General features: G+C 36.5%; 4 protein-coding genes across 7 annotated transcripts; all 4 read left to right on the top strand.

Annotated features, from left to right (window-relative positions):
* The first annotated feature begins 17,006 nt into the window (after positions 1-17,006).
* LOC127794763 (uncharacterized) lies at positions 17,007-18,604 on the top strand. Its single transcript, XM_052326009.1, has 2 exons — positions 17,007-18,196; positions 18,289-18,604. The coding sequence occupies exons 1-2, from the start codon at positions 17,007-17,009 to the stop codon at positions 18,602-18,604; spliced, it is 1,506 nt and encodes a 501-aa protein (XP_052181969.1).
* A 5,386-nt stretch (positions 18,605-23,990) lies between these two features.
* LOC127794762 (uncharacterized) lies at positions 23,991-25,065 on the top strand. Its single transcript, XM_052326008.1, has 3 exons — positions 23,991-24,294; positions 24,379-24,620; positions 24,696-25,065. Exons 1-3 carry the CDS (start codon positions 23,991-23,993, stop codon positions 24,957-24,959), a joined length of 810 nt encoding a protein of 269 aa, XP_052181968.1. The 3' UTR covers positions 24,960-25,065.
* A 20,155-nt stretch (positions 25,066-45,220) lies between these two features.
* LOC127795327 (auxin-responsive protein IAA1-like) lies at positions 45,221-46,686 on the top strand. 2 transcript variants are annotated; one of them, XM_052326931.1, is made up of 5 exons: positions 45,221-45,411; positions 45,520-45,701; positions 45,821-45,860; positions 46,248-46,279; positions 46,444-46,686. In XM_052326931.1, the coding sequence occupies exons 2-5, from the start codon at positions 45,569-45,571 to the stop codon at positions 46,488-46,490; spliced, it is 252 nt and encodes an 83-aa protein (XP_052182891.1). In that variant the 5' UTR covers positions 45,221-45,411; positions 45,520-45,568; the 3' UTR covers positions 46,491-46,686. The 2 variants fall into 2 exon arrangements, with proteins under 2 accessions (XP_052182891.1, XP_052182890.1); XM_052326930.1 differs by having other exon boundaries at positions 46,218-46,279.
* A 16,403-nt stretch (positions 46,687-63,089) lies between these two features.
* LOC127795803 (protein PYRICULARIA ORYZAE RESISTANCE 21-like) lies at positions 63,090-122,309 on the top strand. Of its 3 annotated transcripts, XM_052327712.1 has the most exons (4): positions 63,090-63,255; positions 63,471-63,552; positions 63,739-64,092; positions 121,902-122,309. In XM_052327712.1, the coding sequence occupies exons 1-4, from the start codon at positions 63,244-63,246 to the stop codon at positions 122,039-122,041; spliced, it is 588 nt and encodes a 195-aa protein (XP_052183672.1). In that variant the 5' UTR covers positions 63,090-63,243; the 3' UTR covers positions 122,042-122,309. The 3 variants fall into 3 exon arrangements, with proteins under 3 accessions (XP_052183672.1, XP_052183671.1, XP_052183673.1); XM_052327711.1 differs by lacking the exon at positions 121,902-122,309 and having other exon boundaries at positions 63,739-64,492; XM_052327713.1 differs by lacking the exons at positions 63,090-63,255; positions 63,471-63,552; positions 63,739-64,092 and adding exons at positions 120,959-121,123; positions 121,339-121,420 and having other exon boundaries at positions 121,611-122,309.
* Positions 122,310-144,179: the final 21,870 nt, after the last annotated feature.

The raw sequence follows: 144,179 nt of genomic DNA, 5'->3' as shown, positions 1-144,179 counted from the left end.
TATTATTGTGTATTATGTATATATTATTGATCATTTACATGAGAAATTATTAAAAAATGTGTAAATTAGAAATAAAAAATTATTATGCCAATTAACATTTGTAAATGAAATATTAATTATATGTAAAAATTTAATAAATATACAATTTTTTTTAAAAACAGTGTTTTAAGTAGTTATTTATTAAATATATTATAATAATTAAAATAAGAAAATCTTAATATTTGTATTTTAATTAGTTCTTATTTGTATTTTAAAATTAAAAATACAAATATAATGTTATAAATATTATTGGTTAGTTAGGTATTCATTAAATACAAGCTTTAAAATTAGAAATACAAATATAATGTTATAAAATTTAATTTTGTAAATGAAATATTAATTATATGTAAAAAATTTAATAAATATACAATTTTTTTTTTGTAAAAACAGTGTTTTAAGTAGTTATTTATTAAATATATTATAATAATTAAAATAAAAAAGCTTAATATTCGTATTTTAATTAGTTCTTATTTGTATTTTAAAATTAAAAATACAAATATAATGTTATAAATATTATTGGTTAGTTAGGTATTCATTAAATACAAGCTTTAAAATTAGAAATACAAATATAATGTTATAAAATTTAATTTTGTAAATGAAATATTAATTATATGTAAAAAATTTAATAAATATACAATTTTTTTTTGTAAAAACAGTGTTTTAAGTAGTTATTTATTAAATATATTATAATAATTAAAATAAAAAAGCTTAATATTCGTATTTTAATTAGTTCTTATTTGTATTTTAAAATTAAAAATACAAATATAATGTTATAAATATTATTGGTTAGTTAGGTATTTATTAAATACAAGCTTTAAAATTAGAAATACAAATATAATGTTATAAAATTTAATTTTGTAAATGAAATATTAAATATATATATAAAAAATTTAATAAATATACAATTTTCTGTTGTAAAAATAGTGTTTTAATTAGTAATATTTATGAAAATATTTTATTTTCATATAAAAATTAATTTATATGAAATTAATTATATTTTCATATTTATATGATTTAATTTAATTAATGAAAATATTTTATTTTTTAATTTTTACATTCTAACCTGATTTAAGATAATTAAATTTTAATATAATTTTAATAAAATAAAATATATATATTTTCTTAAATTAAAAATATATTTTAGTGACGGTTCTGTCACTAAATTAATTTTATTTAAATAAAATATATAATTTTTTTAAATTAAAAATATATTTTAGTGACAGGGTTCCTATTGCTAATTAAATTTTAATTAAATAAATATATAATTTTTTTAAATTTAAAATATATTTTAGTGACGAGCTCCTGTCGCTAATTAAATTTTAATTTAATTTTATTTAAATAAATATTTAATTTTTTTAAATTAAAAATATATTTTAGTGACGAGTCCCGTCACTAATTAAATTTTAATTTAATTTAATTTAAATAAAACATATAATTTTTTAAATTAAAAATATATTTTAGTGACAGGGTCATCTGTCTCTGATTAGCGGTGGGATAACCCCATCGCTAATTTGTGACGGGGTCACCCTGTCACAAATCAACGACGGGTGACCTGTCACAGATCAGTGACGAGGTCACCCCGTCACTAATTCCGTCTCTAAAACGTTCGTCACTAAATTTTAGCGACGCCATTTTTAGTGACGGATTTTCTTATTTTAATGACGAATTATCCTGTCACTAAATTATAGATTTTTTTGTAGTGTACTTGCTTCCTTGGACGAGTTGGGTCTAGTGAAGGCGACAGAACCCAATGCTGTAAAGACTAATGCGGATAATAGTCATGGTAGTGGTTGGAAGAGTAAGAGTATTTTTTAGGATTTGCCTTACTGGAAAACTCAACTCATTCAACACAACTTGGTTGTTATGCATATAGAGAAAAATGTGTTCGAAAATGTGTTCAATACAGTGATGAATGTACCAGGCAAAACTAAGGACACGATGAAGTTGAGAGAAGAGTTGAATCAATATTGTTGTCGCATTGCTCAACCAACTTTTACTCTAAATAAGAAAGAAAAAGTTGTCTTGTGTGTGTGGGTAAAAAATCTGAAATTTCCTGATAGGCATGTGTCGAACATGGCTAGATGTGTTGACACAAAGAACCTTAAGTTGTTTGGGATGAAAAGCCATGACTGTCATATGTTCATGCAAAGGTTGGTGCTTGTTGCATTTCGGGAATTACTGCAGCAAAAAGTATGGGAGGCCCTGACTGAGTTAAGTCTTTTCTTCAAAGATTTGACATCGACCGCTATCAAAAGTGAGCATATGATGAAATTAGAAAATGACATCCCCATCACTCTGTGTAAGTTGGAGCTCATATTCCCTCTAAGCTTCTTTGACTCTATGGAGTATCTTCCAATCCATTTGGCTTATGAAGCAAGGATAACAGGTGTAATACCCAAGAATTTCAAAAGGACTCAAGAGTAAATTTTCTTGGGGAAAAAGTGAAATTTTAGATAAATTGAGGGTATAAGGGTAATTTATTACCGTATGAATGACCGAATAGACTGTAAGGAGTGCCTTGGAGCCAAGATTCCAAAGAAAAATAATGTGGCATTAACGAGCATCCCGAGATAGGATTTATGGTATCGAAAGAAATTGGATCGGGAACAATTTTTGGTACAGCTAAAATGCAGCTGTCATTTAGGCTGCAAAACCAAATCTTTAGAGGCGACTTTCGAGAAGTCAACAGAAGCTTGAGGGTGTTTCAGTTTTTTATAAGGATCAACCCTTCAATGGTTTCAGGAAGAAACGAGAGGGTTTAGGGCCAAAACGAAGATTCGGGCCTAAATGTAATTTTTTAAAATTGCTAGAGGGAGGTCGAAATAATATTTTTTCGGAATCTTCAAGAGTCAAATGGATGTCTTAGGACTTGAGGGTCTTAAATGCAATATTGAAAATTTTAGGGGCTAAGTAAAAAGGGCCAAAAAGGTAAAAGCCAAAAGTTGAGGGGTTAAAGTGCAAAAAAAGGAAAAAGCTTGCAATGGGAAATCGACCATCATCTTTTTGGTCGGCCACGACTGATTTTGGCCACAGGGTTGCACGAGGGATGGTCGGGGGAGTATCTTTTGTGAAGGCAAGAGGCGACAACGACCATTGGGTTGGCCAGAAAAATAATCGAAAGTTGGTCGTCCACTTGCAAGTGATGATTGTGTCGGATAAGGCTCGTTTTAGGTCGATCCAGGGAAGGTTTATGCTCTAAGGAGCATGGGTTAGTCAGCCAAGGGCATTTGGAAGCCTGATTTTTCCTATAAATAGGCGTTCATGGTGGCCGAAAATAGGAAAAGTGGGAGTTTCAAATTGGCTGCGATTTTGAACAAATTGGGATACCAAAATAGAGGGCTTTTGTTGCCCATGGCTTAAAGGTCATTTCTGGAGAATTTGGGGCATTTTCATGGAGGTTTGAAGGGGTTTTGAGACTCGCTGGAGATGGGAGGCGGCCGGTCTGGCCGAGCTTTAAAGTAGCCGGTGGAAGGTCTTCCGGTGCTCCTTTCAGCCCCCATAGCATGCCAAATGGATTGACTGATCGAGGAGTCCAAGCTGGTGGAGTCGGACAGTTTTTCTGGTGTGCCGTGGTCGGAGAAGATAACCGGTGCGTGGGCCACACGCACAGCCCACGTGCCAACGCGTGAAGGCACGTGTGGGCTTCAAAAATTTTGGGAAAAATGTCCAAAAATCCAGAAAAATATGTTCTCGATGTTTTTGTAAAAAGATTTGGATTTAGCCTTCCCGATGTCTCAATTTTTGCACCGAATAGTCTCGTTTTGCGTGAAAATGCAGCATTCGAGTAAGTCTAGTGTTTTTTCTTTGAAGTTCATGGAATATTATGAATTTTTGTGAAAAGAGATTTGAGAAAATAGTCTCGAGGGTATTTATTGGGATTTTTAGAAGGCAAAATGAAAGAAAATGAAGGAAAAATGAAAGAAATTGGAATATTGAGATATTTAGTAATTAAATATGCTTTTTATGATTTATGCGCTTGAGGAAAAGTGATTGGTGCAACTTTCGAGAGTTTGGCACGAAAATCGGGGTCAGACATGCATATCGAGGTGATGCACGCTTTTTGAGAAATTCGAGTTTATCTCTAAATGTGAGTTGTCCAATCTTATATGATATGATTGTTTATTATGCATGATATTTATGAAAGATATGATTGCTTATATATGCATGATATTTATGAAAGATATGATTCATTTTGTCATATTGCATGGAAAGTCATGATATTTGCATGGTACGATATCATTGTCATATTGATATTTGTGCATGGGAATGGGATGTCACCCTAAGAGTGTAGCCGTAATTCCCCAAGGGCAATTGATGGAATAATGTTAGGATTATCTTGTTGAAGGTGACAAGATTCTGCCTAGGATTTTATGCCGGGCTTGTGAGCTAGGGAAGTTACATTAGGGCGAATGTTTGTTGACGTTGTTGCATCATGCATCCATATATATGTTTTGAACCCTCACTAGAAGTTTTATTTTCTAATGGGTTATGCCCTGAAACATTCAAACGTTTCAGTTAGGATTTGCAGCTATGGCAAGGGGATGATTGATGACGTGGCCGATGGGTTCAGCAAGTTGTTCGGGTATATACTCATTCGGGAGGATTTCAGGACATGTTCTTAGTCATGGTTAGAAGATTGTACTATATTGATGATCATGTATAATCATTACTGTAAGAACCCATAATTTCGTGAGGTTGTCACGTAATTTAAGCAAGTTTGGAATATCGAAAAATGGCTTGATAGTAGTTATAAGTACCGAAACGACTGTAGGGAATGCCCCAGAGCATAATTGTCTAAGCAAAATGATATGATTTCGATGAGTGTCCCGAGATAGGATTTATGGTGTTAAAAGAAAATTGAATTGAGACGATTTTCAGTATAGCTAAAATACAGCTTAGATTCAGGCTAAAAAAATGAACCATCGTATGAGATTTTCGAAAAATAAATGAAACCCTGAGGGGGCTCCAGTTTCGCGTAAGGATAAACCCTAGAGTGGTTTTGGGATGAAACAAGGGTCCGGTGAGGGCGCAGGGACGAAATTGTCCTTATCGAGTAAATTTTGAATTATTAATTTTGGATTTATTGTATCGTAATGCAAATTTATTGGACGTTTGAGGGTGTATTTGCAAATTGAGAAATTCCCAAAGATAATAGGGATGAAATATGAGGTTTAAATGTGTATTTTCTCATAAGTATATTAGTGTAATACATATAAGTGTATAATGGATGGCTGACACTAAGGGATAACATTCTCGTGTGAGGGGGGCCAAATTTGCTGTAATTAAGGAATAACCAATTAAGGCATCAGGATGAGATATTGGACATAACGATAAGGATTTGAGATTGGCTGCAATTATTTGATTATGAAATGTATATATATATACATATATATCCTGTGTGTACGTGAGTGTGTGTGTGTGAAGAGGCAGAGGGCTGAGAGAAGTAAGGGAGAGACCGAGAGTTGTGAGAGAGAGAGCATGATCGAGGGAGAGAGGGCAAGATCAAGAGAGAGAGAGAGAGATCAGGGCCATGGAGATGGCCGAGGGAAGCAGCTGCAAGCTCTAAGCGGTCATGGCAGCAAGCGACTGAGCATGGCAGCCGAGCAGGGGGCTGAGAGTGGTGGTGAGCGTGAAGCCAGCAAGGCGAAGTAGCGACGAGTAGGGATGGGCAGCAAAGGAGATGGGAGCCACGGCCATGGTCGCGGGCAGCGAGCTTGGGCGGTGGCCTGGGTACGGTAGGGGGCGGCTGAGGGTGGCCACGGCGGTGACGAGCGAGGTCGGGACAACCGACGGAAGCCCGGGTGGCGGCCGACAACTGGGCAAGGTTGGTCGGGTGCAGGGGCAGGGGAGGAAAGAAGAAGAAGAAGAAAGAGAAAGAAGAAAAGAAAAATGGAAATAAAGAAAAGAGGAAAAATGGGAAAAATGGAAAAAAATCCTGAAAAGGTTTTTGAAAATTCCAAAAGTTAATTTGGGGCTTGAAGAGCATGCTCGAGATCAAGAAATGTTTCGGTCACGCATTTCGAGATTTAGCCACGCATACCGAGGAAACCCGAGAGGCTAAATCTAGGTGAGTAAAATTTCCTAAAAAATTCTAAAAATTTAGAAATGTTATTTTATGAATTGTTATAGTGAAATATTTGAGAAAATATTTAGTTTGGATTTATTGAGAAAAAATTGGAAGAAATAGAGAGAAAAATAAATAAAATGCAAGAAAATTATGGAAAAATAGGTTTTAATACTTATTTAAATAAATGTGATGATTAGGGTGCTTGAGACTTAAGTTGAAGTGACCTGTGCGAATTTTGAGATTGGCACGCAAATTGAGGTGATGTACGTATTTCGAGGCAATTTGTGTTTTTTGAGATATTCTGAACTTTGTGCTAAGGTAAGTGGTACTTTCCAAATGGTTAGTTTTATGATCTTATTATGTTGTCATTCCTTGTTGTGAGTATGTCATGTAGATTGCATTTACATGTTTTGATTTATGAAATATGCATATGAGCATGATGAGATTTACGGTCATATGTTGCATGGGTTTACGATTAGGTATTGGTGCCGTAACTTTGCCAAGGGTGCACCCATACACCCCGGTCTGGCAGGGAGACTGAAAAGATGACGGGTAATCTTAAGGTGCAGTCGACCTAAACATGAGAGTTATGATGTTATGTGCATTGCATACATACATGAGCATTAAATGTTTTGTTCCCTTACTTAGATGATTAATCATCTAACTTGGGCTTTGTCCCTAGAATATTCAAACATTCCAGATGAAGATTGTAGCAGAAACGAGGATGAATGAGGCATGAAATGACACTTAGCTAAATGCATGATGAGTTGAATGTATGTTATGTATCTCATGTATTTAAGTTCTGCTACTTCAAATTCTGAACATTTTGAGCAATGATGATGTAGAACCCCGTTAGGGTTATTGTTAGAACTTATGTTATGTATTAAGTCATGTTAAGGAATTTATGTTCCCATGATGTAAGAACTAATTTATGATTAAGTCATGATGTTAGGTTCGATTCTAGCTTCCGCATTTGATATTTATGATGATTCTCTTTCGAGATAGATGTATGGAAATTTTGGGATGGATATGAGAAATGGTATGGTTTAGCAATAGTTTTTAAGAAAAAAAAATTTTATCCCATAATTGTCTTGAGTTTTAACGCGCTCATAAAACGGGGCGTTACAGTTAAGGTTTAATGTATTTCTGAGGAATCGTCGAAATGTATCTAAGGTGCTCAGTTATCATCTCTTGATGTTAAGTCTCCATATATTTAAGTATTTAATGATATGATAGTATAGATTCTTATGTTGTTATAAAGTGAATTGATTATATACCATATCAGGTTTCGATTTTTAAGATTCTGCATTTATGATGATTACCTATCTTAGCTTATTAATTCTTATTTAGTATGCTGTGAATGTAAAACGGGATTGTCGGGAAATGGTTTATATTGAAAAAAATAATAATAATTCCTGAAATTTCTAAGTTATTTAACGCTTAGGAAAAGCGGGGCGTTACAATAGGTCCGGTTCAATATCGATGGATGTATCTGTTTCAAATGTACTATTTATTAGATTGATAATTTTCCCCCCCCCCCCCCCTATTTTCTAAGAAACATATTCATTTTGTAGTTCTCTTATCTAACTACTATACACATTTTATATAGATACCTTGGACAGTTGAAGAAAACAATTAGAAATAAAGCTCGAGTGAAATGCTCTATTTCTAATTCATACGTTGTGGAGGAAGCGTCGTTGTTGTGTTCTTATTACTTTGAGGACTATGTTGTTACAAGGCATACATGAGTGTCGTGCAACGATGCTAGTGTTGTAAATGAAGGGGATGACCAGGAGGGGGAATTATCCATTTTCAAGCATCCTTATTGACCATTTGGATGTAAAAAGTCATGAATGTTGTTCGGTGAAGAATATGATGTTGCACACAGATATATTTTGATGAATTGTTCAGAAGTAGAATTGTATCTGCAGTAAGATTTTGTTAATTAATTGTTATTAATTTCTAAATTATTTTTAAATTGAATAGTCTAATGTAGTTATTTTCATTTTTCTTATTAATTTGTCAAGAATTTACGATGCTGAGCTAAGGCAATGTAATCCCGGCATTGGCGACCACATCATTGAACACTTAACAAATAATGAATTCCCTTCCTGGTTTAATAGCTATGTGAGTTGATTAACTGAAATATTAATTCCACCCAATTTCTTATATAATTATTTCTTATATATCTGTCCTATTTAATAGGCTCGCGATCCTACGAACAATGTGACCAATTCATACATAAGGGATCTCACAAAATGGCCTTTTAACACCATTACAACATACCCTGACATGTTTTGTTAATGGATTTAAATTTCACACGATTAGCCACAGTTCGAATAAAGGCACTATGAATAGTGGCATGTGCGTTAGAGGATTCAATTATGATGATCCTGAGAAGGATTATTATGGTCGGATAATAGAGATTGTTAAGCTCGAGTATCCTTCAATGTTGTCATTCAAGAAAGTTGTATTGTTTAAGGGCGATTGGTTTATTCCAACTTTGAACGAAAGGGTCAAGATTCATCATGCATACAAGATCGTCGAGGTCAATGAAAAGAAGAAATGAAATACAAACGAGCAATTTGTTTTAACTTCTCAAGCGATTCAAGTATATTTTTGCGAATATCCAAACTTAAGGCACAACAAAAGCGATTGGTTGGTTGTAACCAAAGTCAAACCAAGGTTTATAGTAGAGGTTCCATAATCTTTTAATAATCAAGAGGCGACCCTTCCAGATGAAATGGAACTACACGATATCACGGTTGATGATGCCCAAATCCCTAAGACAGTGAATGATGGTGACGACGCTGACTTAATGATGAGCTAGTTATGGAATCAAAACTTGACGAAGCCCCAGAGTTGAATGATGAGCAAGTTTTGAGATCTGATTCTGAAGATAAGTCTGAATCGTATAATGAGCAAGTCCTGCTATCAGACTCTAAATATGACTTCGAATCAGAGGATGAGCAAGTTCTTCAATTAGATTCTAATGATGACTTAGAATCTAATGACACAGATGTAAACTTATCTGATAGTGATTAGAGATAAATTCTATTATTTAAATACTTATGTTTAATTATTAATGATATTGAATTTGCTAATTGATTTATTTTATTGTAGGTATGACAGGAGTTAGAGGACGTTTTCGCGCAGGACGCAGTGGTTCTAGACCTAGCTCTTCTGGGTCCACTGTTGCTTCTACCTCATCTACTGCAGCATTGCATATTTCGGGGGATGTTCCACTGGCCTCCCCCCTCACCAGCATCTCATGTTGCTGCCCCTGCAGTTGCTTCTGCACCAACCCTTGCTGTAGAGTCACCGGTGCATCCATCATCTCACTTGGGTGCCAACCCTTCTACGTCTGAATCACCGCATGTTATAGAGCAAGATGGCGATGGGTAACTTTGGTTTTTTTTTTTTCTTTTTTACATTATGACGTGTTAGTTTTTAAACTAATTATTATTATTTGTATACAGGAGCATTTTTTGTCGTATAGTGAACATCTCCCATATTATATCGATGATATTCAAGAAACATCTTCATAAGGAGGGTCACATTTGGAAAGAAGTGCCTTTGGAAAAGAATGGTTTGTATTGGAATGAATTTGCGGTATTAAATTTAAATTACTAATTTTTTTTATTAATTATCAATGTAGAAATGTTTGAGCTATTTAATCTTATTTTTGTTTGCAGAAAATTTTTCAATGGGATCCTACGATTGATGCATCAGTGAGGAGATAGTGGGCACAAAAGGAAACTAAGTGATACATCGATAACATTTGTAGGTGGCATGTTAATGGAAAATCGTATGGGATCGTTGGATGCAGAAGTGGGAATAAGATGAAGCTTTTAAGAAATGGTCTGCACAAGCGTCGTTGAATCGGTTGAGTGAGATGAGTGCCCAGGCGTCGGTCCTTCCTGCCACACTAGGGGCTCCATATCCTCAGTAGAGTATAAGAGACGAATGGTAAGAAATTTAATTTATTTAATTTTTTAATATTTGTAAAATTTTATTATTAAAATTTTATATATTATTTTTTTTCGAAAGGGGAGTTTGGGAGAGAGTCCACGCTGATTGAAATTTTTGAACGAAAACATTCAAAAAAAACTAAAGAATGATAGAGGGTGTATGTCGACAGATGTTCTGCGAGTGTCGTTGTAAGTTTTTTTTTTTATTGCAAATAATGTTAATTTTTTAATTAATGTAAATTTTAATATTCATAATTAACTTATTCTATTTTTTCTTTGTTAAACTGTCATAGGAAACATAAGGACAGTTGTTGGAGCAGGCAACTCAATCGGATAAGGGATCCCATCAGCCAGTTGAGTTATCGGCAGGAAAAACAAGAAGAAGAGGATTTACGGCACGAGATGCTTATCCCAATCGAAGTTTTTCGACATCGATAGCTCATCTAATGTATCATCTGGTCAGGAAAATGTCACCATGTATGAAATGAGCGAGAAGATAAATCTGCAGACTCAAGAGTTGAATGACTTTCGACGACAAATATCTGAGATGCGAGCTTTGGTTAAATGACTTACTACATCTACTCATGACATATTTCCTTCTTCTTCTTCTCATCCACAGTCAACTTATTAGCCTGACTCACTTAATGCTGGTGATGATTTAGACGATTATGTTTCGTAATTATTTTGATGTAAATGTCAGTGTGATATTAATATTCTGTTATCTAGACGGCTATGTTTTGTAGTTATTTTGATGTAACAGTCAGGATGATATTTTAATTTTTATGAATATTTTGTTTGACTATTAATTTTATAATTTCTATAATAACTTTTTTTTTTAATTTATATTAGAACAAAAATAGAGATGGAAAATAGCGACGAAAAATTTCGTCACTAAAATTAAATTTTAATTTTTTTATTTATATATTTTATTTTTTAGTGAGATAAAAAATCAATTACAAAAAATAAAAATTAATTTTAGCGACGAAAAATTCCGTCGCTAAAATTAAATTTTAATTTTTTTATTTATATATTTTATTTTTTAGCGACAGATTATTCCATTGCAAAAAATAACGACGGAAAATTTCGTTGCTAATTCGTCACTATTAAATTTGGTTGCCATAGTAGATGACTGAATTAGAGACAGAATGGCAATGGAAATTTTCGTCGCTAAATTTGAAAAAGTTACAATTACCGATGAAAAATTTTTCGTCGCTGATCCATCGTTAAATTGGCGACGGATTTGTCGTTGCTAAAATTTAGCGATAAGCACTTCAGTGACAGAAATATTCTGTCGCTAAAGCCCGAAATTCTTGTAATGATATCAGACACAGGGCCAGGAATGCTAAAAGACACTATCGCCAAAAAAAACATGCAAGACAGAACAGAAAACAAGGTACCCAAAAGACACCTACATTTCATTACGAAACTTACATCTGATTACAAGATTCATCTATGTAGCAATTTTATGTTACACTCGCCTATCACACTACAACCACTATAAGTCACAAATGCCAGGGGCAGCCTAAAAGCAGGCCCGAAGTAAAAGTAAGGCCAAGCAGTTGTTGTTGTAGGACATGCTCCCCCTATAATCATCAGTAACAGCTCTCCCCACAGGCTGCTTAGCAAAGGCTAAAACTCGTTTTGCATTGCCGGACATCTTGTCCCCGATAAAGGGGTCGGATTCCGTCGGTCTGGCAATCGCTCTCGAAGAAAATCCATGAAGGCCTAGCGCTTGTGCGAGGTGAAGATCTCCCACTTTCAACCTTGGAGCGGTTAAGCGACTTCTAGTGTCCAGCTTGATGATGCCGACGACAAACATCGAAATAGTCAGATGCCGAAGCACGGTGCTCTCCCTCGGAGTCAAACTCTAAGAAAGCCATATCACCTATTCTAGATACACCGTCCCTTACCCATCTTAGTACTGCTCTCACCCAAGCATGCTTAACTTTAAACTTCTCAACCCTCATTGTGCTGATTTCATCCCCATCACTACAAAAAAATAGGTTTATTGCGACGATTTTTTTGCGGCGGTTTTGAAAACCGCCGCAAAACATGGAATTTTGTGGCGGTTTTTCAACCGTCGCAAAATAGGTTTTTTGCGGCGGTTTATACAACATTTTGCGGCGGTTTTGAAAAATTATCGTCAAATTAATTAATTTTAAATAAAAAATTAAATTTAGTGGCGGTTTTGTCAAAACCGCCACCAAATTCATTAATAAAAAATTCAAAAAAATTGAATTTAGCGGCGGTTTTATAAAATTGAAAAATAAATTTTGCGACGGTTTTAAATAACCGCCGCAAAAATTTAGAAATTTAAAAATAAAAATTAAATTTTGTGGCGGTTTTAACAAAATCGCCGCCAAAATAATTAATAAAAAAATTCAAAAAAAATAGAATTTAGCGACGATTTTGACAAAACCGTCGCTAAATTCGTTAATAATAAAATTGAAAAGTAAATTTTGCGGCGGTTTTAAATAACCGCCGCAAAATTTAGAAATTAAAAAATAAAAAATTAAATTTAGTAGCGGTTTGGTCAAAAATTGCCGCCAAATTCAAAAAAAAAAAATAAAAAAATAAATTTCAAAAAAAATTAATAATTTAAAATTAAAATTAAATTAAATTTTGCAATATAATCTAAATTTTTAAATTTTTTAATCAATTAATTTATTTAATTTAATTTTAAATAATTTATTTATTTTAAATTTATCAATTAAATAATATATAAAATGTAAATTTATCAGTTAATTTATCAATTAAATTTTTAATTTATCAATTATTTTTTTCCCTTTCAAATTTATAAAATGTCAAATTTTAAAATATTAATTTATAAAATATAAATTTTTTATCTATAAATATAGAAATTAAATTCTAAATATATAAATTATTATATTTCATGTGCATAAAATATAAAATAAAATATATATACATGTAAACTAATTTATATAAAAATTTATAAATTAAAATATATATTAAATGTGTAATAATTAACTATTTGTAATAGTTATTAAATATATACAAAATGAAAAAAAGGAGAGGAGAGGAGAGAGAGAAAGGGGCGCTTTCATATTTTAAAAAAGAAGTTAGTATATGAATTATATTTTTTTAATTGGAAAAAGTATATTAAAATTGAATTGAATAATATTTAGAGAATATATATAAATACTATTCTTATATTGAAAAGATGATATAAATATTTTTAAATTGATGATAGAGTCAAGAAAAACACATCAAATCTCAAAAAACTTGTTATATCACATAATTTTATAATAACTTTTTGAATTAAAAATAACAATACATCTAATATGATCAGAATGTACATTTCTCTATATAATATACAAGAATCTCTATATATATAGTATACATCAAACATGACTTTGATTAATAATATATTTAGTATTATCTTTATCTATATTGTGTGTTGATTAATCAATAAATGCAATGCATTGTGTTGTGTTTGATTAATTAAGCATTACAATGTTTGATTAATCATAAATATATATGAATTAATTTAAATTCATATGGTCGAGACATGAAGTTAAAAAAACACCAACAGTGTCAATGGTTGAGATCAAATACTCAACATATTTTCTCCCCAAAACCATCCCATCCCCCATCACCTCACAAGTATCATAACCACTATTAGAGAGACAGGCAGCGAGACAGACAGCCAGTCACTTCCCCAAATCCATGGCATGGTCACTTCCTTTTCGATTTTTTCTTTTAACTCCCTCTTTACCTCAAATGTCTCTTGTCACAACCATAGCCACAGCCACTGAGTTCTTTGTACTCAAAGCTCAGATGGCTTGCAATAGTGTAAGTTTTAAAAAACTTAATTGGGCTTAATCCAAAAGAACTTGACCAGGCTTAATCCGTGAATTAAGTTTTACACATAATTAAATTTAATATTTTTATATTATTTAAAAATATAAATTAGTCAACAATATTAATTTTTTATATTAAATTATGTATATTAAATATAATTACTTTAAATGTCATAGTTAAATAATTAATTAAAAAATAAAATAAATTACTTAAAGACAAAAAAACCAAATTCCCTCCCCCAATTTCCCATTACCCGCCAGCGCCAAGGCACCCCCAATTTCCCAAATTCCCTCCCCCAATTTTACTCTCTCTCTACGAACCCTTCTCGATCTCTGTCTCTCCTTCTCGCTCGCGTCGCTAGCCCTCGCTCTCTCTCGAGGTCGCCCTCAGCCGCTCGCCCGTCGTCGCTAGCCCTCGGACCTCGCTCGCTCTTGCCCTCTCCTCGCTCGAGCTTGCCCTCGGTCGCCGTCGCTAGCCCTCGGCCCCTCGCTCGCTCGCTCGCTCTTACCCTCCCCTCGCTCGCCGTCGCTCGCGCTCGCCCTCGGCCCCTCGCCCGCCGTCGCTTCCGCTCGCTCTTGCCTCTCGCAGTCGCTGACTCGCTCTCGCCTCTCGCAGTTCCTCAGGTTAGTTCAATTTTAATATAAGAGAGAAGATCTTGGTATATTAATTGATTGTCTTTTAAGAGTCCTGGTATTTGTTATTTCTGTTACAAGCATATATTCCTACCACTGCAACTCAACTTTAAAATTTTAAAATTAAAAATTTTAAAGTTGAGTACATATGAATACATAATGTTGTCTTGTGTTACAGATTCCAATTCCATTTGATCATAGAACCCACCATAAAATTTCCTGCTAACCATCGATAGAATAAAAAAAACAGAAAAAAAAAAGTTCGATGATAATGCTGTGGATGGATTTGAGCTGATCATCCAGTTTATACTGTGCTGAAATTAGAAAAGTCAAGATGGGAAGGAAGGGGTAATTAATAAGCAATAAATGATTGGAACCTCTAAAACTTAAATAGCTGTAAATCATATCAACTACCCTCAACCACTAGTATAAATGTTGTTTGGTTCGGTCATTTTTGCTTTAAAAAAAATAGTAAATTATCAATACGCCAGGGTCACCCATCCTAAGTATTAAAATTAAGTATATAAATAACATTTTTCATAACTAAAATTGAAATTGCTGTGTTTAATCTTGGCCTTGGGAGCTTTTCTTCTTCTTTTTTTTTTTTGAAAAATTTATCAGGTTCCTTAAATCAAGTTAGGATTTAGTTAATTTTAATAATATTTTATATTTATTAAATTAATCAAAATATAACATCTGAATTACTACGTGAATAAATTAAAAACCCACAGAAGTTCCAATGATGATGCTACAATCTTTGGAATGGACAGTGGCAATAGAGCCAACAAATTGCTGCTCTCAAGCATTTAATATTTTTGAAGATTGCCCCACTCCACACCCACTCAAATGAAAAAAGAAAACTCATAAAACAACTAAAATTTTAAAATGGATCATTATTGTAATATTTTTTAAATTATTGAGGCTACAACAAAAGAAAGTAAGCTATATTTTGTTTAGCTTTCTGTTGCTTTTTTCTGTTGATTCCCACTAAGTGTCATTTTTTGTTTTTCTTTTAAAAGAGGTAGAAATTAAAAATGACTACAAAATCTAATTCACCTTAAAATTTTGTTTTGTGACTATATACTATCATGTAAGGCATGAAACCATCACATGCAATAACCAACAAACCTTGCACATTAGGTCAATACACAAAAAATTGATGTATAAAGAGACAAAAGTTGAGTGTCTTATAGAGTGACAATAATTAGGGTCTCTATTGGAAAATTGTTGTAGTCTTTAAATGCCTTTTATGTATGAAGTACGCATCTTAAAACTAATATGGATGTAATGTTTTGCATATTGAGGTGTAGATTAGAGAAGCAGAATACAAGCTACAAGCTCTATTTTAGATGCATGGATAAGTCTTGGATTACAAAGCCACGAAATACACATGAATTTCAGGAAGGGGTGCAAGGATTTTTGGAATTTTCCTTTGCCCATCGGTCTGTTGAAGGCAAAATCAAATGTCCTTGTCCTGATTGTGTTTTTAGAAATTGGGAGACCAGAGCAATGGTGTATGATCATTTGATTTGTAGAGGGTTTCCAACCACATACACTACTTGGTTTTGGCATGGGGAGTCAACTACAGGGGAAACTTCTAATAGCACACCCTCGATACAAAATCCCTTATACAGTCATGATCCAATACACAATATGATCAACGATGCTTTTGGGATATCTAGGGACCATGTGAATGTAGAAGCCTGGACCTCGCATCAACCAGTACATGAAGGTGAAGAAAGGATGCCAGAATTGAATCAAGGACCTAATGAGGAAGCTAAGGCATTTTACGATCTAGTTAGGCATGGAAATCAAGCATTGTATGAAGGATGTACGAAGTACTCGAAATTATCATTCCTAGTAAAACTATATCACATCAAGTGCTTGTGCGGATTGAGTAACAAAGCAATGTCTATGATTTTAGAATTGTTAAAAGATGCCTTCGAACATGCAGAGATTCCTGATTCTTTTTATGAGGCGAAGAAATTAATTACCAAGCTTGGTCTTAATTACAGTCAAATACATGCATGTCCAAATGACTGTATGTTGTATTGGGGAGAAGATGAAAGTAGGGAGACATGCAAAGTATGTAACACGTCAAGATGGAAACAAAGTAGGAAAGGTAACCCGACGAACATGTCTAGTGGGGGCAAGAAAAGAAAAAAGAAACCTGTCAAAGTTTTACGGTACTTTCCACTTAAACCACGTTTGCAAAGGTTATTTATGTCTTCTAAAACTGTTGAACATATGAGGTGGCATTCTGTGGATAGTAACAAAGATGGCTTGATGAGGCACCCGAGAGACTCTGAGGCGTGGAAGAGATTCGATGAAACACACCTTGAATTCGCATAAGATCCACGGAATGTTAGGCTTGGGTTAGCTAGTGATGGCTTCAATCCTTTCAGAACTTTGAGTACCAACTATAGCATTTGGCCTGTGATTCTTATACCGTACAACTTACCCCCTTGGATGTGTATGAAGCAGACTTCCTTCATCCTTTCAATGATCATTCCGGGAAAGCAAATGCCAGGGAATGATATCGATGTTTACTTACAACCCTTGATTAAAGACTTGAAGGATTTGTGGGATGGTGGTGTGGAAACATTTGACGCTTCACTCAATCAAATGTTTAATATGCGCGCTGCATTGATGTGGACAATTAGCGATTTTCCTGGGCTTAGTAATTTATCTGGGTGGAACACACACACTAGTTCAACTTGTCCAACTTGCAATTTTGACACTGTTGCCCATCGTTTACCTCATAGTAGAAAGTGGAGTTTTATGGGTCATCGCCGATTTTTAGAGCCAAATCATAGATTCAGGTTTAACCATGTTCATTTTGATGGTAATACAGAGTTTAGGAATCCACCAGTGGCACTATCAGGTTCAGAGATATTCAAGCAGTTGGAAAATGTTCATGTTACATTTGGGAAAGGGATGGAGGCTGAAGATAACAAAAAAAGAACTCACCGAAAAAATATTGTAGAAAGTGGTTGTCAACAATGGAGAAAGAAAAGTATATTTTTCCAACTTCGTTATTGGGAGTACAACTTGTTGCCCCATAACCTTGATGTTATGCACATTGAGAAGAATGTGTGTGATAATGTCTTGTACACCATTCTCAATGAAAGTGGAAAAACAAAAGATAATCTCAATGCTCGAAAAGACTTGAAAGAGATGGGCGTAAGAAGTGATCTTTGGCCAAATGAAAATGGACAGTATCGACCTGTTTTATTTACAATGTCAAATGCCCAAAAAGATGTATTCCTTACAACTTTGAAGAATGTTTTAGTGCTTGATGGTTACTCAGGTAACATTGCTAGGTGTATTGATCTAAAGCATTGGAAGATATTTGGTTTGAAAAGTCATGATTCACATATTCTTATGGAGCAACTGCTACCAATATCAATTAGAAATGTGTTGCCTAACCAAGTGTCTGCCGTTTTAGTTGATTTGTGCTCAATATTTAGGCAAATATGTGGCAAGGTGTTGAATCCTCTAGACTTTGACAAGCTCCAACGTCGAGTCATTCTCACACAATGCCATATGGAAATGCTTTTTCCGCCTGGGTTCTTTACAGTCATGGTTCATTTAGTTGTGCATCTAGTGAATGAACTGAAGCTTGGAGGCCCAGTACATTATCGATGGATGTATCCTATAGAAAGGTAAATATTCTATATATCGTAATTGCTATTTGCCATTGGATTTGTAGGTATATATGTATAACACTTTTTTCTAATTGTGTTTTTTACTTTAGATACTTGGGACATTTGAAGTCCTATGTACATAACAGGGCACAACCAGAAGGTTCCATTGCTGAAGGTTATTTGGCTGAAGAATGTTTGACCTTTTGTTCAAGATACTTGGAGGGCATTGAGACAAGATTCAACCAGCTTGGACGTGTTGATGATCAAACGACAAACAATGAATCGTCTCAAGTTTCAATGTTTTTTACTGAAATAGGGAAATCAGTTGGGAGTACTTCATATTTCAACCTTACTCATATTGAGAAACGACAAGCACACAGATATGTGTTGATGAATTCAGAACTAGTCGATCGGTTTGTGAAGTGAGTTCGTACATAAAAGATATATAATTTATCAAAATCCCTTATTTTCCTATCTTGTTGCGTTAATGACTTAATTTTATATAGGGAATTTAGAGAGATAACCAAGAGAAGGCTCAGGAATCAAACACGATCAACTATAGAGATTGAAAGAACAGTACATCGGGAATTCATTGATTGGTTCTCTAAGCGTGTAGGTTTACCATTGATATATTTTATTAAGAACAATATTTCAATCATGAAAAATTGTACTTATCGATTTCCTTTTGTTTCATTTTAGATTATGAATGATGAAAATGAATCCCATTCAGATGATCTTAAGTTCCTTGCACAAGGGCCACTTCAACGTGCCAGACAATTTAGTGCATATAATGTCAATGGATTCAAATTTCGGAGTATGGAACGAGAACATAGCTTGAAAACTCAAAACAGTGGAGTTTTTGTGATTTCTGGAACAAGAAGTCATTCTAGAATCAGTGATAACAACCCAGTTAATGGAGATGTTAATTATTATGGAAAATTGGTAGATATAATCGAGCTTAATTACTATGGTCGATTCAGGATTATTCTATTCAAGTGTAAATGGGCCAATACCATAACTGATAGAGGGATCAGACAAGATGCTTTGCAATTTAATTTAGTGAATTTCTCTCGATTGATACATACTGGTGAACGTGAAGAAGATGAACCTTATATTGAAGCTTCACAAGCACAACAAGTGTACTATGTTGAAGATGTTGTAGAAAAGGATTGGAGTGCTGTTGTACATTTAAAACCAAGAGATTTGTATGATATGGGTGAAGACACTGAAGAGACATTCTATGAGAACGAGCCATATCAAGCACAAGACTTAGAGTTATTTTTTCCTAATGATACTAGAATTCTGTCACTTGCAAGAGCACAAATAGATGATGATCCAATGCCTAATGTTGAAAATGTTGATGATGAGGATGATGAGGATATGTAATTTTATGGATTTAATTAATGCAAATGTAGAATATTATATTACATTTTACTTTGCTTATTATATTGTTGTTAGCCTTTTTCTATTTTGCCTTTCATTTTGTTTTGCTTTATCTATACGTGCATGTTTTTATCATTTATAAAAAGTTGCAGCCATGATTAGGAAGAAACGTCTAAGAGGTACCAATAGAGAAGTGGTAACAACAATATAATAAGCAAACACAACATAAAGGTTTAAGATTTTTTTTTCACCATCACCTCACATGTCTTACTAGAAGGGTTTAGACTAATTAGACAATAAATACATAATCGCTTAGGACACAAACAGAGCTATTTTCATGGCAGTTGGTCAATGTAGACTGAGAAGAAGTAGCACATTCGAATACAAGCTAACCTAATGAAACCTTTAATGTGATGTAAAAACTACAAATATAAGCATCTATTCTCTAATCTGTTTTCGTGTTTGATCAAAATTAGATGTATCCTGACAAAAATAACAATCAAAACTACTTGTAGCTATATTAGAATTATTTTATGTTACTAGAGGTTGATGCCCTTCGACAAGTAAACAAAAAGAAGCCTCTGATTTTTGCATCACTTGCAAAACTGTGACCACCAATACCAACACCCATATGGGCACTTATCATCATTGCTAACTTCATACTCATATATCTAAAATAAAAATAAGTACTGTAAAAGAGGAGCAAGTATTCACCTTCTAAATTCTAAAAATTAATTGTAAAATATTAAAATAAGTATTCTACTAAAAATTAATTGTAAGTACTTCTACTAAAAATTAATTGTAAAATATTAAAATAAGTATTCACCTTCTAAATTCTACTAAGATAAAAAAATGGGAGCGCAAGTACTGTAAAAGAGGAGTAATTCAAGACTAAAATAAAACCATCATAACCGTACGTACGTAAAATGAGAATATTATATAGTACAACAAGATTAATTAAAATAAGAATACCACAAAACTAATTAAAATGATAACACTACAATATATATATAGTAAAACGAGTGAATCACAAAACAAAAATATATAGGAGCAATACAAGACTAACTAAATGAAAACACAATAACACTAAAACTGGAACACTACAACACTAAAATATTTTTTTGCTGACTGAGGTTGGGTCAAAAACATCTTAAAGCTAATGATTTCCATTTAAACAATATATATTATACCCATCATTAATGGATTGTAGGCTTTGTTTGTTTGTAGAAAAGTATTTTCTTGAGGGTTTCTGTGTAAACAACTTATTGAACTGTGTTTTCTATTGTTTGGGTGTAATATGAAAATGTTGCTGGAAAATGCTCGAGAAAGAAAAGACAAACAGATATAAAGGATCACAACTCCGAGAAAGTGATGTTTTGGAGTTGTTAGACCTCTTGGCTGCAAGATTTCCATTTTCAGTAGAAAAAAACATATCTGTAATTATTGTCTTAGTATATGTTGAATAGCCAATTTGAATATTTTCATTTTAGTTTAAAGTATGCAAACAATCTCTATAGAATAAATAAAGAGTGGACTGCTAATAAGTATGATCATTTCTTGACAAGTCATGAGCTCCTTCTTAGACGAGTAGTGGAGGTTTGAGAAAAATGTAACTTATTTTAGTAAATCTTATTTAAACTACTCTAATTAGGCAGTAAACTCAGCCCTAGCAAACCCTAATTACTTAAAAGAGTCAACGTCACTCCAAATGGAAAAATCCCTAATTGAGTGCTTTAAAATTACAATGAAATTTGAGAAGAATCTAAATGTATAATCTCCTTCAACCCAAAAAGGAAGCTCCCATCATCAGCCTTTTGAAACAAACTTCTAGTCTTGAGGAAAGATGTTTTGATGTGTAAAAAAACAAATCAATAGAGGTTCCATGAGGGAGTAGATGTAACAGGAAGACCAAATCAATAGATGCAGTAGTAATGGAACTTTCCTGATCAATAAAGAATTCTATGTGGAAAAAAGACTAATAAAAATTAAAAAATATGTAAACAATAGTAAAAGACCAATAAGAAATTTATAGGGTAATAATTGTCTTAAAGCTTAGTTGTGACTATGGTTTGGTTCACTCTAATTTGTGGTTGGGTCTTGTGAACAAATTTGAGATTTTGATTAATGTAATGGTTGATTTGCTGGCTTTTGTTAGCGAACAGGTTGGGTCTGCTCATGATGGATCCCCCACGGTCCAAAAACAAGGTTGTTATTTTTCAAAGTGTAGGGAAAGATGATATATTTAAGAAATTAGACTCCCATATTGAGATTTGTAAAATCATGTAATCATCTAATTCTACTAGTTAGATCATCATCCCTAGAGAATCGTTCAGTTTTGAGGTATGTAAATTGTTCAAATTTGAAGTTTTATTATATTTGCTCATATTACCTTGGCAACCAAATGCAATACAAAAGGTTTTTGGTTAGCAAATTTGAAATTTTAGTTCGTCAATTTCAACCACATTTAAGTTCAAAACCCTGAGTAATCACAATAATTGATTATTATACGATAGCAATCCAAGATAAAGGACTGTTATCCAGTCCATAGTTTAATTATAAGTTAAGCGGAAAGCAATTCTGTGGGAGCTGAAAAAATGATTAACATAGAAATAGACTGGCCAATTTGGAGATATTCTTCTAGATGATGAATGTTTCTAACTACATTATAACAGAAAAAGTAGATTTAAGATGGGAATTCTTCTTCCAGACCACCCTGGAAGGCTTCATAAATTTTGATTACTTGCTTGGTTAATGGTTTACAACAAAATTGCTTGCTTCATGAGGGATCCTGGATTTTTGTTCAGTGATCTCACATGAATTTGTTTTTAATTGATAGGTGAAGACAAGGAGGCAAAGCTGTAATAGTTTGTACTTATCTTTTGTTTAAATAGGCTACTTGATTCATTTAATTCACTGCTTTATTATTCAAAAGAGAATTTCTGTTTGGATGGGTTGTTGACTGGAAATCTCAGATAACCTTTTCACTTGTGCCCAATGTTTTGCTTCTTAGAATTTTTTCAAGTTATTTTGCCTTTTTTGATGAGAGTGAAGCCTCATTAGTTGTCTTTTCTCAATTAACATCTTTCTTTGATCATGTGATTCAAGAAGGTCCTAATCCACAACCCTTGGGGCCCCCACCCAAAGACAAAAATGCAGTTTCTTGTCTATTTAGGTACTGCAAAATTGGCAGTGGCAGAGCCAACTTTATATGAATTGTAATAGTTAAAGGGTCTCTACTGTGCATTAGGCTCCCCACTTGTGAGGGTCAGGGAGGGTCATAATAAGATTATATCCATAACAAAATGCCTTGCAAACCCTTTAGATCATGATAAAACCTCTCAAACTAGAAAAGAGAATGTTCCATTGAGATGAATGGAAGCCTTCTGAATTTTCAAAAACTCTTGTTGGCGTAGGATATGACCAAGAACTAATCTCAAACCTAAAACACTACTGAGAACAAATCTTAAAACCTGAAAACACTAAGACACAAGTCTCAACTTAGACTAAATATCTGTATTCAATAATTAATCTGCAAAAGCTGCTTTTAGAAAATAAAACTAATTAGGAAATATAATCAAGTTACCAATCTGTTAACTTCATAATTTGTACCTTGATTAGATTTTGTTAAATTCTCCTTTCTCTCTCTCAGTTCTCCCTCTTAATCAGTCTAATTTTTCCCCCTTTTTCTCTCTATTTATCCCTCTCTTTCAATTCTCTCATCAAAGGAATTATAGTCAGGCTTGGGTTCCTGACAGTTGACAAGTCTTTTAAATGTAAAACATGATTAGTATTCAGGTTATCAAGTAAATTGAGCAAATATGCATTAAGTTCAAGTGTTCTCTTTTTGAGAAATGGTCTACTTGTTGGAGGGTGTGGTATTTTAAAGAATGTTTTTGGTATTGTTCAAGATGAATTTGGATCATTGCATAATTATCTTTATTAAAGTTGTTTGCTTTATGATGCACATTAATAACAAGTTCTAGTGTTGTTAAAGGCCTAAGGCGCAATAAGGCGCAAAGGGTCTTGGAGCCTGAGGCGCGCGCCTGGCAAGTGCAAGGCGCATGCTGACTAAGAAGAAAGAAAAATATACTTCTTAATTGAATAATAAGTCATAAAATAGATCCTATCACATATCAACATTTATGTTATCAAAAAATTCAGGAATTCAACATATATTAAATAAATCACAACATAAACATACTTCGTGACATACCTGTTTGTGATTTAGTTTAAAAAAACACTTTTAAAATCATGTAATCATCTAACGGTCATTACACACTCTTAAATGTAGAAAATTATATTGCATTTTACGTCGCTTATTATTATGTTTCTCCTTCTCCTTTATTATTATTATTATTATTATTATTATTATTTTTGCTTTGCTTTATATATATGTGCATGTTTTTCTCATGTATAAAAAATTACAGCCATGATTAGGAAGAAACATCTAAGAAAGACAGGCATTACTGATTTAGGTGGAGATGCCTCACTTCCCACACATGCTTCAGCATCATTGTCAGCTCCAGCACAACCCCCAACATCATCCCTAGCTCCACCACAACCTATAGCATCCTTCCCAACTCCACCGCAACCTCCATTATCTAGCCATGCCCCATCACAACCTCCAGGATCTAGGCAAACTCCATCAGAATCATCCACCCCACATCTATCTCAGGATATTCCATCGACAACCTCGTCTACATCACGTCGTTACTGGACAGTTAATGTGATAGGTATGCACAAAATATTTAAATTGCATGTAATTATTATATACTTGCATTAATTATTAAATTAGGTATATGTATTTTGATTGACAGATGAAGAAGGGCTTATAAAACAGGAAAAACTAAGGGTTAAAGATGTTTGGTTACTAGCACGTGGAAGGCGTGTTATGTTAGAGTTCAATGAATCATTCCAACCAATTGGAGATCCAGCTAGACTTCTTGGAGGGATTTTAGGAGAATTAGCCTTTGATTTTGTTGCTTTTCCTGTTAACTATGAAAGTTGGCACAAAGTACCGAAGACATACAAAGAAGAAATTTACAAAAATAGAATCATGGTAATTAACTAATATTGTATTTTTTGATATATTTTTTGAATATGTTATTGTAACTAATATTGTTGTTTTTTCAAGGAAAAATTTAATGTTGACGAGGGGCCTGCTAAAAATTTTATTTTGAAGAACATTGGAAAGAAATGGAAGGACAATAGATGTAAATTATACCATGAGTGGTATGATCCCAATATTGGTCGAGAAGCAAATATTACAAAGCATCCACCGGGAATATCTCAAGAACAATGGGCAAGTTTTATTGACTATCGTGCACGAGATAAGACTAAGGTGATGTTACTAATCTTGCTTATAAGATTACTAATATTTATACGACTAAGTGGTTAAGATTAAACTAATGATGTTTTTGTTGGATATCTAGGAGATATGTCAAAAAAATGCTGAAAATCGATTCAAATTGACAATTCCACACACAGGAGGGTCGAAGAGTCTAGAAAGGAAAAAATATGAGATGGTAATATTGCAAAAATTTATCCTTAATATGAATTTTTTATTCTAACATCAACTAATATTTATGTGAAATTGTTCTAAATTATTGGAAATTGAGAGTGGTCAGCCTGTGAGTAGGGGTTTATTATACATTGCGACGCATAAGAAGAAAGATGGATCTTTTGTGAATGAAGGAGCACGAACTATAAGCGTAAGTTTTTTTTGTATCATAACCATTCCACTTTTTGAATCATAGAAGAAACTTTTATCTATATTATGCTTTATTAGTAAATGAGTTATAAGTTTAGTTGAACTTGCTAGCAGAAAACATACATATACTAAAAAATATATGTATTTGCTTATTTTAAAAAATATAATAAAACCTAAAGTTAAGGGGAAAATAGACAGAAGTGCATGGTTTATGATTTTCCTTCTTATATTGGTGTTCAATAGGCTTTTGGTTTATGATTTGCAGAAGATGCTAATTTTTGAGATGTTCACAAAACTTGATTGATATTTGCTGGCCTTAAATATGCAACTTAATTAAAGTTCAAATTAAAATTCTTTGCAATAGAAGAGTCAACTTGGATACTCTTTTTAAACCACCAGAACTGGCAGCTTGGATACTCTTTTTAACAAAAGAGCAGGATTTTTTTTTTTGCTCTGATATCATGCAACTCATATTAGGGGGGAGAACAATGAATATATTTTCATATAGATTACTGAATACATTCCCTATTAATAGGGAATAAGATTACACTATAGGAAAGTTATAGAAAAGGAAAAACAAATATTCTCTACACTATACAAGGAAACTAAGGATACAATTACAGAATTAGGAAACTTCTTAAATTAGGATCTAATCTTGGAGAAGATATCTATCTTGACTTTAGGAAAGTTAGCTCACGATCCTCTAATCTCCTCCAATCTTCGTGGATTCTCTAATCACTCCAACATAATCTCCAATAATATTCTCAAAATCTCCACACTTTGTGTCCTTGCAAAATGGATTTTGGAATTCTCAAAACCCAATAAGACATGATGGAAGCCATACTGGCTCCAGAAAGCCCTATGGAAAACCCCTATTGTTTCTTAGGAGGCTCCCCTCCCTGGGGTGTTTGACCATAAGCCCAACCTCCATGATGGCTCTTGAATCCAATCCCATACTGCCTATTATGTCTTTTAGATTTAAGAACAAATATGACCAACATATCTACAACGATAGATTGTCTACAAAAGAGGCAAAAGGAATATTTTATCTTATCACGTAGTGTAGGCTGACTTGAACTCGTAAGCCAGCCTAATGTCCACCCTTACTCCCTTAAGACTTCAAATTTCCTTTCTTTCCTATTTTGATTTTGAAGTTGGATTTTATATGTTTTCTAGAGTTTTACTTGCCTTGAAACCTATTTGTTTTGAAGGATAAAAACCTTCTTGTTACTCCATCTTTATCATCCCATAAACAATTTCTTTTTACCTTTCTGTTTTTTCAGCCACAGTGATAAGAAAGTGATTGGTCTCTCTTGCTGTTGTTCTCACTATGTAATGGTTTCCCTCATACATGTCTTGCATCGCTCCAATATATCTGCTGTGACTTCTTTCTTTTCTGAAGCCGACATGAAATTTCTGGTACTCTCATTTGTGCTTTCTCCAAATCTAACAAAACCAAATTGAGATCTTTTGGTTTTCCCTTTACCTGCTACTGGTCTCGGAACAGATAGACTGCTTCCATTGTTATCCTAGGTATAAATCCAAATTGATTATCCAATACCTATGTTTCAAGTCTTACCTGCAAAACAATTACATCTCGTAGGCCTTTCCTGACCCTAGTTGGTCCTAGAGCTCTCAGTTTTGGAACTCTAATTTTATAAAATAATCTACTCTGTGTATTTACCCCACTATTAACACTGCTTCTAAATTCTCTTTTTCAGCCACATGTTATCATGGCTTTGATCTTTTAAGTGTTAAAATGGAAAATTTTGTCTTGTTCCTTTTCTATCTTTAGCTCAGAATTTGGTTATTGATTATGTCCTAAATTTCAACATTTTCTTATATTTTGTTGAAGTTTTTTTTTGTGTGTGTTGCAAGACATGTAATGATAAAGGTGAATGTGACATTGAAACCTTTGAGTAAGACCCAAGTCTTTCTTTGAGATTTTTATGATTGATATTGTTTTTTAATCCATATAGGAGAAAATTTCTGAGATTGAGAGCCAAGGCACGCCTTCACAGTCAGTCTCCTTAAATGATTCACTTGCTCGTGTGCTAGGAAAAGAACATTCAGGCCGAGTTCGAGGTTTGGGCTTCGGTCCTAGTCCAAACCAAGTTTTTGGGACCACTGCTCAATTCAGTGGGACATCCTCGCCATCCAATAATACTAGTACACCTGTTGTACAATATGTGAAAAAATTGGAGGAAAAATTAGAGACTAGTCAACAAGAGGTTCGAAGTTTAAAGAGTGCAATGGCTTATATTTTCACCAATATCGTGGGGAATATACCACCTGAGTTTGCTGCTGTGCTCAATACAATGGTATGTTAATATATTAATTCTTAAATTATGAATTTTATTTTTTCATTTCAAGTGATTGTTTATGTTTATCTCCACAAATATTCATCAAAGTATGTTTTTTCTTTTTGTATACATATCTAATATAATTTTAATTATTTTAGACACCAGATGCACATAGTGGACCAGTGTCACCAACAGGAAGGCTATCTTCTAATGCAAGTCATGACATTCATCAGACCCATCAAGATCCAAACCAACAAAGTTGATGTGATGATATGGAACTTCATTTTGGATATTAAATTGTTTAAAATATGTTACATATTTGGATATTTAAGTTATATTGAATATTTATGGTTTATTGATTAAATGGATTGAAATATTGTGTATGTGAATTTTGTATATATGTTATAAATTTTAGGTTATTTGTGAGTTGCATTGTGAGTAATTTGGCACAGGTTTTTGATTTGGTGAACAAAAAAAGCAACCTGGGAGCCTTTCTGTTAGGCTTTTAGCGACGGTTTTGAAACCGTCGCTAAAAGCCACGATATCAAAATTAAAACCGCCGCTAAAGTGCCAAAAATCAAGCGAGAAAATTTAGCGGCGGTTTCAAAACCGCCGCTAAAAATCAAAATAAAACCGCCGCTAATTGTTTTAACAATTGTTTTATTTTAGCGGCGGTTTCTTTAAACCGCTGCGAAATATGATTTTAGCGGCGGTTAAATAACCGCCGCTAAAAATAAAATACTCACTAAAAATATTAGCGACGGTTTTGCTAAACCGCCGCTGGAAATAAAATAATATCTAAATAAAATAATATCTAAATATTATTTCATTTCCAGCGGCGATTTTATTTGTGCTTTTGCTAAACCGCCGCGAAAGTTCAATTAGCGACGGTTTAACAAAACTGCCGCTGGAAATAAAATAATATCTAAATATTTAGCGGCGGTTACTAAATCGCCGCTTAATGTCAGACTTAGCGACGGTTTGTAAACCGCCACAAAAAACAACATTTAGCGGCAGTTATTCCAGCGGTTGTTGAAAATCGTCGCTAAATACCTCATTACGGCTGTATTAGCGGCAGTTTTGAAAACCGCCGCTAAAGCACTTTGCGGCGGTTAAAAATCGCCGCTAAATAACAAAAAAATCGCCGCTAAAATGTTGTTTTTTTGTAGTGCATCCGTGACGCCACCAGCGAAAGCACCCCTTTCGAATAAAAACCCCCTACTGTAGACCATCAACCTTATTTCCCCAACTTCCCAAAGCCAAAGCACAAAACGAGCGATAACACTGGAAGAAACCAAGGGTTTCCCTCCCTTCTTTTATAGGCATGGTCACCCAATAGTTAGAAGACCCCTCACCGTCTCCTAAAAATCAATATGATCAGACTTCAAAAATCATGCCATTAATACGATCATACCCCTGCCTCGAAAACCAAAAAGTCGCCCTTATTATAGCCAATCAACCCTCTCAACGCGCTAAATAGAAAACCTTGATGAAACGCCTTACAAAGAGCAACGCACCTAATGCTGCCATCGAAACGCTACCTCATTTATAGCCTTAAATCCCATGCCACACGCATAATTCCCTCGCACTTCTGCAATACCATGGAGCCGAGACAAACGCTTCTTCTCCAAGCCCTAAGACCAGGCACCAACCCCAGCATTGGGATCACCGCGTTAACCCCTAAGGGCCTTAACTAGGTCAGGAAAAGCATAATAAATCAAGCTGGAGCAAAGAAGAGTATCTCGAACAACAAGAAAGTCTTTTATTTCATTGACAAAGTCAATAGGAAGGTAATATTACAAGACTTAGTAAAACTTAGCCGCTAAAAACACTAGAAAACCTACACTACTACAAGGTAGGAGAAACGAAAAAAGTCAACCCGACTCAGCCGGAGGCTTGACGACGTTGACAACACCTTCCTCAACCCGGTCCGCCTAGGCACCCAGAATTCCCCTTAAAGTCCCAGTTGTACGCTCCCCTTCGGACGAATCAACAAGTCTGCCATCCTTAACCCTCATAAAGGGCTTACAAAGTTGCAAGTCCAGACCTAGAAACAAAGTCATAAAGTGGAGTAAGGCTTCCTCATAACCCTCCAAATACCCATCTATAGCCTCCACAGTCTGAGCCCTACCAGCCTCCTTCTCCACTTGAGCGACCCCAAGTGCAACTTGCAAATGGGCAACCTCTGCCCTTGAATGATGAAGCTCCAACTTAGCATCATCACGCTGACATCCAAGTCGACCTATGACCTCATGGCAGCGAACTAGCGACGCTTTCGCTTCCTCTCGCTGCTGGCTCAAGCTGGTCGTCGCCTTAGCGACTACATCCCATAACTTGCTTTTCGTAACCTCTTAAACCCATTTTATCTCCTCTCGATGCAATCATTTGAGATCAGTTATCTCTGTTCGGAACTTAAACTCTAGCGTACGGCATTTTGCCACTACCTCTAGAGCCAGATCCTCCACTCAGCGATATGCCTCCTTCAATCCCCTAAAGCAAGTGGGTTGGACACGCCCACGGAAGGCATGCCAGCAATGACCCAATGCTTTCAGCATACCATTGGCATTTCCTAATTGATAACCGCCTTTCATCAGTAATAGGTCTCTTGGAATGCAACAACGAGGTGGCACCAGAAGTAGGCGGGAGGACTGACATGACGAAAGATGTAAGATCCATAGCCAGGGAAGAGGCGTCTCCCCCGCCGGCGCCACTAGCGGCCTTTCTCTTTCCCTCGAAGACAACCTTAAGCATTTCTCTACTAAGCCGAGGAGCCATTTTGCCTCAAGTAACAATTAAAAGAAAAAGATTTAGGAAAGCAGCGCACCCTGGAAGCATGAAGGAAGAAGTAGCAATAGAAAACCTAGAAGGGGATGCACCCTTTATACTATTCCCATATGGCACACTCAAAACTACGTCTTTGCACATCCAAGATAAATCAGCCAGCCACCATGCCCAAATATCACCTCAGGCCCTCCCCGGCATAACACCTTGAATCTCGAAATCACGCGCGCTACGCGCACCACGAATCAAAGCACTAAGAAAAATGCTTCATTGTAGAAAGCCAAGCGGGCTCCAGATGCCTTTAGAACCAACATCTGTTCAAATGAGACCATAGTCAACTTGGCCATCCATCTCAGCCAGGTACTAATGACAATCAAACTTTCCAAAACTGGTGTATACAACAAATTACCCAGACTTCCTTTCTTTAGCTCGAACTCTCGCTTCTAGAGCATCCAACCTAGGGGGTTGTGGACTGTCCTGACCCAATCTAGCCTATCCCTCATGGCCCCATCTCAGTCTGGCCCTAGCCCTACGCTAGCCTGCAACAGCGTCATTGCAGCCCCCATACTAGGTATCCGTGCACTCTCTTAAATTCCATCCTCATTAATGGCGGATCCCATCCGCCATTAATGAGGGTCCCTTTGACACCATGCTACCACCTGGGAACCCCTATCGATGCCAGATACTCAGTCCCATCACCTGCAAATGCACGACACACATGCATGAGGACGTCTCCCCCTCCTATATCAATTAGCTCTTTTTAGGGCCAAGGTATGTTATGCAATTTTACCTTCCAATACATTGTCATTTCTTTACTCTCTCACTCACTCGAGCATCAGAGTGCTTATAGGTGTCATCCACCCCCCGGATGAACCCCTCATCGGAGCCCACTCCCTACCGTTGCAATCCAGTCTCCAACCGCTCCCTTTGGTTAGGAGGGAACAATTTTCATTCTTATCCATATCTAATTAATTATTGATCCATGACTGCGATCTATTCTCCATAATGGGTTCTTCCAGCTTTTTTGGGCCAAACAATTACTAATTTGAACCAAAAAAATTAAGAGCTTTAATAAGAACCCCGTTGCCTTCGCAGCCATGGTTGGTTCTTCCCATTCTCTCCCTCTGCATCTCTCTTTCTCCCTTTCCTTCTCCCTCTCCAGTTTAGCGGAGCTTCTGATGGTGTTGAACTATTTTAGCATGGTGGTGGCTGATAATGGCTGCCATCGGTGTTTTTATTTTTATAAATTATGCCAAGCAACTTTAAAGTTTTAACAAAATACCACAAACCCCCTGATATATTAGAAATGACAATGACCTCTCATGCAATTAAGTAATTGTGTAAATCAACCGTCTTGCTTTCATCATGTAAGTCCTCTCTCCCTCTCTCTCTCTCTCTCTCACACACACACACACCACTACAACAAAACAAGTTTTTTGCTATGATATTTTTTATATGTAACAAATTGCAACATTTTGCTATGAAACCATTAAATTATAGATGATTTAAAGAAACTAAAATTTTCCCACCAAATATAGTTTTTTTGGCTAAGAAAATTTTATCTACTCCATAAATTTTATAGTCAAAAGTTAATATTTTGGTATGAAATTATTAATCGTAGGCAATTTAAATGAGAATTTTTTTTCCACCAAATATAGTTTTTCACTACGAAAGTTTTATTTACCATTCTAAATTACATAGCTAGAAAATAAGATTTTGCTATAAAATTATTAAATTGTAGTTAAAAGATAAGTTTAATTCTTTTTGTTGTTTGCTAATTACAATAATTAAATTATTTGTCTTTGCAAACAGCTTGACAGTGTCCAGAAGAGACGTCAAGGTCTGTGGGATCATAGGAGGATCAATGGGTGTCGAGCTTGATCCGCTGTCTGGGAAAGCTTGGAAGATGCAGAGTCTTCAGATTGCTCCAAAAAGTCTTTGGGGGGCCTTTCCCCTCGAAGGGTTTTCGGGTAACTATTCTTCCACTAGATCCGAAGGGTCTTCAAATGGGTGGCACCGAATGGGTTTGTAATAAAGGAATAGTTAGAAGACACGTTGGGAGCTTCACCATGTAGACCTTCCGATGCCTAAGTCATATGATGATGCCAACAAATAGAAGTATGAATGTATGTATGTATGTATGTATGTATGTATGTATGTATGTATGTATGTATGTATGTATGTATGTATGCAGTATGTTCCAAATGCGAGTCTTCCAATGGGTAGTCTCTTGATGGGTTTTGTATGGACTAGGGTCAAAGTTTTTGGGTCCCGAGTCTGTGTGTGTGAGAGAAAAAAAAATTATCTATTTGTTATGTAGCAACTAGGTATTTATAGAAATTGGTGATGGAGTCCACGTGACATGTGGCATGTTGATGCGAGTCCCAACTCTTTTTGAAAAATGCATCGAATGAGGCTGGAGGGCATGAAAGTATCTTTGGGGTCAAAGTGCCCCGATGAGTATCCTTCGGATAGGTCTGAAAACTCCTCAAAGTCATTGGATGGCTCGGGCCTGGAAGACTCTTTGAATGAGTCCTAGGCTTCAGGGACGTTAAGGGTTAGGCTGCTCCTAAAACTTTTCGGAAGCTCTAGGAGACTCTTCCCTAGAAGGCCCTTTGGGGTCTTCGGCCTTCTTAGAATACTTCTAGGATTTTTGGCTTTGACTTTCTTAGGGCACCACATAACAATGTCTCCCCACTCTTTCCTTTAGATATAAAGTAAAGGAAGAGTAAAATGTGGGTGCTCGATGCCTCAAAAACTCGGATGCAAGTCGACCCAGATTAATACTATATACGCAATAAAGAATTAAGTGTTTCGAAGTTTTACCTGATTATCAATGGTTACCTATATGCCCGTAGGGCTTAGCTATCTTGTTTGTGGCATAGATACTTACACATTTTATAGCCAGCGGGTGGTTCCACTACTACTACCACAACTAGGGGAATGGATATATCTTGACCTTCAAGATCGCCTAAGACTCATTGATATTGTCGTGGTTTGAAGGTTGTCGCTATTAATGTTTGTGCCCTAATGCTAGATTTAGATGACATCTAGTGGATGTAATTATGGGACTAATGATGTAAATCTTGCAAATGTAATAAAATATGTTTTCATATTTTAAGGTTATATCTTCGTTCATACCTCTCCAATCAATCTTATAAATGAGCTCTTAGATTTCTTGACGATAGTCTTATTCTTAAGTGTTAAGAATATGTGATAAAGACTTTCGGGTTAAGGTTTTCTTAATGGTTAATTTTTGGTCTTTAGATTTCTCAAAAGCAGCCTATGAGTAATCAATTACGGACTGACACATGGGTTACTACCTTTTATTAGTATGAGATACTAATGATAAAGTATGGTGAGTCGCATGCCAATAATCTATGAGATGGATATAATAGACATGTGGGTAGATGTTAGTGAAACAACTACTGAATGTGATGCACGTGATAGATCACATGGCTAAGAGGATCTATGATCTATCACAGGCTTCAATTGTGTTACTAGTCCTTAGATTGGAGGCAACACAATTGTCTTATATGTCGGTGCTTGAGATTGTCTTAGATGAACTATGTGGTCTCTGCTTAGTAGCATATGGAGGCAGGTGATTGCTAGTAGGATCCGTCGACCTCCAACGTGAGGTGAACATCCTATGCTATCAATGGTGGTTGTGGTTGTATAAATCTATGGCTAGAGTACACTTGATTGGAAATTGTTTCCAATGTCAGAAGGAGTTACGATGTGTCATCTTAACCACACCACACTAGATCTTAGCATAGCTATCGAGTTAGTAAGTTTGATCAGTCCATGACTCTCACTCGATCGAAATGTAGTTGATAAAGGGATTATAGTACACAGGAATCGAAAGCCCAAATAGGTACTCATTGAAGTTAGACTTCATTATTGGTAGGATTGCCCTAACATAATGCTAGTTGTCACTCAAGGTCTTTCGAGGTACTTTAGAGAGATGGAAAGATCCTTATTGTAAATCAAAATATTTGGTCGGCGTCAAAGTGTTTGACGTATCCCGATTACTATTTAGTGGTGAACCTAGAAGGTCACATGCATATCCAAGTGTGGTTGACTAAACCATATAAAGCTGTGATTAATGATCGTCAATAAGAGTTAATAATGACACCATTAAGAGTTAACAAGTCAGGTTCAAATTAATTGGAGAAACTGTCAAGAGTTGATAGGCATGCCATTAAGAGTTAATGGGGGCCTCGGTTTCATCATGAGATGATGAAAAGGTTATTAAGAGTTAATGACGCATTTAGATGTAATTTGGAGAAACTTGGTGCAAAGAGAGAGAAATGGTCGATAGCCTTAGAGGCTACTGACCATCTAGGTGGCCAAAATCGGTTGAGAGATTCGGAATCTGTCGACCAGTCATGTGAATGATTCATTAGTTTGCATCGAATGGTCAACAATTTCCAATAGCGAGGGTTACAAAATCGAAAGATGCATGGCTTGAGGACAACGATAAAAGGATGGCATGCATCCTTGGATGTTCTGGTTGTCTCTTATTTGTCTCCTCTCTTTCTCTTAATTGTTTGGATGGATTTGGGCATTCTAGGGTTTTTGGATGTTAATATATAAGGGAAGAAGAAGAAGAAGAATATAAGTATTTTTGACAGCTACTTTTGATGCTTTGTTTTCTCTCGGCCATTGTGCATTATTATTCTTCTTCTTATAGAGCCTTAAACCCACTTCTTATTGCTTCCCTTCTTGCTCCATTGATCTTTTGATTGCTAGAGTAGCAATTCCATTCCAATAGATAGTTTATTGAATTGGGTATCCTTTGATTGAACCCATTTACAACTTAATCACCTATAGGAGACTTGGCTAGCACATAGGTCTCTCTGTGGGGTTTAACCACATGAGGAGCATGGACAAACTAGGTCTCCTGTATTTTGAGAGATGGATTAGTCATTCGATTTACTATTCAGAGTAGTAGGAGACTGCCTGGTAGAGTTGTTCGGGAGCTGTTGGAGGCAAGAGTTGCTGCCACAGGAGAAGATTCAGCCTCTACATCAGATCTGCATAAGGTATATTGCTAATCACCTTATGGAATGGTTTCAGTTTTGTTGCATATGGTCGATTAATACCAAGTCTTGCAAGGTGATTTTCACTTTTATTTTTGCTGCATTTATTATTTGTTTTTGAAAATATTTTGAAAACAGTTGAACCCTTGCATTTGGTACACCAAGAGTTAGCGTTCTCTTTCAGTGGCCACATGCCTAGGCTTTTTTCTCGTTGCAAAAGCCTAAGAATTTTTACATCTAGTGCGTACCCTGACAGAATGGGGGAGGAAGGACACCAAAACCCATAAAGTTTCTTTGAGAAAGGTTTGACCTCGAATGGGTGTGATAACATCCATTAGGCACCCTGGTGTTGTATAAGAGTGGAGTACCACCTCGTTGATGGTTTTGCATAGGATTGTAATTGCCCTTAGTGGGAGGTACATGCCTTGCAAGCACTTGCACACATGTAGAAACACATATACACGGAAAAGCAAGCTCCCCAGCGTGACTGCTCTTGGGATGTCACTTCATCCCCACTTGTAGGAGGGTAAAGCAGTGGAATATAAATAAGAGATAAATTCAAAAACGATGCTATGTTGTAAGATGAGGCATCCCAATAGAGCTTCAAGGCTAGTACGTGTAATACTGTTTCGATCGCGACTCAGGGGATTGGTTACACCTCGCCTTACTGGGTTGCCTTAGATTTGTGGATATTGTCGAGTTTATCGATTGTCGCCACTATTCCCCAGCTTATGAATCATTGAGGAGCTTGGGAGTTCGTTCGTCCAGCACGTACCCTTGCAAAATGTAAGAGGAAGGATACTGGAACTCGTAATGTTTCTTTAAGAAAAGGCTAGCTCCTGAGGATGTATGGTTGTAATGCCTGCCCTCTGGAGATCCCCCCACCAAGAGAGATCAGGGAGGTAGGACGTTAAATAAGGTGGTACAGCAACTGAATCAAAACAACTCTCATTTTCATTGCTCAAAGACAAGGCTACAAAATTTATTACAACACGTTGCTTACAACATTAGCCTTCTCGGCCTAAACTTCCATGTTGTTGTTGCTCAAAATACAACAATTGAAATTTTGTGAAGTGTGAAGGTGATTAGTGGTAAATTTTGTTATAATTATACCCCTATTTTGATTTTAAAATTAGTTTAATTGAATACTTATGAGCAATTTATAGTTTTATGTAGCTTTAGATGAAAATGAAATTTAAATAGAGATTAGGAGTTAATTAAAAATTAAAAAAAAGAAGAGAATATTTTCCTTTAATTTTTAACAAAAGAAATTAAATTGAAAAAGAATTTACAATATATATATAAATATATAATATATCTTTATAAAATATAATATATTATAATACATATATAATACATATACATATATCCATGCGTGCCACCTTATAAACATATATATAATATAATATAATATAATATAATAATACATATATTCAATTGGAATATACATACGTAATACATATATATATATAATATATTAATTCAATTCAATTGGAATTGAAGATGCAGCGTGAAGCAGTGCAATTGGAAAGCCCAGCCACTGATTGAAGATGCTGCCAGCCGCTGATTGCAATTGAAGCCCACAATTTGAAGGCTCACTTATTGGATTTAAAGCTCCAAACCGCAAGCCCAATTGAAGCTGTCGCATGCCCAATTAAAACCCAGCCAAATTTTGCAGCCCAAGAAGAAATTAAAGGCCCAGCAGCGTGGAAGCAGGGGAGCGTACAGTGGCCTGAGAAATGCGGTCCTTCTCTTGCAATTCTTCATCAAGATTGAGGGCAATTTGGGGAGTGAGCAGTGAGGAAAGACAGAAGCCCATCCGCCATTTCTGTCCAGAATAAAGAGGGATTAGCCAGTAGCCATTAGAGAGCCATTAGTATAGAAATTTCTTTACAGTGAAGTTTTCATAAAGGTTTTTAGTAGCGTAGAAGTAGAAGTAGAAATAGAAATAGCAATCTGTTATTCATTTCTTCTCTGTTATTCATTTTCTGTTCTATTATTCCATTGCGTCCATTTTACATTCTGTACTTCATACTATTCTGTTAGTTCCTTTAACTTCTGTTATTTCAACGCATTGTCACTTCTGTTCTCATTTCCATTTCAAATGCTTAGAGGTAGAATTTATAATACAATGCTTGTTAGCTTTTGTACTATTTCATTTATTGTTCATCTTTCTGTTCTTTAATTTCGTTAGTATACTGGTTTAGTTTCTGCTGTTAATCTCATTGCTATGTTCTATTTAATTTCTGTCAGTTCATTTTTAAATGGACACGTATGGCTATGTAAGTTTTGGATCAAGACAAGGATAGTAGTGTCTAATGTCATGAATAACTCGAGCATGCCGAACTCCATTGTTTAGTTGAGGTTTTGAAATTAGATTAAGAATTCTTACCAAAACATTTGGATTTGGATTGGAGTATATGCTTGGAACTCTCATGCCAAGTATGTGAGTTGTCCAAATTGGAAATACCATCATACTACACCCAAGTTTAAGTGTAATATATTTGCATTTTAGTTTATGATGGTTGCTTAAGTTAGATCTTCTCATGCCATGTATGGAAGATGTTAGAAATAAAACCATCATTATCCCAAAGTGTAATTAATAGCAAAATTTTGTGATCTAATTTTCAAACCCGATGTTATTATAATTTTATGCTTGCTTGGGGAATGAATGGATCAGCACTGAAATTGTCTTGTCCAAAGACGTTTTATTTTCAGTGTTAATTCACTATCTCAATTTTTCTTATATCACACCACAGTACTTCGCAATTTGCTTTCATGCACTGTCCTTACTTTTCTTTTAATAATTGACTTTCCTATGGATATGACTTAGACTTACCAGTTTAAATTATGTACTTCATAAACCTCGTATGCTGGCGAGTGTGACCCCCTTGTGAGTGTGTCTTTAGGATAATTAATTTTTACACAAAGGTAGGAGTCGAACAAAAAGATCCGAGGTGATAGGGTATTGTTCGGAAGTAATGTTAGTGTTCTAGAGTAATGTCAACACCTTGAAGGTATGTCCTAAAAGTGTGCCCCGAAAGTACGACTTGAAGGAGTGCCCTGAAACAATACCCTAAAGGTGTGCCCTGAGGTACGCCTTGAATGTATGCCCTTAAGGTATGCCCCAAAACAATTGATGCCATTGATTGATTCTCCACCTACGTTGCTACCAAAACAACGAAATAGGTTAGAAGGTCCGCGGGGGTTTCCTCCCGCGAAGACCCTCCAATGGTCAAATTAGGATTCTGAAGGAGATATTATTGCAGCAAAAATTAAAGAAGTGTTTAGAGGTTACCAGAAGTGGAAAAGGTCCCTTTACTTGGTCTTGTAGCTGGGTATTTATAGGCCATGATCTCCAAAGATCCCTTTAGGGGACACGTGTCAATAATCTAGAAGGGGTCCTTTATCCGAGAGTACCATTCTTGCCCGAAATAGTACATGATGCCTGAAAAGTCTCTAACTTATACCGAAAGGTCCCTTATGCTCGGAAGGCACCTTGCCTGGAAAATCTTAATCATGCTAGGAAGGTCCCTCACTTCGGTCGAAAACTCTCTTAATGCCCAGAAGCTTTGTGATGCCCGAAAACAATTATGTTGCCCGAAAACTCCCAGTTCACCCGGAAGCCCCTTATGCCTAGAAACTTCTTCTGCTCGAAAACCCCTTTCGTGCCCGGAAGCCCCCCGCTTACCCAAAAACTTCACTGGAAACCCTTGGTTTGCCCGAAAGCATTTTGGTTGCCCGAAAACATTCAGCTCGATCAAAAACCCTTGGCTTGCCCAAAAGCATTTAGGTTGCCTAGAGACTCCTTAAGTGCATGATAAGATTGAGTAGAGATATACATGTTACATGTATTGGCATATGTGTGAAGCCTATATTGAATGTGTGGCGGTAAGTTTGCATGATAGAGAAGATGTCTTACCAAACTGGCACGCTTATGCGTGGCCGTGGGAGCTATGACTCATATTGCCGCCTAGCATGGTCTAGGTGTGGGGGTGGATAATTATCATCGTTTATTAAGATTCTTTGATAAATAGCTTGGTTAACACAAAGTTATTGATAACTTGTCATAACTGCATGTGATGGTTGTCTATTCATGGTAAGACATTGAGCCATTTCGGGAAGTGGGCTTCGTAATCGTGTCTCTCTTTCATTATTCCTTTCTCCTTTATCTTTTATTATCATTGCATATGCTTGTTGAGCCTTGTGGCACATATTATTTTCTTACGTCATTTCAAGAAAAAAAAAACGAAGGTAAAGCTAAGGAAAATGGCGAATCTAGTGGAGTTTAAGTCAGTGTAGCATGGGTACAGAGTCATCCTATGCTAAGGGATCTTGGGAAGATGTTTTGGTAGGGTAGAAGGAGTGTAAAAGTATTTTGTAATTTTGTCTACTTTTCCCTTGATTTTGTGTTGTATAAAATCAAGCCCACACTCATGGGCTTTAGCCCACACAAGCTAGGGTTTCATCAAGACTTTATATATACCCTTGTTGAGAGTAAAAAATGGATGATTTGTGATTACCAAAAAACCCTAGTTGTGAGTGTGATTTTCGATCATACTCAAAGGCAGCCTCTTGCCTCCAAAATTCCACCCTTTCATTAAGCTAGCACTTCACGATACCCTAGGAAAGTCGCTCTCATTAAGGTTCCAAATGTTGTTCGCATGGATTACAGATTAGGGGCTAGGCGATGGTGCAGTTAGAGGGGATCATTCTTTTCTATGACTTGTGTTACAAAATGTACAATCTTATCCTCACTACAAAAAATTAGAGTTTTAGCAATGAAAATTTTTGTCACTAAAATATACAAATTCGTCCCTAAATCTTTTAGTGACTGATTTAGTGACGGGGGCATACCTGTCGCTAAATGTGGTATCACTAATATTTAGTGATGGAAAATAGCGATGAGAGACATTTTGCAACGGAATCAGCGACGAGGGTCAAACCCGTCTCTAATTTTAATAAAAAAAAATTAAACGTAAATCAAAAATAAAATTATTAAAAATTTATATAAATATTTTTTTAATTGTTAAAAAATTAACAAAAATAAAAAAATTATTTTCTAAACAAATAAATTTAAAAGAAAAAATAAAAAATAAAATTTGTAAACAAAATAAAAAATAAAATTATAAAAAAATTATATAAATAAAAATGTAAATATAAAAAAAAACATATTTAATTATTTAAATTTTGTTTATTTTATATTTATTTATAATAAAATTTATATATAAATAAAATGGATGATAATTAACAATTTTCTTTAATTAATTAAATAGAAATTAAACTTTACATTTATATAATCATTAATTTAAAAAAATTAAAATTCATATAAATTTATAAAATAACAAAACTAAATTTGTAATTCAAATCGATTATTTCATAAATATTCAGTTACAATCATCATTTTGTTCCTCATTATCAGAAAACTTGTTACTCGGTCTTGGTTGAATCGACGGTCCAAGTTGCTGATAAGACGGGTCAGGTTGTTGTAACGTCATCATTTATCTATTCATCTACTCCTGTCATGCCATCATCTGTTGTTACTACTGACGCAACTGCACATTCTCATTTCTCACATCTCTCACCTCGGTCCGAGCGGAATACAGCTCCTTATCCATCCAAGTCCAGGCGAAATGCAACTCCTCATCCATCTGAGTTCAGGCGGAATGCAGCTCATTTTGCACCTCGACCACCTGGGTTGGAGCGGAATACAACTCCTCGTTCATCTGGATGAATCTTAAGTCCACCAGCTGATGCTGAAGATGCCTCTTCACTTAATCTCTCCAACGCCTCATATATATATAAATTAAAACATTAACGTTGTCAATTAATATAGAAAAATATTAAATTATAATATTAATTAAATTGTACATAAATACAATTACCGTGATGCCCTTTGACTTATTATCAACCCACACTTCTTGTCCTTGATCATCCTTCTTAGTGTGAGTTCTCCTGAAAATCTCAAATTCATTGGGCTCGCGGTCTAATTCCCTTATCTGCATGACAAATATATAAATCATTATATAAGTTTATAAAATTTATATTTAAGTAGAAAAACTAATTACCATCCTTCTTCGGCTCTCGGTGAAAGGAATGAATCCGCCTGTGTGGATTGACCCACTAGTCTTGGAGGCACGATTCTTCTTATTTTGTTCTACTCGCTTCTTGTATTTGTCTTAATCCCACTTGGCTTGCAATGCCTGTCGCACCATCGAATCCATCCACTCGCCATTATTTGCACCTCATTTAATTTTATTCAAATTATTTCTGAAACTTCTCTAACCAGATTTATTCCAAGTGATCCATATACGATCACTCTCATCGGGTTGCCACTTAAACTCTTTCTATAAGAAATTAAAAATGAATAAATATGTATAAATTTTTTTTAAACTTTCTATAATTAATAATTGCAATTATACTTACGCTAAATTCGTCCAGCTACACCCATCGTGTTAATTCAGGCACATTATCCCAATGAAGCCAAGTTTCAATGTACCATCTCTTCCAAATCTTTGATTGTACACTTAGTGGGCCAATCTCAAGGAAAAAACTGTAAAACTAATATTTATCAAGTAAGAAATTTCATTTTTGTGTATAACAATCACAAATAATTAATTAAAAATAATATATATAAGATACTCACTGATCACAGTTCTGATTGCAAGATAACTCTACTCGGTGATTAGCTCGGTCGGTATTAACTGGCTCACACTACAAGAAAAGTAGTTTTTGTTGTTTTACTTTTATATACTTAGTTTTGATGATGAAAAATAATATTTTATTTAATCCCTGAGTTATGAATCAAGGTTGTGGTTTTCAACATAAATCAATTTCAATATCAAGTATTATTTTGTGAGAATGAAAACCAAATGAATTTCAAGTATCGAGAATTCAAAATCATATTTTTCTAAGTCTGGAAGGTTAGAGCACCTTATAAGGAGACATATATGAAAATGTTTTAGTTTTAGAAAACTAACTCCCGGTAATTCAATAGTTAACATTCATTAGTGATAAAATAATTTTTAATGAATTTTTCAAGAAATAGAAAGTGTATATCTTAGAGGTGGTAAAATCGCAAAATCCTAAGTTCCTACTAAAATCTGAATTCTACTTTTTTTATTCTTATGGATTTTGATTTTTTTGATATTTTTTTTGAATCCAAATGGGGGGTACTTTCTTATTTACATTTATGTATTAAAGTAAATGGAAGGTAAAATATAAATTAAACAAAATGAGGACATTTTGTTTTGTATTAAACTAAAGAAATGTAAATATGTGGTGATGTTTTGTATTAATCAAGTGTGCTTCTACATGTTATCTGTTAAGTTTTCAGATTTTCCAAGAAGGTAGTCAACTATGTTGTTTAGTGCTGTCGACTATGCATAAGGATAGTCGACTATGCTTGTTTAATCTGTCGACTATATTTCAAAATTTTCTTTGTAATTTTTGATCTGTCGACTATGAGAAGTTTTGGTTGAAAAATAGTCGACTATGCTTCCTCATCTATCGACTATGCCTAGTTTTATTTAAAGAAATAGTCGACTAACCCATTTGATCTGTCGACTATGTGTTTCACAAAAACTTACAACGGCTAGTTTCTCATTCTCCAACGGTCACAAACGGCTTCATTTCTCTTTAATCTTATGGGAATCTTATAAATACAAGTCATGGATGATTAAGAGAAGGCTAATGGGCAGGAATGAATTGATTTGAGCTTACATTTTATATTCGTTTGTATTTACAGTGTTCTGTGCTTTCATTTAAGCCTTGTTTAATCTTGAGAGACATTGTAACTAAGAAATTCATCTCTTAGATTCTCTCACATTCTATATTTCCTATGCTTCCTAGCTTGTGTAGCTAGAGGGCCCATTTTGAGTAGGAGGTTTTGTATTTCTTAGCTAGGTGCTAGAGGGCTTGCTTGTATAAGCAAGAAGTTGTAATTCCTAGTTTTGGGCTAGAGGACCTACTTGGTTTAAGTAGGGGGTTTTAGTGGATTGTTTGCAAAATCCTTAGTAAGGAGCTAAGGTAGTGGATTAGGCTTGGGTTAAGCCGAACCACTATAAATTCTTGTGTTTCTTGTGCTTGTGTTCCTTGATCTATTTATCTTTCACGTTGTATTTCATAAAACCTCAATTTGTGTTAAAAAGCTTTTCAAGTTCAATTAAGTTTTTAAAATAACCAATTCACCCCCCCTCTTGGTGTGTGCCATAACACCTCCCGTTCTAACAGTTTTTAGTGGCCACTTTTAGTGGTGGCCAAAAAATATTTGTCACAAATACACCTATTAGTGGCAGGCATAAACTGTTTGTCACTAAAAAGGCATGTTTAGTGGCAGCCAAAAAAATTGGCCACTAAAGGCGCACTATTGTGACAGTCGATCATGGCGGCCACTGAAAGTTTTAGGTGTGACTAAAAGTAGATTATTTGTGACGGCCATGTGTGATGGCCACTAAAAGTGAATTATTTGTGACGGCCATGTGTGGCGACCACTAAAAGTGAATTATTTGTGACGGACATGGGTAGCGGCCACTAAAAGTGGATTATTTGTGACGGCCGAACATAGCGATCACAAAAACAAGCAAGCTTATTTGTGAGGATCGGTATGGGTGGCCATCAAAAGTACATTATTAGTGACGGCCACGGGTGGTGGCCACTAAAGGTGGAGTATTTTTGGCGCCCACTCAAATTTTAGGTGTTCATCATGTTTATTTTGTGAGGGGCGCCTTTGATAGTCACTAAAAGTAGATTATTTGTGACGGCCATATATGGAAGTCACTAAAAGTGAATTATTTGTGACGGTTATGTGTGGCGGCCACTAAAAGTGGATTATTTCTGACGACCGAACATGGCTATCACAAAAAGTTTGGGGAGATGGAAGACACTCAAACAAAATTATTTGTGACGGCCGCAAATGGCGGCCACTAAAAGTTCATTATTTGTGACGCCCAGAATTGACGGTCACTAAAGGTTCATTATTTGTGACAGCCAGAATTGGTGGTCACTAATGGTGTATTATCTGTGATGACTAAAAATGGCTGCCACTAAAAGATTGGGAGAGTGGTTTGAGTCATTATGCTTATTTGTGAGGGCTGGGGTGCGGCCACTAAAAGATAACTATTTGTGATGGCCGAATGTGGTAGCCAATAAATGTGCATTACTTATAACAATCGAACATGGCCGCCACTAAAAGCTTTTGCCATAACTTTAATTTCAGTATACTTATTTGTGACAACTAGTTTTGACAGTCACTAAAAATGAATTATTAATACAGAAAAGTATAATAATATAAAATATAATTAATAATTAATAAGAAATATTTTTATTTTTAATAACATTCTTCTTTCGATATTCTTAAAAAATATATATTTTTTATTTTAATATACTTTTATAATTAATTATTAATAATGTACTTATTCTGAAAAAGTATATTTTTATATTCTTAAATTATAAAATGTAAAATATAATTAATAATTAAAAACAAAGTATGTTTTTATTTCAATATACTTTTATTTCATTCTTCTTTAATATTCTTAAAAAGTATATTTTTTACTACTAAAAAATTTAGAAAAAAAAAGAAAAAGATATTTTGTTTATTTTTCTTTTCCTTTAAAATATAAACAAAAGTTTAAAAAAAAAGTTTAAAAAATATCTAAAATTTTCAAAAGCAGAAAATATAATTTGATTATTTTTTCTTTCAAAATATAAACAAAAATTAAAAAATGAAATTTAAAAATAACTTTAAAATTTTAAAATTATTTATAAAACTTTAAAAATAAAAAATATATATTTTTATATTACCCCTTCTTCTCCCTCCCTCATCTCTCCTGCCTCATTCATTTCCCTCCATCTCCCTCTCTCTCCTTCTCCCCCGCCTCATTCACTCCCCATCGTCTCCGCCACCTGACTGTCACGTGCAGCATCTCCTTGTCCGGCTTCGGCTCCTACTCCGTCTCCTTCGGCGCAGCACCTTGCCTCCGTCTCCTTCACCGCAACATCGTGCCTCCAAACGAAGTGAGTTCATCATTTCAGATCTATATATTTTAGTTTCAAAAATCATATTTTTTATACAGAGTAAAACCTAATTTGTGATCTAATTGTTGGCGAAAATTCATGTGTCAGAGCTCAAGTGATAGGATGGCCGCCGGTGAGATCGTTCAGGAAAACCGCGATGAAAACGAGCAAGTACGTGAAGGTGGCCGTGGACGGAGCTCCGTATCTGAGAAAGCTTGACTTGGAGACATACAACAGCTACCAGCAGCTGATGAGTGCTGTAAACGATGTGTTTGGCGTCTTCAGCATCTGTATGTAGACAGTAGTTCACATCTTTCTGTGTTCATTATGATTTTTGATCTGTTTGTCCATTGTTTGTGGTTCTGTAGGGGTAATTAATTTGGTCTTTTTACTTTCTGCCTTTGTTCAGGTAACGAGAGGAAGCTTCTGGACTCCGTAAACGGATCAGAGTATGTAGCTACATACGAGGACAAGGACAGTGACTGGATGCTTGTAGGAGATGTACCATGGAAGGGAGTTTAAATAAAAAGTGCTATTATTTAAGTACTTAATGTTAACATTAATTATGCAGAGTAAAATCATTTGAATGAGCTTATGTATATTTTTTAGGTTGATTAAATTGCTTGAATCCTCAATTAGTTATTATATATATATATATATATATATTAATTTTTAATTAAAAAAACTTGAATGTGTATAAATTAAAAATACAAAATCATTTGAAAAGGAATTTTTATTTATGTAATTAAGTTTTGAATTGAATGAACTTATGTATTTATTTATTCTTTTTTTTTTGTGATTGACAGAATGTTTGTTGAATTGTGCAAATGTCTCAGGTTGATGAAGACCATGGAGGCAACTGGGTTAGGTAAACCTTATTATTAATGAACATTTATATATTATATATAAATTAAGAACCATCAAAAATCAAGATTAATATGCAAGAATAACATTTATGTGAATAATTTTAATATAATATTATTTTATGTATAATTAGTTATAAATTTAAAATATTGGTTATTGGATATACAGGCGCAAGGATGTCTCCAAATCCAAAATGCTCAAGCGGCAGTTACTGAAGAATGCTTAAATGCTTGGGAGAGTTGCATCATCAAAGGCTGTTGCTTTGTTCCCTTCATAGATGTCTTTTTTTTTTTTATGATAATGTGAATGGAAATTGTTAGATGTTTTTTTTTTTATGACAATGTAAATATAAAGTGCTAGTCAATTATTAATTGACTAGAGTTGTTTGCTTAATTGTCATTAAATTTTAAATTAGTGTTTTGAAGTTTCTTGATGATTAAAATGATGTTTATTTTGGATGCAATGTATTAAGTTAGTAGGGTTTAAAATATAAAAAAAATAAGCTAAAAATCATTTTTTGTGGCGGCCAACAAAAAGTGGTCACTAAAAATGTTCATTTTGTGGCAGCCAAAACTATCATTAAAATCTTATCATTTGTGACAACCAGTGAAGTCGTCACAAAAAATTCATTATTTGTGACAACGGTGGCTCTCACAAAAGAAAATTAACAGTGACAGTCACTAGTGGCCGTCACTGAAGAGTGATTACTTGTGACGGCCATGACCGTCACAAAAAATGACATTAGTGGCAAAGGATCGTGGTTCTCACTAAAAAAATTTTGTGACAGTCACACTCGGTCGCCACTAAAGGAGTATTTTTAGTGACGACCAACCAATAATTGTCACTAATACTATTTGTGACAGACTTTTTAGTGACAGCTTGTGGAGGTCAATTCGGCGGCCACTAAAACTTTTAGTGACGAGTTTTTATGCTTTTAGTGATGGTCATGGCTGCCACTAAAAGTCAAAATTCGTGTAGTGTCAGATGGAGTCGGGTCAACATTCTGCGCAGAAAAAGATGTCAAATGATGTGCATGTGGTGTCAGCATAAATGAGTATGGGTTACCTTGATCCGGGAAGTGGTTCAATACTAATGGGAATCCATACCCTTACCTTGAAACTATGTTGGTATATTGAACTATAGAACTCGATACCATAACAATGTTAAGGGCATTTCAAATATGGGTCGTGACAGTCAATGGTTAAATATAAGGGCATCAGCTAGCAACCTTTGGGAGAAGCCGGGGATACTAGTACTAATGATCACATCTTTGGTATTGTGCAGGATCATACGAGTTTAAAATGTATAAGATCATTTTGGAAGGCATGTGCTAAGTGTGTGTCCTCATAAAAACGTATGGGTTTTGTGGCTGGAAATTTGTGAGCAGTATTTATTGCCTATGGTCTTGAGTTGACAGTAAATGTGGTCGTTGAATCTGGGGCAACACTACTTGTATGGGAGAAAATTCCAGGTTTAGAAGGATCATGGGAGCTTGAGGTACTTGGTTCCTCGGAGAAACTTGAATATGAGGTAGCGGCAGTGGATGAAGTTTTGAAGGACTACACCTGTATGATCCAGTACCACTCTGGAAAAGTAAATATGGTGGCTGACGTACTAACCTAATTTTGATGGCCGGGAGTGGGGACTGGTAGAGGTTCTTTGCCAACTGACAGTGGATATGATTCATAAAAGAACGTTTATTTACGTCGCTGACTTGATGATTCGCTCTCTTTGTTTGGAACGAGTCTGGCAAGCTACATGGGAAAGAGAAAATAAAGTACGTAAATAATATCTACATTTTTTAGGGCCATAAGAAATTTTGGGGACGAAATTTTGTTTTTGGGGGGTTGAATGTAACACCCAGGATTTTTATAGGAGTGATTTATTTTAAAGAAGATAAGGTGAATTTAGGATTCAAGAAGGAACAGGTATATTTCGGGCAAAATATAAGATGTTTTTGGAGATTTCGGGCAAAAGCGTAATTTTTCAAAAATAATTGGAGATCATTTCGGAATCAAGAATGGTACCCAAAAGTGTAAGGAGCATTGTAAGAATTCTTGGAAATGGAGGAATGGCATTTTGAAGGCCAAAAGTGGGATTCTCAAAGTTACGAGGGGTAAAAGTGCAATTTGTGGAACTGGGGCTGAAACGGTAAAAGCTAAGAACTTAGCTATCAAGTAGCCAACAAAAAATCAGCAATGGGCCAATCCCAAATGGCCAAGTGTCCCTCCAAGTGGCGTAATCTAATTGGCCACAAATTCTATAAAAAAGCTTAAACACAACCAAAGCAATTCATGAAAATTTGAGGTAAGGTTGGTCTATGTGAGAGAATTGAGGGTGGAGAATCTGTTCTTGAGAAATAAGGAGTGATTCTACAAAAGAAACGAGGTAGATTGGTGAGGGAACGAAGGACTTACGAGCCTTATGGGAAAACTACGTGTCATCAAAATCTGGGCCCGACTTGTTGAAAAACAATGAGGTAAGTTCCATTTAATCTTATAATCCTATAGAGGGAAGAAAGAGTGAGGTGTAGGAACAAACGTTAAATTGAAGTTAAAATGAAGGAGAAAAGCCCAAAAAATCGAGTTGTAGTGTCACCTGCGTCGGAGAAGACACGGCGCGTGTAACACACATGCCGCCTGCTGCTGTGAGTGGGGGCCCGTGGGTCCCCTTCTAGAGGTGCGTGAGAGCACGTACGGACCTCTTTTGACATGAAATTTTTCCCAATTATCCCTCTAATTGTTCCCTATAAGTTTATGTAAAAATATTTAACTTTGGTTTTACGAAATCTCGTGTTTTATGTAGAATAGCCTAACCGACAACTGTGAACAGTGCCGGGTCAGGTAACTTTGGTGGGTGACTTCTACACTTTGGACTCTTGCATCTCTTAAATGTTGTATCTTCATTTGGGTGGTTTACATATCATTTACTACCGTTGGTTAGCATTTTTATACACTTGGATGTACATCATTACATTCATGGCTAGTGGTATGAGATGGGTTGCATCATGTACATGGTCTTAGACCACACCATCCCAAGTCAGGGATGGTTATGGCTTTGTAATAATATGATGGCCTGCGGGGGTGATTGCAACGCCTTGGCGTCACTACCATCGGGTTACTTCACGACATACTACATAATACATTTGCACGCACCACCAATACTGAGCCATTCACTTAGATTTCAATATCTAACTTGGGTGTTTCATACCCCTGAAACATTCCACGTTCCAGGTGCAACAATTGTTTCAGATACCCCGGGAGCAAGCAAAGGTAAAGAGGAAACGACTACTTAATACTTCTCTTATTTTGTATACTTTCCAACAAGTCAAGTTGTGTAATCAAACTACTAAATGACCATTTAAATCTACTACAAATTCCTATTTGGATGTTTTGTAAAATTAACTATTTATATGGAAATACTAAGAATTAAAGCTTGATAAGCTTTTAAGCTAATCTTGTGGTATATTTATGTTCCGATTCAAATTTAAAAGAAAAGAAATATACACAGGACCATTTGTATTAACTACCATTTTCTCTTTGACTTTGGAAGTTCACTTTTACGATAATATCATGTACGTATTACCTCATTTATTCAAGACCTTAAAGGAATATCCTTGGAATCACCACCTATGAAAGACTCATGGTTCATAATGTCATACGTGGGACACTTACATGGCAAACACCCAATAAATAAACATGCGATCTCAGAAAGTAAAACCCTTCTTTGTGGTGTCGTTCTGAATACATAAAACATGGAATCACAAGAAAGACTAAGGCACATGCTACACCATTTTCTTCTTGGAGGTTATAAGTTTATATCTCGTATTTATCTAAAATCTTCCTAACATCCTTCTTTAGACTTGAAATTTAAAGACATTTAAATACCAAAAGGAAATGGGAAAAACATTAACGAGTTAATTAACGCCTCCTATATTTAAATTTTGAAACTAATACGTTAAAATCGATCTTGGAATTTACGGGGCGTTACACTGGAAAATTAAATTTCCAGCATGGCCACGTGGTGCGCAGGGCCAGGCGTGGGCGTGCAGGCCTGCGCTCATGAGCGGTCAGGGCATTTGGCCTTGCCGCCAAGCACTAGTGCGATAAATAACGGCGGTTTTAAAACCGCTGCTAAAATTCAAAATTTTTGAATTTTTTGCGACGATTTTGAAACAGCTACTAAAATTCAAAAATTTAATTTTTTTTGTAAATTCAATATTTTGCATTTTTTTTTTTTGCGAAGGTTTCGAAACCCCCACTAAATATTTTAAAAATCGTCACAAAAAATAGCATTTAGCTACGGTTACTCTAGCCGTTGCTAAAAATCGCTGCTAAATGCTTCGTGATGCTTGATATAGTGGCGGTTCAAAACCACCGCTAAATTTCTTTAACAGCCGCAAAATGCAAAAAAATTGCCGTAAAATGCAAAAAAAAAAAAAAAAAAAAAACAGCTAAATGCTGATTTTTTTGTAGTGAGGAAAGACTCGCCTTGAACAAACACAACTCATGAATAAATCGTTAAGATGTTTGGGGGTCAATAGCATTGATAGATGAAAGATTTGTCCTAACCACACACAGAAGATGAAGACCCCATTAAGATGTTTGGGGATCACTTGCGATGATGGACGGAGGAATCGCCCCGACAACACGTGGATGTTAAAGATCGTTAAGATGTTCCAGGGTCACTTGCGTTGACAGACGAAGGACTTTCCTCAAACACACGTAGAATGACAAATACTTGTTAAGATGTTTTGGAGTCACTTGTGTTGATGAACTAAGGACTCGCCCTAAACACATGTAGGTGTCAAAAGGTCGAAGTTCAAAAGCATGAGAATGGTTTAGAAACCAAAAATGCAAGTGCGCAAGAATGATCTAAGATCAACAACATAAATCATCTAATGAGAGAGAAATAAGGGTAAGATCAACAACATAAATCATCTAATGAGAGAAATAAGGGTAGGTCATGACATAGTCTACTTTTCCATCTAATAAACTTGAATAAAAAAGTAAGGAGCAATTGTTGTATCACAAGTAAAACTCTATTAAAAGACCAAAAAGCCCAAAAGCCCAAAATAACTCTTTGGGCTAAAAGGTGTAAACTTCCTTGTAAACTGGGGAGAAGAGGTCAAATTAGATAATTTCGATATTCGAAAATTCCTTCGAACATTCTATTAAAAGGATAGACAATGATCCATAAAGAATTCTAATTCTAAAAGAATTTCAGAATATTGGGATAAATATCATTTATAAGAATCTTAATCTAACAGGTTCCAAAATGTCAAGATAGACGTTATCTATAAGAAATCTTAATCCTAATGGGATTTCAAAATGTCAAGACGGACGTTATCTCTGTAATAATTCTAATTCTGAACTATTTAAAATTATTCCATACTCCTCTATAAGCAAAAACTCATTCTAGAAAATATATCTAATATTGGTTTTAATATGGCATTCATCATTTTTAGTGTATGACTTAAGTATCGAAGTGTTTGCACGGGAATCTTCTCATACTCTCTAACTATTTTTTTTCTTGTAGACTTACATAGTTTGACGACGACTTTTTCAATCAAATAAATTTATTATTATATTTTAACCGAAACATACATATATATATATATATATATACACATGCTACCTACTATATGATAGATTGGTAGGAACATGTCGTGGTTGAACTGCCAACTCAGTCAAATGATCCAGCACAGCCTGTACAGCTGAAACCTGGGCTTGTAAATCATAGCTTTTCATCTCTGGATAGGTGAATATATATATATATTTTTTTGGTTTGGTATTGAAGATCAATTTTGTGGGCGACTTAAGTGAGTTAAATAAGGTGCTCGGTCTCCGCTATGAGGTGGGTAGATATGATGAAGCTTCAGTGTGTGGTTCCTCTGCTGCCACTTGCTTCATACAAGGATGAACAAGTACTTTGGTGCTTTGGGGGTTGCAATCAGTGATAAATGCTGATATATATACACATACATGTCGATATATATTTAGCACGCATGGACGCGTATTACATCAAAATGATGAACTGGCCACATGGGGGTAGTTGGTGTTTATTACTAATTTGGTGGAATTCTCCAGCAAATACCACTCATAATAACCAAACAAGAATAAAAAAAAAAAACAAAAAAGTCAATCTTATACTCGCGTATTATATTGAAAATGGTATATAAGCAAATTGCTGACTTTGCAGAGAAAAACAAGTGTATATAAAGCAAATTGCCATATGTATGTCATCCAGTGATTTGAATCTTTCCGGTGAAATAAATTTTGTGCACTGGTCGAAAGAGGCGTCCATTAATTGCCTGCCTTCTGGTTTGATTGGGTGAAACAGTGGTTGCCATATATTTATCTAATTAAGCTTTAATTGGCAGGAAAGTAGTCAGTTAGGTTTGTGGTAAGTGATTTGGTGATCTACTGTACGAAATAAAGTGCTAATTAATTTTTCTTTCTGAAGAAGATTCATGAATTTGTAACATATATATATATATATATATATATGATTCCACTGCATGAGGGTTTACAGCCACAGCCATGTGCGGGTGGATGAACCCATTAACCTACACACCAGAATATGCAACTCCATCACAATTAATTAATACTAGAGTTTAATTGAGAAAAAAAAAATAGAAGAAAAAGAGGGTTGCAAGGTGAGATGAAACCGTCAGAGCCAGCACATGAAAAATACAGGAGTGATGAGGGAATATTTTACTAAGGGCAAAAATACTATACTACCCTTGGAGATCTCCAATGTGGTGCCGCCACGTGCCGGCCCCAAAAAGTGCCACGTATCACCTATATCTTCATCATTTATCTCATATTTAATTTTGAACAAGGCTGACCCAGTTAATCGAGATTCTCTCCAACGTCCGGTTCAAGACTTATCTTATCCCTTCAATGTGTGCTTTACCCCATCTTTAAATAGATATCGACTTCTACAGGTACGGATCATCTGACTACTGGTTCAATTTTCTATTTTGGGCATATTTCTTCTACTGACTTGAGCGTCGGAGTTCTCCCGGGGGATTACAGCCCCGCCCCTGCAGGTACTTGGTTCAAGGCAGACCTCGGTGATCGGTCCAGTATCATCATTTGGCGCCCACCGTGGGGCCCGGTTACTTTATCTGCCCTTATTCGTCGAGTACCTCGGCCGAGCTCAAGTTTCCTCCCGTTATGGCGACAAGAAGAAATCCATCACGAGCTGCTGGGACCCACCCCGTCCCAGATCAGAGTCAAAACCACCCACCTGAGAGCGGCCCCGTAGGGGGTCACCCCCCAAATCCCTCGCCACCTCAGGATCGTGTCGCCCAGCTAGAGGGACAGGTCCAACATCTGACGGAATTGCTCAACACCTTTTTGGCCCAACAGCAGCCCCCGGAGATGAGACCGGTGGAACACTCTAATCATGATAGTCGACATCAGGGGGATCGTCACTCTAGTCATAGAGAATTCCGAGGAGGCGAATCCCCCCGCGCTGGGAAGGAGTCCCATCGGGACGAGAGACGGAGCGGACCCTCTAGGCGAAGCGAGTACGGGAAGCTAGGCTCGGAGGAGGAGGAGGAGTCCTCTGGTCCCGATTATGCCCGGGCTGGAGGGGCTCAGCGAGAAAGACGTTTGCGGCATTTGGAGAGGGAGGTTGCAGAGTTGAGACGGAGGGAAGAAGAGCCACACGACATTGTTTCTAATCAGCCATTAAGTCGGGAGATCATGGCAATTACCCCATCCGAGCGCCTTCGAATCCCAGCTATTAAGCCATATGGAGGCACAACTGACCCCGCTGATCACTTAAATCTCTTCGCCTCTCACATGATGGTCCAGGCGGCACCTGATGCTATGTGGTGCAGAGTCTTCCCAGCCACTTTGGAAGGACATGCACGGTCCTGGTATTCAAGTCTGGCACATCGGTCGATCGCTAACTTCGGACAGCTTCGGAATAGGTTCTTGGCTCACTTCGCTCCCCTAAGGAGGCACCGGAGGTCTACCATGACCCTCGTGAATCTCAAGCAGAACCAAGGAGAATCGTTAACAGATTTTGTGGCCAGGTTTAATATGGAGGCATTGAGCATTGAGAATCTTGATCAGAGTATCGCTATGGTGGCCTTTCAGAATGCCTTGAGGGTTGGCCCTTTTACCCAGTCACTAGCTAAGAGGCCTCCCCAAACATTCACAGAGATCCTGAGCCGAGCCACCAAGTACATTAATGCCGAGGAGGTGATGCGGGTCAAGAAGAGTGAATACTCAGATAAGAAAGAGAAGAGAAGTCAGAACCGAGAGCAAAGGCCTGAAGATAAATCGGGCCGACGGGGGGAGAGGTCGGGCTCTCGATGGAGTCCAGTCAGGTTCACCCTACTTAATACTCCTCGGGCTGAGATCCTGGCCACAATCGAGAATAAGGATTACTTGAAAAAACCGAGACCCATGAAAGCCCCGGGTAACAAGCGGAGTAAAGACAAGTATTGTCGATTCCATCGAGATCATGGACATGACACGGAGGAGTGCCATCAACTCAAAGAAGAGATCCAGGAGCTCATCAATCGAGGTTTCCTGAGGAGGTTTGTAGCTAAGGATACAGAACCACAAAGGGGTGAACGAAGGGGATCGGGGAGCCCCCATCGCAGGCGCGGTAGATCTCAGGAACGACGCAGAACCAGAACCCCGCCCCGGAGACAGAATCACCAGGGGGATGGGAGTCCTCCGCAACAGTTGATTTTTCATACTCTAGCGGCTGGGGTGGTGCCAGGCAAAGAGTTGGGGGAGAGTTCTGATCTGCATCGACGTCCGGGAGTCAAAAGGGCTCGACCAGGGGACGTTATCTCCTTTACCGATGATGACTTGCCCGGATATCCAGTTTCTAATGATCCGCTAGTCATCACAGCAAAATTGGGAAAATGGGAGCTTCGGCGGATTCTCGTGGACCCGGGGAGCTCTTCTGAAGTTTTATATCGGCGAGCCTTTTTAGGTATGGGATACAAAATGGAACAGTTGAAGCCCGCTCGTGTCCCCTTGATTGGATTCGACGGGGAAGTGGTATATGCGGATGGTGTCTTCCAGCTCTTGTTGACCCTTGGAAAGGGTTCTCGGTTTGCCCAGGTCATGTTAGACATTTTGGTAGCGGATGTCCCCTCGGCCTACAATATGATCCTCGGAAGATCGGGGCTAAATGCTCTGCGGGCTGTGCCGAGTACTTATCACATGGTGCTGAAGTTCCCCACTGCGGCGGGGGTTGGAGAAGTCAGAGGAGACCTAAGGTCTGCCCGGGAATGTTACATGGCATCCATCAGCACAGCTAAGGGTGTTGTGCATGAGCAGTTAGAGCCGCAAGAGGATTCAAGACGGAGACGAAGCCCTACTGTGGGGGGGGTCGGGATTTCCCCTCCCGCCACTGTCAGTTTTTTACTAGAAGGTCCAGAAGACCCAAAGACTGCTGAGCCAGTAGACGAGCTTGTAGAGGTACCATTGGACCTGGACAGAGTCGATAGATGCGTAAGGGTGAGCGCCCAATTGAAAGACCCTATTCGGACTCGGATTGTATCCCTTCTTCGCCAATATGCAGATATTTTCGCATGGTCAGTCCACGACATTCCAGGCATAGACCCGGCAGTAATGACGCATCGTTTGGGAGTGAAGCGGGGGTACCGACCTGTCATACAGAAGAAAAGAAATTTCGCCCCAGATAGGGCAAGGGCCATAGAGGCTGAGGTGGAAAAACTAATGGCGGCACGATATATTCGGGAGGTCGATTATCCCGAATGGCTCGCCAATGTGGTTTTGGTTCCTAAGGGGGAAGGGAAGTGGAGGTTGTGTATTGATTTCACTGACCTGAACAAGGCTTGCCCAAAAGATAGTTACCCACTTCCCCGGATCGATGCCCTAATTGATGGCACGGCCGGATGCCACCTCATGAGTTTCCTAGATGCTTTTCAGGGATACCATCAGATCCCGTTGCATAAAGAAGATCAGGAGAAGACAGCATTCGTCACTGATCGGGGTACTTATTGCTATACTGTTATGCCTTTTGGCTTAAAAAATGCAGGGGCTACATACCAACGGCTCGTGAATAGGCTCTTTCAGGACCAATTGGGTCGCAACATGGAAGCCTATGTGGATGATATGCTAGTGAAGAGCCTGCTGGCAGAGGAGCATCCGACAGATTTAGAAGAGTGCTTCAAAACCTTGCGCAGGTTCCAATTGAAACTTAATCCTTCTAAATGCGCTTTTGGTGTCTCTGCAGGAAAGTTCCTTGGGTATATCGTGCATCATCGTGGGATAGAGGTGAATCCTGAGAAGATTAAGGCGATACTAGACATGCCGACCCCGAGAAGTATTAAGGAGGTCCAGCAACTCACTGGAAGGATAGCGGCTCTGGGCAGATTTCTCTCCCGATCGGCAGAAAAGGGCCTCCCTTTTTTCAAAGCCCTATCCAGGACTAAAGATTTTGTCTGGGACGTTGGGTGCCAGGAGGCTTTTAACGAGCTCAAGGAATGTCTAGCCTCACCGCCAGTCCTTACTAAGCCAAAGATGGGTGAGCCGCTATACCTCTACTTGGCCGTGGCAGAAGAGGCAGTGAGCTCGGTACTGGTGCGTGAAGAAAATAAGAGGCAGAGGCCAGTATACTACGCGAGCAAACGATTGTCTGTGGCAGAGGCTCGGTATTCCCCCATGGAGAAATTAGCATTTGCCCTGGTCGTCTCAGCGAGAAAGTTACGACCCTACTTCCAGGCGCATTCTATCATCGTGCTTACTGACCAGCCTCTAAGGCAGATTTTGGGGAAGCCAGAGCTCTCAGGGAGAATGTTGAAGTGGTCAATGGAGTTAACAGCATTCGACATAGAGTATCGACCTCGGTCAGCTATTAAGGCCCAGGCCTTAGCTGATTTTATCGCCGAAGGATTTGGGCTTGGCGGACCTCCAGAAGACAGCCTAGGACCATGGATGTTGGCAGTGGATGGCAGCTCAAACTCTGCAGGCGGAGGAGCTGGGCTAATGATAAAGAGCCCTGAGGGTCAGTCCTGGTTATACGCTCTGCATTTTGAGTTTCGGGCGTCTAACAATGAGGCAGAGTACGAGGCCCTCATAGCCGGGTTGAGGCTCGCCGCGCAGCTTGGGGCGAAGCATCTCAACATACAATCTGATTCTAACCTTGTTGTTCAGCAGGTGAAGGGAGAATACGAGGCTAGAGAGGACCACATGTCCAAATATTTGGTTTTCGTTCAGGAACTGATGAGTCATTTTCAATCTGTAAAGATTGAGCATGTGCCTCGATCCCAGAATATGGAAGCAGACACCTTGTCCCGGATCGCATCGGCCTCTTTTCCAACCAATTCTAGACAGATTCTTATCGAGACATTACCTCATAGAAGCATTGATGAGATGATGGAGCAGCTATGTCTCGATCTAGAGCCAAGTTGGATGGACCCTTTTGTTAGTTATCTGAAGGATGGAGAGCTACCAGAGAATGACTTAGAGGCCCGGGAGCTAAAAAGGAGGGCCCAGAAATTTATACTAATCAACGAAGAGTTGTACAAGAGATCCTTCACTCAACCACTCTTGAAATGCGTAAAACCACGTGAGGCTGACTATGTTTTAAGAGAGATCCATGAGGGAATATGTGGGAGTCACATAGGAGCCCGAACTCTTTATCAGAAAGCCCTTCGACAAGGGTACTACTGGCCGACTATGGTGTCTGACGCAGAGCAGCTGGTCAAGAAATGTGAAAGATGCCAACGGGTCTCCAACCTAATTCATGTTCCCAGCGCCATGCTCACCCACCTGGTTCAGCCGTGCCCCTTCGCCCAATGGGGAATTGATATTCTGGGTCCGTTCCCGCCTGCCGCAGGTCAAGTAAAATTCTTGATCGCGGCGATAGATTACTTCTCCAAATGGATAGAGGCCGAGCCCCTGGCCTCCATCACGGCGCGAAAAGTGAAGCAATTTTTATGGAAGAACGTGGTTTGTCGGTTCGGGATCCCGCGGGTGATTGTTTCAGATAATGGGACCCAATTCACGGATCGGATGATCAAGGAATGGTGTCAAGAATTGGGGATCAAGCAACACTTCACCTCAGTAGCTCATCCACAGGCTAACGGACAGATCGAGCTTGCTAATAGGACTATGCTCCACGGATTAAAAGCTCGAGTTGACAAGGCAGATGGAAGTTGGGTGGACGAGTTACCGAGCATCCTTTGGTCTTACCGGACCACGAGGAGGGGGTCCACCGGAGAGACCCCATTCAACTTATGTTACGGTTCAGAGGCCGTTATCCCGGTAGAGATAGGGATTCCAACTTTTAGGGTGGAGCATTTTGATCCAGAATCCAATGAACAAGCCTTGAGGAATAATTTAGATACAGTAGAGGAGCTTCGGGACGAAGCAAGGGTCCGCCAAGCAGTTTATAATCAGCGAATTGAGAGGTACTACAATCGAAGGGTGAAAGCTCGGAGTTTTCTACCTGGCGATCTGGTCCTTCGACGAGCAAGTGTGAGCAACCCCCGAGACTCCAACAAGTTGTCGCCGACCTGGGAAGGCCCCTACCGGGTTACCGAGACCCTCAGCCCTGGGGCATACCGGCTTGGAACTATGGACGGCACTCCGATAAAGAATGCGTGGAATATTCAGAACTTGAGAAAATTTTATCAATAATGGGTTACCCCCAAGGATCTTGAAGCTATGTATGTTTCTCAATAAAACCTCATTATTGTTCTTTTTATATGTGCAGACTGTCCTACGGAATATAAAAAACAATAAGGAGATGAGGCAAGAGGCAAAAAGGAAGAGTCAAGGGTCAAATGTGGCCTCGGGGGACCACCCCCAATAAAAAGGAAGAGTCAAGGGTCAAATGTGGCCCCGGGGGACCACCCCCAATAAAAAGGAAGAGTCAAGGGTCAAATGTGGCCCCGGGGGACCACCCCCAATAAAAAGGAAGAGTCAAGGGTCAAATGTGGCCTCGGGGGACCACCCCTAATAAAAAGGAAGAGTCAAGGGTCAAATATGGCCTTAGGGGATCACCCCTAATAAAAAGGAAAACTCACAGGTCAAATGTGGCCTCGGGGGGACCACCCCTAATAAAAAGGAAGAGTTCAAGGGTCAGATATGGCCCCAAGGGGGCCACCCCTAAAATAAAAGCAAAATGGAGGAGCAAGAAATCAGGTAACAGAGATCACTTGGCTCAAACTATTACAAAAAAGGCATAACTTCGAAGCATTTTTATTCAATGAAGGATCAGAAGTCCAATATAACCCAAACTTGGGGAAAGAAGATACATGCAACGAACAACTAGGTTTCTTCTTCTTCGGACTCCTCGGATTCGTTTGCTGGGGCTTGGGAGGATGATGCTCGGCTGAGCTCGGCGATCACATCCTCCATGGACCTGATGGGAGCAAAACTGAGGTCGGGATAAGCTCTTTGCACCTCCTCCTTGCAGCGAGTGAAACCTCTCTTCCATACCCCTTGCAGCTCATGCCTAATAAATCCTCTCACCTCAGGGAGTTGGGTGGGGTTGGCATACTTCTCTTCAAGCTCCCGGTTACGCTCCCGAGTCCGTCCTAACTCTTCCTCCAGGGCCTGGTGGCTAATCTCGAGCCCCTGAAAGCGTCCCTCAAGCTCCTCGTTTCGTTGATGTTGAGCCCTCAGATCCTCGTCCCGCTGCTCGATGGTTCTATGGCACTCGGCAAGAGCATTATCCATCTCCAACATCCTTTGTGAATTTCTCGCCATTCGCCTTTGGAGCTCGTTATGAGCGACAATACTCTGTTCGAATAGCACAGAGTTAGAATATAGGGGACGAGAGTTCTCTATATTAAAAAGTCCGAAGGGCTAACCTGAACCAAGCCCTGGCCGTAGCAAGACTCCAAGGTCTCCGAAGTCAGGTCGGCGGCCCCCTCCATGTCTGCCCGAGTGGGAAGGCCCTGAATAAGCTGAGTCGCCACCCAAGCCTCGCTGCTGTGGTCTGTTTCATGGACATTCCAGTTGGGTCGGTGAAGAGCCCTGGCGGGAATAGGCGCCTCTTCTTCAAGCAGGTCAGAGAGGGGCTCGGTGCCCTGAGAGCCTCCTGTCTCGGTGTGGGGCAGAGAAGAGCGGGACCCGGACGCTTTTGATTTCTTATGCCTAGGTGGGAGCCTGGAGTCTCGAGTATGCCTCTTGGCATTCTTCCGGGCCCGTTTGGCCTCTTCAGCAGCCTGTTTGTCGGTCCCCCACAGCTCCGCATCATCGATCATCTTGGCTGCAAAGCAAAATAAGATCAAATGTCAGAATAAGGAAGTAAGCAGAAATTAGAAGCAAGAAGCGGAGCGAGAGAACGAAAAAAATCAACCTAAGGGAGTGTCGGCTGCTGGGCAGGGGTATCGACATAGACCCCCAAGAAACAGGGTTTGTTCGTTAATCAACCTGGCGGTACTGACGTGCTCCAAACCCATCAAAAGCTCGGCGTCCCTCCTCTCTAAAGGGGTCATTTCACGAGGGAAATTCTTACGGGAAGGCCGACGCCAGGCAGTGGGCACACCCATAGTAGCGGAGCCGGATCCCATAAAAAAATATCGATTTTTCCAACCTTTTAAGGAGGACGGGGTGTCTACGAGAAACTTACAGCCAGGGTATGCCATGAAAGAATAGCGAAACTCGGACTTATCAACACATACGAGGCGAAATAATTTTAAAAAGAGTTTAGCTTTGGGGACAATACCTCTCCCCCGACAACATATGACGAAAGATACTAAGTTCCTCCACCCGTTGGGCACTAGTTGAGAAGGGGATAACCCTACGAGTCGAAAGATCTCGGCAAGGGTGCTTTCGAAAGGGAACCGACACCCTGCTTCAAGAGAGGTTTCATAGATGGTTAAAGCCCCCGGAGGGGATTGATGGGCTCTAAAGTTGGAGGGTGTAGAATACCAATAGCCCGTAGCGGGGAGATGATATTTCCGGGCGAGTTCGGAGACCTCATCCTCGGACAAGGAAGAATAGGCAGGGGTTAGGTCATCAGGGAGACCGTTATGGTGGAGCTCTAACTCTGTGTCGGTATCATTATCAAAAGATAGGGCATGAGGACGAGGACGAGAGGTCCCAGCGTCTCCTATTTGCCTACCAGACTGAGAAGAGGAGCTAGAGGAGCTGGAAGGGTCCGAGCTATTCCCATCTGAGTTGCTAGAGGAGACCATGGAGATTGACTTACCAAAGCAACGTGACATGGGGAAGAGAGACAAGAAAAAGCCACAAAAAATAAGAGAAGGGAGGCAAAGGAATACCGGGTGATGAGAAGATTTCCAAGGATGGAAGAAAAACGCACGAGAGAACCCTTAAGAGGGAGCCGGTCCGTCCCTTGATGAACTTGAAGGCACCACTTAGAATCTCTCGAGCCCCGTGAGAATCCTGCGCAAAAGGAAAAAAAAAGGGGGATAAGGGGAAAAGAGGTCTCAAAGTCGAGACCAAGGGCCTCTTAAAAAAAAAAAAAAAAAAAAAAAAAAAAAAGGACAAAGAGTCCCGCGCGCGCGGGCAAGCCCTCGCGCGGCCGAGGCGCGAGGGCTCGGCCAGCGCGGCCTCGGCCCGCGCGCGCCCGCGCGGCCGAGGCGCGAGGCCCCGGCCAGCGCGGCCTCGGCCCGCGCGCGCAGGCAAGCCGCGCGCCCGCGCGGCCGAGGCGGGAGGGCTCGGCCAGCGCGGCCTCGGCCCGCGCGCGCCCGCGCGGCCGAGGCGCGAGGCCCCGGCCAGCGCGGCCTCGGCCCGCGCGCGCAGGCGAGCCGCGCGCCCGCGCGGTCGAGGCGGGAGGGCTCGGCCAGCGCGGCCTCGGCCCGCGCGCGCAGGCAAGCCGCGCGGCCGGGGCCCGCGCGGCCTCAGCCCGCGCCTCCCAGACCAAACGTGGCCGAGACCTCTGGTCTCGGCCACGCAAATGAAGAAGTTCTTTTAAAAAAAAAAAAAAAAAAAAAAAAACTGAAATGAAAAAAAAAAAAAAAAAAAAAAAAAAAAAAAAAGGAGGAGGAAAGATCTCTTACCTTATGTTTCCACTCCAATAGTGTTTGTGAAGAGGGGACCATCCCCACCCCCCCTTTTTATAGAATTCTTGGAGGGCCATGGGGAGTGGGGATGAGATGTTTAGTTGGGAAGCGAGCCAACAAAGCCAATAATAGAGCTCTTTAATCTTATTCATTTATCTTTTTGGTAAAATCTCTTTTTTTTTTCAGGAAAAATTGAGAAGACTACTCCTTCAGCTGCCCGAGCTCCTCTCCCTCGCAGCTCAAGGAGTTGGGGGGGCAAGTGATGAGGGAATATTTTACTAAGGGCAAAAATACTATACTACCCTTGGAGATCTCCAATGTGGTGCCGCCACGTGCCGGCCCCAAAAAGTGCCACGTATCACCTATATCTTCATCATTTATCTCATATTTAATTTTGAACAAGGCTGACCCAGTTAATCGAGATTCTCTCCAACGTCCGGTTCAAGACTTATCTTATCCCTTCAATGTGTGCTTTACCCCATCTTTAAATAGATATCGACTTCTACAGGTACGGATCATCTGACTACTGGTTCAATTTTCTATTTTGGGCATATTTCTTCTACTGACTTGAGCGTCGGAGTTCTCCCGGGGGATTACAGCCCCGCCCCTGCAGGTACTTGGTTCAAGGCAGACCTCGGTGATCGGTCCAGTATCATCAAGGAGAGTGAAGAGTCGGCAATGGAGAGAGTCCCCTCCCCAGCCCCACCTCTCTTAGAAAAATCAATTCAGAGACAACTTTGCTGATGGCATGAATTTCAACGTCCACCTAAGCATACTCTGACGTAATATATATATTTCTTAATCTCCATGCCCTATCCTTTCTTATAGATTAAAAAATAAAACTAACACACCCAACCACTCACGCACATAAATAGACCCTTATCGCTCTCTCATTCGTTCTTTCTTTCTCAGAGTTTAATAAACAGTAGCACCAATTCCTTCGTCTCTCAATTCAGATCTGATCGAAGCGCTCCAACTATATGGCTGACAAGGTATGTACTGTGTCAATAACCATGCATGCTTAAATATTCCCTTCTCTCAATTCTGGGTTTGGCTCAATTATTTTCCTCCTCCTCCTCCACATCTACTCCATAATTCAATCTTTCACCAAGATTTATCTTCTTCCGATCCAACAGTACTGTTCCTCGATTCTTCTTCCTTTTCCCTTCAAAAATTATAACTTTATTCTGGGCTATTCATGTGACAGGTTACAATAATGGTGGTGAAGGTAGACCTTGAGTGCCCTAGTTGTCACAAGAAGATCAAGAAAATACTGGCCAAATTTCGTGGTGAGTCCCTAATTAGCCTCCTCCTTCCCATTGACATGAAATTTAATTGATACTGTGCAGGCATGCATGTATATATATATATATATATATTCGTGTACAGTATTTGAATTGTTTCATACGAAATTTCAAGATAAATTGAACTGAGTTCTTGTGTGTGGGTTGGGGTGGAACTGTTTGGGACAACAGAAATACGAGACCAAGTCTACGATGTCAAGAAAGGAACGGTGACGATCACTGTTGTCTGCTGCAACCCAGAGAAAATTCGTGACAAATTGTGCTGCAAGGGTGGAAAAACCATCAAGGGCATTGAGATCAAGGTGCCTCCAAAGCCCAAAGAAGAAAAGCCCAAAGACGATAAACCCAAAGAAGACAAGCCCAAAGGCGATAAGCCCAAAGAAGAAAAGCCCAAAGAAGATAAGCCCAAAGCCGATAAGCCCAAAGAAGATAAGCCTGCTGCTCAAAAGGAAGCTCCTCTTCCGGTGCTGGTTCCGGTGCCCGGATACCCCCCATGTTATCCAATGGGAGTATGTTGCGGGCCATGTTATGAAGGCTATGGCAGGGGGCCGTGTAACTGTGGACATGGCCTGCCAGTGCCATGCTATGACAATTACGGTTATCCAAGGGGCTGGTACTATAGTCGCTGCGATTATATTAGCGAAGAAAGCCCGTACGCGTGCACAATCATGTAATATAAATAAGAGTGTGTCTTGTTCGAGCGAGAGTCTATTTGATGCTCTTAACCATCATCAGTTCTGGGCGTAGTAATGGACGTTTTATCATATGAATATAGGAGAAAAAGGTCAATAATAATGGAGGTTGGTATATGGGTTAGTCGTAGCTGTCCAATACTTTTTCTGGAGTCCTTGGGGTTACGCATGGTTATGTTATTATGATTTTTATTAATTAATTAATTAATATGAATACTCTGATTAGCTAGCTAGGTTGCATGTGCGTGCTAGTCGTTTTCTTTTAATAGTTTTATACAATTAGTTGTGCAGTAAGTCAATGTCATAGCTAGTGGGAATATTTCCGAACTTTTTTCATTTTGGAATATAAGGGCCGGTCGTTGCACCAATGTACTACCATTGTCATCCTCGCAGAACGGAAATATAATAGGGTAAATAGATAGAATACCTGTTACTTCAGTAGAGATTATAAAATAGAGTTATGCTATCCGGCCAGAAGTAGTGCTCGAAGAAGTGCCACCCCCAGAATATTGAGAAATCTCATGATATTTCGAGGCCAAAATATTGGGGAATTTCACGATATGATTTGTGGCCCAAAATCAACTATTTCAAAATTTTCGACCCCTTCTCTCTCTCCCTCTTTCTTTCTAAGAACAACCCTTCCAACTCCTTTCCCCTCTCCTTGCAAGGCCGTCGGTCTCCCTCTCTCTCTCGCCCTCCCTCCCCTCTTCTTACTGGTTGTCGGTGTTTCTCTCCTTGTCAACCGTCGGTCTTTCTCTCCCTGCTAGCCGTTGGTCCCTCTCTGCCCGCCAGCCGTCGCTTCTCTCACTCTTGCCAGCACTGAAACGACCATCTCCCTCCTTTTCCATTGCAACAGCTTCTTCGCCTCGTCCATTACAACATCTTTCATTGTATCACAAGCACTCTGATCTTCGATCTAACCGTTTGATCTCCGATCCGAGCATATTTTCACGGTATAAGTGGCACAAATCTACACAAAGGTAAGTCTTTTAGTTTTATCAGTAATAATTTTCGGCATACATCCATGATATATATGTATATACGCATAATTTGGGTTTTTCGAAAGTTTAACTGTGATTTATGGAGCATCTTTGTGATTTATTTTGGATACTCGGCATACATAATCCATGATTTATTTTCAATACTCGGCATACATAATCTTTGTGATTTATTTTGGATAACTCGGCATCTGTGTGATTCATTTATTTTTGTGATTTATGCATCATCTTTTTGATATGTAATCCATGAATGGAAGTGTTGAATTATTTATTCTGATTATTTATTCTTTGGCAATATCTTTTGGGTTACTGGGTGAGGAATCCATGAATGGAAGTGTTGAAATTGTATGATCCAATTCGTAGTTTTCAATTGACCCATGTTCCAACTGAAATTGTATAATTTAGTTTGTTCCTTTAGTTCTATAACTAGTGAGTTCTTCTCCGTTCAGTTGCCTCTTTTGAGGGAATGTATGGTGTCTTTGTCTTTCCCTTATTTCTCATCAAGTAATAATAATTAAAAAAAAAAGGACAGTTTGGTGCTCTATTTGATTAACCATTGTTTGACTAGAATTTATTGTTTTGTATTGAGAAGTCTGAGTTCGACTGCTATTTGTTATGGTTCTTTAATTTATTGTTTTCAATTTAACCATTGTTTGGTGCTCTATTTGATCCGAGCATATTGTTTTGTTTAAGAATATAAACTTTATTTGTTATGGCTCTATTTGATAAACTTTATTGTTATGGTCCTTAGAAAAGGTCTAAAAAAATTATTTGAAACAAATGTGAGACTGATGAACAAATTGAGACTAAACCTTTCTTCCAAACAGATACACAAGAAAACTTAAAAGAAAAACAACATTAACTTAAGGTATTTTTTGGGTCATGAAAATATTTCTAAATAGATATTTGTAATTTGTTTTGATGTAGCTGGTAATGGTATTTGTTTAGATTTTGAGAATTTGATTTTCGAAATTCCTTCATCATCTTGTCTTTCCCTATACTATTTAAAACAAATAAAAAGTATTTCTGGATATAGCAAATCATCAAGAATTTTACTATCTCAGGATTTATGACTTCCAATTTGGAAATGGGTGAAGCTTCAATTAACTCATGTAGTTCGCATCAGACAAATGTGTGTAAACATGGTGTATCTGTAAAGTGCTACACATCATGGACTAAGAGTAATCCTAGAATGAAATTCTTGAGGTGTCGGTTCTGGAAGGTAATTTATTCTCTTATAAATGTATAAGTCGTTAATATGAATGAAATTAATTGTTGGATGATTTGGTGGACAGGATGATGATTGCAGATAGTTTCAATGGATTGATGATGAACGCACAGCTCATGAGAAAATATTACGTGGAGTATTGTTAGATAAGGGGACAGCTTTACAAGAACAAGTCAAGATTTTTGAAGAAAAAGCTTTAAAAAAAAAGAAAAGAAAAGTTATTAAAGTTTTAGATAGAGCATAGCTGTATTGTACAAGAAAATATAAAATTGAAAATGAAACTTCAAGAGTATAAAACAAAAGAAAGTAGGTTTGTTAGAGGTATGATAGTGTTAGGAGTGGGTTGTTTTTTATTCAATTTATGGGTGATGAAAAATGATGAAAGTAGATTTAGGTATTTTGCTTTGGTGTAATTATGTACTTATGTAATTATGTACTTGTAATTTAGGTATGATAGTACCTAAATTAGCGGTTGTGTTTGTTGTTAGTATTTTCATATCATAAGACAGTGATATTTGAAGATCTTTTTGTATCAGTATCCATCACCTTTATGTACGTGTATGTGCATCTTTCTCACCGTCTAAGGCATGGAAGAATGAATAGCCAATTACTTGATATGCTAGGTTGTGCTTAATTGTATAATGATTTCTTTCTCAGCTATGATTAATGTGAACTTATGTTGTATTTTTTTCTAGGATATTCATGCTTCCTCCATTTGATTAATTAATTTACATATTCTGTAGTCAGGGGATTGCCCTTAATTCCTTTGGTTGTTATGAATGCATATCCATAATGTGAGGCTACTTTGGATACCATGTATTTTCTTTATGCATTTGAAGTTATATGTAATCAGCCATGTGGAGATAACTATTTATGTGCACATGTATGGGAAGTATGGTCAGCATGATTTAGCTTTGCAACTTTACAGAAACATGAAAGTATGAGGGAAAAGTTCTGATGCAATCAGGCCCGGCCCTGAAGAGGGGCAATCAGTGCTATTGCCCCAGGCTCATTATTCAGGGGGGGCCCCACTATTCAGGGCCGGACGGATTTGAAGTCCGCCTTCAGCAGACTTGAAGTCCAGCAAGCAGACTTCAAGTCCTCTTGGTGCTGGACTTCAAGTCCGTTTTTTTCAGCGGACGGACTTGAAGTCCGCTTCAGCGACTAAGCAGACTTGAAGTCCGCCCGCTTCAGCGGGCTTGAAGTCCTCTTTTCAAGTCTGCTTCGAACTTCAAGTCCACTTACACTTTTTTCAGCGAACTTCAAGTCTGCTTTTGAAATTGAAGTCGTCCGCTTTTCGATTTGAAGTAGTCTGCTTTTGAAGTTTGAAGAGTGCTGGGTGTGCTCGGGATTTCTCAAATTTCAGGTTATATTATTTTTTATTTATTTTTTTAATTATTAAAATTGCATTAGCTTTCCTTATATTGTTTCTATTTTCAAGTAATAATGCTTAGTAAGAAACACCTATTTGAAAGTCAAAAAAGAAAAAGACAAAAAGAAAAATTAACTCAATCCCAAAAAGGAGCTCTGAATAAATTTTTTCAAAACAAAACAAATAGTTCACTTGATAACTCAACTGAAAATTTAGTCAATGAATCTGAGCAGTAAAATCATGTTGAAGAATTTGTAGGAATTGATAATGATTTAGTTAATGAATTTGAATAACAAAACCATGTGGAAGAATTGATAGAAACTGAGAATGATTTTAATGCACAGGTAGGTGACTTAGGTGAAGATGAACATATTGAGAATGAAGATTTTGATCATCTTTGTAATAATGAAGACACTGAACCTGAGGGTATAGAATCTAGTTTTCCTTTAAACATTTTTAATCCAAGAATTTGGGATAATTTAGATGAAAAAATGAGAGCTTTACTTGTGGGAAAGGTCCTGCAAGAGATAATAATATCAAATTTCCTATGAATGAAAAATTTAGACATTTTTCCTCGACTTATTACCTGAGAAAATTACCAAATGGAGAGACTCATGACAGAAAATGGCTAATATACTCAAAGGAATTGGATAAGGTATTTTGTTTTTGCTGTAAGTTATTTAAAACAATGTGTTGTAGAAGCCAATTAGCAAATGAAGGACTTAGAGATTGGAAACATCTTAGTGAGAGACTTAAATAACATGAAAACAACATTGAACACATAACTAACATGAGTTCTTGGATTGAATTACATAACATATTGAAAAAAAATTAAAAAATTGATAAAGGCATATAAGAACAAATTAGGAGAGAGAAAGAACATTGGAAACATGTTTTGATAAGAATAATTTCTATTTTCAAATGTTTTGCTAAAAATAATATTGCATTCCGTGAAACAAAAGAGAGAATTTATGAAGAAAATAATGGTACCTTTTTAGGTATATTGGAAATGGTTGCAGAATTTGATCTAATAATGAGAGAACATTTTCGATGAATTCAAAATGATGAGATTCACTATCACTATCTTAGCCATAAGATTCAAAATGAGCTGATAGTTTTGCTGGCTTCAAAAGTTAGAAGTGCAATCATTGAGAAAATCAAACAAGCAAAATATTTTTCAGTGATACTTGATTGCACTCCTGATTCAAGTCACAAGGAACAAATGACTTTGATAATACGGTGTGTGGATGTGTCAAGGAGTCCAGTAAAAATAGAAGAATACTTTTTAGATTTTTTAATTGTGAAAGATACACCAGGATTGGGACTTTTTAATTAATTGCAATCTGTCCTAGAGTCCCTTGGTCTTAAAATTGATGATGTTAGAGGATAGGGTTATGATAATGGCTCTAATATGAAAGGAAAACATCAAGGTGTACAAAGAAGATTACTTGAAATAAATCCTAGAGTTTTGTTCATGCCATGTGGTTATCATTCTCTTAATTTAACACTATGTGATATGGTAAATTATTGTGTGAAAGCAAAATCCTTTTTTGGGGTGGTTCAACACATTTATTGTGTTTTTGCTAATTCTACAAAGCGTTGGAAGATTTTACAAGATCATGTAAATGGTTTAACTCTCAAAACATTGTCAACTACACATTGGGAAAGTTGTGTAGAGAGTGTTATAGCAATAAGAACCCAAGCTGCTCAAATAAAAGAAGCTTTATTTAAAGTAGCAGAAACTAGTGAAGATACTAAAACAAAAAGTGAAGCTGAAAGTTTAACAACACATGAACTGAAAAATTTTGAGTTTTTATTAGGCATGATTATTTGGCATGATATTTTGTTGAAAATTAACTTAGTCAATAAAAAGTTACAATCTAAAGATATGTGCATTGATGCTGCTTTAAAAAATTTGGAAGGGCTCATTTCTTTTTTTGAGAATTATAGAGAAAATGGATTTGCATTTGCTATGATTGAAGCTAAAACTATTGCTTGTGATATGGGGATTGAACCTGAATTTCCTAAAAAATGTCAAAGTCATAGAAAGAAACAATTTGATGAGAATGCCAATAATGAGACAGTACAATCAGTTGAAGAATCATTTAGAGTCAATTATTTCATCTGTGTAGTGGATATGGCTCTTTCTTCATTAAGGAGTAGATTTGAACAAATGCAAACATATGATGCTATTTTTGGGTTCTTGTTTAATTCAAAGAATTTAACTTTATTGGGTGATGAGGAATTGAAAAATTGTTGTGTGAAGCTTGAAACTACTTTAAGAAATGGTGAGTCTTCTGATGTTGATGCAACTGATTTGTTTTCAGAGTTACAGGTGCTGCAATATCTTTTACCATCAGCAATAAACACAACACTTGAAATTGTAGAGTTTGTAAAAGATATAGACTATTTTTCAAATATTTTGATTTCCTATATAATACTATTAATTGTACCTGTGACTATAGAGAAGCTTTTCTAAATTAAAATTATTGAAATCTTACTTGAGGTCTACCATGTCACGAGAAAGGCTAAATGGACTAGCAATATTATCCATTGAAAAAGAGATGTTAGAAAAACTTGAATTTGAAAGCATCATCGAGGATTTTGCTTCTCAAAATGCAAGAAGAAAATAGTTTAAATAATACTTTTTTAGTTGTGATTTTGTTATTTTTCACCTTATCTTGCAAGTGGTGATGATATTTTGCTGGTAGTTGAGGATGCAAAGAGATTCAAGTAGGATGCTGCAATTTGTTTTGGCTATTGAGGATGTAAAGATATTTTTGTTTTGCTGGTTGCTAACGCTAAAGATGCAAAGAGATTTCAAATAGATTGATGTTGTTTTGCTTTAGCTATTTAGCATGTAGAGAATTTTTTTTTTTTGGCTAGATGAAAAAGAATTTATTTTGCTAGATGAAAAAGAACTTATTGAATTGTTATAAGTATTTATCTTGTTTATATATTGTAGCCTTTTATTCTAAATTTTAATATATTGAAGTTTGAATCGATACAATTTATTTGGCTTAAATGTTAAATTTTTAGTTAATTTGGACATGTTAGATCTTGGTTGAAAAATAAGAGTGACTTCATTACTATGTTTAAATATATATATATAGGGGCTTAATTTTTAATTTTGTCCTGGGCCCTAAAAAATTTAGGACCGACCCTGGATGCAATGACACACACGATCCTCATTGATTCACTTGGAAAAGCAAGTTTTGTAATAATTCATTGTAGAAAAAATATATTGCCCAAAATTATAGAAAAGCATGCAATCAGGGCCATGTAATGCAGCATCCAATTGATCGTGTATGTGATTGCATGCTAAGACACAAACCAAAAATATATTTTCATGGCCCTGATGCTTTTCCAAGTATTGCCCAAAAATATATTGTATGTAATAAAATATGGGACACAGGAACATTTATATGAGATTTAGAAATGGAGGAAATTGATCCATTACTAGCATATGTGATATATCCTCTTCTTGGTAAGATTTCCAATTTATACAAATACAACAACATATCAAGCCTTAACCCATATATTAGGATTAAATAAAAATCTTAAGCCCCAAAACTTTACACTTTACACAAATACCTAAATAAAAATCTACTTTTCACCATATCTCTCTGAAGGACAATGCTAATTAATCCAAATATTCCAATCTTCTAAAACATTCACAGCATGTCTTCCAAAATCTTTATATTATCTAAGAAGCATGGTAACCTCTACAAAGGTCACATATGTAACATCCCGCATCGAGTGATAGGAAGGATCGGAACAACTTACCCTGATAGGCCTACACGAACTTCTTAGGGGGTTACCCATTCTTGGATTACCCCAGGTCAAGCACGTTTAACTTGGGAGTTCTTTGCCAACATTCAACCCAAAAGGTATCCAGTTGGTGTTGTTTCCTTCCTTACACTATCCTAGATATATACTAACTTCTCTGGGCTCTCAGGGTATTACATTCTTCCCCCTTGAGCACATGACGTCCTCGTCATGCGACCTTACAACCTGTCCCAGATCTCCCCCCGTTGCATGGCCGATGTGGGATTCGCCTAAGGTGCCTACAACATATCAACGTATCTGACACCCACATTGAACATTGACACTCATCCCTCACTTCCAAGTGTGTGTTATGATATTTGTTCAAATGTGTCCAAAATGTGCACTGATGCTTTTCATGGCCCTGATGCTAAGACATATCCTGTCTCATAAGCAACAACATCTAATTCCAAGTCAACAGGTTTTACAGAGAAAATTTAAAAATTGCCTTGGTTGTCCTATCTATGAAGAGAGGCCTAGTAATGTAGTGCTTCATTCGACAAACAAATTCCATGTGTTTCCTTGCCTGCAAGCGTGAAAACACCAAATATGAGAGTAAACTATGAAAGTTGAACTGAACTTCCATTCTCCTCTCAAGTGAGAGGTAAAACCATTGCAGTTCGTATATATTAACATGTAAAAAACAGTAGACCATATCTGATTTCAAGTGAATTAAATGATGTAGGAGATGAAGGTAGGGCTTCAAGGCTCAGATTTATCGATCCAAGACCCACTAAGGTAAAGCCAAGAATCAGTCCCAAGAAAAACCCAAACCAAAATGGATTAGGTTTGGTTCTTATCTGAGTAACTAGGTCAAGCCCACTTTGCTCAAAGACAAGATAAATTTACTTGGACCATATTCTTATCGGGTTTCCTATAAGTGGGTTTGGACCTTTCTTTAAATCTATCAATCCCAAGCTAAAGCCTATGATAGTTTTATACTTACCCGATCTTACCATCATCGCTTTGGACTTGTTGGGTATCACACTCCAAGGGTTACAACACTAAAACAAAAGCAATTAATCATAATTTCCAACAAAAAAAATAACATGAGATAGATGTATTTAATCATAATAAATATAATGCAGTAAATACAATGTAATAAAAAAACAAAAAATAAATTGAACCTTGCAAACTAGATGGTCGGGATGGCTGGTGAGTAGAACACGTCCAGTGGTTGTCATCGGGTCGTGGATAGCTGAGCTATACCAAAAGAAGCTTGCAAAAGAAAAAAGTAAGGATTAGGATATAACCTAAATGAAAGTCCGAAAATTTAAAAAATGACAACTTTAGATTATTACCCAAATCTCATCCAAGTACTTACCATTAATTCTGAGTACGAGATCGATGTCAAATCGTGATACTGTCCTTGTGTAAATCCTTCACTGAATACTTGACTGTCTTGAACAATGTTTTGCATCGAGGCATTGCCTTCGTTTACTTTCGAGTATCCTACCTAGACATCAAACAAAAGTAACAATTATTACAATTGGGAATTTGAGCACTACATTATTAGGTAATTAAAAAAAAAGATTAGAGCATACCTTCGCTTTCTTGGAACTCCTTTCCAATGGCACTTTCTTCGCTTTCTTGGAATTCGTTTCCAATGGACCCTTCTTGTGAAGCTTTTTAGGGGCTCCCTTTGTCTGCGAACATCTTGGATCCAAAATTTGCACGCTTGAAGCTGTAGCAGCCTCTCTAGAATCAGGAAATTGTTCTTGCACACTATCTTCAACATGTATATTACTACCATAACTAGGCTTCGTATTAGATTTTTTTAATGCAATCAATTGAGATTCCATCCACTCCATAGTTGCCTGGGTACTATATTCATCATTTGCAACCAAGTCTGCAAGCTTCGCAAACACACTACACAGCTTATCGTATCTTAACTGACTACGCATATTAATCCAACCGTTGTAATTAATCTTCACTCTCGTGTAGGATCTACTGACATCTCTCCTCCATCGCCTTAAGATATACTTATCAGGAAGTGATCTGATACCATCTCGAATCAATATTGTGACCATATGTCTGCATATTATTCCCCTAAACTCAAACATGTGACAACTGCAAACAAAATTGCATTTCTCTTTGTCAATTTCAACTGAAAATTTTATCTCCATGAATCTTTAGTCAAATATGATATCTTTGCGCACCTTGTACCTCATATTAAGCGATCCCTCCTCGATAGACACAACCTCGCAATATATCTTTCTTGTGAACTCATTTTGAAACTCCTTGAATTTTGAGATTGTGTACACTTCTTGAAATTGTTTCTCCATGGGATACCTCGATGCGCATGGGACCATATGAGAAAATGACTTAACGTCTGCCTGAAACTCCTTTTCAACTTTAGACCTCAATGCACACTCATATTGTTCAACAAATTGCTTCAATGAAGTTTTTGAGTGTACATAACCATCGAAAAATGCATTCATGCTCTCACTCCACTGAGTTGTTGACATCCCTGCCCAAAAATTAGTTTTCAAGAAACATGGCACCCAACGGGCTCTTTGTGTGTATAGTTCAGACAACCAATCGTTGTCGTGCAGTGCATATTTCTCAATCATTGAACTCCATCCTTGCTCGAATACTTTAGGACTATGTGATTTATAGATAATGTCATGTATAGCCGAAAGAATTGAAGCCTTGCAACTATGGTTCCCAAAATTTTCAGGCAACTTCTTTAGTATATGCCACAAACACCACCTGTACTTCGTGTTAGGGAAAACTATCTCAATTGTGTTTTTCATAGCCTTATCTTGGTCAGTGATTATTCCAGTGGGAGTCTGATCCTCCATGAACTAAAGCCATGTACTAAACAACCACACAAAAGCCCTGGTGTCCTCATTCAAAAGTAAACCACATCTAAACAGTGTCGACTGCCCGTGGTGGTTTACACTAACAAATGGAGCAAATGGCATGTCCTACCTATTGGTTAGGTATGTGGTGTCGAATGTCACAACATCACCAAATTCCTTAAACACTTGTCTACATCTATTATCCACGAAAAATACATTCCTCAATCGAACTCTTCGTCCAAGTCGACACTGAAATAGAAACCCAGACAAAGGGCTTGCATTTTAGAAAAATAAGCTTGAATAGCAACATCTCCTTCCCCAAGTCTTAACTTTCTCACCTTATTAATATAATTTCTACAATCTTTTTCCACAAATGTCAGGTTCTCATACCCACCAGCCTCAACAACAGCTGAGTTATAACTTTTCTGTAGCGAGATTCCAGCTATATCATTAACTTGTAGTTGTCACTTCACTTTTTCGTTCAACTGTCTATTGCATTTATACAACCTAGATTTGCTTCGACTTGTTTCATGGTTATGCTCAAGATGGATCATGCTTATTTTCCATGTTCCTAAAACAACTAATATGGCAGTGATTTTAGCTTTACCTTATTCAAATTGTTGGTTGAGGCTTCAAAGAAATGCTAGCTTGACTAGTTCTTTTGCCTTCTCAGCTACATGCATAAGTCACATATCTTACGACCCCATCCTCACCCTTCTTCGAATTCCTTTTTTTTATTGGAAAACCCACATGGTAAGCATATCGTTTGTAAAATTCATAAATTTCATTCTCATCATTGAATTTCATTCCAACCTTAGCGACAGGATCACTATATTCTCCTGTTACTTCGTTATTTAACAGAGAACCCTCATTATCTTAGCAATTTTCCTCATTATCTTTGACTAATTTCGAAAGCACACTATGATTCACTAGATCAAAACAAGGTACAAGCATAAGATAATACAATGTTACCTATATAATTTGCATTGTCCACAAACATTTTGTTTTTCTTGTTTTAAATCACTAATTTTCTCATAAATAAGGCCTTATTACCTACCACATTTGAATAATTTACATTTTTCCTCTAATTCTATGTGATAAAGTTACCATTTAGAGATACAAATATAATAGCTCATCAATCTATTTAGAGAAAAATCATACATACCTATGTTACTCATTGGGCCTTTCCTTCGTCTCCTAAATTAGAATTGATTGCCTGTAATAAAATTAAAAAAATTATAGAAAGTCAATACTTTATTAGAAGTATAATATGGTACATTAATATATACAGAGAAATAGAAACAATGGAGACCAACAGATTGGGATTTTGCACCCAACCAAGGGCTGTCACAACTGCGACAAATACAAATAAGTCGCAACCCAAATGCGAACTGCCAGTCGCCACTGGCCACCATGACTGGTGGTTTCCGAAAATCATAGGCAACCATCCGACACCCAAAGGCTCATCGACCAATATACCCAAAAACCAGCAAGATCCAACGGCCCAATCTCCCTAGATCTAACATTAAAGACTCAGCCAAAGCCAAAAAACACGTAGGTGTGTTGATGAGTAAAATGTCTAAAAGACTTACCTCCCTCCTTGTAGATCTAAGCCAATGAAGACGTGAGAGTGCCTTAGAGTGAAAGAGACCGAGAGAAGGCCAGAGATGAAGTCGCACGGGTGGAAGACGATGGCCCTTCTGCAATCCAAGAAGAAGGCTCGCACTATGGCATGTTTGTCTTTGAGCGATGGGGAAGGTCGAACTAGAGAGAACAAGAGAGAGCAAGTGAGAGAGAAGATAGTGAGAAGAATGAGAGATTCCATGATGGATAGGGTCGAACAAGAAAGAACAAAGAGAGAAAGAGTAAGTGAGAGAGAAAAGAGTGAGAGATTGAGCGTCGGAGAGAGGGAATGACTGAAATTAGAACAAGGGTATTTCTATCAATTGGACCATGGGTGAAATTGTAATTTCGTTCTGGGGTGGCACTTCTTCGAGCACTACTTCTGGCCGAATAGCATAACTCTATAAAGTATAACAAGGTATGAGGAGTAGAATGGTATAAATGAGTACCATTAACTTATGTAAAATACATATATAAAAAATCCCTTCTCAATAATTAAAAATTATAATAAGAGAAAAACAAATCATTGCCATCAAGATACTCTAATAAAATAGAAATAGCTCATACTTTCCTAAACGATTTTCATTGGGTTAAGTATTGAAGGGCAATTTTGGGAGCACCCCAAGTAGTTCCTCTAACTTTATACATGCATGTTACCCCAAAGAAGGAACAAGAGAAAAAGAGAAAGAAGACTTGATCAATTGCCATTCACATTTGACATAATTTGTCAATGCGAATTCTATAACAACATCAATTGGTTACCATCATGGGGTCATTTTGAGCTTTCACGTGCGTATTAATCAATCAACTATGTGAAAGTGGAGAGCGAGCCTCCACTTTAAGTTAGTTGGTTAATTATCTTAATACATTTTAATGATAGAGTGAATGATATGAATAAAACTTTTACTTCTATAGATATTGATAACTTGTAAGAAAAAAATGGCAAACGATATGCAATATGCTATTTGTTGTTTTAAATTTGAATTTGATTAGGAATATAATGGCCATCTTCAGAATAATCCCGCTAACATAAGATATTCGAAAGGAGGTCGTAAAAGTATAGGTACAGACAAGTCTCAATAAAAACATTCACTTAGAAATTTAAAATAACTTATCCACAAAAGATTATATGCATTCCTTTCACAATCAATATTCTTTAACAACCCTGTGGGTCTAAGGCGCCCATACATTACAAAATAAAATGACAAGAATGGAGATTTACAACAGACACTAATCTATCTTTGCCCTCAAAATACCTAAGGCCTTATGGTTGGGAGAACCTTATACACGCCTATAATCACGCCCCGCTCAATCCAACCCCTTCTTTGGCCTTACCATTATTTGGAATGATAATAAAAAGAAAGGTGAGTCACAAGGCTCAGCAAATATACAACATATAGCAAGCAATGAATGATAAGAAATTGATACATGGATAACTACCGTAATATGGATTAAAAACTTATCATTAACATTCATATATTTTATTTCATTATGCCTTACAATCACTATTATTACATGCTAATGCAATGCATAGGAGTATCATATGCCATATTGTGGATTATTATCCACCCACGCTCTAGCTTATACTAGGCGCACCTTGTGAGCTAAAACTCCCACAGTAGACCGAAGTCCACCGGCTTGCTAGGATATCCTCTTTTCCCACATACATAAAATGCCATGCATATGCCAAACTTCACATGCCACACGTATTAGTTAGTACCAAATATAAACATTCGTTGTCATTATTGAAATTACTCATTACACAATACACTCATTTATCGTTCACATTTAACAATCGTTTAATATTGTTCCATCACTCCCATATAATAGATTTTCCCACCCTTCAATTGTAACAACATAGATTATGAGTTGGTGCATCACCTTATTAAATATTCACATGGAAAATTGGAGGGAAATCGAAGCATCAAAAGGAAGGGTAAGCCACCAAAGGTGTCAATCAGTCGATAGATGAGAAGGAATATGTCGATAGCCAAAGGCTAATACAACCAATCGGTCGACAAATGAACCTCAATCTGTCGATTAGCAAGACAAAATCTAAGAATCGGTCGACAGATAAGAAGAGTTTGTCAATCGACAGAATGCCAAACCAAGACCGGTCAACAGATGGAAGAAATCTATCAACCGACAGAATACAATTCCCCCAACAGCTGGTAGGTATATATAGCTCAATTGGTTGATAAATGATATGAAAACTGTCAACCAATAGAATGGCAAGTCAAGATCGGTTGACAGATGAGACACATATCGGTCGACCGACAAAATACGAAACTTCTAATGGTTGACAGGTGTAACCAAGCCAATCAACAGATCACAACAAAAAATTGAAGATTTAAGCGAAAATAAGTGCAAGAAGTCCAAATTCTTGTACACCACTAAACCTTAACAACCAACTCACCATTCTTTAAAAACATGGAGTGAATCAAGACTCCATTCGGGTGTTTAAATGTTTATTGATAAGGTTTAATTGTATATATATTTTTATCTTAAACTTATGCTATTTGTTTTTATATAAATATTTGTTTATATAGATTTTATATTATTGTAATCTCTTTTTGTAGGAACCCAGCAAAAGATATTATTTCAAAGATTTGAACGTAAAAAGAAAAAATATATATTATAAAATTAATTTTAAAATTAATATTATAAATTAAAATAAATAAATAAATATTTTAAATAATTAATAGTATAATATAATTAAAGTTATTATAAATAATGGTATATTAAATATTATATCTTAAATTATAATGTTTATATATATATTATAACGTAAAAAGATAACTATTATATATATTATTAAATAAGAAAGTGGCAGTGCCGTGGAATTGAAGGATTTAAGCTAGGACATGAATGCTTTATGGATATTTAATAATATAAAAGCAAGTGAAGGGGAGGATGGGCAGAGAGGAGGGGTGCACCTACTTTACCGCAGGCCAGGAGGGCTAAATGACGATGATTTTGCCCTCCAAATTAACAGAGGCGATGTGCACCTGCGGTAAAGCAGCTGCACAAAATCGTACTTGAGAGGAGGGCGGCGGAATTGAGATTGGAAGGAGAAAGAGATATTGGAGGCACGCACGGTATAAACGGCGGATACAGTGAAGAAGGGATGCTGCGCACAGAGCAGAAAATTGAAAGGGACGCTTCAGGCATGCGGCAGGAATTTCGACCCAGTGCAATTGTGATCAAAATCTGTTTTAGATGTAGGCAGAAAGCATATTTATCTCTTTTTCAATTTTAGTGTTTATTTTTAATGTTAATAATATCTAATTAAATTATTTTAGTTAGGGTTTGGATGGATTTTAATTTTGGAATTATGTGATTATTTGTTTAGTTTGATTCAAAACTCGATTATTATTTACATGAAAATTTTATATTGATGTGTTTAATGTTTTAAAAGATTGCCCATATTTTAATGATTTAATGATTTATGCAGAACTGACTAAATGATTATTACAAATTAGATCCATAGATAATAGAAATCACAAGCTTGACAATGATGTCAGGAGATGATTACCTCATGTGTGGAAATCGAGAAAACTTAGTGAGTCAAATCCACTTTCAATATTAGAGGTTTTCAAAAAATTTAATGTTATTTATTTAGTTGATATCTGTTCATAAATCTGACAATGAAATTGAATTAATAAAAAATTAATATGACTTGAGAAAGCTTATTAATTAATTGAGTGAAATCCACCATCATATGCAAATAATTATAAAATACTATAAGTGTATTTTTTATTTTGAATCGGATTGAATAGATAATTCTATAACGCAGATTAAATGAAATATAAACCCTAGTGCATTTATTAATTAATTTTTCTCATAAAGAATTCAGTCTTTTCATTTATTTTTCTTTTTATTCATTTGATTAATTAATTAGTTCAATTTAAACTAAATTAAAATTATTTTGGTATTGTGATTTAGTTCTCGTGGGATCGACACTCATTTCATCACTATAAGCATATTTAACTAAGGTACACTTGCCTAAATTAATTGTGCATAAATCACACATCAAATTTTTGAACAATTTTAATTAGTGTAAGTTGAACTACTAATGAATTAATCAGATGAATAAAAATAAAAATAAATAAAAATTTGAATTATTTGTGAGAAAAATTAATTAATAAATGCACTAGGGTTTAGATTTCATTTAATCCAACTTATATAATTATCTATTCAATTTCGATTCAAAATCAAAAATACCCTTACAGTATTTTATAATTATTTGTATGTGATGGTGAATTTCCCTCAATTAATTAATAAGTTTTTTCAAGTCATATTAATCCTTTATTAATTCAATCTCACCGTCAAATTTCTGAGTGGATATCAACGAAATAAATAAGCATTAAGTTTTTTGGAAATCTCTAATCTCGGAAGGGGGAGGGAATTTGACTCACTAAATTTTTTCAATTCCCACACATAAGCTAATCATCTCTCAATATCATAATCTAATATGTGATTTATATTGCCTATAAATCCAATTTATAACAATCATTTAGTCAATCATGTATAAATCATTAAATTATTAAAAGATAGTCAATCTTTTAAAGCATTAAACATAACAATATAAATTTCTCATCTAAATAATAATCGGATTTTGAATCGAATTAAACAAATAATCTCATAATTTCAAAATTAAAATTCATCCAAACCCTAGCTAAAATAAATTAATTAGACATTATTAAAATAAAAAGAAGAACAAAAAATTAAAAGGAGAAAAATATTCCCTGTCCAGATCTAAAATAGATTTGGGTTGGATCTGCAGCTCCTTGTTGCGGTTGCTCCTGCATCTGCTGCCTTTCAATTCTTCACTGTGCGCCTCAATTCCCTCCTGTGCACGCCGAGGAAAAGCCTCAAAAATCCTTTCTCCGTCCTGTGCGCTTCCACATTTCAATTCCATGCACTTCCCTTTTATATGTTATAATATATATATATATATATATATGCACATAGACATAGCACTAGGCGAAGTCCTCCAATTCACGCCATTGTTTTAGCTTTTATTATATATATAGATATATTATTTATTTTTATAATATTATATATATAGATAATATAAGTAATATATAATATAATACATATATAAATATTATAATTTAATATATAATATTTACTATTTAATATACTATTAATTATATTAACTTTAATTATATTATAATATTAATTATTTAAAATATTTATTTATTTTTATTTTTATTATAATATAAATTTTGAAATTAATTTAAAATATATTTTTTCTTTTTTTTTCTTTTTACGCCCAAATATTCGAAATAATATCCTTTATTGGGTTCCTACTAAAAAAGATTAAAATAATATAAAATTCATATAAATATATATTTATGTAGGAAAAATAGCTGAAGATTAAGATGAAAATTAAATAAAAATATATATAATTAAGTCCTATCAAATACCCCAACACTTAACATTTTGCTTGTCCTCAAACAAAGTAGAGAAGAAATAAAAAAAATTAAACATTTTATTTTCATACTAGGTCAAAATCAAGAATTCCCACAACATATCAATGCATAATTAATCTCGAAATTGGTTACCCTCCATATTATCATATCAACTCTAAATCCAAAAATATTAATTGAAAGAATTAGTCATGCATAATTATCACTTTTGATGCCATGCATGCTTCAAAATTAATTCAAGAAACCTTGCAACTAACACAATTAAATCATGTAATAGTTTTCTTGCAATCACTTCTCTCCACTACTACAAACATAAGGAGTAATAGGGATGATTTTTTTTTTTTAATCAATCTTTCATAAGCATTACTTAGCTTTTGACTCGAATGTCGATATTTTGTGATGAAGACATCCGGTTACTCCCCTAAATAATTGCTTGGAATGCATTTACATACTCATATTTTGAACTATTGTTTGACGTGAAAGATGATGCAGGAGTACATTGTCAACCCCCAGTTATTACTAAGCAACTCAAAATGTAGAAGTAGATAAATAATAATAACAATTTTTTTTTCTTTTTTGTTTTGCTCTTTTTTTTTTTTTTTCATTATCCCATTTTACTTCAACTCTGTTTAGGCCTAGTTTCAAAAAATAATCACAATATTATTCTCACATAATCAATTTTGTCAAGAAACATATATTTCAACAATCATAATAATTCGACATAACCAATTCCTTTTCCTTAACACTATTAAATCTAGAATCAATAATCAAATAGAACAATTCCCTATCTTGAATTAACTATGCATTGAACCAAAGTTAATATAGAAAGCATGAAATCGGCCTAAACATGAAAATAAAACATTTTTTTAAAGAAAATCATTATTCATGCACATTATAAATTTCTTCTCTCTTTTTTTTTAACAAAAAAAATTAAGAATTATTGAATTTTCCACCCCCACACTTAAATTAAACATTGTCTCAAATGTTTAAAATTAAGAAAAGAGGAAAAGAAAATCAATACTTCCTTGATGTAGGCCTTTTTGAAATGCTTGAAAATTGCTAGGCGAATTCTATTTGATGAGGAGAAGAGGGGCTAGATTTCTTCATTCAACACGTCCTAAAAAGAAGAAAGATAAAAAAAAAAAAAGAAATAAGAAATCAATCCAAGAATATTCTAAAAATTAAGAGAAAAAATAAATAAATAATATTTCGAATGAGTTGCCTCCCATTAAGCTCTTCTTTATAATCATTAGCTTGACTAGATTTTCGTTTTCACGGAGGCTTAAATCCTTCCATTAAAATTTTGTTTACACCAATTGATGGACTTATTCCTTGAATGTTAGCAACTCTCAATCCAATCCCCTTCTTTTACTCCCTCAACACCCTTATCAACTTTTCCTTTTCAGACCCGGTGGCTTGGCTTTTGAAGAAGAAGAAGAAGAAACATCCAAAGTCAACAACTTCTCTCTTTTGGATGAACAACAATTTTGTTTTTTACCCAAATAGCCCATGCCCACGGCTTTGTTCTTGGCATTTAAAATTTGTTCCTGCTCATCAAAAGAATTAGCAATGCAATTTTCTATAGGCTCATCTAATCTCTCTACCAAATCATTAATGCCATCTATCCTTAAGACTTCTTTTTCATTGTCATTAGAATGTTTCACAGCCTTAAATACATTGAAAATAACTGTCTTATCATAAATTCTAAGGCTAAGTGTTCCTTGATGGACATCAATCAAAACTCTCCCTGTGGCAAGAAAATGTCTCCTTAAAATTAGGGGCATATCATAATCTTCTTCCATGTCCAGAACAATGAAGTCAATAGAAAAAATAAATTTATCTACTTTTACCAAAACATCTTTTACTACTCCCTTTGGATATTTGATATTTCTATCCGTCAATTGAAGAGAAATAACGATAGGTGTTGGTTCTTTTAATCCAAGTTTTTTGAAAATAGAAAAGGGCATCAAATTAATACTTGCACCAAGATCACATAAAACTTTATCAAACTTAATTTCACCAATAATGCAAGGAGTAGAAAAGCTCCCTAGATCTTTGAGTTTTAGAGGCAATTTATTCTATAGAATTGCAGAGCATTCTTCATTAAGTTTCACCATCTCAAATTCCTCCAACTTTCTTTTGTTTGCAATTATGTCTTTCAAAAATTTGGCATAACTTGGCATCTGTGATATAGCATCAAGGAGAGGGATGTTAATATGCAATTTTTTAAACACCTCTAAAATTTAGCAAATTGTTTATCTAAGTTAGCTTTCAAAAATCTTCTAGGAAAAGGAAGAGAAGGTTTGTAAGATTTTAAATTAAGAGAAGAAGAACTCCTATGTTTCTCCATTGATAGCTCCCGGTCCTCTTCTTTGGCTTTAAGCTCTTGGCTTTCTTCCTCTTTTGTATGCTCTTCATCATTTTCTTTACTTTCCAATTCTTTTCCACTTCGCAAAGTGATGGCTTTTACACACTCCCTTGGATTCTTCTCAATAATTTTGCCTCTGTACTATTGATAAACATTACCATCATATCTTCCAAATTCGGCCTCTTCTCTTGTGAAATTTGTTGTTGTTGTTGTTGAAAGTCAGGGGGCGTTCTTTGTTGATTATTACTCCAAGAAAGATTAGGATGACTCATCCATCCTAGATTGTATGTGTTGGAGCAGGGATTAAAATTTGACATGTTGCCACCATAAGAGATAAAATTACCTTGTTCAAAAGAACCAAGAGAAAAAAGATTTCTCACTTGACAATTTCTTTTTTATTACATAATACACACCAAATTATTTATAATAAATATTCATCTATGAAATTTTCATTTTACCCTTAACTTTATCACACTCAACATATAAGAAAAGCTCTCTTTAAATTTTTCATAATTCATTTCTATTTTTATTAAATAAAATACACAAATTTATACACATGGACCTAATGCCCATTTCATTAACCCAACTCAATGGCCCCAACATATCCTTAGGCCCAATGAACTTTACAACTTTACTTCAAATAAAACACACCAAATTAGCACTTGGTCTCAACCCAAATTTCAAACCTAATTCATTAAATTTAGCCTCTTAATCAACACTCAAATATTTCCACATTTAATTTAATAGAGGCAAAATTCCAAAGCCCAAAAGTAAAATTAATAAGCGCCTAACCCACCAATGGGTCGTTACAAGGAAAACGTGCACATTAACAGTAAAATAGAAATGTAGTAGTATAATGAAAGGAGATTTGGAACAAGAACATAGGGGGTAAAGGACTGTTCGAAGGCTGGGGAAAAACCTTGGGGGCCAAGGTTGCATTAGGGAGCTGCCACATGGCAGCAACAGAAAGCAGGCGGGTGGCTAACGCGGCACCGACCACTTAGCGCAGCCAGGGCCACTCGACCCCACATGGTCTGTAATGCCCTAAGTCTATAAATAAATTGGTTAAATTATTAAGATACCAGAAATATAAATAAGTATATGACCTAAAGAAATTATCGAGTGATAAGATAAATAATTATTTAGGTTAAATGGGATTTTGTATGTATATACATTTAAGTACATGTGTATATAGCATGTATGTATATATTTAAGTATATATGTATATATAGCATATTTAAGTATATATGTATGTATAAAAAAAAATTAGTATGTGTATAGATAATTAGTTTAAATGCATAAGTAAATATAAGCATATAAATATATAAAACAAATATGTATAATTTGGTATGTATGTATATAGCTATGTAGGTATATATATGATATATATATCCGTATATATATAAAAAAATTCGAAAAATTCGAATTTTGCAGAAGCAGCGCGCGGCCAGAGCATGGTCGCGCCTGCAAGCGGCGGTCAGGGAGAGGGGGGCCTTTAATGGCCGAGGTGACACCGGAGTGACCTCTAGGACGCGTGGCCGACTATGATAGGTCGGGTTGCGTCGGATTTGGGCTATAAATAGCCGCTCATGGATTGCCCATTTCATCCAAAAGTTGGCTCCTTTAAACCATCGATTTGGGGTAGTGTTGAGAGATTTTGAGAGTAGGGTTTTGATCTCCAAGTCGTGGGTAGCATTTCGGTTAAGTTTGGCCACCAACGGAGCAGAGGAAGAGGCGAATCAAAGATTCGCCGGAAATCGTGCGACTCGCTGGAGCCGAGCCTTCAATCGAAAAATCGAGGTACCAAATGTTATTTTTTCAAAGATTTAAAGCCATAATCGGGTTCTGGAGGTTGAGTTTAAGGGGGGAGGAGGCTTCTTTTGAAGCTTCGGGCAACGGCAGCATCGCCGGTGGCGAGAGAGCCGCCGGAGAAGATGACCCGAGGGGGGGTCGTGCCATGGGCGCCCGTGCCCGCGGTTGAGGCAAAGGCACGCGCCTACACGCGCCCGCAAGAAAATAAAAGAAAAAAAAGAAAAGAAAAGAAAAGAAAAAAAAAAGAAATAAATTTTGCAAAAATTTTATTAGATCTGGAATACTATTTATGATTTATGTTGTGAAGAATTTTTTGGAAAATGCTAAATTTATTAATTATTTAAGAAGATTTTCTATTATGGAAATAAAGAAAAATGAGATTTTTATTCAGAAAAATTCCAAGAAAATTTCAGGATATTAGAAGTATTATTTAAGAAATATTAGTGAAAAGAAATGGAATAAAATAAAAGACTAGATAATTATTATGTAATAATTATATATTTGGCTATTAGGAAATAAGGAAAAATAGGAATTTAAGTTGGAAAATTCCATGAAAATTCCAGAATAATAGAAATATTATGTAAGGAATATTGGTAAAGATAAATTAGATTTTTGAAATACTAGATAATTTTTATGCAATTTTTGAAGAAATAAGATTTAGAAATAAAGAGAAATTATGGAAAATAGTAGAATAATATTCTAAAAATAAATTTATTGTCTAGGAATCTTTGAGGGCAAGAAGTAGCCGCTCGACACAAATTTCAAGATTGACACGTCTTTCGAGGCGACGTAACTGTAAATGTACCGTTTTGAACCTAGTACAGTTATAAATGTTTAATTTTCAGAAATGCTTTTATCATATTGGCATGCTATGATGTGAACCCAACACGTAGATTGCATCGATGACATGATCATGAAATGCATAAACTCACTTTGATATTGTTCGTCACACGCATATGAGGCCGTAGGGAGTACGAACTGGCACTACTGTCTTACCAAGGGTGCACCCATACACCCTGGCTTCGATAGAGGTGGCCGCTAAAATGGTAGGCAGTATGAGAGTGCAGTTGACACCTACGAGGTAAGACATTGCATGCACGCATGACATTGCATTATGTACCCTTACTTAGATAGTTCATCATCTAATTGGGTTCGCCCCTGGAACATTCAACGTTCCAGTCAGGACTTACAGAGATGATTCCGAGATTGATGATATGTAGTGACGCGAGACATCAAGAAGTGAGTAAATGTACCATGTTATGTTGTAATATGAGTAGTTTAAGAATTATGTACATTGTATTTATTGTCAGACGCTTATGAATTAACTTTGTAATGAATGACATGTCTAGTTATTATTATATGCATTACCATGAGCAGGTTCGATTTAGCTTCCGCTTTGTATTTATTTTCTAGTGTAGATATCTCGCACTAGATAAGGTCTTAGGGAATTTCGGGATAATGTAAAGAAAAAAAAAAATAGACCAAATTTCCTAAGGCATAACACGCCCTGAAGAAGTGGGCTGTTACATGGTCGCACTTGGCCATGCACGCCTGGGCGCATGTGCACCATCTAGAGCCCTAAAACGATGTCGTTTGGCGTCTGGGTGGGTTTTAAAAACCTAGCCATTTTTGCTTGCACGACCGCAAATTCGATCTGGCAACCAACTGGTTGCCCTCCTTGCGTGCGTGCCAACTCACCTATATGCACCTTCAATTAATAACGTGCATATTTTGTTCTTAAGGTGATATTGCCTCCAATTTTCATTATTCCACTTACACCCTAGAATTTTCAAAAACTCCTCCAATTCCCTTCACTCATAAAACATAATAAACTTAATATTTTTTAAGTCCACCAATTATTAATAAACCATAAATAGATTATTTCCCATAAATCACCCAAAATTACTTTTTATTGTTTTTTTCCTCTAATAAAATTCCTTAAGTAATTTACCACAAATCCACAAGTAAATTTAACATCTCCATAAAGATCCTTGATCATATAAAACCATCAATAATAAAATACTGAGATTAATTACTATTCTTCCAAAATACAGGGATGTTATAGTCTCTCCTCCTTATAAAATTTTGTCCTAGAAATTTTGCACACTTTATTATATCACACACAGATCTCCAATGTTAACTGCAATTTTCAGATAGATAAGGATATTTCTTATGCATTTCTTCTTCCATTTCCTAGGTCACCTCTCGTTCCGAGTGTTGACTCCACTGTAATTCTACCATATGGAGAGTTCTATGTCTTAATTGACGATCTTGATGCTTTAGCACTCGTACAAGTTGTACCTCAAAGGTCATGTCTGATTGGAGTTCAATGTCCTCAATGTGTATCTCAATGTATGGATTATATGCGTGTTTTCACAACTGGGAAACATGGAATATATCTTGCAGTTCAGCTAATGCTTCTGGCAATTCCAGACTATACGCAAGTGGTCCAACCCGATCGTTGATTCGATATGGCCCCAAATATCGAGGTTCCAATTTTCCTCTCCGATGATGTCTAAATGTCAGACATATTGAGATAGCTCAAAGGTACACTAAATCTCCTACAACAAACTCCAAATGTCAAGTTCGACGGTCCGCATATTTTTTCTGTCAATCTTTGGCTGCTTTCATGTGTTGGTCCATTGACACACAATGTCCACTTAAGAATGGGGTGAATTGAGTGTTAAAAACTTATTAAACCGAATTCTTCCCTTTTAAAAACTCTTGAGATTTTCTTATACAAAGAAAATACTTGTTATAAATATATATGTTGTTTGGGAGTGATAGCAATATAAATATGCAAACAACAATAATAACACAAGAATATATAGTGGTTTGGTGTCTCCAACACCTACTCCACTTTCTTAAGGTCAACCCGACACTTGAGGTTCCACTAAAACCACCACTAGGTTTTCACACAAGATCACCTAACAAACTTATACACCTCGAGATTTTCCTTTTAGCTCACCTCGAAAACTATTACAACAATACACCTAGATTACTTGGGCTCTAGGAGGCCACTCATAATTCACAACTAATACAAATAAACAATCATATGGCCAACAAACTTGGACTAATATGGATATGAATACAAGAGCAAATATTAAAAGGCAAATATATAAGTGTAATGATACAATTTTTACCACATTTGGAGAGAATATCTCATATGCCTTAGGCTCCAAAGATTTGACTTTAAACTTGAGCCTTGGATTGCTTGAAATGGATGCTTAAGAGCTTAGGTGTGTTTTAAAGATGTAGGACTTGATAGAGCATTTTCCTTCTCCAAAAAACTCTTCTTGATATATATAATGGAGCTTCCAACAGATCTGTAATGACTAAAAAAATCCAACTGTTGGAGTTTGAGAGTTGACTTCTCTAAAACAATAGTCAACTTCCATTTTAAGTGGGAGTCGACTCTAGTTACACAAGAGTATACTTTTCTACTGCTAGAGTTGACTCTTCGAAATACAATGCTATCAGGTTGACTCTGCATAACATGCTCTCAGTTGGATTGACTCTAACTTTGCAAAAGTCGACTTCAGCTTAAGGGGAGTCGACTCCATTGAGCCAAGAGTCGACTTTTGAGACAAATTTTACAGAAAATAAATTTTATACATATAGCAATTATTTGAACATATAATCCATATAACATGTATACATTACAAGGTATGAGAACATTTATTTGAATTCAATAAAAATATCTAAAAAATAAAAATCCATAACAATAAGAAAATAGAATTTTGGTTTTAGTACTGTTGTGCCCCAATAATTGGAGGGAAGAAGTCAAAGCATTGTGAAAAAGGTTGGAAGCTGCTGGGGAAGGGTCCTTCAGAAGGACCCTTGGAAGCCTTCTTCGAAAAGACTCTTTGAAAATGCTACTTGTACCCCCCTGCTCGATCTCTATAAAAGCCCAAGTTCAGTTCTCAGAAAGGGATCCAGACATCGGTATTTCTCTCCCATTTTCCTTCAGAAATTTAGCTTTCTTCCCTTTCCTTACGATTCTTTTCCTTCCGTTACTAACTTGAGCATCGGAGGGTCTTCGCGGGAGGAAAATCCCGCGAGCCTTTTAACCCTTGTTTGTGTCCCCAGTCCCTTCAGAAGTATTGCACTCGTTCCTTTGGAAGGACCACTCGCAAGAGAAGACCAATATCCTTCGGAAGATCCCGCAGAGACTAAGTTCCTGAGGAGATGAACATCATTCCAGAGGAAACACCATCACCAATGCATCCAGAGGTTCCTTCGGAAGGACATTTTCTAAGTCTTGAGGAAACCTCCTACAACAGAAGACCTTTTTCCATCGAAGAGATCCTCGCTTGCACAATACCACCCCTTCAGAAGGGAGCTTCGAGAATAGCCTTCGGAAGGACCACACCGTAAGACCGTTGCCCACTCAACCTTCGCTTATTAGAAGCAAGCCTTCGTGAAGTGCTTTCGGAAGCATCATTCAGAAGAGTCCTTCGAAAGGGCCATTCGGAAGGAACCATTCGGGAACATCAGTTTGCCAGACCATTGCCAACTCAACTGGAGCCTATTGCGAGCCAGCCTTCGGAAGTTGTAATACCCGGGACGTTATTAAGAATATAAATGATTTTTAAGGAAGGGTATAACTGGAATTAGCAAAAGAATAAGGCTATATGGCACATTAACGCAGTTTTAGACGATCAAATCAGTCGGAGGGAGTAACCCAGACCTTAGATAGCTAAATAAAATTGTACAGTATCGACAAGTTATTCGAATTATGATTTTTAGTGATGAAAGAAGTGGGATCGGGAACAGTTTTCGGTACAGCTGTCGATCGGGCTGAGAAAACTGAATCAACGTAGGAAACGTCCAGAAGATCAACGGAGCACGTCAAGGACTAGTATTTAATGTTTAGACCAACCCTTAAGCGATTTCGGATTGAATCAAAAGGATTTAGGGTCAATTTGACCAGCCGGGCCTAAGCGCAGTTTTCTAATTTTGCCCGAGGGAGGTCAAAACGGTAATTTTTCAGGAGTTTCGAGGGTCAAATGAGATGTACTAAACTTGTGAAACTTAGTGGTATATTTGGATTTTTCAGGGGTGTTGTAAAAAGGGCAGAATTGTTATTTGAAGAAAACAGGGGTGAAAGTGCAATAAAATGAAAATTCATAGTGTGAACACAAGGGAGAATTCGGCCGCCACACTGCCACGCACATGGCCACCGTTTCCGACGATGGGACGGCCGAGGGATGACTGGGGGAGGTTGCAACTGGCAGTAGGAAGCTTGGGGACCAAGCTTGGCCGGCGATTGGTCGGAAAATGGCTGGGTTTTGGCTATAAAAAGGCGGCCAAAACTTGAAGAATTTTAGCATCGAATTGATCGATTTTGGGAAAGAATCAAAGGCAAAGGATAGAGGGCTTTTGCTCTTTGGGGTATGGGCATCGTTTCTGGAGAATTTGGGAAGCAATGGTGTGCGTTTAATGGCCGTTCGAAGCACGGTCGGAAAACCCTAGGTGGACCGTCGCGAGCCACCTGCAACTGGCCGTTTGGGCCACTTTCCGGTGGCCTTTTGGCCTGAAATTGGTGCCGTTGGGATCGACTTGCAAAGGGCTTCAAGGGGGTGCCCTTATTTCGGCCATCGGAGCAACCGCCGGAGACTGGTTCAACGAGGAAGAAGGTGGCGCATGCAGTCACGCGCCAGCCTCTACACACACCCACGCGCCAGGCGCGTGAGGGCGCGTGAAATGGGCATTTTGGGTATTTCTTCTTCCAGTATTTTTAATTAATTATTTTAGGATTTATTGTGTTGAAATATTTCGGAAAATAGTTGAATAAATAATTATTTTGGAATTATCGAGGAGAAAATTGGGAGAAAATAGAGAAAATTATGGAAAATTGAGGAAAATGGATTTTAATACTTCCTTAATTAAATATGGTGTTTAGGAAGTATTATGGCTCGAGGTTGAGTATAAGTTCAAACATTTGGGATTTGGCACGCAAACTGAGGCGTTGCACGAGGATCGAGGCGATCTGAATACATTCGAGGTGAGTGGTTTGATTCCAACTTTTCCTTGTCTTGGAAGTGTTTTTAGGTGTTTGTGGTGGGTTCTAGTGAGTGGTTATACCCTCCTAGACATAGATTGTTTTACAAGGCTTTTACTTATGATCATTGTGTCGATACTTGCTACATTGCATTAACTGTTTTATTTTAAAATGTTGGTGCATGGCGTGTAAATTTTCATATCATTTGGGGTCAAGTTTAATTGCATCGTTGGGTCCGTATGGGGCGGGATGGGGTCTACTTGAGATTGGGACAATGTTAATCCAGGTAAACGGGTGTCACACTGGGGCACTCGAGGGAATAATGTTAAACCAGGTGAACGGGTGTCACGACGGTACACTCTAGGGATTAACGTTGGACCAGGTGAACGTGTGCCACAGTGGTGCATTCGAGGGATTAAGTATGTCAAGGTGATATCTCGAGTTAGACATGTCTTGCATATTTACGTTTGTCTGAGTATGCCATGCTCGTGTGTCTCTCATGCATTATATGAACTGTTTTATGCCGTCACTTAGATGTTTATCATCTAACTTGGGCTATGCCCCTGGAACGTTTAATGTTCCAGCCAGGAACTGCTGCGAGGGCAAGGATGTGGCCGGTTGAGGGCCAATGGTGCTTAGTTTGTTAAGTCGTTGTAACGCTTGGAGGCTTTAATATGCATTTTAGGTTGTAAATGAACATTTGTATAATAGCAATTTTACCATTTGATCTGTATTACGTATTTGCTGTGGAAATACAAAGTAAGAACTATGGTGTTTTGATATTAATGTGTCCGCTGCGTTGTATTAAGACTCGTTTAGTTTAAGATTATTGATCTTGATAGTTAAACGGGCAAGGCTGGGGTTCGCGGGGTTTTGTATCTGCTTGTGAAGATTGTTCTTGATATACCGCGCGTGTTGAACTGGAAGAAAAAAAAAAAAAAAAAGAAATCCTCGGAATACCTTTATAGTGACACGCCTGGCGAGACGGGGTGTTACAGAAGCCCACTTGAATCTTGGATCCAGTCTTTGATCAAATCTTGAGGCCGACGGCATCCACGGGCATCCCACTCCTAGAAATTCTAATTGTTGTATTTTGGCAACAACAATTTGGCGCCGTCTGTGGGAAACGCAACAAAAAGGCATTTCAACATAAGATGCCGAGAAGGACAAAGTCAACTGGTTTGGCAAACCCGCCTAACCCAACCAAAATGAGTGCTCATATCAAGACAGGAGACCCCATCCAGGTGCATCCTGCGATACATGAACTTTTGGAAGCCTTAGGAAACATTCCAATGCTGGAAAGCCTTCAGACTACTGGATTGGGTGGTGTGGAACATTCAGAACAAGGGGAGGTGCACGTCGTCGGGTTAGGGAGACAAGTGGCAAGGCAAGGGAGGCAAACCCCGCCCACAATGCTATCAAATCAAGAACAACACTCCCTGGGACAGTCCTCAATTCCAAGGAGAAACCCTACGATGACTTTAGTACCTCCAGAGCCCTCCGGGATAGCCCTACCCAAGGTCCTACTATCGGATTATGAACAGCTATAGAAGAATTTTGAAGAGCTAAAGAACTAGAATGATGAGCTCAGAATAAGTCATGGAGAGAGAATGAGAAAACTGCAGGGGATTACTGCTCTTTTGCATGAATTGATGCCAAACATCCACATTCCCCATGTGGGAGAAACAAGTGCGGGGGGAGAACATTGGAGATCCCAAGACAACTCTCCAAGGGTTCCACATCAAGGGATAAGGATCGGGACTCCTAGGTTTAATGATCGAGTCCCGTTAATGGAGAACCTAGGGGGAGATCATGATAGAAGGCTAGGGAAAACCCCCATGTATGAAGAGACGGTAGAGAGCACCCACCCAAGAGCTCTTTGCGTCCCATCCCCCTATAAGAACGAAGCGGAGAAAGAAACGCTTAAGGTGTTTGACGTCAAACGCCTCATAGAGGAAGTGCTGGAGCAGAAGCAAATTGTGGCGACGCCAATAGAAACACCCATGAAAGGATTTCCACTGTCTGAAGAACTCCAAAGACAACCAGTGCAACTAGGGTTCAAGCTGCCATAACTCTCAGTGTACTCAGGGAAGGAAGACCCTGAGAGACACCTGCAACACTTCATTGCAATGGTTGTGTTACATGGGTAGAACGAGGTCACCAGGTGCAATGCTTTCCCTCTCTCACTAGCAGGACAGGCTCAACAGTGGTTCACTAAGTTACCCGCCGGACATATTCGGTCATTTAAACGGCTAAAGAAAGAATTTTTGGAGGCATTCGCTATGTTTAAAAAAAAAAGAGTGTCATGTATTTGATGAGCTTGCAATAAAGGCCAAATGAATCCCTAGAATGATACATTAAGCGATTTAGGGCTACAATGCAAGAGGTAAGGGACCTCCCTGTTGGTTTGGCAACATCAGCCTTGCTTAATGGAACTGCCTATGCCCCGCTCAAAAGATCCCTAGCATTTTCTGAGCCAGGCTCAATGGTCGAATTGTTTGCTTGAGCTGAACAATTCATCGTTCAAATGGAAATTTTAAAAGCATGGGAAGGGAAAAGAAGAGGAAGGTCAAATGACGTTGGGTCGAGCACATCAGTGAAGTTGCAGAGAAAAGAAGAGCCCCCAATAGATGTAATTCTAGAACTTTGCTCTCTTTACTAAGCCAAGAGCCGCTATCCTTTCCTCTATTGCACATGGGCAGGAACATGGACTCTTTCTACAAATTTCACAAGTCTTCAGGGCACACTACAGAATAATGTCGGGAGCTATGAAACCAGATTGAACAGCTAATCAGAGATGGGAAACTCGATCAATTCATACTAGATAAACCAAAAAAACCATCAGGGCCGGGGAAAAAGGTCCAGGAGAAATAATCAAAGAAGAGGTGAAGAGCAAGACTTGGAATACTATGCACCACAAAAGGTATTTCCCTGCTTTGTCGGTTGGGGCTAGCCGTGAAAGATCTGAAGCATAAGACATAGAGATGCGTTCGTTGCAAGAGGCACTACCCGCCTCCGCTGTGAGCCAGAATTCTTTTTAACTTTTCTATGTAATAATTCCCCCATGAGTAAAAGTATACACCCCCTTGTATTCCCGTGGAATAGGAAAAACTATAAGCCAAACCACGTGAAATCCCTTGAACCTTGAGCATTTGTATGTACGATAAAGTATAATGCAAGTATAACAGCTCAACGATGGTCCCCGAAGAGGTCAGGGTGGCCCGGTGGTAATCAGGTGCATACGACCCCAGGCCAGGTCAAGATCATCGGGTGCTCTGACGCCCATGCTCGCAGACTCACCTAAATACCTCAATTGAGTGCGGTACTATGTCTCTAAGCTAGACCTGACTCCTTGGTTGATCTGGCGCCTAGGTCTCCCAGCAAACTCGAACACCCATAAGGAATCCCGAATCGAACTGGCTATTGAACCTAGATTCACCCAGGGCAGACTGACTTTCATAAGGGGCGAAAGACGGTGAAGCCGCTACACGGTAAGTCAAAAGACGTCCCCACCGCGATTTGGTGCCTATGACCTATGACCAACCTGGGATCATTGGATGCTCTGACGCCTATGCTCGTAGACTCACCTAGATCCCCCGATTGAGTTCAATGCTACTCTCCTAAGCTAGACTTGACTTCTCGGTCGATCTGGCACCTAGGTCTCCCGGCAAACTCGGACCCTTAGAAGGAATCCCGAACTAGATCGCTGGCCATATCCAGATCCCTTGATATGGATTGGGCCTCAACGCGGTGGACAAGAAAGTGAAAGATAAGACTCAATTTAACACCTATGATGATAGACCAACTTGGGATCATCGGATGCTTCAATGCCTATGCCCGCATACTCACCTAGATTACTCGATTGAGTCCGGTGCTACGCTCCTAAGCTAGACCTGACTCCTCGATCGATCTGGCACCTAGGTCTCCCAGCAAACTCGGACGCCCGAGGTGAATCCTGCGTTGGATCCTTAGCCCAATCCAGCTTTTTTATTGCAAACGAAACTGATGGAAAACAGAAGGCACCATCAAAAGGTGTCCCCTTAAAAAAAAAAAAAAAAAAAAAAAAAAAAAACATACACACACACATGCCCCTCCTGGAAACATTCGCGAAGGCTCGACTGTTAGGCAATCCCCCAATATTAACAAAAGTCAAGAGCTCGATGAATGTTGCATGAGTCTCACAATCACGTCAGGGGCGCGAGGCCTATATCGAGTTTCCTAGGTCCAAAGAGCCTTAAAGAGAAGATGTAGGCATGAACAGACTAAAACTGAACTGTTGTGGCTGATAAATTGAAGCCTAAAGAGGTATGAATTCAAGTCGCATAACTAACAAGCAAATTATAGAAACATAATAGAGTTACGTAGTGATGCAAATAAGGCAATTACGTGAGGCACGTTGAAACGACAGCCAAAAAACTACATTCATCCAGAGCTGATAAAATAAAATGCAACAGCCAAAAAAATGTGTCAGAAATTCTAAGAAGAATGCTTCGAGATGAAGCTAGCAAAATTATCGTTCCTTACAACTAGTTAAAAATAATATAAGTTATAAAGTCTACACTAATATTCGGTTGGAGGACGATCTGCATAACCCGAACCCCTTCCAGGGAGTAGATTCTAAGGAGCATCAGCAGCAAGGTCCATCTCTAGGTCCCTCTCGATCATCTAAGCGGTGCTAGACATGCCGGCACTTACTTCACCCTCTTCGAACTCGAGACCCTGCAAGTTACTGAGGTCATCCTCCAGAGCCTATCTTATGCATTCCTCAGGCCTAAGGTTGTTCGGCTCGTACTTTCTCCAATCGAGAGGGGTCCCGGTAGCCATAGCATTATCAAAGGTCATCTCTGGAAAGGAGTCCCCCGGGTGCTGAGACTCCAAGAGGCCGCGGTCGAGGTAAAAGCCAAACTTTGAGAAACAACTGATGTAATCATCCTTCTGACGGTAACAATCCTTAGAGAGGTGATACTGTTTTACGGCTTCTCTCGTTGCCTCCTCGACCTCCCACCAACTATTCTCTCTCATCTTCTCCATCTCTAGCTGAGCACGAATAGCTGTTTGAAGCGACGCAGCTACTCGTTCCTCGGCATGGGCCAAGTCACCTTTCAAGCGTGACACCTCTCCTTAGGCCTCCACTAGAGAAGATACCTTTTCTTCATAAGCCCGATTTCGAGCCTCTAGTGCTTCCTCCCATTTGTGGGCATTGTCCTCGGCCGCCTGACAACTTATAGAGAGGTCTTAAAGTTAAGCTTGAAGAGTTGTCTTGTTCGACTCCAGATGGCGGATTGTCATGTTAAGGACTTGCTCGTCCTCTTTCCATCGGAAGGACTTCTGCGTCAGATCATAGATTTGAGCCTCCTGACGGGCTAGGCGTGCACGATTCATGGCATTAGTCACCACTACGCCCTGAGCACCTTGTGAGGGAAGAGCACGAGATGGTTAATGAGAGAAAAATGAGAAAGCTAGTGAGAAAAATAAAATAAGGAAAGAGGTAGGAAAACCTACAATCACAAGGTGGCGTTCAAACTCATCCATGTCCTTTGGGGAGTTGTGGAAGTACCGACCTTCATCACGAGAAAGGATGGAAGAGTAGAGAAGGTGAGCACCAACCCTAGGCATGTCAATGGTATCCATGTCTAGAACCCCGGGCTGCATGTCAAAGTGCTCCCCACGAACCCAGTAATTAGCATCCAACTATACTGCCCCCTGATGGGGAGCAGGTAAGGCGAGCAAGATTGGGGCCAATCCTCTGGCAGCGGACCCCTCCTCCATGTGCAAAGTCCAACTGTCGCCTCGTTGAGGGTTGATCACGGCACAACGATACAATCCCTGACCGCTAGCTTGAACCACATCAACGACAGCTTGGTTAAAACTGGAGGTAACCTCACCATCTAGAGTGCCTCGGAAGCTCGGACTCGCTCATGCTTGGTTAACTCATGCGAATTGTGGTGGGGAGCCCCTTTCATAGCCGCGGATACATCCATCCCGAGTGGAAAATATGTTGTAGGAAAGTCAGGAAGAGGCTCTACCAGTAGGTCGTGAGCATTGAGATCATCAGCAGGCTGAAGCATTACAGGGTTCACCTCTGCCTCTTGGCGGTGACTTCTCTTCTTCCTCTGATGGTAGTGGCGTGGGGGAGACGAAGTCTCTCCTATACCCTTGCCTCGTTCGATATTACGAGCATCAAGGCAAGGGGTCCCATCTTGGGGGTCAAGAGGGTGTGGTACTTCAGCCGAGGCAACTCTAGGGGTGACCCTTTGATGACTAGATCTCATTAAGTAATGCATGACTGCAAGAAAAAGGCACAATGTGGTTAGATACCAAAAAATAAATTGGAAGCAAAAATTCAAACAAAGTAGGGTCAGCTAAAAAAGAATTGCAAGTAGCTAAGGGGGGTCCACACCCTCAGGAGAAGGCCTCTCTTGGAGAGGGATATCCCCTCCTCTCACCGTGATAGTAGGCATTAGGTTAACTGGAGGATCTAGACATAATGCCCTGGGCACCCTGCGACAAGATGATTTGCCACGCTCTTGAATCCAACCCACCCTTGTTAATCCTTATGAAGAGTGAGGTGGAAACCTAAACAAAAACTAGCCTCGTGGATGTTCATCCACCCCTCTTTTATATCAACTGCGCAGTTTTCCTCAGGGCGAGGAAGCCTAGTACGGTACTCCCTAGGGATGTTGTGATTTTGGCGGAGAAGGGCCACCTCATTCTCAATCATGCGGGAGCATTTACCTTTCAAGAAGAAGTGATCGACCCTGTGGAAATTGACATCGTGGTGATATATTTTTCCACTAGCCATAGTTGGAAGTGGAAGGGAGGAGAGAAAGAGAACGAGACGTCGAAAGAAGTTAAAATTTTGTTTCAGCTTGAGTAAGGAGATTTCCTTTGGAAGGAACTTGATCAGGACTGAAGAAAATTCATTCGAAAGGAAATTGCGCGGCTAAAAGAAAGCATTATTTCGGAAAGAAGGCACGGCTCTAAGGGAATTTTCCTTCAGAAAGAAGAATCGGCTCTACAGATGCTTCAGGAGGAAGAATGTGAAAAAGAAAGTTGGTGGTTACCTAATGACAATCTTTCGGAAGACGGTCCTACAGAAAGAGATAGAAGGCAACGAAGAGTTCCTTCGGAAAAGCATTCATTGTAACGCCCCGCTCTCACTTACGGGTGTTACTCGTGAACAATCACCCGAATTGTCCACCTGCCCGGCCTTTGGCGAATGGTGGACCATGTTTCAAGACGAAACTCCCTAGGTGGGAACTAGGCTCGTCCTTCATTTCGTTGAATCCCAGGATTCGCTAGCAGAATTGGACTTTAGCCACACCGCATTGGCTATAAGGAAAATCTCATTCAAACGCCCAATCGCCACTTGCTCAATTATTATTAATTCTTTTCCCATTGAAGAATTTTCACCGGGCTCCATAAAATCACCATTTAAATCAATCCATTGATTGATTACTAATTTTTGGAGGAAAAACTCAAATTTTCATTTTTTTAAATTTTTGACATTTTCTCCAAAAATGCCCGAAAAATCCCTTTATTTTGAAAATTCCTCCGGGGCCCAAAATCAATTAAGAAATGGCCCAATTTCTCCCAAGAATTCCAAATTTTAAAAAAATTTGGCCGACGGGGCCCGCAGGCGCACCCGAGGCCCGCGCGGGGCCCCGCTGGGTGCTGGCTGCGCCTGCCCGCGCGCGCGGCCGCCTACTGCTTCCAGCACTCCTTTTCTCTTTTTTTTTTTTTTTTTTCTTTGGGCTATAAAACCCCAAATTTCCAAAAATTAAAAAGAATAAAAATACTTCACATGCTTTCAATTTTAGCCTATTATTCTCCATAATTAAGGCTTAAACAATATTCTTGATGCTTCCACAACATACATCAAACACCCACTAATTTTTCTAACAAAAAATCCTTTACTTACATCTTGGTTGCTTCTCACAACATACCCAACAATGAGGCTTTCACCCAACCTAGGCTTCAACATGCCTTAAGCCAATGCCTCATTTCAACATAAAATCAAACATTACAAAAATGAAATACATTACATCTCATAAATCAAGCACATCAACATAGGCTTCCATAAGCCATAACATACACTTGAATCTTCTTTCCATGCTTCCACATGCCATTCCACCATTTCCTTTGCTTTACCATGCTTTCACAACCTACATGTGAGGGTAAAAACCTCATGAGCTATTAAGCTCAATAAAGGTGCAATGCCAAATAAATATGAACATAACAAGTTATATGATGCCAAATGCATGCAAGTGTGGCTAGGTTTCTTTTCCCTCACAACCCTCCAAGGTTAGAGGCATCAACGCACCATTTCAACCATGTTCACAAACTAACCTATGGCCATAAGTCTCATGAACACAAAGAACATGCCAAATGCAACATATACATTTATGAAACATATTTAAAACCCATTGCAAGGCCACCCTCCCATGGGGCCATCCCTTACCTCTTCTTGAATAATTAAATCTTCACTTCAAGAGAGCTTCCAACATCACTTTCTCCCATCTAAAATGGCATTCCAAAAGAAATTTACTTTGCATACAAGCATACTAAAATGGAGAGAAGAAAGAATAAAGCTTACCTTAACTTCTTCTTCTTTTCTTCTCCATTTCTTTCCTCCATGAGAGACTTCTTCCTATCTCTCTTCTTTCTTCCTTCTTCATTTCTACAAATGGCCAAAAGGGAGATAAGTCTCCCACACTTGCCTTTTTATACTAGTTTTCCATTTTTTCAAGAATGCATCCTAGCCATTCACTAAAGGCACAATCCATGTGCTTAAGGGAAAACTAATTTCAACCATTCATTTAAAACAAACAAGTCTCCTCTCTAAGAGAAAACACACCTTTAAATGAGTTGGCAATCCATGCCATTTACTCTCTTTAAATCCCCACCATTGGATTTATTCTCTATTTCGAGAATGCATTTAATCCACTAGATCTCTTGAAATTTCCATTCATTTCTCATTTAAATAAATCCTCTATTTTTCACTCATAAATGAGTGACTAATTTCCATTTCTTTTGCATTTTTCTTTTTAGGCAACAACATCATGGCTTGCATTTAACACTTGAAAGACCATTTATTCACCAATTTAAATTTCTTTTAAATGCCTATTCTTGATTTACAAGATCATGCCATGTGTCCCTAGCCACCATCTCCCAATTTCTCATTTCTTTCCCATTTAAATTAATGGGACTATTTTCATAACCATCACACTTGAGAGACATAAATAATTTCTTTCTCATTTAATAAAATCTCCATATTTTCCAATGCATTAATGAGTGACCATTTTCCCATTTTCCATTCCATTTATTTAATTCACCATAATTTCAAACATTAATGGTGACTATTTTCCCATTTCATTTGGATTTTCTTTAATCCAACACCATAATGTCTCTCATTAAATGCTTGAAAGACCAATTATCCTTTCTTTTTGCATTTAATTAAATCCTTCTCCAACTCATAAATCCACATATATAATTTCTCTCAAATTTTCAAGATTATGCCAAGTGTCACTCTAAGACACAAACTTGGCTTCCAATTCTTGATCTTGGTCATCCATGTGGCATTACCACATTAATTCACCAACTTAGGGAAAATATAATTATTCTCCTCAAATAAATTAATATCCACCATTTTCCCTATTTCCAAAATTAATTTCCTTCATGGAATCACTCCAAAATTCCCAAATACTATTTGTGAATTTATTAATCCCATATATCTCCTCATAAATACTAAATTGGGATTTTTATTCACTTATACACCTAATTCCACATAGGAATTATTTTTAATTTATCAAAATACCCTTTATTGGATTTCTCTATCCAAATTACTAAAATACCCTTCTCATGGGCATTCTCAATCTCAAGGATCCATCTCCTTCTCAAGGGCATTTTTTAAAGTTTACTTACTTCCTTTCCTATTCTCTTAACACCGGTTACACCGGGTGTTACATTCATTCAAAAGAAAATTTCTTCGGAAGGAACTAATGAAAGAGGGCAAGAGGTTTCTCTAAGACAAAGTGTAAGCATAAGCGTAAAAGTATTCCCGAAGTAAATGGTCCTATTTATAGCAGATGTGCGAAAGCCCAACCATCTTGGCAACAGAAGTATGCTTCAGAAGGGCTCTTCGGAAGCGGCCTTGGGAAGGAGTCATATACTTAGAAAAGGGATCTCCGATTCTTAGTGCCATATACTTAGAAAATACTCTTCGTTCTGTATCTAAGAAGAACAAAACAAAGTATGGGGGACAATTATTATGCCCTAATAATCGAAGGGAAGAAGTTAAAGCATTGCATGGAAGGTTTGAAGATGCTGGGGAAGGGTCCTTTGGAAGCCTCCTTCATAATGGTTCCTTCGGAAACACTCTTTAGAAATGCCACGTGTACCCCTTTGCTCGATCTCTATAAAAGCCCAAGTTCAATTCTCAGAAAGGGATCCAGACATCTGTATTTCTCTCCCTCTTTCCTTCAGAAATTTAGCTTTCTTTCATTTCCTTACGATTCTTTTCCTTCCATTACTGACTTGATCATCGGAGGGTTTTCGCGGGAGGAAAATCATGCGAGCTTTCTAACCCTTGTTTGCGTCCCCAGTCCCTTCGGAAGTACTGCACTCGTTCCTTCGGAAGGACCACTCACAAGAGAAGACCAATATCCTTCAGAAGATCCCGTGGAGACCAAGTTCCTGAGGAGATCAACATCATTCCAGAGGAAACACCATCACCAATGCATCTAGAGGTTCCTTTGGAAGCGTCCTTCGGAAGGACATTTTCTAAGTCTCGAGGAAACCTCCTACAATAGAAGACCTTTTGCCATCGAAGAGATCCTCGCTTGCACAATACCACCTCTTTAGAAGGGAGCTTCGGGAATAACCTTCGGAAGGACCACACCGCAAGACCGTTGCCCACTCGACCTTCGCTTATCAAAAGCAAGCCTTCATGAAGTCTTTTTGGAAGCATCCTTTGAGAGGGCCCTTTGGAAGGAACCATTCGGGAACATCAGTTTTCCAGACCATTGCCAACTCGACTAAAGCCTATTGCGAGCCAATCTTCTGAAGCATCATTCGGAAGGAACCCTTCGGAAGCCCACTTGAATCTTGGATCCAGTCTTTGATCAAATCTTGAGGCCGACGGCATCCACGGGCATCCCACTCCTAGAAATTCTAATTATTGTATTTTGCCAACAACAAGTATAAATTCAGGATTTAGCAATTTTACCTTCTCCAAAATACATACCTTCTATCTCTTGAAAAATTTATTAAAAATCATTTTAACAACAATGAATATTAGTTATTAAAATACCGGGAGATAGTTTTCCAAAATGAAAACATTTTCTTATATGTCCTCTCAAATGCGCTAATCTTCCACTTAGAACAAATAACATTTCTTGGTTCATTTTGATACACAAAATATTATAATACTTAAAATATGTTATCCACTATAAGACATATCAAAAATTCATTAGGGGACTTAAATATATCAAAAATAGTTTTACTAAAATTATGTTTTGTTAAATATCAAAATACACAACAAGTCAATTGGAGCAATTTGGCTTAACATCATGTATGAACTACCTCTATCTGTTGCGTCGCTTTATCCACAAGATCCGTCCGAACAAGTTGTTTCTCTCCTACATTAAGCCAGCACACCGGTGTTCAACATCGTCGTCCATATAGTGCTTCATATGGTGTCATTCTTATGCTTGCCCGATAGCTGTTGTTATAGGAAAATTCCGCCAAACATAAATATTCATCCCAACTGCCCCCATAATCACACACACAAGCCCTAAGCATGTCTTCCAAATTTTGATTAACATGCTCAGTTTGACCGTCTGTTTGGGAGTGATAAGCTATGCTAAAATTCAACTAAGTCCCTAGTTCTTCTTGCACGACTTTCCAGAAATTTAACATGAATCGACTATCTCTATCTGACACAATACTCACGGGAACCCCATGTAATGGAGCAATTTCCTGGATGTAGAGTCGGACAAGTTGTTCAATGCCCATAGTACTTTTTATAGGTAAGAAATGCGCTAACTTTGTTAATCGATCCGCAATCACCCAAATAGCATCAGCTTTCTTTGGAGTTCAGGGTAAACCTATGATAAAGTTTGTCGTTATATGCTCTCATTTCCATTCAGGAATCTCTAAGGGTTGCAAACTCCCTAATGGATTTTGATGCTCAGATTTTATCCGTTGATAGGTGTCACATTTTCTTATGAACTTAGCCACGTCTTTCTTCATTCCTGGCCACTAGTGCACTTCCCACAAATCACAATACATCTCAGTGGCTCTAGGGTGTACCATATATGGTGTCTGATGTGCCTTATTTAGAATTTCCTGTTGTAGCTTGCCAAGGGTCGGCGCATACACCTGTCCCTTCATTTGGAGTATTCCATTACGATATTCAAATCCAGGTTGCTTGAGTTGTCCATTCTCATCTATCCATTGTTCCAAATTCCCTTCCTGAGTTGTAGCCTATTTAATTTCATCCCACAAACTTACTTGCAATTGCATTTACGCTACAATAGTCGTCTTTTCATACGGTTTCACGTTCAGAGTCAATCCTGTAAATTACTCAGTTAGAGTTTGTAAATGAACAACTTGACATGCTCCTAACATAAAACTCTTCCAACTTAGTGCATCTCCTAAGGTGACATACTAGGGCAAATAAAACCTTTGTCCAACAAGTCATGTAGTTGTATTTTGAGCTCTTGCAGCTCGACTAAGGCCATTCTGTAGCGTAAAATAGATATATAATTTGATTGGGTTTTGGGAATCAAATCAATAGTAAACTCGATTTTCCTATCTAGAGGCAAACCTGATAAATGCTTTGCAAACACATTCGAGTATTCTCTTACAACTTCCATGGCCTTTGCCTTCTTCTGTGGCTTTTCACCAGCCACCACTTGCACCGCATATCAAAGAGCTCCCCTATTTAAACATTTCCTAGCTCCCAAAGTTGATATAATCTTTAAAAGTCGCCCTACTTGAGCTCCAACAAATTTCACAGTTTGTTCATTAGCCCCTATCAACTTAGCTGATAGAATGGCACTAACACCGAAGAGAAGGGTGAATTGGGTGAATAAAAATTATATCAATAAAACGTTGAATGCTTTTTTATTCAAGCTAAATTTTTCAATAAACTGATTTAGGATAACCACACATAAAACTTGTAATAACTTGATTATATAAGAAAATAAGAAAAATAAATCAATAAGCAGGAGAACACACGATTTATAGTGGTTCGGCCTTCCAAGCCTAGTCTACTACCTTAGTTGACAACTAAGGATTTTCAAATCACTTTACTAATCAAAACCCTCCTGCTTAGACAAGTAGGTACTCTAGTTCGTGACTAGGAAGATTACAATCCTTCTTATAACCGTAGGCCCTCTAACCAAGTTAGGTAAACTGTAACGAATATAACAAAAATAAATCTAAGAGTTAAAAACTCTTAATACAAACCCTCTCTACAATAAATGTAAGGCTGTTAATGAATGAAACAATAGAATGCAAAGCCTCGAAATGAAAAACAAGAGAGAGTACAAATTGAAAGTGTGATTACAAAGTGAATGCTCGATAGTTGATAGTAATAAATGTACTCTGAAAGCTTCAACATGTCTTCAACCACCTATATATAGTTGATGGTGGAAAAATCCAAAAATTGAGCCATTGGGGTGGTTGGCCAAGCATTTAATGCGTCAAAAACTAGCATTTATGATTTCTGCGAAAGAGACTTAGTCAACAGAATCAGGCAAAATAACAAGCTTCGTCGACAAATAAAATAAGTTAGTCGACCAAGTCATAAAAACAACAGAACACCTAGTCGACCAAAACATAAATAAGCATGGCACTTAGTCGACCAAGCCTATCCTTCTATCGACAAACTTAAGGAGTTAGTCGACCAAGTCATCACATAAGCACTATTAGTCAACAAAGCTTATAGCTCAGTCGACCAAGACAGAAACATGCATATTGTTGGTCGACAAAGCCTATAGCTTAGTCGACCAAGTCAAGGTTTAAAAATAATTTTACAATTTGAGCATACTGTTAGTTGTCCAATTTATATTTTATCAACAGATGCAAATAACCTTGAAACCTTGTCGACTAGTTAATAAACTTGCTTTGTTTTAGGTTTGAAACATTTTGAGATATTTCAAAAATAACTTAAACCAATTTAATTTGAGTTTTTGACTCAAATAAACCCCTTGACTCAGATAATGTAATTTTCATTGAATATGGAATTCATGTATTAAATGTATACTATGCTTTCAAAAATCAATTTCATGAAGTATCTCAAAAAGAAATGAAGTTGGGTTACCATCATCCATAATCCAACTAAGCTTGATACCAGAACAAGAAGTCCATGCCTAGTATGATATCAAAATCTCGTACCTCCAACAAATTCAAATCTATCGAAAATACGATTTCTTCTATTATAACTAGGCACTCTGATACTACTTGGTGTGAATGAGACCAGGTCCCCATAGGAGTGTGTATGCTCATAGGCACACACGACTCTTTAGTATTTAAATTTTCACAATCTATTGCAACGTATGATATAAAAGAGTGCGTAGGTCCTGTGTATACCAGTGCATACATACATGTATCTTGAACAAGAAGTGTACCTTCAATTACCCGCGAGTCTGCCGCCATGTCAATCTTTGTCAAGTTGAATACTTTTCCGGCAACCATCGGTACCTTTTGCCTGGTCAACTTTATCTGCTCGACTCTTCCACATTGCAAGCACCAGGAAGCGATATGCCCTAGTGCATTGCAATTAAAACTCACTACTGATTTCCTCCTCTAGTTTCCACTAATCGACGAAGCAAACTTGGCCATAGTCATTTTCATCCTCTTTAGGCAATTTCTTATAACATGTCCCACCTCACCACAATAATGACAACCCTTCGCAGCTTTGGCAGCATTGCACGGAAGATTCCACTGGTGGGATTTGTGGTAATAAGGGCATGCTTTCAACTCCTTGAATTTATTTGCTCTTGGATGGGCGAACCAGTAGAATTTTTGTAAATCTCTCATAGTCTTAGCACGTAATATATGTGTTTTAAGTTTTTTTTATCTTGCAAACATTTTAAATCACCATAAAATTAATTTAAATTAAGCTTACAAAATAAGTCAATTTTTTAAAATTGAAAAAGTTAATTCACCCATCTTTGATTGGGGCAACGAAATCAACTCTTGGACCTGCAAAGGATAGGGGTCAATGACTGGAGACAACTGAGAACGTCGACCAAGTGACAGCAGTTGACAAGCAACAATCGCACCTTAACCAATAAACCCTAGGTGGGTATGGTTGTTTAATGCACGCCCCGCACTTTTTGTTGTTAATTTTTTATATTATATGTTTTAGGCTAATATTTCAACTACATATCGCATACTTTTGGCCATGGGTACAAGTTTTCCTTTTGTTATTATAGTTTTTATCTTTTAGCCTTTGCCTTGTGAATTAAAAATAACTTTTTGCCCATCTCTACATATATACACACACTTGACAAGAAAGCTAAAATGATAATAGTAAAGTATTTTCTTTCTTAAGTAAAAGAAGGGAGAAACCTTATGATATCATTATAAATTTCATAAATTTTTTTGGTTATTGGTGGGTGTGTTATATGTGTTTGCATATAAGAGAATTCAATTCTAAATACCTAATCGGTTATTACTTTTTTTTTTATAATTGATAGAAATTTATTGATGAATTTAAGGCAAAGCAAACCATTTCAAGAGAAGAACACAGTTGCTTGGAGAAATACATCAAATATAAAAAGAAAATTGTTATACTCACAAATAAATTTGATAAATAACTATCACAAATTAATGTGTTATACACAAATTTATAATAATTCCATTTAAAATTTATTGTTGTCAAGATACAACAATAAATTTGTTTGTTGCGGGAGTGTCTCGAATGTAATATCCAACAGACCTATAGAGAAAAATACCAGTTAAGCGAGCGGGTGAGCCTTACTTGCAAGCCCTCCGATACTTAAATTAGTTAGTCTCCAAATGAGTGTAGAATGCAAAGAAAATAGAATTGTAGTAGTATTAGAGTTTTAATCATATATTTATTAAAGAATGAGTCTCCCATTTATAGGGGAGAGAAGACTCAGAGGTGGAGGAAGAGTTACAATTCTTAATGAACATTTTTGGCTTTCTTTCAAATATGTAGGTGAACATATATATTGAAGATATGACTGACTATTCTTTATAGTCTTGTGTGAATAATGTTTGAAAATCATATTTCTTAAGATTTGTAATCTTCAAAAAGGGTATCTCGCATTGTTGGGAGAGAGCCTTTTGGGATTAGATAGTCCACAAGAGTCTCAAACAGAGGCTTTTGGGGGGTCACTTGATTATCTCTTAGTCTTAGTCATTCAGGCTTGGTCACAAAACTAATGTCTCTTGATTATTCGGTAATTTCATGCATTTGTAATTTATTTTGTAAATTTTTTTTTAATAGATTTTTTGAGTCTCTACTTTTGAATTTGGACCTACAAAATTAATAATAAATCTACTTCAGATGGAAAGGGAGTTTCTCGTCTATCAATATGCTTTTCTACATGATTGCACACTAAGCGAAAGAACATTAATATAAAGCGGGTGAGGTAAGAAGAATACATTAGAAGAGGAATTGTTTATTAATGGGGCGATTAGAATGGGAATATCTTGAAAGAAATTATCACCATCAAAGCGGTTGGAAGTGTTCATTCGTCTTCGACTTCGGTAGTCTGAGTGTTTGATTTTTTATTTTTAGGAAGAGTTTCCTAACGAGATTTAGTTATGTTTTAATGATATCAATCACGGATTTAATGGAAGTCTATAACGTTACCAAGTAAATTCATAGGAACAAATAACTTTTATAAATTAACGTTACCCTTTATACTATGTTAGAGTAATATATATAATGGGTTTGTTTTATATTGAAAAATATTATAACCAAGTAAGTGTGATAAATAACTTTTATAAATTAACGAACAAAGTTATAATAGAATTTATTAGTTATAAATGAATTTAGACAAATTATTATGAATTCATATTTCACGTCAATTTATAAAGATTATTTAGCAAACTCGTTTATAGATATAGTATTTTCTTAGATAGTGTTTATTAAAATGAACAAGATAATATTGTATCAAAATAAGCTTGAAAAGCATTTTAAGATTTCTATTAAACTGTTTGTTAAATTTTTTGTAATCCAATAAGAATTGTATTTTTTACTTTTATATGTTTATTAAATACAAATGATAAACTGAGATAAGAGTTTTTTTTTATCATAATATCCTTATTATCAAATTCATTCAAATTTGGATGTTAATATTAAGAACAAATTTATGATTAATGTGAATTGTCAAAAAAATAAAAATAATATAATATTTTATTTTTTAAATCCATGATCAAAAATAGATTTTAAAAAACTTAGAAATAATTATTGGTGGAATTATAATAATTCTACTTAAATAATTAAAAATTGCTAAAATATATTTTCATATTAGATAATTAAATATAAAATTGAATAAAATAATTTAAAAAATCAGTGAAAGAAATTTGCATTAGATAATAATTAAAATATATATATAGAAAAATAAATTTAAAGTTTAAAAATCAGTGAAAGAAATAATGTCATTTAAATTTTAAAAATTGTCAAAATATTAATTTAAAAATGTATTTAATGATATTAATTATAAGACTAAATAAATAACTTCTTTTCAAACTAACCTTATTGTAAAAATGAGACTTAATAAATTTAAATTTTAAAAATGTATTAAATGATATTAATTATCCTAGAATTGGGATATGGATAATTTACACTTATCTATAAAATCTTATATGGGGTCAGATAAATTTATCTATAAAAAGTTAAATAAAAAGGCACGTGAAAGTTTTTTTTTTAAAAATTTTAAATAAGTTTAATAAACACGTTGAAAAGTTAAAAGATTCAGAATATTTTTATATTTTAATTAACAAATATTACTTTAAATGAAGCTGTAGCATTAATTTTTGACTCTATAGGTGGATTTTCTTATTATTACAACTTAAGAATAAAATATATATGATAAAAAAAAGTAATATTAATAATTATTTTTAATATTTAAGAGAATAATTAAAATAAACAATAAATACGTCTCATTTTTAAATAAGAGTTTTCCTATCAATTAATAGACAGAAGTGTTTAATGCTAAATGAAGCACTTAATGGCAATGCAAGCAGACGCAAACTCAATAAAGTAGGACCTTTCCAATAAGAGTTAATGATTATTAACTACGCGGGGTCGCTGGGTGGCATTCGTGTAATACACTCTGAAAGTCAGCCCATTTCCAGTTAGCAGTAGCTAGGCTCATACTATAAATTTTCAGGGATCCTAGTTGTTCAGACGTAGTGATGGCAAATGGCCCGCCCCCCCCCCCCCCCCCCCCCCCCGGGTTTGCGCACCTATTTGATGGATTGGGCCAAATTTGGCCTGTGAGGAAGGCGAGCTAGCCCGAGCCAAGCTGGAGAATGAAAATTGAGGTTCGGCATGATTATGTGGCCCTTAATATATGGGCCATGTCAAGCCGGGTTATGGGCCATTGATTTTTAATTTTTTTAACATATTTTTTAAATATTTTATTTTATTTTTTCTCAAATGTAATAAATATTTTTTAAAATATGTTTATAAGTAATTACAAGCGATTGTCGATTTTGTATTTTTTAATGTCCCTCTTCTTGAAGGGCAATCAACTCCTTCATATGCTAAAAATACCTGCAAAAAACTACTCTTGAGGTTGTCCCCAAGGACACTCCAATGCTTAAGTTAATATAGTTTCAATAACAAACATATATTAAGATGCAAATGAATAATAGATTATTAAGTGACATTAAAAAAATAAATTGATTTTTAAGTGTTGTCCAATCTCCTTGATTGCTTTAAACGGTATAAGTACCTGCAAAGAATTGCCCTAGGGATTGTTCCCGAGGACATTTTGATACTTACGTTAGTATGGTTTGAAGAAAAAAGAATAAAATCTAAAGTACGAGAAAAAATTGACTATTAAAATACATAAAAAAACTCAAACCAATAATTGCGAGGCGTATTCTCTTTAAGAGAAAATATCACTGTGTTGTGGATGGCTCTGCACTATCATTATGTTCTGATTCACTAGATTCATCGTTTAAATCTATCCCTTGTTCGTCAAATTCAGCACTCAACCAATCCTTAAAGTATATACATATTTTCAGTATCATATGTTGCAACCTTGATCTCTTTGGGTTGAACACCCTATTTCTTACAGAAAAAACTGACTTTGATGGCACTATGAACACTGGGGGGGGGGGGGGGTTAGTAGATCTCTGGGCATGATGACCAACACCGGATACATGTGTTGATTTTGATGCCACCATGACAAAATATCAAATGTATTAATTTGAACATCAGAAAATGAAGATCTCCTATTTAAATAGAATTTAAGTTCGTTAAAATCACTAGACGTTTGTGGACTGCCCTTTGATTTTTTCAATTTGAGATATGTGGACCACCCCCATTTTAAGAATCCCTTAGACTTCCTTTGTGAAAATGAATTTTCACTACTTGGTTTATTACCAAAACGGGACTCATATAAATTATATATTTCAAAAATTAAAATTTGAACTTTTGTTTTTATTTTTGGTGTGTCAACCCCCATAGTCATTTTGTAAAACTCCAAAAAATATTCGACATCTTCCCACTTTTGTGTGGGATCTAATACAATTGTCATAAAATATAATAATGGTATATTAGTCCAATATTTTCTAAATTTTTTTTCCATGGGGGCTATAAATTCTCCATACATATTTGAATCCTTATATTCTACAAAACAACTAACAATATGAAATATTTCACGAATAAAAATATGTGTGGTAGGATATTTATAACTAGAAAATATTTTTATTGCACTATAAAATGTTTTTAATATATAATATATATATAATAGCATCTAGTTGTTCTCAGTTACTATCCCTTAGTTGACATGCTTATACCATTTTCCTATTCCAAAATAATTCAAGTTGTTGTCTATATGGTTTAGTTTTTTGTAACAACAAATAAGTTGAATTTCACCTAATTTGAATATTTGTTGGAAATCTTCTACATGGTAAGCCAAATCTATTAACAAGTTGTTTTCACTCTCGGGAATGGGATTCACTACTTCTAATTAAAACCAAAACACCCCTTATTTTAGCTAATGCCTCATTATATATTTGTAGACTATCCTGTACACATAAGTTTAAAATATGACATGCAAATTTATTGTGAAATAATTGTCCATCTAAAATTAACAGAAGTTTGCATTTTAGTCATTCAATGACAGAGCCATTGTTACTCGCATTATCAAATGAGATTGTCAGTATTTTATCACTAATATTGTAATTATAACTGGTCTCTTGAATTTTATTATAATTAAATTACTTCTATGTTGTTATACTAATTCTATGAATTTAATTATTCTTTTTTGAATTTTTCATTCTTCATCAATCCAATTTATAGTGACCAACATATAGTGGTTATTTATCATAACATCATATCAAATATCTGACGTTAATGACGCCCTTCCATTAAATGCATTAAATATATTTCTTAATTGTTCTAAATATTCTATATATAACCTCATCGTTTCATTTTTTATAGTTTTTCGTGAAAACCCTTAGTTACATGTTGTAATGTATTTTTACAATACCATTTAAACATTGCATCCTCCCTAAACAAAAAAGAAGATTTAGTTTTAATTATTTGTTTTGTTAGCTAGATTTATAAAGTTCTCTATTATATCAAAAAATTAAACGCTTAACTTATTGCAATTGTGTCTGCGTTGCGTCTAGGCTTCCATCATCATATTTCAAGGCATGTCTCATCAAGTGTCCAGTCCCACCCCCTGGTTGGCATGACTAGTTTTTTTTTTACAAAATTTACATAGAGCTGTTTGACCCTTCCTGACTATATTAATGATCTTGAATACTTGCCAAACATTACTAATTGTTTGTTGATTGGAGTTGCGTTTTGAGCTAGACGGCTTCTCATTTGGTTGTTTTGAGGAAGTTTGACCCTCATTTGGTGAGGGTTGCTCAGTTGGTAGAGATGGGTGGTTACCAAACATTTGCATATTAGGATCTTGTGATTCGGGAAGTTGTGTTTTTGATTCAATAAATGATGGGTGTGACCATGCCCATTGACTGCCACTCCAATCACTAAAAAGATCATGGGGGAGTGGTCCCATTGGGGATGGAATATAAGGCCGTTAGAGGTTTGCAGAAGATGTACTAGCTCGAGGGGGCCTCCATGGAAGAAGCACTGGGAGGATCATTTCTACAAGTAGTGAGAGAGCGATGAAGGGAAGACATGATTGTAAATGTAGAGTAATGAAACCAATCAAAGATATTGAGACACTAGAAAGTATAGTAATTAGCAAGATAGTAACAGAGTAGGACAACTTATAAAATAGTGTATCACAAGAGAGTAAGATAGTGAAAGTAATTTTTGGGATTGAATAACTTCAACAATCATTTATATATAGACACAAACATTCGAACATTCTCACGAGTTGCAATGAAAATTCAAATTTTGAATTTCAAAATGATCAGAATCATGGGAGCATAGAAAACTATAGAAAATTTGATGCCATGGTTCCCTGAATCCCTACCATATTCCTTGCCATCAACAATCATGGGAGCTTAGAAAACTATTGACAATTGATCATATGCTATGAAAATTCAAACTTTGAATTTCAAAGAAAATCACTGCAAAAGCCCATGGTTCCCTGTGTACAACAATCCTTTTCAACAATTCTTTTCAACTTAAATTATGTTCATTAGTTTTTTTAACAATTTTGATAGTTAATAAAAATATTTTATTATTATGAGCCAAAAAAATAAAAACATATTTTTTTATTTAGAAAGTTTCTTAACCACTTATTAATTAGGGATGTCTCTAAGTCTAAGATGGATGAGGTAGTTATTTAGCTTTTTTTTCTATATATAAAAAAATCACTTAATAGTGATAATTATCAGCTTAATAAAAAAATAAAACTACTCAACCGTGTCATATGATAAAAAAAAAGTTGACATTTTTTCAAGGAAATTCTTAAACAACATTGCTATTTTAGTTACAATTTATCAATATAGAAAAATGTTATTTAAAAATTAATCCATATTCCCTGCCAAAGCCCATGGTTCCTTACCATATTCGTTGCCATCAAATGCGAGTGGGGTTGAATCATAGGAGTCTAGAAAATGTTATGAAAATTCAATCTTTAGATTTCAAAATGATCAGAATCATAAGAGCCTACAAAACTATTGAAAATTTGATGTCGGTTCTTGTTCATTACTTTGGCAGCAAGTTAGGCAACCCTTGGATCCCTTATAAATACCCTCTTCCTTCTTGTGGTACATATCTCTGCTTGAGAGTATCCAGAGAGATAGAGAGATAGAAAGGTCAGGGAGTATGAGAGTTTTTGAGACAAAAAGAGTTTGTGTAAATCCTATGTAGATTCTATTTCAATGAAATAGATTTTTTTTTTCTCTCAAATTTATCTCCTCTTTCGTTGATAATGATCTCTGGATGCCCAACACCCTAGTGCCCAATACACTCTTCCAACTGTAAAAATTGCTCTCTCCTTCTGCAACTGTTTCTTATAGTGTTTTTCTTACGTTTAGTTGCATTTTGTGAATGGCTGTGTGTTGATGGTGACTTCCAAATGAGTTGTTTTGCAGCATATATATATATATATATATAGTGTAGGGGTAATGTATATGACAAATCCTGGTGCTATTGGTATGAGTTGCATGGCCTCCATAGTTTTGGCCTTGGGCTTCATAGTGTATCAGAAAGAGAGCAAGATACTGAAAACAATTTTTGAGATTGAACAATTCAACAATCGTTTATATATAAACGCAAACATTTGAACGTTCCCACAAATTGCAATGAAAATTCAAATTTTGAATTTCAAAATGATCAGAATCATGGAAGTATAAAAAACTATTGAAAATTTGATGCCATGGTTCCCTGAATCCCTGCCATATTCCCTGTCATCAACAATCATGGGAGTTTAGAAAACTATTGACAATTGATCATATGCTATGAAAATTCAAACTTTGAATTTCAAAGAGAATCACTACAAAATCTCATGGTTCCCTGCGTACAACAATCCTTTTCAACTTAAATTATGTTCATTAACCTTTTCAACAATTTAGATAGTTAATAAAAATATTTTATTATTATGAGCCAAAAAAATAAAATATATTTTTTTATTTAGAAAGTTTCTTAACCACTTATTAATTAGGGATGTCTCTGAGTCTAAGATAGTTGAGGTAGTTATTTAAATGTTTTTTTTTTCTACGTATAAAAAAATCACTTAATAGTGACAATTGTCAGCTTAATAAAAAAATAAAACTACTCAAGTAACTCAACCGCGTCATATGATAAAAAAAGTTGATATTTTTTCAAGGAAATTCTTAAATAATATTGTCATTTTAGTTACAATTTATCAATATGAAAAAATATTATTTAAAAATTAATCTATATTCCATGTCAAAGCTCATGGTTCCCTACCATATTCCCTGTCATCAAATGCAAGTAGGGTTGAATCATGGGAGCCTAAAAAATGCTATGAAAATTCAAACTTTAAATTTCAAAATGATGGGAGTCTAGAAAGCTATTAAAAATTTGATGCCATGGTTCATGTTCATTACTTTGGCAGCAAGTTAGGCAATCCTTGTGGTATATATCTCTGCTTGAGAGTATCCAGAGAGATAGAAAGGTCAGAGAGTGAGTTTTTGAGACAGAGAGAGTTTATGTAAATCCTCTGTAAATTTTATTGTGGTGAAATAGATTTGTTTTTTCTCTCAAATTTATCTCCTCTTTCGTTGATAATGATCTCTGGATGCCCAACACCCTAGTGCCCAAAACACTCTTCCAACAGTAAAAATTGCTCTCTCCTTCTGCAACTGTTTCTTGTAGTGTTTTTCTTACGTACAGTTGCATTTTGTGAATGGCTGTGTGTTGATGGTGACTTCCAAATGAGTTGTTTTGTAACATATATATATATATATATATAGTCAGAAGCACATTTCCAATAGGAGAATCGAGGGGTAATGTATATGACAAATCTTGGTGCTTTTGGTATGATTTGCATGGCTTCGATAGTTTTGGCCTTGGGCTTCATCTGTGCCACCTATTCTGGTACGTATTGTCACTATCTTTCCCTTTCTCTTCCTCTTAACATTAATTAATAGATATTTCTTCTTCATTTTTAATGCCTCCGTTTCAAGCAACCATGTGTGGAAAGAGTAATGCTATTCGGCCCATCACAATGCCATCCGAAGTGCCACCCACGAGAAAATTACAAATTTAGCCATTGAGCCAATTACTAATATACCCTCAATTCGCCTTTCCTCCCTCTCTCACTCTCTTCTCTGCCACTCCTCTCATTCTCTTGACCTTTCCTCTCATTCCTCTTCGTCTCTCTCTCTCGCGCACGCTCTCTTTCCTTCTTCCCCTTCCGACCGTTTCTCTCTCCTGCTCGTGCATCTCATTCCTCTCCTCTATTGCAGCTTCCTCATCTCCTTCATTTCAGCAGCTCCGACCGTCTCTCTCTCTCCCGTCCGTCACACGTCTTCATTGGCCCCGATCTAGAAGGAGGTAAGTCTTTTAAAGTGATATATATGTATATATGCGTTATTGGGTTTGGCCGAAACTTCAAGCTTAGATCTATGGAGTTTCGGCCGTTGGATCTTGGTGGTTTTTGGGTATGTTGGTCGATGGGGACAGGGGTGTCGGGCGGTTGCCTATGATCATCGGAGACCACCGGCCATGGTGGTCGGTAGCGACTGGCAGTGCATATATACGCGCTATGGGTTTGGCCGAAACTTTAAGTTTAGATCTACGGAGATTCGGTTGTTAGATCTTGCTAGTTTTTGGGTATGTAGGTTGATGGGGCCTTGGCTGTCGAGTGGTTGCCTCTGATCGTCAGAAACCACCGGCTACGGTGGCCGGTGGTGTCTGGCAGTGTATTTTTAAGTTTGGCTGAAAATTAAAAATCAGATCTACTAAAATCTAACCGTTAAATTTGTTCCATTTTTTTGTATGTTAACTCTCTTGACTTGGTGTTTCTAATCGTAGGTTTTGATTGTGGAAAGCTTCAGCCGACAGTGGTTGCCGATGACGTTGGCAGTGGCGGTTTTGACTGTATATTCATACATATATTTATATGTATTTACATATTCTCTTTTGTAATTAGTTTAATTTATATTGTAAACATTTATATTTAATTATGAATTTATATCAGAGATGTTGAAGTTAATATTGAATTTGTGTTGAATTTGTTATCTTTGAATGAAGATTAAAATTAAATTGAATTGGTTAAAGTTTAAATATTAATAAATTAAATTAATTTGTCTTTATTTTGTGAATCTTTGAATTGAATTGAAATTATTAAGTTTATTTAAGAATTGAATGGCAAGTAATTATTGTTAATTTTATTTGAATTTAAATATTTATTAATGTGTATATATATTTTAAATTTATATTAAATAAAATTTAAATTAATCTAATATCAAATTTAAATTTATTAATGTGTATAAATTTAAATTTAAATTTATTTAAATAAATTTATATTAATGTGAAAGTTGCTTATACGGAGAAAATGGTTTTTATGTAGATGATGTAATAATCAGATAGTAAATTAATACTTAAAATATATCATCTTTTATTAAAAATAAAATTGATTTCTTCCTCGTAAAAAAAAAAAATTCACCTAACATGTTCTCATCCATAATCACCGCGTGGATTCATCTTATTTTTTTAAAAAAAAAAATTCCTAATCTACCTATTTTAAACCAAAAAAAAAGATGTTTTTAATTCATTATTTTTAATTTATCAAAACACAAGAAGTATTTAAAAAAAATAAACCAACCTATTACTCTACCATGAAAGTGGGAAATGAGTTGGTAGGTCGAAATGAGTTGGTAGGTCCGTTATTTATTTAAAAAATATCTTTCCTCTTTTATCTTTCATGATTTAATAAAAGTGCCCTAACTCTCTCTCTCTATATAATTTATAAATTTAATGCTAAATAAAAATTCTAATCAAAAGAGATGCATAATTTGGTAAATTAAAATAAAGCCAAACTCAAATGAACAAATTTTTTGGACAAGCTGTTAGTATCCCTCCTCTGTTTCTCCATTTGGTTAAAAAAAATTAAAAGAATACAACTTAAATCTCTATGTATCACATTTGATTATTTTTTTAAATTTTATTTAATATAAATTTAAAATATATATACACATTAATAAATATCTAAATTCAAATAAAATTAACAACTACTTACCATTTAATAAACTGACTAATTTCAATTCAAAAATTCACAAAATAAATACAAACTAATTCAATTTATTAATATTTAAATTCCAACCAGTTCAATTTAATTTTAATCTTCATTCAAAGATCACAAATTCAATATTAACTTCAACATCTCCGATACAAATTCATAATTAAATATCAATGTTTACAATATAAATTAAACTAATTATAAAAGAGAATATGTAAATATATATAAATATATGTATGTATATACAGTTAGAACCACCGCTGCCAACGTCGCCGGCAACCACCACCGGCCGAAACTTTCCACGATCAGAACCTACGATTAGAAACACCAAGTCAAGAGAGTTAACATACAAAAAAATGGAACAAATTTAACGGTTATATTTTAATAGATTTGATTTTTAATTTTCGGCCAAACTTAAAAATACACTGTCAGCCACCACCGGCTACCGTAGTCGGTGGTTTCCGACGATCAGAGGCAACCACCTGACAGCCAAGGCCCCATCTACCAACATATCCAAAAACTAGTAAGATCCAACGGCTGAATCTCAGTAGATTTAAACTTAAAGTTTCGGCCAAACCCATAGCACGTATATACGCACTGCCAGTCACCACCGACCACCGTGGCTGGTGGTTTCCGACGATCAGAGGTAATCGCCCGACACCCCTATCCCTATCAACCAACATACCCAAAAACCACCAAGATCCAACAGCTGAAACTCCGTAGATCTAAGCTTGAAGTTTCGGCCAAACCAAATAACGTGTGTATATCTTTGCTAATAAAACTAAAGAATTACCTTCTTGTAGATCGGGGCTGGAACGAGCCCAAGGGACGCCAGAGATGCTGTCGCACGGGGTTGGAGAGAGATAGATGGTCAGAATGAGCCTAAATGATGCTGGAGGCAAGGTCGGACGCTTGGGAGAGAGAGAGAGATGGCTTGAACAAGCCTACTCAAAAGGGAGCGTGGGAGAGAGAGAAGGGGCCAAAATGAGAGGAATGAGGTTCACGAACAGAGAATGTGAGGGGGAGAGAGAGAGAGAGAGGGGTGTGTGAGAGAGAGAAAGGCATTTGAATTTTAAAACTTTTACTACCCTCACATCTCATTGTATCATTCGAGATATCGCGATATTTTGTATATCTCGATATTTTGATACAAAATATCATGATATCTCAAAGATGGCACTTTAAGTGACACTTTAGTGGGCCGAATAACATTACTCGTGTGGAAAATACAGGCATGCAACATTCAACTTACCCTCAGCAAGGAAATTTTAATTTAATTTATTTTATTTTTTTGTGGATAATTTTGAGGCATATATATTGTGAACAAAACATAAAAGCTGTATCGTCCCAGCTGGGAGCACTTAATTAGAAGAACATCAGTTTTACAAAAAGAATAAATAATTATCTATAAAGAATTTTAATTCTAAAAGAATTTTCAAATATTATGATAAATATTATTCATAAGAATTCTGATCCTAACAGGATTTTAAAATGTTAAGATGGACGTTATTTGTATGAATTCTAATTCTGAACTATTTAAAATTATTTTATATCGCTCTATAAATAAGTAAACACTCAATTTAAAAAAAATATCTAATACTGATTTTAATACGACATTTATTTTTAGTATAATTTAAGTATCGGAGTATTTATGCAGGAACTTTTTATGCCCTCTAACTGTTTTCTTTTTTACAAACTTAGACAATTTAACTGTATTTTTTTAATTAAATAAATTTGTTATTATATTTTGATAATATATATATAATATATATGCACTTGCTACCTCCTATATGATGGATTGGTATGAACATGTCGTGGTTGAACTGCCAACTCAGTCAAATAATTCAGGACAGCCTGTACAACTGAAACTTGGGCTTGTAAATCATAGCTTTTCATCTCTGGATAGGCGAATTTTCTTTCTTCTTTTTTTTTTGGTTGGGTATTGAAGATCAATTTTGTGGGCGACTTAAATCAGGTGCTGGGTCTCCGCTATGATGAGGTGGGTAGACAAGATAAAGGTTCAGCGTGTGGTTCCTCTGCTGCCACTTGCTTCTTACAAGTACTTTGGTGCTTTGGGGTTGCAACCAGTGATAAATGTCGATATATATTTAGCATGCACCGGCCACATGGGGGTGGTAATTTGGAGGAATGCTCCAGCAAATGCCACTCTTAACCAAACAAGAAAAAAAAAAAAAGAGTCAAATTTATACTCGCGTATTAATTATATTAAAAATGGTATATAAGCAAATTGCTGACTTTGCAGAGAAAAATAAGTGTATATAAAGCAAATTGCCATATTTATGTCTTGAATCTTTCCGGTGAAATAAATTCTGTGCACTGGTCGAAAGAGGCGTCCATTAATTGCCTGCCTTCTGGTTTGCTTGGGTTTGTGGTAAGTGATTTGGTGATCTATATTGTACGAAATAAAGTGCTAATTAATTTTTCTTTCTGAAGAAGATCCATGAATTTGTTACATATATATATGATTCCACTGCATGAGGGGTAAGCTAAATCAGCCATGTGCGGGTGATTTAGCTTTGTTACACACCGTAATATATGCAATTCCATCACAATTAATAATATATTAATACTAGAGTTTAATTCAGAAAGACCAAAAAAGTGAAGAAAAAGTGGGGTGGAAGGTGAGATGGAGCTTTCAGAGCCAGCGCATTAAAAATACGGGAGAGTGAAGAGTCCCCCTCCCCAGCCCCACCTCTCTTAGAAAAATCAATCCACAGACAACTTTGCTGATGGCATGAATTTCAATGTCCTCCTACGTAATATATATATATATATATATTTCTTAATTTGCATTCCATGCCCTATCCTTTCTTATAGACAAATAAATAAAATTAACACACCCATTCGTTCTTTCTTTCTTATAAATAAATATTTCTTAATTTCCACGCGCATAAATAAACCCTTTTTTGGCTCTCTCATTCGTTCTTTCTTTCTCAGAGTTTAGTAAACAGTAGCACCAATTCCTTCGTCTCTCAATTCAGATCTGATCGAAGCGCTCCAACTATATGGCTGACAAGGTATGTACTGTGTCAATAACCATGCATGCTTAAATATTCCCTTCTCTCAATTCTGGGTTTGGCTCAATTATTTTCCTCCTCCTCCTCCACATCTATTCCATAATTCAATCTTTCACTAAGATTTCTCTTCTTCCGATCCAACAGTACTGTTCCTCGATTCTTCTTCCTTTTCCCTTAAAAAATTATAACTTTATTCTGGGCTATTCATGTGACAGGTTACAATAATGGTGGTGGAGGTAGACCTCCAGTGCCCTAGCTGTGACAAGAAGATCAAGAAAATACTGCCCAAATTTCGTGGTGAGTCCCTAATTAGCCTCTTCCTTCCTATTGACATGAAATTTAATTGATACTGTGCAGGCATGCATGTATATATATATATATATATTCTCGTGTCCAGTATTTGAATCGCTTCATACGAAATTTCAAGATAAATTGAACTGAGTTCTTGTGTGTGGGTGGGTTGGGGTGGGACTGTTTGGGACAACAGAAATACGAGACCCAGTCTACGATGTCAAGAAAGGAACGGTGACGATCACTGTTGTCTGCTGCAACCCAGAGAAAATTCGTCACAAATTGTGCTGCAAGGGCGGAAAAACCATCAAGGGCATTGAGATCAAAGTGCCTCCAAAGCCCAAAGACGAAAAACCCAAAGAAGAAAAGCCCAAAGAAGATAAGCCCAAAGGAGATAAGCCCAAAGAAAATAAGCCTGCTGCTCAAAAGGAAGCTCGTTCTCTGGTGCTGGTTCCGGTGGGAGTATGTTGCGGGTCATGTTATAAAGGCTATGGCGGGGGGCCGTGTAACTGTGGACATGGCCTGCCAGTGCCATGCTATGACAATTACGGTTATACAAGGCGCTGGTACTATAGTCGCTGCGATTATTATAGTGAAGAAAGCCTGTACCCGTGCACAATCCTGTAATATACATAAGAGTGTGTCGGTCTTGTTCTAGCGAGAGGTTATTTGATGCTCTAACTCATCATCAGTTCTGGGCGTAGTAATGGACGTTTTATCATATGAATGTAGGAGAAAAAGGTCAATAACAATGGAGGTTGGCATATGGGTTAGTCGTAGCTGTCCAATACTTTTTCTGGAGTACTTGGGGTTACGCAAGGTTATGTTATTATGATTTTTATTAATCAGTTATTCTTATTAATTAAATAATTAATGTGAACACTCTGATTAGCTAGCTAGGTTGCATGTGCGTGCTAGTCGTTTTCTTTTAATAATAGTTTTATACAATTAGTTGTGCGGTAAGTCAATGTCAAAGCTAGTGGGAATATTTCCGAACTTCTTTCATTTTGGAATATGAATGCCGATAGTTGCACCAATGTACAGTCATCCTCGCAGAACGGAAATAATAGAGGATAAATATATAGAATACCTGTCACGTCAGTCGTGATCATAAAATATAACAAGGTTTTAGTGGTAGAATGGTAAATGAGTACCTTTGATTTATGTAAAACACAATATATAAAAAATCCCTTATCGATCATTAAAAATGATGATAAGAGAAAAATAAATCATTGCCATCAAGATACTCTAATAGAATAGCAATAGCTCATACTTTCCAAAATGATTTTCATGTGAGTTAAGTATCAAAGGACAATTTTGGGAGCACCCGAGTAATTCCTCTAAGAAAAAATAAGAGAAAGAAAACTTGATCAATTGCCATTTACATTCTACATATAATCTGTTGGTGCGAATTTTATAACAACATCAATTGGTGGCCATTGTGGGGACTTTTTGAGCTTTCACGTGTGTATTAATCAATTAACTATGTGAAAGTGAAAAGTAACAGGACTTATTTTTATATATATTTTTATCTAATGTTAAATTTAACTTTATATAATTTTTCTTTCTTAAAATGTGAGTTTATATGGATTTTACATAATTTAAATATTTTTTTAAGAATCAAATAAAGTAGATAAATTCAAGAAATTGGACTTTAAAAAAAGATATTGTTGATTAATTTATTGTATTAATTTTGATATTATAAATTAATTATAATTAAAGAATTATAAAATTGGAGGCTGGAGAAGAATTGCAATTGAAAGATAATTCTAATTGGAGGAGGAAACAAGGCATATATATATATATATAATATTAATGAGGAGAAAAAACAAAAAAAGGGAAGGAAGAGGATAGGATTGGATTGGAAGTGGCGGACGAAATGAGAGGAGGCAGAGACTAAAGGATTGGAATTAAAGGGGAGGATTTGGAGAAAGCAGGAGGCACACAACAATAAGCCGCAAAGCCAAGCCGCATGGCGCCAAACGTGTGACAACTTAATATTTTGAGGAGAAAATAAATTCTTATATTTGTGCAATTTATTAGAGATTTGTGATTTTAGAGAATTTAATGGAGAATATTAAATTTATTATATCTAGTGACCTAAAGTTTGTAAAATTTTTAGAATCTAAATTACTATTAAGTGTTTAAGATGAATAAATATTATAATAATTGATATATAATAAATAATATATAAAATAATAAAAGAAGGGAAGTTAAGACAATTCTCAAGCAAAGTGGCCGTAGATATGTATTGTGAGAAGTTATATTAATAACATATATTAATTATATTAATTTAATAAATATATTGTATGTTATAAATATAAGCAAGAAAAAGGGGAGGATGCTCCCACGTGCTACCATGTCAAATATTATATATATATATAAATATATTAAAATTTCGGGATGCTATTTATTATCGGTTTTAAACCCAGATAAAGGAGAAGGATTGTATTAGGTAATCCACAACTAACATAAAATCTAGTCGGATCTAAAATATGAATTCTAAACAAATTATGAAAAATCATTGGGCCATAACTCTTTATAGCGACGCTCTACATTGTCCATGTGTAGTGTCAAGTGAGTTAGGGTCGTTGCATTGACACTCAAATGTGGTAACAAATGAGTAAGGGTTCCCGCATTTGCTTGGATAGAAGTGGGTAAAGAAGGTAGTCCAAAATCAAAACCAAAATAAAAAACAAAATCAAAGTCAAAGTCAAAACTAAAACCAAAATCATTGATTAAGAATTGAGTCATGGAATATAGGAACATTAACATACAAAACTATGGAAATGGTAGATGTGATGATTACAAGAAAGATTAATATCATGTGCCTTCAAGAGATGAGATAGGTAAGGAAAAAAATAAAAATTTTATCAGAAATTGGATATAAAATATGGTACACAAGAAATGATCAAGCGAAAAATGGAATGGGGATTATTATAAATAAAAGCTTTGTAACGACCCGTAAATCGTAGCTTAATTTAATTAATAGATAATGTATTAATTTGGTGTGAAGATTAATATGTTGTTAATAATTATAATAATAATAATAAGTATAAGAATAATCTCATTATCAAATATCATAATAATAAATTGTTATATGAATAAGGAATTGGAGGATGAAGGTGGCGTGAGGTTCTGAAGCTGTTCAATTCCATAAAAGGCGTGAAGTTACATCATAATAATAAATTATTATATGAGTAAGGAATTTGAGGATGAAGATGGCGTGAGGTTCTGAAGTTGTTCAATTCCATAAAAGCCTTGAATAGCTTTTAAAATTAAGTGATGTGCATATGTAATGGAAGAGGCTGCTTGCTGTTTGATTCGCTGGGAATTAATTTCTCAGCAATTGTAGGCACCAACGACGCCGCATGGAGGAAGGTGGCGGTAGCAACGTGGCTGCCTCTCCACCAAACCTTTCTCCTTTAAATTAAAGCCACAATAGCTCATTAAATAGCCTAATTAAGCAGCAAATCAGCAGCCAAATTGGAGGAGAAACAGAAGCAGTGGCGCGCACATGAGCAGCAAAGAATCAGGGGAAAATTGGGATTTTTTTAGAAAATTTTACTTTTAATCGTAGTTCGAGGATACCAGGTAATTCAGGGAGCCGAGTACTACATTCTGTGTGGTTGAAATTCATTTAGAGCCCAATTTTATTAATTTTGACAAATTATGCGCTATTACAGTTTGTATAATTTTTATCACTTGGGGACAGAACAAGCCCAAGGATATCTTCTCTGTGGCAAGTTCCTTACCCCCTTTGCGTCATTCCTTCTGTTGTCAATTTATTTACCCTCTCTTCATTTGTTTCAGCTCATTTATTAATTATGGAATTATGGGTTGTTTGATGTAAATTAAATTTAATAAGCTAGTTTCGAGGATTTTATTTGTTAGTTGCCTACGAGGGTTTGTGCCACCCCCATGCCTGTGAAAATGATTCTGAACTCACTCGGGGATTAGGTTCTTAGATTATGGACTCGTGGTTGGTAGTAGGCTAAAGCTGTTGGGCAGTGGAGGCAGGGGTTGACTGTTTAGTGACATTGGAGTGGCTATGGTACGGCCTTTCTTAGGCCGTCGGCCGGACACTCCTAGTCACTGACCGTCAACCGATGCTAAGCACTGTTGACTAGCTCTGCCGTTATGTGGTTATAACATGATTGGTTATATTTTATTTCTGTTGCATGGTTTAGTATGCACATGGGTATGGGCTACATGTTGGGGTTTTCATGTTCTGGTTATACTTGGCCACGAGCATTCTAGCATGGTTAGATTGCATCCAGCACAAGCATATGCATTATGTGTGGTTTACTATGTGGGCGAAGCATCTGCCTGATGCTTGGATGTATAGGCGCTAGTGTATCTAGTTGATGCTTACTACACCTTGCATTTTATATGCGTATTACATGGTTACTATATATACAGTGGTCTCGGACGGGAGTACCTTTCCAAGGGAGCCTAGGGCTCGGTTATTCAGAGGCTCGAGTTTCGGGAGTACCGACTCGAGGAGTGCGCACAGGTTTGTTGAAGACTTATGTTGCTTTCAAGGCAGCGGCAAGTTGGTATGGGACTTGGGTGCGTCTTGTGTGGGCCCTGAGAACCGATATGTGCTTTCCTTATCCTTTACTGATGTATTGTAGCGTCTCATGGCTTATGTGTATGTGTGGGGACTATGTTTGGGGAGTTTGATCATTCTATTAATTGATGACCTGTCTTTTCTTATAACTTGCTAAGTCTTATGACTCACCTTGCTTTCCATCATTCCAAGTAAAGGTAAAGCTAAAGTTGAGAGCGAGGATCGCAATACCTAGCAGCCGTGTCGGTATGGTGTATAGTCAGTTTTCTCCCGTTGTCTCTAATGTTTTGATGGGATGTTGGTCCTTTTATTTTTTACTGTGCCGGGTCGTTCCTTGTATTTTCTAATTGTTGGCACAGGTGTCTGTATGTATTTATATGCTATGAGACCGCTGTTCCAGCGTGGTATTTGTGTGCTTGCATGTATATAGCTTTGCTTCCGCTGTTTTATTTCTTATGTATGCATGCCAGGGTAATTTCTCGTTTGGTGTTCCATTCTTGTCCCTATCGTAAGCGCTCCTGTTCGGTTAGTCCGGGTGGTTGGGATATCCGAACGGTGGTGTTTACAAGCTTAGTAGATGAGGTAGTGGATATAAAGAGAATAAGGGATAGGATTATTATGGCGAAGGTTGGTCTAGGAAGAATGACTATGAATATCTTTAGTACATATGCACCACAAGCGGGGTTAGATGAGGAGATAAAAGTAAAATTTTGAGAGGACCTAGAGCGACTCATACAAATGATACTAAGATGAGAGAAAGTGATTATAGGAGGTGACTTAAATGGTCACATGGGTAGAGACGAAAACGGCTATAGAAAGGTACATGGAGGGTATGGATTTAGAAAAATTAATAATGAGGGTAAGTATATTCTAGATTTTGTCATGGCATATATGCTCATTATAACCAATGCTAGGTTCAAAAAATGGGACGAACACTTAATCACATATAAAAATGTCGTATCAAGCACCCAAATAGATTACTTCCTCACAAGACAAGAGTATTAGTTATGTTGTAAGGATTGGAAGGTGATACTAGATACTCAACATAGACTTTTGATACTTAACATCCAAGTAAGAAATTGGAAGAGAAAAAATCACATAAAACAAAATTCAAAAATTAGGTGGTGGGATTTGAAAGGGGAGAAACAACTAATCTTCAAAGAAAAATTAAGGGGTAGAAAAGAATAGAATGGAGAAGGACAAGCAAACCAAATGTGAAGAGAAATGGCTATTGCCCTGAGAAGCACGACAAATGTGACCTTGGAAAGACAAATGGTAGACCCCCAAACCTTAACGAGTCTTGGTGGTGGAATAAAGAGGTACAATTAAAAATTGGAAAAAAGAAAACTTGCTATAAGATTGTATATCAGTGTAACAATGAAGAAAATCTAAAAAATTATAAAGAAACGAAAAAGACAGCAAAAAGAGCTGTTAGTAAAGTAAGGTCAAAAGCATATGAGAATCTATATAAACGACTTGATACAAAAGATGGAGAAAGGGATATATATAAATTAGCTAAAGTAAGAGAAAGAAAAATAAGGGATTTAAACCAAGTGAAATGCATAAAAGATGAAAACCAAAATATATTAATGAATAAGGGAGCAATTAAGGAGAGATGGACGAAGTATTTCACAAAATTATTCAATGATGGTAGGGACACAAGAGTTAGGTTGGGACATCTTAGTAAATCTGAAGGGAATGTGAGTTATACATTTTATCGACGCATAAGTTCAAATGAAATAAGGAAAGCATTAAAAAAGATAAAAAATCATAAGACAGTGAGACTGGATAATATACCAATAGAAGCATGGAAATGTATGGGAGAAGAGGGCATCTCCTGACTAGCAAAATTATTTAACGCGATCTTTAAATAAAAAAAGATGACAAATAAGTAGAGGAAGAGTACTTTAGTTCCTATATACAGGAACAAAAGAAATGTTCAATACTGTGAAAATTACAAAGGAATTAAGTTAATGAGCCATACTATGAAACTCTGAAATGGGGTAATAGAGTAAAGGCTCAGAAAAGAAACAGATGTCTCGAAAAATTAGTTTGGTTTCATGCTTGATAGGTTAACAATGGAATCTATATACCTACTGGGGCATCTAATGGAAAGGTATTGGGATTATCAAAAAGACATACATATAGTGTTTATAGATCTAGAAAAGGCCTATGATAGAGTCCCTAGAAAAGTATTATGTAGGGTTTTAGAGAAGAAAGAAGTCTGAATAGCCTATATACAAGCTCTTAAGGACATGTATCACGATACAGAGACAAGTGTCAGAAAATGCAAAGGGGATACTAAATAGTTTAAAAATTACAATGGGACTGCATCAAGGTTCTGCACTAAGTCTATACTTATTTGATTTAGTAATGGGTTAACTCACTAAATACATTCAGACAGAGGTGCTATGGTGTATACTATTTGCAGATGATATAGTGTTAGTGGATGAAACAAAAGAGGGAGTGAACACTAAGCTTGAGTTATGGAGAAACAACTTGGAATCTAAGGGGTTTAAATTAAGTAGAATGAAAACATAATATATGGAATGTAAATTTAATAAGAATGCAAGAGTGGAGGATGTTATAATAAAATTAGAAGACCAAATCTTATAAAGAAAAAACCATTTTCAATATTTGAGATTAGTGATTCAGAAAAATGGAGAAATTCACGAGGATGTCATGCATAAAATTAAGGCAGGTTGGCTAAAATGGAGAAATGCATCGGGGTGTTATGTGATGGTAAAATCCTATTAAAATTGAAAGAAAAATTATATAGGACAACTATAAGACCAGTCTTGTTGTATAGCTCAGAATGTTGGGTAGTCACTAGCATGAGCAAAAGATGAGCGTAGCGGAGATGAGGATGTTAAGATGGATGTGCGGCCATACAAGGAAAGATAAAATTAGAAATGAGGTCATTCGTAATAAGGTAGGAGTAGTGCCAATCGAGGAGAAGATGAGAAAGACTAGACTAAGATGGTTTGGTCATGTGAGAAGGAGATCAAGAGACGCTCCTGTGAGGAGAGTTGATGAAATGGAATAACTAGTCAAAAAAAGAGGTAGAGATAGACTTAAGACGACTTTGGGAGAGACATTAAAGTTTGATATAAAGTATATGAGCCTAAATGAAGATATAACAAAAGACAGAAATACATGAAAGTCTAGAATTCATGTAGCCAACCCCACATAGTGGGATAAAGACTGGATATGTTGTTGTTTTTATAAATATATTGGTGTGTGTGTGAGCTCATGGTGGATAATGCTATTCGGCCACCCACGAGATATCTTGATATCTCATGTTTTATTGAGCTCAAAATCTCGCGATATAAAGAGTAGTAAAAAACTCAATTATTTCAAATTTTTGCCCACTCTTTCACTCTTCCCGCGCTAAATCCACACACACTCTCTCTCTCTCTCTCTCTCTCACTCTCGCCCGCACTGAAATGAGTCTCTCCCTCCCTCTTTTTTCTGGCCATCACTTTGTCTCTCTTTCAACTGTCGAGTCTTTTCCTCCCTCTTCCTTCCCTTCCAGCCATTGATCTGGCTATCTCTCTCTCGATCTCTCGCCGGTGTAACTTCATCTCCGACATTTCTTGGGCTAGCTCCGACCCTTTCTCTATCTCTCTCATCTATTGCATGTCTCCATTGCTCTGATCTTCAAAGAGGTAAGTCTCACACACATCCATGATACTTGTGTAACGCCCCATTTTCCGATCGCGTTAAAACTCAAGACAATTCTGGGATAATAATTTTTTTTTCTATTTAAAACTATGACTAAACCATATCATTGATCTTATCCATCCCAAAATTTTCATACATCTATCTTGAAAGAGAATTATCATAATCATCAAATGCGAAAACTAGAATCGAACATAACATTAATCATAAATCAATTCTTACATCCTCATTAACCATAATTAAGGTTATACATCATCATTTCTCAAAACGTTCAGAATTCAAAGTAGTATAACTTAAATACATGGGCTACATAGCACACATTCAACTCATCATACAACTCGTCATGCACTTTGCTAAGTGCCATTTCATGCCTCATTCATCCTCATTTCTAATACAATCTCCATCTGGAACGTTTGAATATTTCAGGGGCAAAGTCCAAGTTAGATAATGAATCATCTAAGTAAGGGAACAAAACTTTTAATGCTCATGTATGTATGCAATGCACATAACATCATAACTCTCATGTGTTGGGTTGATTGCATCTTAAGATAACCCGTTATTTTTCCAATTTTCCTACTAGACCGGGGTGTGTGGGTGCACCCTTGGCAAAGCAACGACGCCAGTACCTAATCCCAAACCTATGCAACGTATGACTGTGAATTCATCATGCTCATATGCATATTTCATAAATCAAAACATGTAAATGCAATCTAAATGACATACTCATATCAAAGCATGACAACATGATAGAATCATTTACATAAAATCAGATTTTGGATGGAACCACTTATAAACCAAGTATTTTCATAAAACTAAATCCAGTTAGGAAGTACCACTTACACTATAACAAAAACTGGCATTAACGACCAAAAATTAGCGACGACATTAGTTTTGGTTGTTAATGTAGTACTATTAACGACTAAATATAAATCTCGTCGTTATAAAATAACTTTTAACGACAGGCAAAATAAGTAATCGTTAATATACCATTTTCCCGTCATTAATGACTAAATTTTTTAATTCGAACCATAAAATAATAAAAAAAATTATTGAGCATGAAATTAAACACTAAATTTGAAAAATAAATAAAAAGTTCAAAAATCATAATATTATTAAAATTTTTATTATTTTAAATTTTAGAAATCATCATATGAAACAGTATCGAGGGATTACATTAGAATGAAGTCTAGGAACTATCTTGTCAATCTATTTTTCTCTATAAATAAGAGAATTTTTTGCTAAACTAAAAAGTTTAAAAACCATAATATATGGATGGCATTGTATCTTATATTTGATAATAATATCATATATCACTATCTAATATATAAATATTGTAACACAATTAAATTACAATTAAGTCATTCATAATAAACAATTAGAGAAGTGACATGTTATTCTTGTTAAAAAATAAAATATATATATATTTATTTAATATATTTAGGTAGTGTTTGTTAAAATGAGTAGAATAAGGGAGTCAATACAAGTTTGGAATAGTTTTTAGACGAAATTATGGAATGGTTTTCCCCTTTAATAGTTATACTATAAAAAAATTATAGAGGGTTAATTTTTATTTTTGAAGTTTAAGTGTTATGTATAATCCAGATCCCTGTCTCGAGATTTACCCTAAGTGTGGTGGAAGTTTTGGATTTTTATTTTTTAAATTATTTTTGTGAAACTCGAGATTTATCTTAGTAATTTGTAGATGTTCTGCAGATTTTGTTTAATATAATTTTATTTATAGAAAAAAATTAATTATTTGAGATAATAAACTATTAATAAATAATTCAATATATCAAACTAATTTATTATAATTATTAGATTTATAATATAATTATATTTTTAAATAAATATTATTTTTAAATACAATAATTTAAATTATTTAATAATAAGATTTTATTTAATTATTTTATTTTTATTAATTAAATAATTATTAATATTATTTTTATAAATTATATTATTTTTTATTTAATTATTAAATATTAAAAAAACAAATAAATTGAAGAGGCGGGAATCTCCCTACCTCTTTCCTACCCTCCCTTCTCCCAAAAATTCCTAAGTCCCCAAACCTCCGCTAAATCCCCAAGTCCTTCTTCTCTATCTCTCTAGCTCACCTTCGCCCTCACCTCTTGCTCGTTGCTCGCCCTCCCCCTCGTTTCCCAGCCCCAAAAAAACCCTTCTCCTCTCTGTGTCTCCCTCGATCTCCCTCTTTCCCACACTTCGCCCTCACCCTCACCCGCTACATCACCCTTGCTCTCTCCTCTCAAGGCTTGCCCTCGCCCTCGCCCTCCCTCTCGCTCTTGCCTCTAGCAACTTGCCCGCTGCCTCGCTCATATGGCTCGCCCTTTGCCTCGCCATTGCCCTCGCTCTTGCTCACTGGCTCGCCCTTGGCCTCGGCCTCGCTCTCACGACTTGCCCGCTTCCTCGCCATCGCCCTCGCTTTTGCTAATTGGCTCGGCCTCACCGCCGCTTTCACCTCCTATCGTCGCCGCTGCCAGATCCGCCCCCGTTCGCCGCTGCCAGTATTACATTCTTCACTATTTGTTCTGTTTACATAATCTAATTTCTTCATTATGATTTTTAGTGTCGGAAAAGACGACTGAAAGTGGCAGTAGTTGGTCTGCCAAAAACCATAAATAATGATATTCTGCTGATGGATAAAACTTTTGGTTTTGATACTGTTGTTGTTCTTTTGTACAATAGTTTTAATGATGAAAAACATATATTGGTTTAATCCCTAAGTCATGAGTCAAGTATGTGGTTTTCAATATATATGAATTTCAATATCAAGTATCTCTTTGTGAAAATGAAAACCCTGTTTTTGGCTAAGTCTGGAAGGTTAGCACCTTATAAGGAGAAGTATAAGATAATGTTTTCTTTTTAGAAAATTAACTCCCGGTATTTTGATAGCTAACATTCATTAGTGCTAAAACGATTTTTAATGAATTTTTCATTAAATAGAAAGTATATATTTTGGAGGTGGGTTTATTGCTAAAACTTGAGTTTGTACTAAAACCAAAAATCTACTTTCTTATTTATTTGGATTTTGATTTTCTAAGTATTTTTATTGAATCCAAATAGGGAGTACTTCGTTATTTACATTTATGTATTAAAGTAAATGGAGGTAAAATATAAATAAAAGAAAATGTGGACATTTACTTAAACTAAAGAAATGTAAATAACCTATGATGTATACATGCTGTGGATTGTGCTGTCAAGCAAATCATTCTAAATATCTGTCATGTTTCCATGCATGTTTCGAAACCCCTTTGAAAAGGTTTTCAATGTTTTTAGTGTATGCTATTTCGAAACATCTATGCAATGTATGTGTTTTCAATTCAGGTTTTGAACCATGTTTCGAAACCTATATGTCTATGTTTCGAAACCTCATTTCCAGAGAGGTATGTTTCGAAACCTATCATATCATGTTTCGAAACCTTTGACATTCTGTCAGCAGTTCATTTGAAAATCGAGATGCATTTGTTTTGCAATTTTGTATTTATCAAAATGCTTCTCCATCATTTGTTTAATGCATTCTCCATGCTAAGAGATTCAAATTCAAATTTGAATGCTAGTGCTTTTTAATTATTCAAAGTGGGCTGAAGAGTTTGTCTCCCACTTGTCTGCTGTCTCTAAGTGCTTTGTCCAGCTGGAAGCTTGTATGTTTCGAAACCATGGTCTATTTATGTGATGTTTTGAAACACACTTTCTATGTTTTGAAACCTACTTTCCTGTCTTGTCTCTAACGGCTATAAACGACCAGATTTCTATATCTTGGTATAAATAGCAGGTATTTGAAGACAAGAAGAGATTGATAGAGATTGATTGAGCTATAACAAGATACAACAAGTGAGCACACACTAGAGACACATACACAAGCACATGTGATCTAAATCCGTTTGACAAGCTTTTAAAGATGATCCATTCATCCATTCCTAGATGTGCATTGTGATGTGAAAAAGGAGAAGCAAGTGCAAACAACAAGTATCATCCTCCAGCTCTTCTCACCTCAAGTTAAGAGGTTTGTACAACCATGTGGTAAGGCATTTATTGCTCTTTGGGTTATAAAGATAAATTTGATTATCTTGTTAATGTTGTAAGGTTTGAGTTTAGCCTAAAACTCATTTGGTGTAAAGGTTTGAGTTGAGCCTAAAACTCATTGTGTCGAAGGTTCGAGTTTAGCCTTAAAACTCATTTGGTGTAAAGGTTTGAGTTAAGCTCGGAAAAACTCACTTGATGCTAGGTTTGAGTTGAGCTCGTAAAAACTCACTTTGTAAGGTTTTAGGGTAAACTATGATAAAACCCTTGTTGTGTTGATCACTAGTAAAAGTGATTGGGATTGCAAATCCTTCAAGTGGGTAAGCTTGAAGGTAGTGGAGTAGGCGGGTGCCGAACCACTATATAACTTGTGTGCAAAGTGTTCTTTAGCTTTCATGTATCATTATTGCTTATTGCATATGCTTGCATAGGTTTTGGTATCAAAGTCTAAAATAGTTTTATTGAGAACAAGTTTATACATATACATTGAAAACCTATCTTTGATATACAAACATCTTTGGTATACTCTTACTTATGTTAATCATCATTGCCAAAGATCATTAGTTTGAAATACAAGATAAAAGATTTCAAATCAAGCAAAACAGAGAAGTGTATTTCGAAACATACATAGTAGGTTTCGAAACCTACTTAGCAGAAAGGTTTATTTCGAAACATATATCCTATATTTTGAAACATAGTATTTTTCCATTCATCAAAGTTTTAAAGTATCGAAAATTCACCCTAATCCCAATTCACCCCCCCTCTTGGGATATATTTTCCATCATTAGGAACCAACAGATACTACTGTTGAAGAAGCACAGCGTGCAATAAATTCAGCATACATTGAGGTACAAGTTTCATTTAGTTCTTATTTTGTTTGTTGTGCATTGGTGCAAGTTGCTTTTAATTTTTACTGCTGCCCTTATTTTGTTTGTTGTGAATTTGGTGTAATTATTAAATCATCCTTCATTTCTTGGAGTTATGTACCTGTAGTTTACTATCCTTCCTGATATTAGTATCTTGATTTTTGAGTATTCTTTCAATCTTCCAACAGGCACATAGTGCTTATCATGGTATTGGCATAATCAAATTGATGGAGCGTAGTAGTGGATTTATAGCCATGCATGTCGCGCTTGCTAGTGGACAAATTGATATATGTTTGATCCAGAGTAACGGCCCGCCTCCCGGAGCCCCTACTGCGGATAGAGGATCTATGAGAGGGTCATTACTAAAATGATATCGAATAATAACGCATCTATAACTCACACACACAACCCTTATTAAATCATAATTTTTCTTTATTATAACATCTCATAATTATCATTACATAGCTGATCACTGTGTGCCCATTTGGCTTCCATAATACACATATATCTCAAACATAAAACATTAACCTTAACACAAGCACAACGACACCCAGGATCTAATTTCGGGAGAGCTTTGCACTTGCTACCATGACACGATGGCTGGACCCAACCCCGCGCGTACACATTTACGATTTCAGGATACTCCTACCTGGAATGATGTAAAACAAACGTGAGTCACGAGACTCAGAAAGCTCATGAAAGGAAGGCTATAAGTTTAAGATTGGACTCTTCCCATGACACCCTATGCAATTCATGCCAATGCAACGTCATGTCATGCCATGCCCAATACTTGCCTTACTTCTAAATGCATAAACATATAATAAATTTCACATAAACGATCCTTGGGGCCCACATAAAGCACACACTGGCACCCAAGTCCACACACAAACCTGTTAGCAGTCTTTTATAAGCTACCTCCATACCATTTCCCTTACATATCCATTCTTGTCGCTCACATCATAATCTGTTGCCGTGGGTCTCACCCCAAGGTCTTTATGTTGCCGTGGGTCTCACCTCAAGGTCTTTAGGTTGCTGTGGGTCTCACCCCAAGGTCTTTATGTTACCGTGGGTCTCACCCCAAGGTCTTATCATGGACCACGCCACCATGGGTCTCACCCCAAGGTCTTACCGTGGCCACGTTGTGGATCACGCCGCCGTGGGTCTCACCCCAAGGTCTTACCATGAGCCACGCCTACCACCCCCACTAATCACCTATAACCACACATTCTCACCATGCAGTGCAACAATTAGGTAATGCAGTGGCTTTTGCAGTATAAACGTAATGACAAGGCCCCTATAAACCAAGCATCAGGTCATGCTACGCCTACATAGGAATACACACATGCAATATGCTCTAAATGCACCGGCTCACCTAGGGAACCCAAGTTGGCTCTTGGACCGACCGGGTCATGCAAATGCTCACACATCCCATCACACACAAAGCATATCCCAACAGTGAATGCAACCCAAGCCCTATGTAGCACACACATCATGATATGCACAAGCCAAAGCGAGAATCTGGCAGTACCAGCTCTTCTGACCCGTCTAGCGCTTATCGTAACAGCCGATGACTGGCGCCCATACATCCAGCCATCAACTGCCACGACCTACGGTCGACAGTCAGTGGCTTTGTACCCCATACCCTTAAGACACACATAAACAACATTAAACTCAATCTCTTAAGCTCAACATTTCTCACACTTTATCCATAACAACATAGACACCATTATGTTATTCACGTTCTCTTCTCTTCTCAAACACAAGAAACCATTTTCACATTCATAACAAACTATTAACATAATCCCATGATCTTGACCACATCCATTTTCTAAGAACCTAGCCCCAACGGGTTCGGCATCATTCCCGAGGGAAGCGGAGCGATACGAGGCTCCGTGACGGTCGAAATGAATGACACCATGACATCACTATTTAACTCAATCCATTAACAATAACATCATCAATAAAATATAAGTCATAGGGTGGTTACCACGCGGATTATAATTATTAATGCGTGGAACCGAGTCACGGTGAGGGAGGGTTTAAAATACAAAAAACCTCGAGGACTTTCACGAGAAATAAATAACGCGAGGAGAGGGTTAGGAGCTTGCCTTTTAATAGAAGGTTCCCACCTCTTTGCTCAGCCGCTGTGCAAATTAATAAATTTTACTAATGAAACTAAGCTTCGATATAAAAACCCATATGCGTATCGCCAATAATCTAACTAAATCAGTATAAAATCGAAGTTATTACGAGTATACAAGATCACTAAAAATTAGAAAATAAAAAGAGCTTGCCTTATTTCGTAGAGTTTTGGCCTTAAATGCCCGCGCATTGTAAAATAATATTAACACTAAAATAAACTAAAATACAGCCTAAAAATACGATTTAATCTATAAGAAATGTTTAAGACAAGCTGACTAACCTACCTCACACTTCATATCTTCAATTGCACAAAGAAAAATCAACTTTCTCAAATTTTCTTTCCCTTTTCCTCCATTTTTCGCCGTTGCTTCCTTCTCTCGAACTCTCTGTTCTCCTCCCAATTTAATCTCAATTAAAGCCTCAATTGAAGAAATAAGCAGCAGCAAAATCAACAGAAAGCATGGCCAATTTTGCCTTAAAATTCGTGCAAAATTGGAGGGTGAGAAGGCAGCAATGCGGGTGCACCAGCATGTGCCACGTGGCCGCACAATTGGCTGCCCACCGCCTTGCCGAAACGACGCCGTTTTGGCGTCCATAGGCTGGAAAAAATCCAGCAAAACCTCCACTGCGAGCGCACACGGCCAGCCTCGAACCCGCGACCTCGCCTTCCTCCCTCGCGCACGCAACCGCTTGATCCATCTGCATCTTCATACATATGGTGCCCCCTATTAGTTTTAAACTAATACCCATCTCACTTTCCAGAAATTGCAAAGGCACCCCAATACTTTCAGAAACTCACAGTTACATCCACTTCACAATTACCCCTTATTTCACTTTCACCCCATAATTTTCAGAAAATTCACTAAATTAATTTATTTTACTATTTCCATGAATACTCCCAAATAATTTGATTAATTACCTAAATTTCCTATTTCCTCAAACAATATAAATACATATACTTTCTAAAATCTCCAAATATTCAATAATGACTTCAAATATCAAAATTAGTAACTATTATTTGTCTCCAAATTTTGGGATATTACAGCTCTCCACTCCTTATTGGAATTTCATCCTCGAAATTTGCACTCGGTCTATTTCCTCAAGACACACTCGTAACTCTCATGAGATTACTCAACATCACTTCTGGGATATTCCATATCATCATTTTCCAGTATTTCTCTGCGCGTTTTATCCATATCGAGTTCGTTCCATGTCACATTTGTCAAATCAACTACCAAACTTATCACAAAAGAAACTATCATTTCATTCATATCCACCCACTACAAGAAAAATCAGTTTTAGTGACGGAAAAATCCGTCACTAAAAACATAAAATCCGTCACTAAATTTTTCTGTGACGGGTTTAGTGACGGGGTAAAATCCGTCACTAAAGAGGGCGTGACAGAATTTTAGTGACGGGGTGAGTGCTACCCGTCGCAGATCTGTGACGGGATAGCAGTTCCGTCACAGATTTGTGACGGGTGTCCCGTCACAGATCTGTGACGGGGCAGTACTACCCGTCACAAATCTGTGACGGGGAAGTTCTGCCCGTCACAGATTTGTGACGGGGGAAGTTAATCCCGTCACAAATCTGTGACGGGGAAGTACTTCCCCGTCACAAATCTGTGACGGGATGAATTTCCCCCGTCACAGATCTGTGACGGGAAAGTTCTGCCCGTCACAGATCTGTGACGGGGGAAGTTCATCCCGTCACAAATCTGTGACGGGGAAATACTTCCCGTCACAGATCTGTGACGTAAAAGTACGACCCGTCACAGATCTGTGACGGGCTCTACCCGTCACAAAAATTCTTAAAATAAAAAATAAAAACGAGCAATCTGTGACGGGATACTACCCGTCACAGATCTGCGACGGAGCACCCGTCACAGATATTTTTAAATATAAAAAAAATAATATTAAATAAATAATTAATATTTTATAAAATTAATATAAATAAAAAAATAATTTTGGAAAAAAATTAAATTAATATTAATATTTTAAATCAATAATATATTTTTAATTTCAAAAAATATATTTTTAATTTTTAAATTCATAAAATTAAAATTTATATTTATTAAAATTAAAATTAATATTTTCTTTTATAAGAATAAAAAAATTTAAAATAACAACAATTTTTTTAAAAATTTAAATAAAATATTAAAAATAACATTAAATAAAATAATATTACTCACATTCACATTAAAAATAAAAGAAATTTAACATTAAAAAGAAAATTAATATTATTTTAAATCATAATATATTTTTATGAAATTAATATATTTTTAATTTCAAAAAATATATTTTAATTTTTAAATTTATAAAATTAAAATTTATATTTATTAAAATTAAAATTAATATTTTCTTTTATAAGAATAAAAAAATTGAAAATAACAACAATTTTTTTAAAAATTTAAATAAAATATTAAAAATAACATTAAATAAAATTAATATTACCCACATTCACATTAAAAATATAACAAATTTAACATTAAAAAGAAAATTAAAATTTAATATTAATATTAAGATTACCCAAGTTTACTTCAATGTTTACAACATTCCACTACAATCAATCGTCATTATTATTAGCATTTTCATCTTCATGATTGTCACTCTCATCTTGATCAGCTACCGGGTCAGATCCACCTGGAACAGTCGACGGTCCAGCATCTGCAGTAGATTGTTTTGTCAATCTACTTATTACTATATTCATTTCTGACTGCCACGCTGTCACTTGTTCTTGCCACTGTCGTAATTGCCGATTCTCAGCCCGGGATTCAAGCAACTCATCAGTTAATTGGGTGACTTTAAGTTTCATTTGTTGAAACTCTGGTGACATATGTGAATATGATTGGCTAGATCGATTGGTGGTAGATGGATATAACAAATTAGCTTGGGAGCCCAGCCCGTATATTCGACCCTTTCTATTCCGACCACTAACAGCTTGATAGAAGATGTCGTGTTCATTAACTGTAGGCGATGAGGACTCTCCAGTACTTGTGGATGATGAAGATGCCTCCGCACTCAATCTTTCATATTTTTCCTATAAAATTAAAACATTCATGTAAATGAATTAAAAAATTATTTTAGAATAAAAATTTTAATTTAATTTATAAAACACACTTACAGCGATGGCCCTAGATCTGTCATCGACCCACACTTCTTCTCCTTGATTATCTTTCCTGGTGTGGGTTCTCCTGAAGAATTCAAACTCATTGGGCTCACGATTCAATTCAGTTGCCTGTATAAGAAATTAATAAATAATATAGTAAATAATATAGTAAACTTATAATTTAAATAAATTAAAAAATATATATAACTTAGCATAAGTAATTACCAGCCTTCTTCGAGTCAAGGAGAATGGAATGGACCCGCCAGTGTGGAGCGACCCACCGGTCTCGGAAGCACGATTTTTTTTATTTTGTGTGGCAATTTTTTTGTTGCTTTCTTCTGCCCACTTTGCATCAAGTGCCTTACGCACGTCGGGATCCATCCACATTGCTTCGTCTTCCCCATTTCTAATTCGATGCAAATGGCTCCTAAAACTTCGTCTACCAGACTTATTCCATGTGAGCCATATGCGATCATTCTCATCGGCTTGCCAGAAATACGTCTTCTACATTAAGTTAAGAAACATATATATATATAAGAATTTAAATACAAACTTATATTAATAAAGAATTATAAATTAACTTACGTTAAATTCTTCAAGCCACATCCTTCGTATTATTTCTGGCACTTCATCCCAATGAATCCACGGTTCGGTGTATCGTGCCCTCCAAATCTTTCCTAATTTGCTTGGTGGGCCACTCTCAGGGATAAAACTGTCAAACACAAAATATATATATATATTCATTTGCAAGTAATAAGTTTAAAATAATAAATACGATACTCACTGATTACACTGTTCATCGCAAGATAAGTATTTTCGACCGTCTCCTTGGCTGATGCCAACCGGGTCAGTTGGAATGGGCTCAGAGTGTTGTGCAGAAGCAGATGATGAATTGAGTCCTTGCGATGTCGGCATGAATGTGTATGGGGAATGTCTGTCTGGCATATGAGAAGTTCCCCCAACATATTGGCCACTCGGTGGTACAACATCTGGTGGGTAGAAAGTTGGTGGAACACCATAATAACCCCATGGCGGCATCGTGGTTCCAGGATATGGAAATTGATGAGGCATGGGAGCAAAAGGTTGTGAGGGTGGTGGTGGGGGTGGTGACTGGAGATTGAATTGTGTGGATTGAACAACAGGTGTGGAGTCAGGAGAAGAATATTGCGAACCAGAATTGGCATCTGGAGAAGGTGTGGTCCTATAAGATGTTCTACTTCTACCTCTTCCTCTACCCGAAGGTGTTGAATGTTCTGACATCTATTTCGATAATTATATATGTATGAAAAAAAATTACATTAACATCAAAGTCATCATACTAAAAGTACAGGTACACAAATTATAAATATTCATATTTTAAAAATACAAAGGTTATTAATTAGCATGCACAAAAAAAAAAAAAAAACCATAAAACTATTAGTCATCTTCTTCTATATATTCATCAATATCTTCCTGGTCACTATCTCTGTCATCAGATAATATATCTTCCTCGTCTTCTTCTGAAACAGATTCTTCATACATATCATTTTCTTCTTCCTCAACAATATTGGAGACATCAACTTCCTCTACTAGCCCATTATCATCTTGTAAAGTGCCTCCAAGGTCAATATTTACATCAATTACAGGCCGTTGCAATATTTCATCCTCTTGAAAAGGCTCTTTCATGTTAGCTTCAGGAGCATTTATTGTACCTCGTGCCTTTGTTTTAATTACAACCATCCAACCATTTTTTTCACGACAGTAATCAGGATAAGACGCGTAATACACTTTGTTCAGCTTGTTGGGCAAATATGAATGGATCATATTTCCTATATCTTCTTGATGATCGAATGTCTACAATTCCATATTTATCATGAATTTTAGTTCCTCGTGGACTTGGATCATACCATTCACATTTGAACAAAATTACTCTTTTTATTGGTAAGCCTGCATATTCTAACTCAAGTATGTCTATAAGTTTTCCATAATAATTCATATGTGAAGCTCCACCTCCTGACGCAGACACGCAAACACCATAATTTTCTGTCGACCTACTCTGACTCCATTCAACAGTATGAAATTTGTATCCATTGACGAAATACATTGGCCAATGTTTCACGTTGGGAGTTGGCCCCCACCCTATGCTCTGAATTAGTGGGTCTGCAATAACTTCGCCACTCAAATTCACCTAACCAAATATTTTCATCAATTTATGTATACATAATTAATATTAAATTAAGAAATATCTTAAACTTTACAAACTTACATGATTATGGAACCAAACACAAAAATGCTCCTCGATTTGTTTGTTTAATTCTTCGTCACTGATTACTGGCGATAATTCACGTAATATGTTTGTGTACATGCTGAAACATTAAAATATATATATCAACATAATATGAACAAAATTATTAATATGAAGTCATAAATATATTAATATAGTTAAGTTTGGGTTCTTACTCAATATAAGGTTCGACCTCTGGCGTATTTAGCAAGACATATAACTTTGCTGTTTGGAACTCATTCACATCCAACCATCTTTTTTTCATTGGACCAGCTGCACGACCCGGATAATTGAAGATAGAAATTTGTGGATGCGTAGATTCTCCCCCATCATCATTTCGAGGGGCTCTCGTCCTCCTTGATTGAATATTTGATTCAAAATAATATGAACCAAATGTGGCTGTCTCCTCAATTAAATATGCCTCACAAATAGATCCTTCTATGCGAGCCTTATTCCGAACTTTCTTCTTTAAAGTATTGAGAAACCTAAATCATTTTAAAGTTATCTTAATTTATGAAAAAGAACATAATAAATTATACGACAAAATCAATAAATTATATGAATATAAAATTTATTACCGTTCAAATGGATACATCCATCTGTATTGGATTGGCCCTCCGACCTTTGCTTCGTAAACCAAATGTACCGGGAGATGTTCCATTGAGTTAAACCATCCAGGCGGAAATACACGCTCTATTTTGCATAGAATGATTGGGATGTTCTGTTCCATAACTTCCAAATGTTCAGTTCTTAACATTGTTGAGCATATTTCTTTGAAAAACTGGCATAATTCAGTTATTGGACTCCAAATTCGATCTGGTAATCCTGAAAATGCCGTTGGAAGTAACCGCTCCATAAGAACATGACAATCATGACTCTTCAAGCCAAACAATTTTCCATTCTTCATATCAACACATCTGCCCAATCTAGATGCATACCCGTCAGGGAGTTTAAGTTCTTTTATCCATTTCAAAATACTTAACTTTTGTTCTCTTGTGAAAGTATATTGAGCTTTAGGTTTCCAATATTTACCCCCACCACGTTCTACTAATTCCAACTCCTTCCGCCTGCAATATTCTTTCAGGTCCATTCTAGCTTTGCTATTATCTTTAGTTTTACCTTTCACATCCATGATTGTATTGAAAAGATTATCAAAAATATTCTTCTCGATGTGCATGACATCTAAATTGTGTCGGATAAGATTATCTTTCCAATATGGCAAATCCCAAAAAATACTTCTTTTTGTCCAATTGTGTTGCACACCATATCCGATCATAACACAATTTTGTTGTTCTAAGATAGACGGGACATTACATACTCTACCAAATACGTTTTCTCCACTTAAACGAGGAGGTGGACAAGAATTATCAACTTTATTTTTTCGAAATGCAGTTGTATTCCTTCGAAAAGGGTGATCCATTGGCAAAAATTGTCGGTGACAATCAAAATATGATGTTTTCCCACCGTACTTGAGATTAAAAGCTTTTGTGTTTTCCATACAATACGGGCATGCTAATCTACCTGATGTCATCCAACCAGATAACATTCCATATGCAGGAAAATCATTGATAGTCCACAACAGAGCTGCTTTCATCATAAAGTTTTGCTTTGTAGATATGTCATAAGTCAACACTCCTTCGTGCCAAAGCAATTTCAATTCATCAATTAAAGGCTGTAAAAATACGTCTATCTTACTTTTGGGATTTGAAGGACCCGGAATAATAACCGTTAAAAACATAAACTCTCTTTTCAAACATAATCCAGGAGGCAAATTATATGGAGTCACAATTACTGGCCAACAAGAGTACGGGCGACCCGATTGACCATATGGAGTGAACCCATCTGCACACAAACCAAGCCTTACATTTCTAGGATCAGTAGAGAAGTCAGGATGTGTCCGATCAAAATATTTCCATGCTTCACCGTCAGACGGGTGAGACAATACCCCAAACTCTCTCCGATTTTCATAGTGCCACCTCATGTTCGAAGCAGTAATGGTTGAAGCATAGATTCTTTGCAATCTTGGTATGAGGGGCAAATACCACATTCTCTTAAAAGGAATTTCTTTAAATTTTCCTGTGCCACTTCTTGCAGACT

Source organism: Diospyros lotus, chromosome 2, assembly GCF_014633365.1.
Source record: "Diospyros lotus cultivar Yz01 chromosome 2, ASM1463336v1, whole genome shotgun sequence".
In the NCBI taxonomy this organism is placed as follows: Eukaryota; Viridiplantae; Streptophyta; class Magnoliopsida; order Ericales; family Ebenaceae; genus Diospyros; species Diospyros lotus.
The sequence above is the reverse complement of the archived record's forward strand: the minus strand, read 5'-3'. Positions and strand labels throughout refer to the sequence as shown.

Excerpts from the sequence above, each read along its gene's own strand:
- LOC127795327 (XM_052326930.1), top strand. The coding sequence starts at position 45,569 with ATGAAAACGAGCAAGTACGTGAAGGTGGCCGTGGACGGAGCTCCGTAT. Across the intron at positions 45,702-45,820 it reads GTTTGGCGTCTTCAGCATCT|GTAACGAGAGGAAGCTTCTG; the intron begins GTATGTAGACAG and ends GCCTTTGTTCAG. Across the intron at positions 45,861-46,217 it reads GACTCCGTAAACGGATCAGA|AATGTTTGTTGAATTGTGCA; the intron begins GTATGTAGCTAC and ends TGTGATTGACAG.
- LOC127794762 (XM_052326008.1), top strand. The coding sequence starts at position 23,991 with ATGATTAGGAAGAAACATCTAAGAAAGACAGGCATTACTGATTTAGGT. Across the intron at positions 24,295-24,378 it reads CTGGACAGTTAATGTGATAG|ATGAAGAAGGGCTTATAAAA; the intron begins GTATGCACAAAA and ends TTTGATTGACAG. Across the intron at positions 24,621-24,695 it reads TTTACAAAAATAGAATCATG|GAAAAATTTAATGTTGACGA; the intron begins GTAATTAACTAA and ends TGTTTTTTCAAG.
- LOC127794763 (XM_052326009.1), top strand. The coding sequence starts at position 17,007 with ATGAAGCAGACTTCCTTCATCCTTTCAATGATCATTCCGGGAAAGCAA. Across the intron at positions 18,197-18,288 it reads TGGATGTATCCTATAGAAAG|ATACTTGGGACATTTGAAGT; the intron begins GTAAATATTCTA and ends TTTTTACTTTAG.
- LOC127795803 (XM_052327711.1), top strand. Across the intron at positions 63,553-63,738 it reads AATACTGGCCAAATTTCGTG|AAATACGAGACCAAGTCTAC; the intron begins GTGAGTCCCTAA and ends TTGGGACAACAG.